Source organism: Bufo gargarizans, chromosome 3 (assembly GCF_014858855.1).
Source record: "Bufo gargarizans isolate SCDJY-AF-19 chromosome 3, ASM1485885v1, whole genome shotgun sequence".
NCBI lineage: Eukaryota > Metazoa > Chordata > Amphibia > Anura > Bufonidae > Bufo > Bufo gargarizans.
In genome coordinates, this window is record NC_058082.1 from 73,532,090 (window position 1) to 73,676,268 (window position 144,179).

Here is a 144,179-nt window from a genome sequence, read left to right on the forward strand (position 1 = left end):
ACAGCATATTGTGGAAGGGCTGAGAGTCGCACCCCTCAACAAACTAATAGTGATATCTTATACTAAAAATAGGCCTTTAATTTTTAAAAACTAGATAACCCCTTTAATAATATTGCTAATAATTATCCTAATATTTAAAATTTGATTGTTGGCTCTGCAACATGTGTAGAACTCAATTATGCGGAGTGCTAGACGATGATCACAGTAATATTGGATTGTTCTTTGGATAATCTTATTTATAAAACGCTCATTGCTGCATTTTAGAAATAAAGTATCCTCTCCGCTTAACAATGAAAATATGTACCTAATGTTTGATCAGCTAATGGTCTCTGCAGACAAGAAAACATCCAATACAGCAGCAGCAGAAGCACAGTCAGATCTGTAAGGTTTCAGCCTGTTTGTTGAAAGTCAGCAGCGCAAACTTACCGTACAAAAAACTTGTCTGGGTAGCAAAGGACAGAAATACACAAAAATAACAGGAAGAAAATGGAGATAGGATGCAGACTGAAAATTCTGCCATAATGCATGGGACCTAATTTTTCTGGCCAGCTTAAAGGGGTTGTCCATTCTTTACTAAAAGATGTAAAGTGCATAGTGTGCTGCTCCTAGTGATGCTAGGGAGGCTTGCCCCCTTCCCCACCTGCCGTTGGCTGCCCCTGACACTGGATGTTTGCATCCGTGCACTGGGAGAGCCAGCAGCGGCGGTGCGGGGACCAGGAGCAGGGTAAGTCCAGCGTGGGGGGCCCGGCATATGGAGAGACATTTAATGAGCTATTAATACTAGGGCCTTAAGTAGGCTTCAGACTGCCGCACAGAGACATTGGCATCCCAGGATGTCATTTGCGGCTTGCTGGTGGGAGACAGAGGAAATCCTGATTAGTTACTGCAGTCGCTATTGACTGCAGCATCTAAGCATCTAAATGGCCTGGATTAGTGCTCCCGTGCAGTGCTTACACTAGACTGCCATAAAAAGGCAGCGGCCCAGCCTAAGGCCCCTTAGTGACCGCCGTAAAAAAGGCATATTTGTGGTCACTAAGGGGTTAAAGGGTCCCTCATGTATGGGCTACAGCACCTGCCTCAAATGTATCCATCATATTATTATTAATTTCCCTTCAATAGCTATTATACAGTTAAACTTCTCCAAAAGACCTCTTTGAGAAGACCACCCTCCTATTCAGACCAGATTTCCTATGATAGAGTTTCAGTTTTACCGTATTTTATGTGTCCTGGACATCTTCTTTGAGAAGACCACCCCATAGAAGATCACGTTTCAAGTCAATTTTAGCTGGTCCTCTCGGAGGTTTCACAGTATTTCATAAAAGGTAAAGTGAATATGAATGCAACAGAGATGGTAACGTAATAGTGTAATATCTTCACATTGCCATACTGTTTTTAAATATATTCTGCCACAAAGTAACTACATGAGAACTGTAATACGATTAAGTGAAAATGTAACACAGACGAAGGCACATTTCCAATCATTGGTCTTTTTTTTTGTAGACTGTTTTATGAAATTATTTCCAGAAGAATACCACCCCCTAGTGTTCAGTTTAACGGTAATTATAACAAATGGATTGTGTGCAGACTAATCCGTCTGGATCGCTAATACAATTATGGCACAAAGCTGCCAAGATGTTTTATGAGCAGGCATTTATATTCAGATCACATAATCGTAATCTTGAATTCTTTCCCAGGTATCACTTAGCATACAAACTGTCTTTATGCAGAATAGTCTGCGGGTGGAGGTGTACGGTGTAGAACCATTTGTTTCAACTCTAGGGCTCTACTGAATACATCTTCGACAGCTATGTCTCTTGAGTTGACTTCCCCATTAACATGCATGCTTGGCCAAGCATGCATATGTTCTCAATGGGGAGAGGGGAATAAGCTGCCGCGAGTGTCCACCAGTGGTGGCTTTTCAAAGGATCGGGCGTACTGAAATTCAACAAGCCTCTTTCTCTCAACATCATCTTTCAGGGGAAAGTTGGTATACCCCTTTATACAGTTGAGCGGTCTTGTCGAAATTGGCAGGTTGGCCAGCATTAATAGATTTAATTTAAAAAATAAATGTGCAAAACCACTTTGACAATGGTGAAATAGAAAACGCACATTCATGAGATTTCCATCCTCATTTTGGATCAGCAAGAAATATATATGGCAGTTATGGTGTCAGAACCTTATACTGCCATCTGTCAGCAGCCTGGTCACGGAATCTATATTTATAAGCGCTCCAGCATGGTCTCCGCAAATTGTAATCTGCTGGCATGTCTAGCCTCCATCTGGTGTGAGCGCCTCTCCAATAGTCAGTCATATGAGGTTTTCTTCTCTTGGCCCTGGCCTCCTCCCCTCTGCTAAATGCTGGTCTAGCGCAATCACTTTTACAAGGCCGGTGTGGGATGTAGTCATCCATTTTTTTATTTATTTTTTGTAACGTAAATGAGCAAAACCACATTGACAGCAGCAAAACAATAAACTCTATGGAGCGCTATTTTACGGTTGCAGACATTAAAAGACAATGAGCGCTCGGTGGACAACATCAATTCAGCAATCCAAAGCATTTCAGACAGCAGGAAATTTAATCCTAAATCTTCGGCCAAGAGACAAACCACCGAGCGTAATCATCCCGTCATTATGCAGCAAGAACGGTTCCCTGTTGAACAATACTGTAGGATGTCAACAGTCCTTCAGTCTAAATGTTTACCTCTGATGGGCACACCATAAAGCCATGATTAAAATGTGAAATAACACTCTTGCAGGCTATTAACGCCCTGACATTGGTATAGGTGTGCTTATTTTTCTTGCAAGCAACAGGAATTTCAAAATGAAATGTAGATACTGGTAATAGCCAAGCAACTAGAGTATCGAAATTGTGCTTGCAGTCAATGGGAGATTCTGAATATTGGGGCAGGGATTATCTACACAGGGGACATAATGTCCATAAGTGAAGAGATACCAGTATCTCAAAGAAATAATATATATAACAAAGGTGGAAAGTGACACAGACTATATATCAATTAATGTGATCAAGTTCTTAGTCAGCAAAGCCGTCATTTTTAATTACACATGCGTGAGCTCCGCATGTGTGAACACTGAACTAAAAGGGACCAAGACCGATAAATTATTATTTGGGGTGTATGCTTTATGAGATCTCAATATATTTTAATTATATTATTGTAATGTTATATGTCTTTAATTGTACCTTAAATGTAATGTTTTACCGTGAGCCAGCCAAGGATATTTTCTTGTATTTACCTTGAAGCCTTTTGGTAGGAGGCAGGCAGAGCTCCGATGTGGTAGTGTCTGGTGAGCGCACCAGTTTGTGAACACATACTTTCACATCTGTGCTTTTTTTTTTAATTCAGGTTTTGAGATCAAGCAGAGGATCTCAAAACCTGAATAAAACTGATCAATTTCATTTAATACAACACTATGCATCCATTCCGTTCATATGCAGTTGTATTAAATCGAAACAGAACAAACCAGACCTGGCATGAAAATCAATGTAAGTCAATGATGCCAGATCCAGTTTTTTCGATAACGATAAAAACGGATCCGGCCCTAATAGACTTACATTGATTTTCATGCCAAATCCAGTTTGTTACGTTTTGCAGACCGGACAGAAAACTGCAGCAAAATGGAACTGATGCAAACGGATCAGTTTTGTATCTATTGGCAATGAATAGGAGCAAAACTGAACCGTTTTGGCCCAGAAAGCCAAAATGCTGACGTGAAAGTAGCCTAAACTAACATTCTCTCAAAATTTTTTGATAAATCCATATTGAGAGACCAAGACAGGCTTTTGGCTTATTGAAGTATCAAATTAAATTTGAACTTAGAAATCTATGGAGAGGGGAAGGAGAGGAGGAGCAGGGGCATAACTAGAAATGACTGGCCCCTATACCAATTTTTCATGGATAAAGGGGATGCAGAACTCATAGGAGTTCAAAAAAACGTTGCCACCAAAAAAAAGCCTTTAGCTTTGATTACGGCACACATTCGCTGTGGCATTGTTTCGATAAGCTTCTGCAATGTCACAAGATTTATTTCCATCCAGTGTTGCATTAATTTTTCACCAAGATCTTGCATTGATGATGGTAGAGTCTGACTGCTGCGCAAAGCCTTCTCCAGCACATCCCAAAGATTCTCAATGGGGTTAAGGTCTAGACTCTGTGGTAGCCAATCCATGTGTGAAAATGATGTCTCATGCTCCCTGAACCACTCTTTCACAATTTGAGTCCGATGAATCCTGGCATTGTCATCTTGGAATATGACCGTGCCATTAGGAAAGAACAAATCCATTGATGGAATAACCTGGTCATTCAGTATGTTCAGGTAGTCAGCTGAACTCATTCTTGGAGCACATACTGTCGCTGAACCTAGACCTGACCAACTGCAGCAACCCCAGATCATAGCACTGCCCCCACAGGCTTGTACAGTAGGCACTAGGCATGATGGGTGCATCACTTCATCTGCCTCTCTTCTTACCCTGATGCGCCCATCACTTTGGAACAGGGTAAATCTGGACTCATCAGACCACATGACCTTCTTCCATTGCTCCAGAGTCCAATCTTTATGCTCCCTAGCAAATTGAAGCCTTTTTTTCTGGTTTGCCTCACTGATTAGTGGTTTTCTTACGGCTACACAGCTGTTCAGTCCCAATCCCTTGAGTTCCCTTTGCATTGTGCATGAGGAAATGCTCTTACTTTCACTATTAAACATAGTCCTGAGTTCTACTCTTGTTTTTCTTCGATTTGATTTCACCAAACGTTTAAGTGATCGCCGATCACGATCATTCAGGATTTTTTCCCACCACATTTCTTTCTCGAATACACTGGGTCCCCACTATCCTTCCAGTTTTTAATAATGCGTTGGACAATTCTTAACCCAATTTTAGTAGTTTCTGCAATCTCCTTAGATGTTTCCTCTGCTTGATGCATGTCAATGAATTGACTTTTCTCAAACAGACTCACATCTTTTCCACGACCACAAAATGTGTCTTTCGACATGGTTGTTTAAGAAATAGAAGCAACTCATTGCACCAGTTGGGGTTAAATAACTTGCCAGCTGAAAGATAATCGCCCATGCAGTAATTATCCAATAGGAATCTCATAAATATATGCTTAAATCCAGGTGGCGACTTTTTTTTTGGATAGGCAGTGTATATGTATGTATATATATTGTGGGGATTCGCTCTGGTAGTTGGCATAAGCGGGTGCAGTACAGAGGCAAAATACAAGTTTGTAATTCAAATGTCCGTGTTTATTCACACATAAGGTCAAACAAAAAAACACTGTTTGCAAGGTTGGTGTCTGTTCACACCGAGTAGAAAGTTCATGCATAACAAAAAACGTCACCTTGTCGGCGGTTCTGCCTCCAGCAGTCTAAATGCAGGCTTTAGGTGGCCTGCTCTCCCAATTTAGGTGGCTATTCCATGCATCCACTACTCTCTCAGTAAAGTAATACTTCCTGATATTACTTTTAAACCTTTGCCCCTCTAATTTAAAACTATGTCCTCTTGTAGCAGTTTTTCTTCTTTTAAATATTCTCTCCTCTTTTACCTTGTTGATTCCCTTTATGTATTTTAAAGTTTCTATCATATCCCCTCTGTCTCTTCTTTCTTCCAAGCTATACATGTTAAGGTCCTTTAATCTTTCCTGGTAAGTTATATAGAAACATAGATTAACTATGATCTAGCTAAAAAAAATCAACTCATGTAACTATTGACAGTAATTTGGTGCCCGGAGTACACATAGTTGCATTTTTTCACTATTCTTCCCTATGGTTGCCTTTCACCCCCTTTGGGCTGATTTGGACTCACTGGGTAGCTGCCTACATGGACCAACTCACTAACAGTCTTTGCTCCATTCTTTTTTTCATACTCCCACTTATTGGGAACACACCATTCGATCCGAGTAGTCCTCTGGCGCTCCTATATCTTTCCATTCCTTTCTTCCCATCCCTTCCCCCCCCCCCCCTCGCCCCCTACTATTCCACATTTTTAACTCCACTTTGTTGTTTTTCTCTCTTTTTTTTTTTATTTGACAGTGCAGCACTGGACAGAGGAGTCAGGCTGTAGAATGCTGGCCCCCTGCTGCTGTGGGTGTCCTATATAGTTATCTTAAGATGCCTGGCTGATGTCCCAACCCAGGATCTAGAATCTCTGGCCCCTTACTGGTGCAGCCCTAACCGTACGGTGGCAGTTACGCCCCTGAGGAGGAGTGAGGAGCAGTTAGAGGCAGACTCTCTTGTCTCTACATATTACACACATTGTTACATAATTACATAGTTGATACGGTTGAAAAAAGACATAAGTCCATCAAGTTCAACAAAAGGATAGGTGGGGACGCGAATCCCATGTATTCTACAGCAAACATGCCGAGAGGCGGCCCGAATAAAACTCCAGATTATAGTGAATTGGGCCGGAGCGGACTTCCGGCGGCACGCATGCACTAGCGGCAGCACGGATCTGGAAGGCTGTTCACCTGCCGGAACAGTCTGACGGAGAAGACTACCGCTAATGTGAAAGTAGCCTTATCTGGCATATGCCACAGGAATGTATTATTATTCACTGTTTGGGAAGAGGCCACGGATTTTCTATCTAGGCTGATAGGAATGCCAGTTCCACTATGCCCAGAGGTATGTTTATTTATGTGGAAGAATGTCATCAACTCTGAAGTACCATATAATCTATTGTGTACAGGGGTCGAGGTTGTCAAGATACATTTCACAAGTTATGGGGCTTATTTGGTTCATAATTTTCTACTTTGTACACTGCTGATTCCCTTTTGGCCTCTTTAAATTCTTTCTGTAGGTAAATTACATAAACTGTTGCTCTGACATGAAGATTCGTTCCCTCTTATATTTTCCTGTATGTAATGTTGGGACATATTACTATGTTTGTGATCTGCTGCAAACATGTTTTTGTTTTATATTGTATGGTTATGCATACATTCCTGATTACTCCTTTGTAAGTGATCTCTATACATTGTGGTTACTTTATTTGTGAACGTCCATCTACATTCATTGTTGAACTTCTTTGTTTTTTGTACATTCTCCAATAAACCGAGGTTTAAAAAACATATGCATTTGTATCACATTTGCAAGTGAAAGCTAGCTCTTATGTGCCGGTTATTTCAGAATCACAATGTGATTATTGTGAAGTGCTAGGCAGCTTTTTGACAATGTGCCAGATGTCAACGTTCAGAAGATGTATATGTATGGGGGTATAATTGGAATTCATTTTCTGTAATTCAGGTGTCACTTGGCAGAACTATGAAAATTGTATCAGCTACCAGAAATGCAACAATGTCCAGAAACTCCTGGTGAAAGGGTTAAAAAAAGACTAAATTATACAAACTGCATTTATTAAATTAGTTGGTAGAATAGTTTCCATGTACGGATATTCTTCTGCTGTATGTTCTACACCAGATTTATTTTTATTTTTTCTTAACATGGCCAAGTAAATTATCATAAATCTCTAGAAAGATAGAAATACTGGAGGGAAAAATACATTTACATGTAGCATTGGAAATATGTGTCACATTAACAGGCTGGCAGCCATCACAATTCATATAGTCCTAGTAATGTAGATGCTCTAAAAGTATTCACTACTTGTTTTTATGCTCGTATGTGACTAATTATAAATTCAATGTGCTGGCTCTATATTTACTAGATATTTACTAGATTTCTCCTGCTCCCCGCATGGCCCTGTCGCGCGGATCAAAACATCTGGTGACGGGGGCAGTTGTTCAGCCAATAGCAGGCTGCGACGGGGACAAGCCTCACTAGTATCACCTGCAACGCTAGGGAGGCTCATCCCCTTTGCAGCCCGCTATTGGCTGTGCCCTGGCACCCCCCCCCCACCCCCCAGCATCGGATGTTTTGATCCACACGACGGGGAGCAGGAGTGACACGGGGAGTGGGGTAAGTATAACCTATCTGAAGGGCCCGGGCATTAGGGGGTCGTAATGATTAATGACTGATTTGCACACCATGAGCTAGTGCTTGTTCTGTCATGACATTCTTGTGTGTCCAATGTCCCCACAATATTATAGAGGGAGCTTGCTTTGATACACAGCTGGGCCCCCACCAAAAGTGCTGCGACCAGAGCTAGCTCTGATCCCAGCTGTTTCACTCCTTAGATGCTATGGTAAATAGTGATCATGACAGCTAAGGTGTTTGACAGAGGGACGGGGCTCCCTCAGTTTGGCTATCTTCACCCCACAATGCGATCGTGGGGTACAGATGTGTTACAAGGATAGTGAGGGCCTAACAAAGGTTCCCAGGTCTGCTATCAGTATCTGTATCACTGTGCGATTAGAAATGAGTGAATTTCTTGAAATTCATTTTAGGTCTGATATGTACTAATCGGTCATTAGAATACATTTGATCCATATCAAAACAACTGAAGAGTAATGTATGATACTCTGAGGTCTCCTAAGTCTGTTTTCAACCCCTTTCAAGATTCTTAAGACAACATTAGTAATGTCAAAGTGACAGCAAATATATGGCTATGGATGGTAGTTGTTGGTAACAAATACCGTATTTTTTTTTGCGTCTTATGGGGCGAATACTAATGAGCGCTTCCATTATGGTAGCACGCATTAGTACCGGAGGACCATGAAGCGGTAAAGGCTTTGTACTCACCACTTCCTGGCTGTCGGCTGTGCAGGGCTGCGCACAGTGTGCGCGCCAGTTCACAGCACAGGCTTTGGCAAAAGGAAGAGGATAGCGCTGGAGGAGAGGGGTGGGGCGTCTGGAGCAGGAAAGGTAAGTGCTTTTTTATTTTATTACATATGAGGCTGATGGGTGCTAATATAAGGATACTGGTGGCTGATATAACGCTGATGGGGGCTAATAAAACACTGCTGGGGCATGGTGACAGGCATTGGTGGCTAATTTAATGCTGCTGGGGGTATGGTGACAAGCAATGGGGGCTAATATAACGCTGCTGGGGGCATGGTGACAGGCAATGGGGGCTAATATAATGCTGCTGGGGCTGGTGAGAGGCATATGGGGGGGCTGATATGAGGCATGGGGCTCTTATTTGAGGTCTAATTGGGGGTCATTCACATTGGGAGTCTGATCTGAGGTCTGATTAACATTTGGGGTCTAAATGGTGGTCTGACCAGAGGTCTAATATTGTCCTCCTCTAAAACCTAGGTGCATCTTATGGGGCCAGTGCGTCTTATAGAGCGGAAAATACGGTAGCCTGTTAAAAAAAAGCGCTCAAATTTTTTATGCAAATAAAGCAGCCCCTCCGCCGCCTCCTTCAGTCTGGAGGAGGAGGTGGGGGGGGGGGGGGGCGTCATTTGGGGAACTGAAAGCCTGCAGGAGGAAAGGGAAATCAAAAAATTATAACATATATATATATAAGTTTAACTTTTTTTATAATTGAATTTTTATTGAAATACAACAGTACAAATCTGTTTAAACTGCATGCACACTTGTACAAAGTAAAGCGAACAAGGCAAAATGAACAAAGTAGCCAGCAAAAAAAAAAAAAAATCACATGATACAACATCAGATGGTATGTGCAATAGAAGACAGACAAAAAAACAATAAAGGCTATGTGGAAATCCAGCGTCTTGTCGTACTCTTTTAGCTGAAAAGAAAAGAAATAATAATAATAAGGGGATCAACAAAATAGAGTAAATCTCAGATATCAATCCCTTCATATGCATCCTCTTCTACAAAGGCACTCAAATGCTTGGGCAAAATGTCTAATCTGAACATAAAAGTAGTTGGTCGAGGAGGGAAGGCTATATTTGCTCTGTACAGGTGAGGAAGGTAACAGGTCCCTAGTGAATGGGTATACAATGTCTGCAAAGCGAAAGCCACCACGCTGAAACCATAGTCTCGTTGCTGAAGTAGTGAGACTCGCTGGGAGTAGTGGATGATATAAAAAAGAAGTCATGGAGGAATGGTGGGAGATCAGGGGGAATCTACCACTACAGGTCCGACATATGGATTTAGTGCAGACCATGGGCCCTAAAAGTTCCCTTTGTGCAGAAGCACTATAGGGGCTAGACCATAGCATAGAATTAGGGTGCATAGGAGCCAGCCAGAGTCTCTCTATCTGCATCCAGATAGAATAAGGCTGCAGAGATGCCCAAGCTGTGATGCAATGTAACTGAGCTGCACAATAATATTTGATCAGGTCGGGTACTCCCAGACCACCCCAAGAAATGCTAGACAGGAGTACAGACCTAGGGATCCTATGGCGTCTCTCAGCCCATATAAATTGGAGGAGCTGTAACTGAACAGATCTTAAATCTTTGAGGGGAACCGGGACGGGTAAGGTCTCAAACAGGTATAGGATCTTAGGTAAGATTGTCATCTTTACTGCCACAATGGGGAGTGTTTGCCATTTCGCGAGGAGATCCCTAATTTATATATATGTGGGAAATTACGTTTGTAGATGTCTATGTGACGGTGGGTAAGGTTTACACCCAAGTATCGTAATATGACCTCCTTCCAAAGTTTGCCCGAAGGGGGCCAAGGTTCGCCTGAGGTATATTGAGTGGTAGAGTCTCAGTTTTATGGGTGTTAACCTTATACCCCGACAGTCGTCCAAACTCTTGCAATATGGAGTGGAGGTTTGGGAGGGAGATATGGAGTTTAGTGAGGGTGAGGAGGACATCGTCCACATATAGTGACAGCTTGAACTCTTTATCCCCGACCATAATACCCTTGACATCTGGGCAAGCCCTAATTTTAGCCGCTAGGGGTTCAATACACATAGCTAATAATAAGGGAGATAAGGGACACCCCTGTCGTGTCCCATTGACTATGTGTATTGTTTGAGACTCAGTGTGTGGAAGCTCGATTGTCGCCGTAGGGGAGGAGTATAAACCTCGGATGGCCCGAACAAAAGGGCCAGAGAGACTGTATGCTTTCAAGGTCACAAACAGAAACAGCCAACTTAAGTGGTCAAACGTTTTTTTTCGGCGTCCAGACTAAGAAGCAATGCTTCCTCTCCCAAGCGGCCAACTACCTCCAGCAAGTCAATGGTTTGTTGTGTATTATCACCACCCTGTCGACATGGGTCAAAACTTACCTGGTCTTTATGGATCAATGAGGGGAGAAAAGCATTTAGGCGAGAGGCTAGTATTTTAGTAAAAATATTGAGGTCCGAATTAAGTAATGCAATAGGCCTATAATTTTGACAGTCGAGGGGGTCTTTTCCAAGTTTCGGGATTAACGTCAGATATGAGCGGGACATATCAGTAGGCACTGTATCACCTGATAGGAATTGATTAAAGAGATTTGACATATGAGGGATCAACTCCGTCTTAAAAATGTTGTAATATTTATAGGAAAAGCCATCAGAGGCAGGGGACTTGGCCTCTGGTAAGTGGTCAATTACCTCCTCTATCTCCTCCTCAGTTACAGGTCCATTAAGGGCATTAACATCTGCAGTCGACAGGGTGGGAAGGTCACACAAGGTCAAGAATGTCTGCAATAAGCGCTCCCTAGTCTCTTCATTAGTGGGGAGATCACTGGGCAGATTATAGAGGACGGTGTATTATATCGAGAACCGCTCTGCAATTTCCTTGGGGTCATAGTGGACCATCCCATCTGCTCCCCTGACTGCACATGGGTCTGTTTGTGGGGGATGATTTCTTAGTTGCTTGGCCAACAATGTGTGAGGCTTATTCCCCCATGCATAGTAGCGTTGTTGAGTATATAACATTAGTTTGTTGACTCTACCCACAGCCATCCTATTCAGATGTGCTCGGGTGTCAACTATGCGTTTAAGCGTGCAGCGAGTTGGATGGGCAGACATTGCCTCCTCCAATTTATGCAAACGAGATTTCAGGGACCTAACTGTAGCTATTGAGTCCTTTTTTTGTCTTGTGCCCAGGGCGATACAGTGCCCTCTCATGACCGCTTTATGGGCCTCCCATAAGAAATATCCATCCATCACTGACCCTACATTAAGCTCAAAGTAAGATTTAAGGTGCCCGCGCAATTCATCCCATAGTGGTGGTCTCTTAAGGAGGGTGTCATTAAGACACCAGTGACATTGTCGGGTATGTCCTGAACCAAAGTCTTTTCTGACCATTACTGGGGCATGGTCGGACCAAGTGATTTGACCCACATTGGCTCCCTTCAGCACACGAAGGGTGGAAATGGTTCCAAAGAAGAAATCTATTTGAGTGTGGGTACCATGGGGATCGGAGTAGAAGGAAAAGGACCTAATTAATCTCCTAATTAATCTGCGAAAATCCCTAGTTAAACGCTGCTGTGTGGAGTGTAAGGGCCTGCCTGGTAGGGCCAACCTGTCCATGGAGTCAGAAAAAATAAAGTTAAAATCTCCTCCCAGTAGGACTAATGGGTCAGGAGATCCGAAAACCTTGTGGAACACTCTGTTAGGCCTCATGCACACGACCGTTGGTCCGCATCCGAGCCGCAGTTTTGGCGGCTCTGTAGCGGACCCATTCACTTCAATGCGGCCGCAAAAGATGCGGACAGCACTCCGTGTGCTGTCTGCATCCGTTGCTCTGTTCCGTGGCGCCGCCCCAAAAAATCTAACCTGTCCTATTCTTGTCCGCGCTTTGTGGACAAGAATAGGCAGTTATATTAAAGGCTGTCCGTGCCGTTCCACAAATTGCGGAACGCACACGGACGCCATCCGTGTTTTGCGGATCTGCCATTTGCGGACCGCAAAACACACAACGGTCGTATGCATGAGGCCTTAAAGTATAACTGTCATATTTTTTTATTTTTTGGGAGTATTGGATTGTGGTGATTAATATCTCCTTGGTGGCCCTATTTCAACTTTTCACTGTGTATTCAATTACCCCTTAATTCCACAGTTTTGTTCCTGTACTGCCTGCTTTTACCTGTGCTTAAAATCAGGTTGCTATGCCAGGGACTGTAAGTAAATGATTAGGGCCAGGTCCTCCCCAGCAGCTGATAACAGTGCCTGGGCTGTGTGCACTTCTCCCTGTCCCTGCGCTTGGCAGACGCTCCCTCACTCAGAAGACTGGGACAATGCAGAGTTGAAGCAGCGCAGACCAGGGAAGGGAGATCTGCCGTCTGCTCAGTGTATAAATGAAAGCCACATGTGGTAAGAGGACCCCTTTGTGCTGCAGGAGATTAACCCTTTAGGGGGAGGGCTCTGGTTACTGACACTTTTGGGGGGCTATTGTTACTGGCTAGTGAGGGCAGGCGGGATTAGCCTCAGGGTGGGGACAGTGGCGGCCATCTTAACTGAATAGGTAAATTGCAGTTTTATGCAGACTGGTTGCTAAGGGCTGAATCTTATTAAATATGGGGTAAGTCAGTCTAATAGTAACTGATTCTGGAATATCATGTTATTAGTAACTATATGAAAATTTAAATTAGGGTCTAAGTGTGACAGTTATCCTTTAAGGAAATTAATCTGAGATGTGTTTGGGGCATACAAATTACAAAGTGTGATTGACTGACCTGCCAGTTTACCTCTCAGAATAATGTAGCGCCCCTGCAGATCTAATATTGAAGATTCTATTCTGATGGGACAGTGGGCTGATATGAGAATTGCGACTCCCGCCTTCCTACGAGAATGTGTGGCCGAGTATGCAGTGGGATATAAGTGAGTTGCAAAGCGAAAGGAGGAATTTTCAACAAAGTGAGGGACTTTGAGGGACTTCAACTCCAAAAGCAAAAGTCTCCTCTGGGAGTTGGAGTTGAGTCCCTTGACATGTAGGGTCACACACTGCGCCATGCTGATGTAGGAGAGAGTGGATTGTGGGGAGAATACAGCTTACCAATATTCACATGCTGTAGTTCTGCGTGTTCCTTGATGGCTAGCCTAATATCCTGGCACCTGGTGAATTCTCGTCCAGCGCCGGGATCAGGGTTTAGAAGAGCTTGGGCCCAAGATTGTGAGCTAGCTAGAGAGGGAGATGGAAACAAGAGGGAGGGGCAGTCAACACAAAACAAGATGAAAGTCAAAGACATATAATTAACAATGAATGGCGATTCCCAGAGATATATATATACCTGCTAGAGGCAACAGAGGTCAACTGACAGAGGCTCCTTGCGAAGCAAAAACAGGCTAACTAGACCTTCTAAGGTCAACCAGTGCTCGGGTAGGCCTATACCATAAAAGCTAAAACTAGACAACACTATATAAGTAACTGGCTAAATAGCAAATAAGTATGGCAAATTGGAACATAAATATGCAGGATGTTTACAACAATAAAGAAGAACTACCGTTCGTGTAGGTAACTCAGAGGCAGAATCAAGATCGTCCCTCTTCATTCAGGGTAGAGAGCTCAGTCAGGCGACCGATGTCCTGGGGATGGGAGGGCCCGCGGGGATGGGGAAGAACCCGCATTCGGACCAGCTCTTCTCTTCCTTACCACTTGGGACCAGACGCAAGGGGGAGGTGGTACAGGAGGTTCAATATCCCAGTCCGTCATTGCAGGTACAGAAAGTCCCAGCGTCTCACAGAAAGGGTGCAGATATGAGAAGAAGCAGAGGGTTGCAGTCTTTCCCTGTTGGCGTGCTGTCAAGGCAAATGAAAATCCCCAGCGATATGCTATTTCAAGGTCTCGTAGTAGTGTGAGGAGGGGCTGTAGGTGTTTCCTTTTTTGCAAGGCAAGCCAGGAGAGGTCAGGGAAGATCTGCACGGGGGGCCCCATCAAATAATGGTCTCTTTGAGAGTATAATCGTGGACACAGCAAATTATTTCTCTGGGACGAGCGGCGGTGCCCTTGGGCTCTATCTAATTTTATCTTGTGCGAGGGCGGCCTCCAAGGTGACAAAAAGGTCTTCGTTCCCAGTTGCCTCCGGCAGACTCCGTGCTCTGATATTATTTCTACGACCCCTATTGTCAAGGTCCTCCAGATGCCTACCAATTTCCCTAAGAGCAGCTGTTTGAGGTGTTACAGACTCGTGAAGGGCTGAGATATACTGTCTGGTGTCATCATGTGCATTTTCTAATCAGTCCACACGGTCGACAATGTGCTTAATATCGTTGTGGACAACGGCGATCTCTGCCCTGCTGTTAAGGCGTCCTTAACTTCAGATATGAGCATCCGAAAGTCCTCCTTTGTAGGGAATTGGATGAGGTATACTTCCCAGGAATGTGGGGGATCAGGAGCAGCAGGGGGGGATATAGCATCCAGCAGAGGTGGGCGTGGTGAGCTAGCCCAGGCATCTGGAGGGAATGGGGAGCTGCTGTTGTCATTGGCTAGGGCAGATGAGATAGCCTCAAGAGGGGCAGACCAGGGGTCCCCAGAAAGGGCTGTATGTCGTCTCCTAGGGGAGCATGTGGAGGCTGAGATCTGTGGGGTGGGTTGGGGCACAGTACCTGGATCCTCAGTCCTCTGCTGTGTACCCTCCTCCCGAGCAGCCATGTTGTCTCCTGGGTGCTTGGAGGTTGCAGGCAGGAATTCTCTTGTAGCAGGGGAGAGCTCAGATCCAGTCTTCTGAGGCACAAGGGCTCTGGACAATGGGGCCGCCTCTGTAATGGTAGGTGGTCGGTCTCTCCCCTCTGATAGATACTCCCGCTCCAGCGCTGTGGCAGGTGGCGGGAGGGAGCAATGTCGGGTGGCTCCCTGCTGAGTGGAGGGTCTTGCCAGGAGAGCCGTTCTGGGAGCCCGCACCCAGCACTCCTCCAGCGTCTTGGGCGGTGAGGGAGATGGGGAGGAGGAGAGGACCTGCGGGGAGAAGTTTTCTTCCCCATGCAGGCGGTGGTATGGGTGTCGCTGGCCAGATTGCGGTGGTGCAGGCGGGAGCCGAGCGCTTAAGCAGCCATCTTAGATGGCGTCCAGACACGCCCCCAGAAGTTTGACATTATCATCATTGTACTGATCCACATAATAAAGTTAAGTTATTTATACCACATAGTGAATGTTCAAATTGCAGTTTTTTTTATCTTCCTCCCTAAAAATAAAATAATCAAAGTTATTTCATACACTATATATACCCTAAAATGGTTGCTAAAAAACCTAAAACTAATCCTGAAAAATAAAAAATAAAAATTAAGGAAAAATGAAAAGGGCATGACTGCTGGAACACAAAGGGGGGAAATAGAAACATAGAATGTGTCGGCAGATAAGAACCATTTGCCCCATCTAGTCTGCCCAATATACTGAATACTGTGAATAGCCCCTGGCCCTATCTTATATGAAGGATGGCCTTATGCCTATCCCATGCATGCTTAAACTCCTTCACTGTATTGGCAGCTACCACTTCTGCAGGAAAGCTATTCCATGAATCCACTACTCTCTCAGTAAAGTAATACTTCCTGATATTACTTTTAATCCTTTTACTCTAATTTAAAACTATGTCCTCTTGTAGCAGTTTTTCTTCTTTTAAATATTCTCTCCTCTTTTACCTTGTTGATTCCTTTTATGTATTTAAAAGTTTCTATCATATCCCCTCTGTCTCGTCTTTCTTCCAAGCTATACATGTTAAGGTCCTTTAATCTTTCCTGGTAAGTTTTATCCTGCAATCCATGTACTATTTTAGTAGCTCTTCTCTGAACTCTCTCCAAAGTATCACTATCCTTCTGGAGATATGGTCTCCAGTACTGCGCACAATACTCCAAATGAGGTCTCACTAGTGCTCTGTAGAGCGGCATGAGCACCTCCCTCTTTCTACTGGTAATGCCTCTCCCTATACACCCAAGCATTCTGCTAGCATTTCCTGCTGCTCTATGACATTGTCTGCCTACCTTTAAGTCTTCTGAAATAATGACCCCTAAATCCCTTTCCTCAGATACTGAGGTTAGGACTGCATCACTGATTTTATATTCTGCTCTTGGGTTTTTACGCCCCAGGTGCATTAACTTGCACTTATCAACATTACATTTTAGTTGCCAGATTTTTGACCATTCCTCTAGTTTTCCTAAATCCTTTTCCATTTGGTGTATCTGCAGTACGCAGCCCTGCAGGGTATGGCGATGGTGAGGTCACGGTTAATAGGCAAACGAGGGTTGCTCTTGGTTACTCGCAGTTTATGGGAGACCCTGGGCAGGCGTACAGCAGTGATGGAGAGGCTGGCACTTGGATCCTCTGGGGCACTCTCTGTATATAGGGGCCAGGCTGGTGGTAGGTGAGGTGCCCTGGATGTTGCAGATTTAAAGTGCCGGTGGCAAGATCCCTTTAAGTTCATGACGCCAGTGCCAGTAACGGTGGCACACCGATTTATGATAGGAATAATTGAGGAACACAATGTTGTGGTGAACCAAAACTTCCTTTTACTGGAAACAGTTAACTTTGTACATGCTAGGTTCAGTTTTACATGGCAGTAGCAATTATAAGCAGGCTTTTACAAATGGCAGGCACAATGTTCTTGCAAGATACTCAGAGGGTTAAAACACTTACAGATCAGGCTGCACCTTTCCTCAGAAATTTTGTGCACCATTCCTCAGAACTCCTGTCTGTCTTTATCCCAAGGCCGTATGCCCAAATGCTGGCTTTATCCTTGGTATAAAAACTTCCTCAGGTATATATATATCCTTGCTTTCAGTAAAATCTGCCCTTCAGCCCTCAGGTTGGCTGGTTACACTTCTGCTCTGCTCTGCACTTTGGCTGTGGGAACTGCAGGTTTCTCAGGAGGTAACTTCTTCCCCTGGTGGCAACTAGAAGCCTGGGCTGTCCTAGCTGCATGTCAGGAGGTGGCCCTCAGCTCCTCTCTGCTCAAGTGCACACTCTCTTCTGTCTCTACACAGACTCCTGACTACACAGACCCTTTCCCTGCACAGGACCTAACTATTTATACTAGGGGTTCCCTAGCTCCCTCTACTGTCTAGGAGGAGGAACTACATCCTGATAGGCCTGATACACACATAAAAGCATAGCAATATACATTAAAATGAACTGTTAAATACAATGCCACTGTCCCTCAGGAGTTAGAGAACAACGTGGCCCAATTGACCCTTGTGTAGTGCCCACATTTACCTAGTTACAACAGGAACATCAACCTTGTTGCAAATTTTTGTGTCATAAGCAAAAAGACACATCTTACCAGCAAGGCCTTCTGCAATTTCGCTGATAAAGATATTAAACAATATGGGTCCCAGAACAGATCCCTGAGGTACCCCACTAGTAACAAGACCATGGTCTGAATATACTCCATTGACTACAACCCTCTGTTGTCTGTCCCTCAGCCACTGCCTAATCCATTCAACAATATGGGAGTCCACGCACAAAGACTGCAATTTATTGATAAGCCTTCTATGATGTACAGTATAAAAAGCCTTACTAAAGTTTAGATAAGCGATGTCTACTGCACCTCCGCCATCTATTTTTTTAGTCACCCAATCAAAAAAATCTATAAGATTAGTTTGACATGATTTCTCTGAAGTAAACCCATGCTGTTTTTGATCTTTAAATCCATGGGATTTTAGATGTTCCACAATCCTCTCCTTAAGTATGGTTTCCATTAATTTCCCCACTATTGATGTCAGGCTTACTGGCCTATAGTTGCCCGATTCCTCCCTACTACCTTTCTTGTGAATTGGCACAACATTTGCTAATTTCCAATCTTCTGGGACGACTCCTGTTACCAGTGATTGGTTAAATAAATATGTTAATGGTTTTGCTAGTTCCCCGTTCAGCTCTTTTAATAGCTTTCGGTGTATCCCATCAGGCCCCTGTGACTTATTCTTATTAATTTTAGACAGCTGACTTAGAACCTCTTCCTCTGTAAAGACACATGCATCAAAAGATTAATTAGTCTTCCTCCCTAACTGAGGTCCTTTTCCTTCATTTTCCTTTGTAAAAACTGAACAGAAGTATTCATTGAGGCAGTCAGCTAGTTCTTTATCTTCTTCCATATACCTTCCTTCTTTTGTTTTTAATTTGGTAATACCTTGTTTTAGTTTCCTTTTTTCATTTATGTATCTGAAGAATGCAGGGGCGTAGCTAAAAGCTCATGGGCCCTGGTGCATGAGTTCAGCTTGGGGCCCCCTTCCCGTAGTGCTTGTTGGCAAGGGGCAGGGGAGCATATAGCATTCCTGCTGCCTGAGGCAAACTTTGAAAGGGCACCCCTTCATGCCAATTTCTTGACCTAACCCCTTCCCTCCAGCAAGAGGTGTAAATTGACCAGCATGCACTTTCTATAATGCCAGGGTCTTTGGGCCCCTCGGGCTCCTGGGCCCGGTAGCAACTGCTACCTCTGCACCCCCTATAGCTACGCCCCTGGAAGAATGTCTTATCGCCTTTTTTCACTGACTGAGCTAATTTCTCTTCTGCCTGTGCTTTAGAAGCTCTTATAACTTGTTTGGCCTCTCTGTACCTAATCTTATAAATTTCCCTTTCATCCTCTTATATTTTTTTTTATAATTACTAAATGCTATCTTTTTGTTTTTAATGATTTTGGCCACTTCTGCTGAGTACCACAGTGGGCTCTTCCTTTTTTGCTTTTACTGACAAGCCTAATGCAGTTTTCTGTTGCCCTCAATAGTGCCACTTTTAAGTAGTCCCATTTCTCCTGGACTCCATTGAAACTTTTCCAATCTGATAGGGACTTGTATACTTTTAATCTAATTTTAGAAAAGTCAGTTTTTCTAAAATCTAAAACTTTTGTTTTTGTGTGGTGTGACTCAGTCACTGTACTTATAGTAAACCACACTGACTGGTGATCACTAGATCCCAAGCTTTCCCCTACAGTAATACCAGATACCAAATTCAATGTTAAAAAAAAAACGATGCCAAAACAGCCATTATTTGGTTACCTTTCCTCACAAAAAACATAATATAGAGCAAATAAAAATCATATGTTCCCCAAAATAGTACCAATAAAACTGGCACCTTATCCCCTAGTTTCCAAAATGGGGTCACTTTTTGGGAGTTTCTACTGTAAGGGTGCATCAGCGGGGCTTCAAATGGGACATGGAATCTAAAAACCAATTCAGCAAAATCTTCCTTCCAAAAACCATATGGCGCTCCTTTTCTTCTGCACCCTGCCGTGTGCCCTTACATCGGTTTATGACCATATGTGGGGTGTTTATGTAAACCGCAGAATTAGGGTAATAAATATTGTGTTTTGCTTGGCTTTTAACCCTTGATGTGTTAAAGAAAAAAATGGCTGTGCTCCACTGTCCTGACTGCCTACAGCGTCAAGACATAGTGTGTACTGGACCAGAGAAGAAGAGGGAGCTCGAATGCAGGGAAGAGCGCTGGATCGGGAGAGTGGCGGTGGAGCAGGAGCGTTAAGTTTATATATTTTCAAGTCTGATCTGAGGTCTGATACTTGGGGGTCTGACATGGAGGTCTAATGGGGGTTTGATCTGAGGTCTGATATGGGGGCCCTGTCTCATATGGAGTCCTGATCTGCGGTCTGACATGGAGGTCTAAGTGGGGTCAGATATGGGCGGTGGGTCTGACATGAAGTGCTGATCTGAGGTCTGATATGGGGGTCTCACATGGAGGTCTAAAGTGGTCTGATATGAGGGGGGTCTGACATGGAAGGCTATAGGGGGTCTGATCTGAGGTCTGATATGGGGGGTCTAACATGAAGGTTTGATATGGGGGTCTGATCTGAGGATCTGTTATGGAGGTCTGAGGATCTCATATGTACTGACGCACATTATAAGGGGGTGGTTTTTGTCCTGGTGCACATTATATGGGTTATTTTTTGTGTTGGCTCACATAATAAGGTATTTTTTGGTACTGGCGCACATGATCTGTCTATTGTATTTGTCAACATCTATAATACATGCAGTTTCATTGCCACATGCGTCATGCAAAATGCCACAAGGGAGCCCACTGAGACTTTACCGCCCAAGAACCTGGAGCCAGCCCTGCTTATGTCTTTTTTGCTTCTTTATTTCATACCCAAAACTTCCAGGGGTTGGAAACCTCTGGCACTCCAGGTGTTATGCAACTACAACTCCCAGCATGCACATTTGTTTAGCTGTTCTTGGAACAGAAGTGAATGGAGCATGCTGGGAATTTAGCTGTTCTTGGAACAGCAGTGAATGGAGCATGCTGGGAATTGTAGTTTCACAACATCCGTAGTGCCGGAGGTTGCTGATCCCTGCCTTAGTCCATATGATTTGCCAAACGTCTTCAATCTATGCAGTGGTAGGCCTGCATTCTCCGTGCACTCCACTCAGCGTCTTTATCTCAGGGCATATTCTCAACAGCAACAGGGAGCTCAAGCACACTCCTCATACGGTAGCTTTCAAAATGGATGACCAGTTGCCTCTTGTCCCCATGCACAGTGAAAAATAAAATAATAAAACAGTTAAACATTCATGGCCACATTTAGGTTTTATTATTTCTGTGAAGATGCACAGTAAGTTGCAATTTATTTAAGTTACACATATGTCAAAAGCAGAAAACCAAAATTGGGTTTAATCTATTAGGTCAGCTAAACATATTAGGTCCTACTAATCAGGAGATCCAGATATGTCTTCTCCTGAAGCCTGAGCAGTGGCTTCCATGAAGCTCCGGGAACGTATATAAGGCTACATGCACACGACCGTATGTGTTTTGCGGTCCACAAATTGTGGATCCGCAAAAAAAAAAACGTATGCCATCCGTATGCCATCCGTTTTTTGGTTTTTTTGCCGATCCATTGTAGCAATGCCTAAAACGGACAAGAATAGGACATGTTCTATTTTTTGGGCGGGGCTACGGAACTGACATACTGATGCGGACAGCACACAGTGTTCCGATTGAAATGAATAGGTCCGCATCCTATCCGCAAAAAAAACGGAACGGACACGGAAACAAACAACGTTCGTGTGCATGTAGCCTAAGGAATACCAGTCATTTCTCATACAGGTTGTCAGGAAGGTATTGACAACCGATACTGCAGAACACAAAAAAGCAGACACTATGTCAATGAGAATTTGGGGCTGGACACTTGCTTTCCGGGCAAAAAGTGGATGTTCACTTTAAAGGAAATGTGTCACCAAAAATGTATTTATTCTATTTTCTGAACGTGATTATGGGGGCGGTCATTCATGACATACTTTTGGTAAATGTGGTATTGATGAGTGATCAAAGTGACTGAGTTTTACTGCACAGATAATCCATCACGTCATCTTGTAAATTACAAATGTCTTAGTTATGGAGGGTGTGACCACATCATTATTTCCCGGATGAACAGCTTGAACAGTTCTTAACAGCATTTAGAAAGCATTAAAGGGGTTGGTCACTTTCCGGCTACTGTTGATCAATGTGTTTGTAGGATGACACTATGGCACTTACTAGTATAGCCTTTGTTGAAATTCTGCACCATTTTCTATATTTCATTAGGTATTATCTCTTGTTTGGAAAGTCCTTTGTGCTGTCCACACAGCAGTCCTGTCCATAAAATGATTGCTGATGGAGGGTCATGTGAACAAGCAAATCACTCAAATACACTGCACCTGCACTAAACTCTCCAGTGCAGATGGCAGATGTGGTATATTTGAGTGGAGAAGACTGAGTGATGTGTCTGGTGTTATTTTTGCCTCGTCACATGACTCTCCATCAACGGCCATCCTATGGACAGATCTCCTGTGTGGACAGCACATAAGATTTGTCCAACATGGGACACAACTTATGAAATATAGCAAATTTCACAGAAAATCAACAAAGGCTATATCAGTAATTGTCAAAGAATCATCTTACAGACACAATGGTCAACAATAGCCAGAAAGTGGCCAACCCCTTTATGAAAATTGTTTTAAGGCAGCCCCATGGGCCATAAACACAATGGTCAGGAGGGGACTTCATTGACTTCTATGGGAGAGTTTTTTAGGCATGATCTGTAACCTGTGCAGAATTCATTGTACGGGAAAGAATAGATAAGATTTGACAATCACCTATTGTAAATAGTGGATCCTGTCTTATCTATACACAGAGGTGATAGCATTACAGGCAGGATTAGAATGACAGATACGCTGGTAACTGCAGTAAAGTGATCTGTACAGACCAAGAAGTGCTGCCTATTATTAGGCTTAGTGGCAAGTGGGAAATCTACAGGATTTTATGGGTTGTGTTATAGGTATTGGCATGGAAAATTAAACATAACATAATCAAAAATTCTTTCAAAATATGTTAAACATGAAAATGTGATTTAAACAATAGGTCATTTTCTGATGACACATTTCCTTTAAGACAAAACAACATGGTTTTCTATTAAGATGATTCTGTAATGAGTCCTGTGAATATTTCTTGTATTACGAGTATAGCCGGGCAATAATGTGGTCACACTGGTATAACTATGACATTTGCTAATTTACAAGATGAAGTGATGCTTTATCTGGGCAGTAAAACTCAGTCACTTTGATCACTCATCAAGACCATAATTACCAACAATATGTAATGTATGACCTGTGTCATTACATCTGGTACGTGAAAAATGAGGATGTTTCCAAGTAAAGGTCCAATGTAAGGAGACAAATCACATAGATGTACTATTAATACATTGTATTTATCAGCATCAGGGCCAGATCAATTGGTGGAGGCCTCTTGGCATAGAATTTCAACGGGTTCCTCACCTCATGTTATTGGTTTAGAAGCACTGACTACATATTAAAGAGGACCTTTCATCTGGCAAAAAATTGTGAACTAAGTATCATGATATATACAGCAGCGCCCAGGGATCTCACTGCACTTACTATTATGCCTGGGCGCCGCTCCGTTCTCCTGCTATGTCCTCCGGTATGTTCGGGGACTTGGTTATAGTAGGAGGAGACTGCCCTTGTTCTCCTGGGCGTCTTCTTCTCCCAGGTGTAGTGTTGGCCAATCGCAGCGCAGAGCTCACAGCCTGGGAGAAAAAAACTCCCAGACTGTGAGCTCTGCGCTGCGATTGGCCAGCGCTACAGCCTGGGAGAAGAAGACGCCCAGGAGAACAAGGGCAGTCTCCTCCTACTATAATGAAGTCCCCTAAGTCTCCACCTACTATAACCAAGTGACCGAACATACCGGAGAGCATAGCGGGAGAACGGAGCGAGATCCCTGGGCGCCGCTGTACAGATCATGACACTTAGTTCACAATTTTTTGCCTGATGAAAGGTCCTCTTCAAGGGAATGTGTACTCAGAAAATGCACCCCCCCCCCTTCCCTTCTAGCAGTGTATAGTCTAATTCAGTGTTCCTCAACTCCAGCCCTCAGGGCCCACCTGTTGGTCATGATTTGAGAATATCCCACAGAACAAATACCTGTAGTAAGTTCAGATGCATTGACACTAATTATATCACCTGCCCAATACTAAGAAAATCCTGAAAGCATGACCAGCAGATAGGTCCTGAGGACCGGAGTTGAGGAACACTGGTCTAATTAAATAGACTGTCCATGCCAATGATATGCATATGGATCTATAATTAATGGATGAGCATAAGATAGGGAGTTTTTGTGGGTAAGTATGTATGTAGATGTTATTGTATGTATAGCATATACTTACCAACTCTCCCAGAATGTCTGGGAGGTATCCAGAAATAGAAGAGACCTCCTAGAATCCCAGAGGAGTTGGCAAATCTCACGCACAGTACATGGAGAGCTCCTCCCAGAAAGCGGCCCTCCATGAGCACTCAGGATGCTGCAATAACTTTGGTGCCCATACTTGCTGTGAAAAGGGCGCAACACGTCACAAATCTAGGTTTCATTTATCATGAAAGATGTGGGGCCTAACTGAAAGATGGTGGGGGGCTCATAAAAAGGTGTGTGTCCACACCTGAGAAAGAAACGCTGCAGCACACAAAGCAAAAGCATCCGACTAACCAAATTCTAAGTATGCTTGGCCACCGGTGAATGGACTGCTCCATAGTCCTGGAACTCTTAGTCTGGACCTGGATATGAAACTTGTCTGGGTTCAGTAGGAAACATGGATGAGTTTTTAAATGGACCACCCATGAATGGAGTCGATATGCAGTCCATTTTTTCCCACAGATCCATTCATTTGAATGAGTGGGTCTTGCGGGAAAATTAAACCAAGATTTTCTCTATGCAGATTCAGATCAATGTAAATATTGTAAATATTCCAATTTAATTCAACGGGTCAGTGTTCAGTTCAGGCGCTGTCCGTTTATACTCGGGCAGCACCCGGACTGAAAAATCACTGGTCAGAATGAGCACTTACTGTATAATAAGTTCTTTCCTGAGCAGAATCAGCATAATATACAGTGGTAAAAAGCTCTTTCACAAATGCTGAATACTGCCATGTTATTGAGAAGCGTTGTGCAGTAAATACTAGTGATTAGCTGCAGAGGTCATATTTGAATTTGTGATATTTTGCGAATATCTTGTAGAATATTCGTCGAATATTCTCGAATTCGAATATTCGTTATATTCTACATTCTTTTTTTTTTTTTTTACTCGAAAATCGGCAAGGTAATATGCAAATATTACGCAATCAATACAGGCGTGGGTCAAACACGAATATATAGCACTGTATAATATAGTGCTATATATTTGTTTTTCGAATATTTGTAATTTTTTCCATCTGAAAACATGATTCCTCCCTGCTTCTTGTTTGTGGGCCAATGAGTCATTGGCCCGCAAGCAACTTAAGCAGGGAGGAATCATGACTTCAGATGGAAAAAAATGACAAATATTCTATATTAAATATAGTGCTATATATTAGTTTTTTAGAATATTCCTGAAGTCATGATTCCTCCCTGCTTAAGTTGCTTGTGGGCCATTGACTCATTGGCCCACAAGCAAAAACAGGGAGGATTTATGTGTTCATATGGAAAAAATGACGAATATGCGACAAACAAATATATAGCACTATATTCTAAATATTCACGAATTCTCGATGTGGCGATATTCGAGATAAAAATTTGCTTTTCGAATATTCGTGCTCAACACTACTAAATACATACAGAGCTGTCACACGATACATCATCATTCAAACCGGAAACAATATAGAGGGTAGTAGAGGGAGGATTAAATGAATAGATAAATAGTATTACACATGTGGAACATGCTGACTAAGGCTCTGTAGACACTGCTTCATAGTCTGCCATCAAATGTCTTTGCTTGGGATGCATGACTAGGAGAAACCGAAGAGGAGCCCAACATCCATCAACAGTAAAATTACAGCTTTATTTACATTCCCAAGAACTCCAACACGACAACGCCTAGCCAGAGCCACATGAGGCGAAAAGAGCACTATGCCTCTGTGCCAGGTCTCAGGAGGCGCAATGACATGGTCACTAATGCCTATATCCTAGTGCAGGCATTCATGATTAAGTCATTGTGACGACTAAGGCCTGATGCAGGAGGTTGCGGTGCTGTAATTGCGACCACCTCTGGTCATAGGCCTGCAAGAGGCCTATGACCTGCATCACAGATGGCAGCATGGAGCAAGAGTCATGTAAGTGTTTTGTTATTTTGTTGGAGCCACTGGGGGCACCACAGTGAGGAGCATGATACATAGTGGCCCTACACGGGGAATTATAATGCAGGGAACACTACAAAGGGGCATTATACATACTGGCACGACAGGGGGTATTAGGACTACAGGAGGCACTGCAGGAGGGCATTTATAAATACTGGGGGCACTATCGAGGGGACATTATAACTACAGAGGCACTGCAGGGGACATTATAATTACCTGGGGCACTGCAGAAGGAGCATTATAAATATCAGGAGCACTACAGGGGACAATATAAATACTGGAGGGATTATAACTCCAGGAGGGCATTACAAATTCTCTGGGCTCTACAATTACTGGGGCTACTGCAAGGGCATTATATCTAATAGGGCTACTACAGGGGCCATTATAACTACTGGGAGCACTGTCGGGGGGGGGGGGGGTTATTACTATTGTGGGCTCTACAGGGGTGCTTTGTGTATCAGACTTATTACTACTGGGTCCTCTAAAGGGAGGCCTTTTTACTACTTGGGCACCATTATTACTGGGGGTACAGTCGGCCACATATAGAGGGCATTTGTACTAATGGGGGAACTCTTTGGAAGCATTATGATTATGGGGGGGTACTGTAAGGGGCACTATTACTATGAGGGGACTATCTGTATGGAACTTTTATTTTTGTGCGTGCCTCAACATAAATTTTGCTTATTCTCCAGCAGCTGGGCAAATGGCAGAAAAATGACATGTACGCCTGTTTCCAGTCATTGCCCCAACAGTCCCCCACTCTGCCCCCATCCAACCTAGCTGTCAAAAACTTACTTAATATTGTTGTTCAGCTGGTCAAAAAAGGGGACTAGTGACTATTTTTATGTTTGAAATAATCGCATGACCCTTGATAAATGACCCCAATATATGTAACGACACCAGTTGTTCACAAGACTGCAGAACTATAGCAGTCACCCTTCCCAAGTACTAACAGTGTCTCTTGGTACCGTAGGGAAGAACTGCATAACAACTGGATGGTTACAAAAAGAAATATATGACGCATCAACACTAGCAGGCAATAAATGCACATAAATAACTTACCAACAGATGGCAGGAATTGAATGATAATAGCAACAAATGAAGTTGATAGAAGTCTAGAAATGGAGCAGATAGGAGATGGTAATGGGATTCAGGTAAAGAACGGTGAATGACCGAACGCAGCAATAAAGACGCGGCAGAACTGACCCTGCTGTGCATTATAACCTCACAGCCAAGACAAATAAAAACCAAACAGAAAACAGAATTCAAAGCAAACATAACTACATGCTAGTGAAGCGGCCCTCCGGGAAAGGTGGAGAGGAGGATGGGAGTGGTAGTAGTGCTTCACGGTAGCTCCAGTGGCTGTGCTCTGAATGGAAGGGGCACCTTTTCTTTCCTCGGGGCACCCCTGGGGGCACTACTTTTTTGCGGAGCAGAGGCATGGACAGAAAACCCATGGAAGTGGGCTTCCGTGGGTTTCCGATCCGTGTCTCCGTTACGTACTACACCCTATCTTCCGGATTGCGGACCCATTCAAGCTAATGGGTCTGCATCCGTTACGGTATAAGGTGATCATGCGGCCGGTGCCCGTATATTGCAGACTCGCTGTTTGCGGGCCACAATACTAGCACGGACCTGCTACAGTCATGTGCATGAGGACTTTTGCGGATAAAAAACAGAAACGTTTTGCAAAGTTTGTCTATATTCATACATAATAGATTTGTTGCAACATGTGCTTTCCACCAAAACAATCAAACTCGGACGACTGGAACTGCTTTTCAGTTGCATACATTTTCCAGCAAGTCTCCTGGGTGTAAATATTCCCTTAAGGCTGCAAACTGATCAGCATTTTAGAAACTGTATTCAGTCTATGATTTATGATCTCATTTTGCTATTGTGTTGATTGTAATATAATACAAGTATTGTATATAAAGGCAAGCCAACTTCACACACAGCAGGGCCAGGTTTTTTTTCTTAAAGCTTTCAAGGCTTAGGCCTTGATGAAATCCACAACCTCTTTAGGATCTTCTGTAGCAGGTGCTTCTGCGGCAAGGTCCGCGATGCTGGAGTCAGCGGCAACGGCTGTGGTTTCCGGTGGCAGATGAGTTGCAGAGTATTGGTGCCTTCTAATATTGACTGAGGTCTTCAGCTCAGATTGAGTAGTAGTAAGCGCTGCATCGACACCCCACTGATTCAAGATTGATGACCTATCCTGAGGATAAGGTTGCTGGATGCTCTGCTGCACAAGAGGCAGGGGTCACATACTGCAGTTCTTTGCAGCAGGGCACAAGATGTTGCGGGATTCCCCTGCAGTATTGGGAGCCTGTACCCAGGTTGGGACTGAAGTCGTGCAATGTGTTACTGCATATGCAGTTTCTGCTGTGGGTCCACCGGCACCATGGGGCTTGAGTCATCACATATGCATTCTTGTTCTGGTGTCGTCACCTGTACTGACCTCAACTGGCTGTCCTGAAGGTGGCCAGTGTCACAACGAGTTCTTTTGGATGACATGTTCGCACAGGTGGTGCCCACCCGGTGTCTTTGATTGCTGTGTTGTGGGATTAGAGCAGTCAGACAGAAGGTAGAAGAGTCATCATCGTAGATGCAGTCGGAGGAGATGTCGGAGGCGCTACAGTCATTTAGATAATGGAGAGAGTACATTGGGCTCTGGATCCCCTCCAAAGGTGTCCCAATGGGCTACTGATCAGGCTGTTAATATGGGTCGATTCATGAGTCTTTGTTTTGTGGTGTTTCGCCTCTTGTCACTCACCTGTCCACTGACATCAAGGAGCAGATTTGGAAACATGGATATCTGGTCCTTAATTTTAGTTTTTAGTGCCGACAACCTGCATGGAGGAGCCACTTGGTGGCGCTATGATGAGAAGTATAAAAGACGGATGGCTTTGATGCCTGAAATTGTTTGGGCGACTGATGTTTGACTTCAGTAAATTTTGGTGCAAAAGCAGAATCATTCCTTTCCGTCCAGCGCCACAGTTTTAGTTCGTTCACCAGAAGTTGTGGCCCAACAACCTAATGGAGCTTGTTGGCTTTACAATGAAGGACAATGCAGATGTTTTGAGTCTTGCAAAGTCTGCCTTGAGAGCTCAGTTTGCGTGGGGTGTGCATCTGGCCATTCATTGTTTCTACCAGTCCAAACAGCCTGGTGTTGCTGGTTCTGTGGAGAATGCTGGTGAGTATCTTCAAAATGGAGCTGTGGTTAAGAATATACCCAGGAAGCGGGAGGCAGGGCTCTTAATTGAAGAGTTTAGTTCCAGGTTCATTATTTCCTATGATCAGTCCTCTGCGTTATTTTTGTCAGACAATCATGTCTCTATCAAAGACAACATGGAGGTGGCTAGGGAAGTGTTCCTGGCAGAGGATGCTCTGGGTGGTATGGCCCGCCTTTTTTATGAACCGCGGTATCCTAATTTGCGAGGTTTCTCCTTTTGGCCTCGTACATAAGAAGGAACCAGGCAAATTCAGATTGATTGATCATTGTTCCTGTCCTCATGGGGAATTGTTCAATGAACGATCTCAAAAGACATTGCAGCTGTTTCATGTACGTTGTTTGATGTTGTTGTTCACTTAGTAGTTCATCAAGCGGGTGATAGAGCATTGTTGGCTAAGGGTCCATTCACACATCCGCAAGTGTTTTGTGGTCCGCAAACTGCGGATCCGCAAAACACGGACACCAGCCATATGCGTTCCGCATTTTGCAGACCACACATGGCCGGCACTTTAAATAGAGATGCCTTTTCTTGTCCGTGTCTGTGGACAAGAATAGGACATGTTCTATTTATTTGCGGAAAGGAAGTGCGAATGCGGAATGGAAGTGCGGATGTGGACAGCACACTGTGTGCTGTACGCATCTTTTGCTGCCCCATTAAAAATGAATGGGTCCGGATCCATTCCGAAACGTTGCAGAACGGATCCGTAGCCATTTTGCGGATGTCTGAATGGAGCTAAATCAGACTGCCTTTTGCATACTTCTGGCTCACCCTAAGTGTTTACATTTGTTGGGCTGTTGATGAGTTTTCTGTTCATACTCGTTTTCCAATGGGCTGTTCCATCTTGTGTAATTTTATTTTTTTATCAAATATCTTTTTATTGGAATTTTATATAGAGTACATGACATAACAAATACAAATAAATAGAGGTGTCCAGGTGTCATATATTAGTAATGGAGCAGGATGGACATACTACAGATCTTTCAGAACTTTTCATTAGTCCTCTGTTCAAGGAGAGTAACTTGCAAGAGCTCCGTCTAGGTTTTTGCGAATATCCATTTGACGCAGTCATAGACAACCCTTGAACGTAACAAAGTGAACTGTTCATATTACATATAGTGATAGTAGATTTGTGGTCGCGCCCGGGACAAACAGGAAAGCCAAGTAAGTAAGCTATACACTACGTGCAGAATTATTAGGCAAATGAGTATTTTGACCACATCATCCTCTTTATGCATGTTGTCTTACTCCAAGCTGTATAGGCTCGAAAGCCTACTACCAATTAAGCATATTAGGTGATGTGCATCTCTGTAATGAGAAGGGGTGTGGTCTAATGACATCAACACCCTATATCAGGTGTGCATAATTATTAGGCAACTTCCTTTCCTTTGGCAAAATGGGTCAAAAAAAGGACTTGACAGGCTCAGAAAAGTCAAAAATAGTGAGATATCTTGCAGAGGGATGCAGCACTCTTAAAATTGCAAAGCTTCTGAAGCGTGATCATCGTGATCAAGCGTTTCATTCAAAATAGTCAACAGGGTCGCAAGAAGCGTGTGGAAAAACCAAGGCGCAAAATAACTGCCCATGAACTGAGAAAAGTCAAGCGTGCAGCTGCCAAGATGCCACTTGCCACCAGTTTGGCCATATTTCAGAGCTGCAACATCACTGGAGTGCCCAAAAGCACAAGGTGTGCAATACTCAGAGACATGGCCAAGGTAAGAAAGGCTGAAATACGACCACCACTGAACAAGACACACAAGCTGAAACGTCAAGACTGGGCCAAGAAATATCTCAAGACTGATTTTTCGAAGGTTTTATGGACTGATGAAATGAGAGTGAGTCTTGATGGGCCAGATGGCTGGATTGGTAAAGGGCAGAGAGCTCCAGTCCGACTCAGACGCCAGCAAGGTGGAGGTGGAGTACTGGTTTGGGCTGGTATCATCAAAGATGAGCTTGTGGGGCCTTTTCGGGTTTAGGATGGAGTCAAGCTCAACTCCCAGTCCTACTGCCAGTTTCTGGAAGACACCTTCTTCAAGCAGTGGTACAGGAAGAAGTCTGCATCCTTCAAGAAAAACATGATTTTCATGCAGGACAATGCTCCATCACATGCGTCCAAGTACTCCACAGCGTGGCTGGCAAGAAAGGGTATAAAAGAAGAAAATCTAATGACATGGCCTCCTTGTTCACCTGATCTGAACCCCATTGAGAACCTGTGGTCCATCATCAAATGTAAGATTTACAAGGAGGGAAAACAGTACACCTCTCTGAACAGTGTCTGGGAGGCTGTGGTTGCTGCTGCACGCAATGTTGATGGTGAACAGATTAAAACACTGACAGAATCCATGGATGGCAGGCTTTTGAGTGTCCTTGCAAAGAAAGGTGGCTATATTGGTCACTGATTTATTTTTGTTTTGTTTTTGAATGTCAGAAATGTATATTTGTGAATGTTGAGATGTTATATTGGTTTCACTGGTAAAAATAAATAATTGAAATGGGTATATATTAGTTTTTTGTTAAGTTGCCTACTAATTATGCACAGTAATAGTCACCTGCACACACAAATATCCCCCTAAAATAGCTAAAACTAAAAAACAAACTAAAAACTACTTCCAAAAATATTCAGCTTTGATATTAATGAGTTTTTTGGGTTCATTGAGAACATGGTTGTTGTTCAATAATAAAATTAATCCTCAAAAATACAACTTGCCTAATAATTCTGCACTCCCTGTAGGTTTTATGAATTATAGACGGGAGGGAGGGAGAAATCCCCCTCAGATTTTCCAAGTTAACCATGTGTTTGTTCTATATTTTCAACTAGTCAGAGGGTCTGTGAGATAGGTCATTTTTTGAGCGTCGATAGAGTGAGATCATTTTTAACTCGTGGTTTTGCTTTTGTATTCTTTCCAAGGAGCCCAAGTTTTTAGGAATCTAGAGTAAGTTCTATTTGCCCAACTTGCTAATTCCTATATAAGGTACAATTGGTCGATTTTTGACTCCCATTGAGTAATAGTTGGGGGGTTGGGGTTGAGCCAGAGCAAGGGAATTAGGGACCTAGCAGCTTGGACCATCCAGGTAGGTAAATCAGATGCTTTCGGGGTCCATCTGTCTGTCAGGATTCACAACAAGACCGACAATGGGGTCAGATGAATAGCGGTGCCACATACAGTTACAAGAAAAAGTATGTGAACCCTTTGGAATGATATGGATTTCTGCACAAATTGGTCATAAAATGTGATCTGATCTTCATCTAAGTAACAACAATAGACAATCACAGTCTGCTTAAACTACTAACACACAAAGAATTAAATGTTACCATGTTTTTATTAAACACCCCATGTAAACATTCACAGTGCAGGTGGAAAAAGTATGTGAACCCCTAGACTAATGACATCTATCACAATTGTCTATAAATGGAGAAAGTTCAGCACTGCTGCTACTCTCCCTAGGAGTGGCCATCCTGTAAAGATGACTGGAAGAGCACAGTGCAGACTGCTCAATGAGATGAAGAAGAATCCTAGAGTGTCAGCTAAAGACTTACAAAAGTCTCTGGCATATGCTAACATCCCTGTTAGCGAATCTACAATACATAAAACACTAAACAAGAATGGATTTCATGGGAGGATACCACAGAGGAAGCCACTGCTGTCCAAAAAAAAACATTGCTGCATATTTACAGTTTGCACAAAAGCACCTGGATGTCACGGAAGGTGTACAGAAACTAGAAGACACAAAATGAAGATCCGACTGACTGGATCCAAAACTAAGGAACCAGAGGGTAAGCCCTGTAACAGACCTGGCTCTCTCCCTTACTGCTCAGCCTATGCAAAAATCTCTATGGTAGATGATTGCATATCCTCGTTCCTCGACTGTATGACACCTGAACACCCTATAATAGTGAGGGGACATGACCACCGGCTCCCTACACTTAATACGGAGGGAGTCAGGGTCACCTAGGAATCAGCAAACAGGAACACACAAATGAATGAACAAACTTATCTGTAGAAGACTCAGTAGTAGCATCCAGCATGCACACACTCCAGGAAGTTGTATAAACCGCAAAGAGATGCAGTATGGGAAGGGATTTAAAGGGATGCAATCAGTGCAACTACATGACAGCTGAGAGAGGCTAACGAGATGAGAAAACGAAAGCAAAACAAGGGGAACCTCAAGCAGGAGGTTCTGAAGAACGTCTGTCAGAGCTTCTCAGATGTCTGGTGGTGACAGTACCCCTCCTTCTACGAGTGGACTCCGGACACTCAGAGCCCACCTTCTCAGGATGGGACATATGGAAAGCCCTGATAAGACGAGTGGCCTTAATGTCCGTCACTGGGACCCACATCCTCTCCTCAGGACCATAACCCTCCCAATGAACGAGGTACTGGAGAGAACCGCGGACAACACGAGAATCCACAATCCAAGAGACCTGAAATTCAAGATTACCATCAACCACAATCGGAGGAGGAGGCAAAGACGAGGGTACAATGGGTTGGACATAAGGTTTTAATAAGGACTTATGAAAAACATTATGGATCTTCCAAGTCTGAGGAAGATCAAGACGGTAGGCAACAGGATTAATGACGGACTAGATTTTGTACGGCCCAATAAACTTAGGACCCAACTTCCAGGAGGGAACCTTCAATTTGATATTCTTAGTAGACAACCACACCAGATCACCAACATTCAGGTCCGGACCAGGCACACGTCTCTTATCCGCCACACGCTTATATCTCTCACTCATGCTCTTTAGATTATCCTGAATCTTTTGCCAAATAGATGACAAAGACGAGGAGAATCTGTCCTCATCAAGTAAACCAGAAGACCCCTCTCCAGAGAATGTCCCAAACTGCGGCTGAAACCCATATGCACCAAAAAATTGTGACTTATCAGAGGACTCCTGACGACGGTTATTTAAAGCAAACTCAGCAAGGGACAAAAAAGAACACCAATCCTCCTGATTCTCCGCCACAAAACAGCGCAGATATGTCTCCAGATTCTGATTGACGCACTCTGTCTGGCCATTCGACTGCGGGTGGAAAGCAGAAGAGAATGACAACCGAACCCCCAAGCGAGAACAGAAAGCCTTCCAGAATCTGGAAACAAACTGCGTGCCCCTATCAGAGACTATGTCTGAAGGAATACCATGCAATTTGACAATGTGATCAATAAATGCCTGCGCCAGCGTCTTAGCATTGGGCAAGCCAGGAAAAGGAATGAAATGTACCATTTTGCTAAAATGGTCCACCACCACCAGAATCACAGTCTTCCCCGAGGAACGAGGCAGGTCCGTAATGAAGTCCAAGACAGATGTGTCCAAGGACGGGAAGGAATGGGTAACGGAAGGAGAGGACCTGATGGCCGTGAATGAGGGACTTTGGCACGAGCACAGGTCTCGCAGGCTGCCACAAAACCCTCAACCGACTTACGAAGCGCCGGCCACCAGAATCTCCGAGCGATGAGATCCACTGTGGCTCTTGCCCCCGGGTGCCCGGCAAGGACAGTATCGTGGTGCTCCTTAAAAATCTTGTGTCTTCAAGCGAGAGGCACAAACAACCTCCCAGGAGGACAAAGATCAGGAGCCTCTGACTGGGCTACCTGAACCTCTGCCTCCAATTCAGGATAAAGAGCAGAGACCACCACACCTTCAGCCAAAATGGGACCCGGGTCTTCAAAATTCCCACCTCCCGGAAAACAACGTGACAGGGCATCCGCCTTCACATTCTTAACCCCAGGGCGGAATGTGACAACAAAATTAAACCTTGAAAAGAACAAAGACCATCTGGCCTGTCTCGGGTTCAGACGCTTGGCTGACTCCAAGTAGGCCAGATTCTTATGGTCAGTAAACACGGTAATAGGGTGTCTGGCTCCTTCTAGCCAATGGCGCCATTCCTCAAAAGCTAACTTGATGGCCAACAACTCCCTATCTCCCACATCGTAATTTCTCTCTGCGGAGGAGAGTTTCTTCGAGAAAAAGGCACACGGTCGCCATTTGGCAGGAGAAGGACCCTGAGACAAGACCGCACCCACTCCCACCTCAGAAGCGTCCACCTCAACTATGAAGGACAGAGAAATATCAGGTTGTACCAAGATGGGAGCGGAAGCAAAACTCTCCTTGATTCTACAAAAGGCCTTACGCGCCTCTACCGACCAGGAGGAAAAATCTACCCCCTTTCTAGTCATATCAGTGAGTGGTTTAACAACAGAGGAATAATTCAAAATAAACATCCTGTAATAATTGGCAAAACCCAAAAAACGCATCAGCGCCTTCTGATTCTCAGGAAGCTCCCACTCAAGCACAGCGCGGACCTTCTCGGGGTCCATGCGAAAACCAGAAGCGGAGAGAAGAAGCCCCAGAAATTGAATTTCTGGAACCGCAAACACACATTTTTCCAGGTAGCGTACAATTTATTCTCCCGCAGGATGAGCAAGACCTGACATAGGTGGTCCTTATGAGTTTTGAAATCAGGAGAAAAAATCTAAATGTCATCTAGATACACTAATACAAATTTCCCCATTAAATGATAAAAAATGCTGTTCACAAAATGCTAAAAGACGGCTGGAGCATTCATCAAACCAAAAGGCATAACCAGATTCTCAAAATGGCCCTCAGGGGTATTGAAGGCCATCTTCCATTCGTCTCCTTCTCTGACCCTGACCAGGTTGTATGCCCCTCTTAGATCCAACTTGGAAAAAACCTTAGCCCCAACAATCTGGTTAAACAGGTCCGGGATCAGAGGAAGCGGATAGGGGTCACGAACTTGTGATACTGTTCAGCTCCCTGAAATCCAGACATGGTCTTAAAGAACAGCGGCAACAGGTGACATCAAGGGTCGTATGTGTCCCTTTCTCAGACTCTCAGAGATATAAGCACGCATAGCGACCCTTTCAGGTTGGGAGAGATTGTATAAACGAGATTTAGGCAGCTTGGGGTGAGATTAATAGGGCAATCATACTCCCTGTGAGGGGGCAAGTCCTGAATACCACTCTCAGAAAACACATCCGAAAATTCAGAGAGAAAAGATGGTACAGTCTTAGTAGAAACCTCTGAAACAGATGTTGTGAGGCAATTCTCTCTGCAAAAGTCACTCCAACCATTTATTTGCCTCGCTTGCCAATCAATGGTGGGGTTATGTTTAGTGAGCCAGGGTAGCCCCAACACTAGAGGAGTAGGCAACCCGCTTAGGACGAAACATGACACATCCTCAACATGAGTATCACTCACAATCAAACGGATATTGTGAACTATGCCCTTTAACGATTTCTGAGAAAGTCGAACGGAATCAATAGCAAAAACAGGTATATCTTTTCCCAAAGTGCATACCTGGAAACCATGAGTTATAGCAAATTGATTATCAATGAGATTGACAGCTGCTCCACTCTCTACAAAAATCTCACAAAAAAATGTTCTTGCTCTCTAGGTAGGACAAAACGGGAACTACAAGCAAACAGAAAACCTTCAATTTCCGCATCAACCTTGCCAATAGTAACAGATGGAACGTTTTTAGAGGATTTTTTTCTTTTTGTTTCTTTATTACTCTCAAAAAACTGCCTGAATCTCCTAGAGGGACAAACATTTGCCAAATGATTTATACCTCCACAACAGAAACAAACCTTCCTATGAGAGCTGAATCTTCTATTGTCAGAGGCAAGCAAACTCAGCTGCATGGGCTCCTGCTGAGAAGGGATTGAGAGCGATGTGAGACCCCTGTGCACTGAATGAGACCGCCACACTGTCCTTGGACTGAGTATGACAGGAAGGAGTGATCTCTCCTCTCTCTCTAAGACGCCTGTCAATACGAACGGCCCGAGACATGGCAGAGTCCAAGGAGGTAGGTCTCTCATGAAAGGCAAATGCATCTTTCAATCCCTCTGAAAGACCATGGCAAAATTGACTTCGGAGTGCAGCATCATTCCAACCAGTATCAGCTGCCCATCTCCGAAATTCTGAACAGTATATCTCTGCGGACTGTTTACCCTGGCATAAAAGACGTAGTCTAGACTCAGCCAGAGCAATACAATCCGGATCATCATATATCTGACCCAGGGCTAAAAAAAAATCATCCACTGAACGCAAGCTGAACCGGTCACCTGAAACTGAGAAACAGTTTTACGGAGATCTGCTACCTCCAATGAAAGACCCTGCATGTGTTCAGTCAAAAGTGAAACCGGATCCATGCTTGAGACGGTTTTGGCGGTTTATAATGTCACGGAAGGTGTACAGAAACTAGAAGACACAAAATGAAGATCCGACTGACTGGATCCAAAACTAAGGAACCAGAGGGTAAGCCCTGTAACAGACCTGGCTCTCTCCCTTACTGCTCAGCCTATGCAAAAATCTCTATGGTAGATGATTGCATATCCTCGTTCCTCGACTGTATGACACCTGAACACCCTATAATAGTGAGGGGACACGACCACTGGCTCCCTACACTTAATACGGAGGGAGTCAGGGTCACCTAGGAATCAGCAAACAGGAACACACAAATGAATGAACAAACTTATCTGTAGAAGACTCAGTAGTAGCATCCAGCATGCACACACTCCAGGAAGTTGTGTAAACCACAAAGTGATGCAGTATGGGAAGGGATTTAAAGGGATGCAATCAGTGTAACTACATGACAGCTGAGAGAGGCTAATGAGATGAGAAAATGAAAGCAAAACAAAAGGAACCTCAAGCAGGAGGTTCTGATAAACGTCTGTCAGAGCTTCTCAGATGTCTGGTGGTGACACTGGATGTTCCACAGCAGTACTGGCAGCATATTCTGTGGACAGATGAAACCAAAGTTGAGTTGTTTGGAAGGAACACACAACACTATGTGTGGAGAAAAAGAGGCACAGCACACCAACATCAAAGCCTCATCCCAACTGTGAAGTATGGTGGTGGGGGCATCATGGTTTGGGGCTGCTTTGCTGTGTCAGCGCCTGGACGGATTGCTATCATCGAAGGAAAAATGAATTCCTAATTTTATCAAGACATTTTGCAGGAGAACTTAAGGCCATCTGTCCACCAGCTGAAGCTCAACAGAAGATGGGTGTTGCAACAGCACAACGACCCAAAGCATAGAAGTAAATCAACAACAGACTGGCTTAAACAGAAGAAAATATGCCTTCTGGAGTGGCCCAGTCAGAGTTCTGACCTCAACCTGATTGAGATGCTGTGGCATGACCTCAAGAAAGCGATTCACACCAGACATCCCAAGAATATTGCTGAACTGAAACAGTTTGGTAAAGAGGAATGGTCAAGAATTACTCCTGACCGTTGTGCACGTCTGATCTGCAACTACAGGAAACGTTTGGTTGAAGTTATTGCTGCCAATTGAGGTTCAACCAGTTATTAAATCCAAGGGTTCACATACTTTTTCCACCTGCACTGTGAATGTTTACATGGTGTGTTCAATAAAAACATGGTAACATTTAATTATTCGTGTGTTATTAGTTTAAGCAGACTGTGATTGTCTATTATTGTGACTTAGATGAAGATCAGATCACATTTTATGACCAATTTGTGCAGAAATCCATATCACTCCAAAGGGTTCACATACTTTTTCTTGCAACTGTATTTAGTCTGCAAGGAGTGGCACGAGTTCCTAAATTCTCTCTGATCCATAAAATTATGTTTATTTATATATTGTAAACAAAGGCGTTCCATGCCTGCAGGCGTTACTGAGTTAGTTCTAAGCTTGGTGACATTTATATTTCCAAGGTTGTGCCAGAAAGAGGGAGCATCTGTGGCATTAGGATGGAGTAGGAAAGGAATTAAAGAGGAAGGTAGATGTCTTTAGGGAACAGAGAATGGCTTGCCGCTAACCTGAAGAGATTTGATAACACTATAAATGCCTCTGGTTAGACTATGTAACGGAGGGGATGAGGTTCCACCTATGCCCCATAGGCCAGCTAGCTGGTAATCAGATAAGTTGGCTAGTTCTAAGTCTGAGCCCAATATTCTAAATTGTGAGATGCACAGTTGGAGCCATCTTCTCAACAATATCGCTCTTTGATAAATTTTTGCATCAGGTAGGCCAAAGCCTCCATGAAGTCGATCTCTTGTTTTTTTTTTTTTTTTTTTTTTAATTTTTTATTGGGAAAACTACATAACGTTTACAATAAAAAATTTATTACAATCTCTCAATTCTTAGTAACCCAAGTAATTATATGTGCGTATATTCCACTCATCTTTTCAAAATATTTAGAAAAACCCTCCCCTCCCTCCCTCCCAGTTTGTGGTGCGTCAAAGTAGGACCCCTTATAAATAAAACAACTTGATCTCAGCTAACCAGACCTCCAACCACCCCATATCCTGGTCCATTGGTATTCATTTTCCCTCCGTCTATATAAAATTTTTTCGTAGTTCTTTACCTTATCGATTAAATTTATCCATGTGTTTTTATTTGGAGTGGATCGGGCAAACCAGGTGCGGCTGATCAAAACTCTAGCCAACATGAATACTCTACTCAAGAAAATCTTTTGATAACTATGAATTTTTAATTTGGAGAGATCATTGAGAATAAATACTTGTGGTTCAAAAGGGATTAGAATTTTTAATTTACACATAATATAGTTATTGATACCGTTCCAGTAGTTTATAAGTTCTGGACAGGTCCATATTATATGGAGAAAGTCTGCTCCTACAGTGTCACATTTGGGACAATTGGACGTGTCTCTTAACCCACATTTGTTCATCCACAGTGGAGTAATATATAATCTGTGGCAGATATAAAATTGTATCAGGACATGGTTAAAGTTCTGGGATAGTGAAGATAGATTCCCAAAAATATTATCCCACCCTTCTATTTGTACATTCGGACAGTCCGCCTCCCACGCTTTTTGTCCTGGAGAGTGTATATCACTAAACCGTGCTTTAATTAATAACTTATATATATTTGAGATTTTTATTCTAGAATGTGTACCTCCTACCCAATCATTCAGAAAGGAAACATTATCTATATCCAACAGCCGCTTATCATCCAAGCTGGATAACACAGAACGCAATTGGAAATACCTAAACCATGAAAGATTTTTTAAATTTTGTGTCATTTCCATATAGGATTTAATTTCTCTATCTTTAGCTACCTGTGAAATATATAAAATTTTATTCTTCTGCCAAAATGTGTCAGCTGCAATTTCATCCAGCCTTTTTAAATACAAATTGTGCCAAAGAGGCGTAAATGTAAGTGAACCCTTAACTTTCAACCATGTCCTAGTTGTAGCCCACACCTTAAGGAGTAGTTTTATAGTCTCTCTATAGCCTTGCTCATAACTCTTCAATAGGCCAGATTCCAACAAGGAAAAAATATTATTGTGGGCATGACTAGTTACCAACTTCCCCAGAAGTGCGCTATGCTCTGATTCATAGCACCTCAAGAGCTGGGCTGCAATAAAGTATCCCTTAAAGTAGGGGAGATTTAAACCCCCACACTCCACTGATCTATACAAATACTCCAACTTAAGTCGAACTCGCTTTCTTCCCCATATTAAATCATTAATTAGACTCTCTATAAGTTTAAAATGTTTGTCTTGTATCCAAATAGGTGTATTCCTGAGCACATAGAGCAATTGTGGTAATATCACCATTTTAACTAGTGAAACTCGATCAGCTCTAGATAGGGGAAGTTTCAGCCAAATTCCTATTTTAGCTCTAATCTTTACCATGATGGGAATCAAATTAAGTTCTACAAAATTTTCGACCCGAGGCGATATCGTCAAACCCAAATATTGGAAGGTATCAACAATATCCAACTGTGTAACAGGAATCTCTTTCTGTGGTAGGGGGTCTATTGGAAGCAGACTAGTCTTGGTCCAGTTTATAAGAAGACCAGACACCTCACCAAATAATTTAACCATTTGAATAATCCTAGGGAGAGTGGTTTCCGTATGGTCTATAAAAAACAGAACATCGTCTGCATATAGTGAGATACGATCTTGTGTTCCCAGCGTACCAAATCCTTTGATCTGATCGTCCTGCCTAATGGCCATCGCAAGGGGTTCGATATATATATCAAATAGTAGGGGAGATAGTGGGCAACCCTGACGGGTGCCTCTATTTAACTCGATACTGCTACTCAAAATTCCATTAAGACTCAATTTAGCCCTTGGAGATCCATACAACAACCTAAGAGTGCGTATAAACCTCTCTCCAAAGCCCATCCTAGCAAGAACCTTCCAGAGGAAGCGCCACTCCACCCTGTCAAAGGCCTTAGAGGCATCTAATGACAGGATGGAGCGGGCGGTCCCCCCAGGGGCCTGGATATTAGAAAAGAGCCGGTGTAGATTATAATGTGTACCCTTATTTTTCATAAAACCGCTCTGATCCGGATGGACTATGGAGGAGATGACCCCAGAGAGCCTTGTAGCGAGGAACCCTCGCCAAAAGTTTTACATCTGCATTAAGCAGTGAAATTGGTCTGTAAGATTCTAAATCTAGAGGGTCCTTGCCTTTTTTTGGAATTAATATCACTGTAGCCTCCATCATTGAATCCGGCAACCTCCCATCCTCCACTGATTCAGCAAAGACCTCCAGTAATCTAGGAAAAATACAGTCCCCATATTTGCTATAAAATTCATATGGAAGCCCGTCTGAACCAGGAGTAGAATTGGGTGAACATAATTTAATAGCTCCCTCAAGTTCCTTAATTGAGACCTCCAGTTCTAATGCTTTCTTTTGGTTCTCACTAATAGTTGAAAAGTTGATCCTATCTAGGTAAAGATCTATCTTATCGTCTGTAATATTAGAATCAGCCTTATACATATCAAGAAAATAATCAAAAAAGGCCTTCTCCACCGGACCCTGACCAATAGCTATTCTACCATCCCTCACTCGAACCCTCTCTATATGTTTTTTAGGTTGTTGATTGGAGATTACTCTGGAGAGTAGCCTACCGGGTCGCCCAGACTCTGTAAAATATTTTTGCCCTTTAAAGAAAAGATTCTGTTGAGCTTTATCCAGTAAAAAATTAGCATATATTTGTGTAGCTTTTTGCATATTTTCCCTATTTTTCTCCGTCTTATTTATATGAAAGGATTCTGTCGCTGTGATCACATGTTTCTCTAGATTCTTCTGTTTTTTCCCATATTCTCTTCTAAGATTCGTGATATTACTAACCATCAATCCCCTCATGTAGGCCTTAAAGGTATCCCATACCACTTGAATTTTTGCCGAGCCGTCGTTGATATCCCAGAATCGGCCTATTTCATTTCGAATTATTTCATGTGTCTTTATGACTGATAGCCAGTAGGGGTTTAATCTAAAGGGAGGTTTTGATATATATCTAACCTGAGAGAAACATAGTTCAAGTACTAACGGGGAGTGATCGGATATTGACCTTGTTTCATATTTCATTCGTTTTATCAATTTCATATATTTGCTATTTATCAGTACTAGGTCAATTCTAGACAATGATTTACCTGCTTTACTAGAACATGAAAAAACCCTTTTCCCCTGTCCCAGATATTCCCAAGCGTCCTCAAATCCAGCCTCCAGGCAGAATCGTGCGAGGGGGGACCCCTGAACCGTACTGTCCCCCTTAGCACTCATAGAGACCCTATCACGTAAAGGATCGATGACACAATTAAAATCCCCAATAATCAATGTTGGACATTCTGGCCATTTATCCATGAATACTAGAAGAGAATTAAGAACCAGCAGAGAAAATGGCGGAGGAATATAGACAAAGGCCAAAATACATAACTCTCCCCCTAACCTGCAGTATAGAAAAATAAATCTTCCCTGTTGGTCGACAGAGGATGCCTCGCAAACGAAGTCAATAAGTCTATGTATCAGCACCGTAACCCCTCTCGAGTAATTGGAGAGGGTAGAATGATACGTATGCACAGCCCATCCCCTGTCGACCACTCTAGTGGTCTCCTCAGTAAGATGGGTCTCGAGCAAACATATTATTGCTGGTAGATGGACCTGAGTCAAGTCAAAAACCGCTTGTCTCTTACCTCTTTCCCCCAAACCACGTACATTCCAGGAAAAAATTCTAATCATCGTCATCACCAGTGGTTAAATGGAAGATTAGGAGAGAGGGAAAAAGGAGAAGACAAGATGAAAAGGGAAAATAATAAACTGAAAAAAAGGGAACCACACCTACTTTGACGCACCACAACCCAACCCCCCCCCCCCACCCCTCTCCCACAGGCAACCCACCACATATTGTAGTAGATTTCTTTCCTAAGACCAACCCTCGACCCTCCCCCCAGTCAACCACCCCCCCGCCGCCATTTTGAAGCAAAGAAGACTCATTTAGGGGTGTGAGCCCCCTATATTACTAGTTATTCCCGTCATTTCATAACCCAATTGAGTCATTGATTGTTTCGGTCAATCCAGTCCGCGGCTTCTTCTGAGGTATCAAAAAAAAAAGTTTTATCCTCAAAAATAATCCGCAGTTTGGCCGGGAATATAAGAGAATATTTAATATCCCTCTCTCTTAACTTCTTTTTAACAATCATGAATGTGCGTCTCTTTTCTTGTATTTCTTTCGAAAAGTCAGGAAAAAAGGCCAGTCTAATCCCATTATAAACAACCGGTGGGGATTCCCTCGCCCTTCTCAAGAGGACATCTCTGTCCCCTGAAGTCAGTGACTTAGCAAGAATTGTCCGAGGTTGTCTCCCTGGAATTGGTTTTCCTCCTGGGACCCGATGAGCTCTTTCAATCATGAAAAGAGGAGAAAATGATTCTTTACCAAAGTTCTCAAGAATTAATTTCTGTACGAATTCAGTTGGATTTTTTCCTTCCTCACCCTCTGGAATGCCTATTATTCTCACGTTATATCTTCGTGACCTATCTTCAAGGTCCACTACCTTTTTCTTCAGGAGATTATTTTCCACTTTAAGTATAGAAACTTCCGTATTTATTTTTTGGGATTCCTTCTGTATAAAAGTAACAGAGCTTTCAAGGGTGTTGAGTCTGACTCGCATTTTGGTCAATTCCTCTTTTATTAGTCCCACATCAACTTGAATAGATCCAAGTTGGGTTGTAACCACCTGTATCAAATCTCCGTTCTGTTTAACCGCTAGGAGTATTTCTTCCAGCGGGGACGAATTGTCATCAGGGATAACTTCCCCCATTATTCCATCCTCCTCCTCAGGGTAACTAGCGCCTTTTTGTATTTCTCGCTCAGTTACCTCCAATTCATAATTCTTTTTTTCAGAGAATTCCTTTTGTCCGCCCCTCGTATTGACCCTTGGGGATTTCAGAAACTGGTCAAGTTTTGTTGGTTCAGCCGTTCTAGACCCCTGTTTCTGACCTAATAGATCGGTCGAACGCCTTGGGGCTTTTGGGCCCATATCTTATTCCTCCTTTTTTTTTTTTTTTTTGTAAATTTTTTTCTTTAAATATTTTTTTCTTGGATATTTATTTGATTTTTGATTTATTTTTTTTTTTTTCCCTTATTCCGCCTCCTTACTCTCCTGTACTCTCCTATACTCTCCTTACTCTCCTTCTTTCTCTTTTTCTTTTTTTTTTTTTTTCTGTTCCTTTTCTTTTGCTTTTTTTTCCTTTTTTTCTTTTTTTCCTTATCCCCCCTTTTTTTTTTTTTCAGTGCCTTCTTCTTAGTTCTTGTTTTTTTTTTTTTTTTTTTAAACCCTTTTTTTTTTTCGCTCCTCCCTATTTTTTTTTTTTTTTTTTCTTTTTCTTTTTATGTCCACTCTTCTTTATACTCTTTCTCCTCTTATTTCCTTTTTTTTTTTTTTTCCCCTTCTCCAGCTTATATTTTAGACTTTAAAGTTAGCTTTCTTGTGATCTTATGATCAAGTGCAGCTTATAATCATATGTAACCATACATACACAACTTACTCAAAGTCCATTCAAGGTTAGTTGGAGTCAGCGGTCAGGGGGAGGTTAATCACTAGAGGAGAGAAACTTATAGCTTCCTCAAAATATGAGGGAACAGCAGGTTACTCACTGACATCAGAACCAGGGGGGGTAACGGATCAGGCAGGAACCGGAGGCACACTCAATGGAGGTAGAGGAGAGAAAACCTCCAGACAGCAAACTGTTTGCAATGAAATGGAGAGCAGGAGAGGAGGCAGGAGCGGCAGCATCAGACACGGCACAGTCAAGAAGGAACCGGAGGCAGCCTGAACCCAACAGCCGATATCGGCACCGTAGCAGGCTTTGGGCAAAGAGCAGCAGCGCAGATCACGCGGTCCCGGTCACAGAGAAGGTAGGTGTAGAATTCGGCACACAGACGCCGGCATACACAAAGCGGCAGCGAGGTAGCAGAGCAGCGGGGAGAGCCGGGAGCGTGACGTCCACTACGTCATCACGTCTTCACCACTGCCGATCTCTTGTTAATCTGTTGTATGCCAGTCTAGGCTTTTTACCTTTCCACAGGAAAGTTATAAATAGAGTATGCATTGATGCGAAGAAGGACTGGGGAAGGTGTATTGGAACCATCTGTAACAAATATAAAAGTTTGGGCATAATGTAAGTTTGTAATAAGATTTTCCTACCCATCCAGAAGAGATAAGGTAATGATAATCAATTCAACTGTTCCTTAATCTGTTTTAAGAGTTAATTAATTAATGGAGTATAATTTGGGAGGTGTATTTGTTAAGAAGATCCCCAAGTATTTGAGCTTGTCTTGTTGCCATCTAAAGGGAAAAGTAGTTCGTAACTGGTGGATGTGTTGAGAGGGAGCTGTAATGTTCAATGCCTCTGATTTAGTATAATTAACCTTAAAGTTGGATAAGGAGCCATATTCTTCGAATAGGGTCAATAGTTGAGGGAGTGCTTGTGCAGGATTTGTGATCAACACCAAAAGGTCCTCTGCAAAAGCAGAACATTTATGTTCCACCCCCCTGACCACTAATCCTTTAATGGATGGATTGTCCCTAATTGCTTGTAATAAGGCTTACATGGTAATGATAAAAAGGGTTGGGGACAAAGGGCATCCCTGGCGGGTACCATTGTTTATTTCAAAGGGTGGCGATAGCATAGAAACATAGAATGTGTCAGCAGACAAGAATCATTTGGCCCATCTAGTCTGCCCAATATACTGAATACTATGAATAGCCCTTGGCCCTATCTTATATGAAGGATGGCCTTATGCCTATCCCATGCATGCTTAAACTCCTTCACTGTATTTGCAGCTACCACTTCTGCAGGAAGGCTATTCCATGCATCCACTACTCTCTCAGTAAAGTAATACTTCCTGATATTACTTTTAAACCTTTGCCCCTCTAATTTAAAACTATGTCCTCTTGTAGCAGTTTTTCTTCTTTTAAATTTTCTCTCCTCTTTTACCATGTTGATTCCCTTTATATCCCCTCTGTCACGTCTTTCTTCCAAGCTATACATGTTAAGGTCCTTTAATCTTTCCTGGTAAGTTTTATCCTGCAATCCATGTACTAGTTTAGTAGCTCTTCTCTGAACTCTCTCCAAAGTATCAATATCCTTCTGGAGATATGGTCTCCAGTACTGTGCACAATACTCCAAATGAGGTCTCACTAGTGCTCTGTAGAGCGGCATGAGCACCCCCCTCTTTCTACTGGTAATGCCTCCTCCTATACACCCAAGCATTCTGCTAGCATTTCCTGCTGCTCTATGACATTGTCTGCCTACCTTTAAGGCTTCTGAAATTATGACCCCTGAATCCCTTTCCTCAGATACTGGGACTGTATCACTGATTTTATATTCTGCTCTTGGGTTTTTACACCCCAGGTGCATTATCTTTCACTTATCAACATTAAATTTTAGTTGCCAGATTTTTGACCATTCCTCTAGTTTTCCTAAATCCTTTTCCATTTGGTGTAAGCGTCCCATTAACACGGACTCTAGCGCTGGGGTGATGATATAAAGACATTATTGCTCGGGTAAAAGAGCTCGGCATGCCAAATTTTTGCAACACACGCTGCATGAACAACCAACTGACTCTGTCGAACGCCTTTTCAGCGTCTGTACCCAAGAGTATGAGTGGGAGCTTTTTGTTTATTGCTAGTATGATGGCGTTGTGGCGTTCCTTCCCTCCCTGCCACAAATCCTGCCTGGTCTGGATGTATTATTTTGTGAAGGAGTTTATGCAATCTATTCGCCAAAATTTTTGCCCATATTTTTATACAGTCCTGATCAAAAGTTTAAGACCACTTGAAAAACGGCAAAAAATCATATTTCACATTGTTGGATCTTAACAAGGTTCCAAGTAGAGCTTCAACATGCAACAACAAGAAATGAGAGTGTGACAAAACAGTTTTTGAGCATTCAATTAATTGAAAATAACGATTAAACTGAAACAGGCTGTTTTTCAGCTGATCCAAATTTTAGGACCAAATGCCTTTAAAAGGCCAAATCTGTGCAAAGATGTGGATTCATTGTCATTTTCTGTCAGGTAGTCACACGTTGTGATGGCAAAGGCAAAAAAACTCTCCCTCTATGAACGTGGTCGGGTTGTTGAACTGCATAAGCAGGGTCTCTCACAGTGCGCCATCGCTGCTGAGGTGGGACGCAGTAAGACAGTCATTTGGAATTTCTTAAATGATCCTGAGGGTTATGGAACAAAAAAGTCAAGTGGAAGACCCCAAAAAATTTCATCAGCACTGAGCCGGAGGATCCAAATGGCTGTCCGTCAAGACAATGGACGATCCTTGACCCAAATTAAGGCCCTTACTGGTGCTGACTGCAGCCTCATAACCAAAAAACCTATTCAAAGACCTCGTCTCTTTGAACGCCACAGAACTACTTGTTTGGACTTTGCAAGAGAACACCAAATATGGGACATTCAAAGGTGGAAGAAAGTTTTATTCTCTGATGAGAAAAAATGTAACCTTGATGGTCCTGATGATTTCCAACATTACTGGCATGACAACCAGATCCCACCTGAAATGTTTTCTACGCGCCACAGTGGAGGGGGGCCATAATGGTCTGGGGTGCTTTTTCCTTCAGTGGAACTATGGAGCTTCAGGAAGTGCAGGGGCGTCAAACGGCCGCTGGCTATGTCCAGATGTTGCAGAGAGCATTCCTTATGACTGAGGATCCTCGTCTGTGTGGTAACGACTTGGTTTTTCAACAGGACAAGGTTACAGTACACAATGCCTGCAGGACAAGGGACTTCTTCCAGGAGAATAACATCACTCTTTTGGCCCATCCTGCGTGTTCCCCTGATCTAAATCCAATTGAGAACCTTTGGGGATGGATAGCAAGGGAAGTTTACAAAAATCGACAACAGTTCCAGACAGTAGATGGCCTTCGTGCGGCCGTCTTCACCACTTGGAGAAATGTTCCCACTCACCTCATGGAAATGCTTGCATCAAGCATGCCGAAACACATTTTTGAAGTAATAAACAATAACGGCAGAGCTACTCATTACTGAGTTCATGTTTGGAAGTTGGATTTCTGTTTTGGGGGGGTTTAGGTTTTCTTTGGAGGTGTGGTCCTAAACTTTTGATCAGCTGAAAAACAGCCTGTTTCGGTTTATTCGTTGTTTTCATTTAATTGAATGCTCAAAAAATGTTTTGTCTCACTCCCATTTCTTCTTGTTGCAGGTTGAAGTTCTACTTGGAACCTTGTTAAGATCCAGCCATGCTAAATATGATTTTTTTTTTGCCATTTTTCAAGTGGTCTTAAACAGGACTGTATCTACATTGAGTAAAAATATTGGTCTATAGCTTCCACATAATAGCTTATCCTTCCCTTCCTTGGCCAAAATCGTGATGGTTGCCTCAAGCGCTTGTTTTGGGAGAGACTCTTATTTCAACAATGCTTGGCATCAGGTAGTTATGCGGGGCAGTAAGGTGGGTAGAAGCTTTTTATAATACTCCGCCGGTAGACCATCGGGGCCTGGGGCTTTCCCCTGTGGTAGGGTAGTGATAATTTTTTATATTTCTTCTGATGTAATGGGAGAAAGTAATGTAGAACAATCCTCTCTGGTTAGCAAGGGCAGTTTAAGTTTCTATAGGAATTGTTTTAGCTTAGAATGACTGGTATCTGTCTGTAAGTTTGATGGAATGTTATATAACTGATGGTAGAATCGTCTGAATTCATCTGCGATATACTTGATCTCGGTGGTTATGGACCCTGAATTCGTTCTGATACTATTTATGTGTTGAGCCTCTCTTCTTTTTTGATCAGATAGGTCATCATTTTATTGCCCTTATCCCCATGTGCATAATATTTGAACCGTGCATATTCGTATGCCTTGGCAGTGTGGATGTTAAGCAGTTCTTTCAATTTTTGGCGCAAAGCAGATAATTCATCTTGCATAGCTCTCGCTTTAGATAGTTTTTGGATAAATTCTAATGCGGCAATTTGGGACAGCAGGGAATTTTGCATTTTTTGTCTCTCTCTTTTCACCTTTGTCCCCAGGGCTATGAACTCTTCTCTTATAAATACCTTGTGTGCCTCCCATACTATGGCATGGGAGGTGTCCGAGGGGTCATTTTCTTTGAAGTAGAAGGCAAGTTTTTGTGAGATATTTTTTATAACCTCCTCTGAGCCAAAAAGGGTCTTACATAGACGCCAAGTCCATTCTCTGATGGGGAGAGAGGAGAGAGATAGGGAGGTGTGAACAGGAGCATGGTCGGATATCGTCGTTGGACCAATGATAGAGTTATGGAGCATACTGTATCTATGTGGCTATCTGAAATGAATATATAGTATAGTCTCTGAGAAGTATGGTGTACTTTTAAAAAAAACTTTAAATCTTTAGTGGAGGCATTTAGGGTCCTCCAAGAGTCCACCAAATGGCTTTCTCTAGGGGCCCTTTGGGTATTTCACAAGGCCTTTTGCGAGCTGGCGGAGGTTCCTCTAGAGGTGTCTACGTTTGGATTTAATGGGATATTTAGGTCACCCCCCAAAAGTCTCACTCCCTCCACGAATGTATGGAATTTGGATAATGTGTTCGTTATCCAATTATGCTGTTTACTGTTGGGAGCATAAAGACTGGCGAGAGAGAGATCATATTGTGGCCGATTTTTCCCTTTACAAAGACGTATCGCCCGTCTGGGTCTGACTGAGTTAGGATGTGTTGGAAGGGTATTTGTTTAGCTATAGCAATGCTAACTCCCCTTGCTGCAGATTTGTATGTTGAGTGGAACCATTGTTTATAGTAGGTGAGGGGCATGTTGGGAATTTTGTTTTTAAATAGGTTTCTTGCAGAAAGCAAATATCAGTATTGATCTTCCTCAAGAGAGTCTGTACCTGGTATCTCTTTTGCGGCGTGTTAAAACCTCTGACGTTGAAACATGTGACGGTTAAGGTTGCCATGGTAGGAAAACACATTCATAGATGCATTTGCTGGGATGTTTTTCCCCGGGAGCGACCTGGACAATAATTAAACACAAAAACAATGTAAACGAACTTTCAAACAAAGAAATTATACTCAAACCAGTAGATGTGTGAGCTACTGATAGATAATGTGTGAAAGTATGTGGAAGTGGGAGAAAAACATCCTGATCTAGTGTCTCAGACCCGCGCCCTAGATATTCTAAACAGGAATACAGGTGGCTTTTGACTTATGTCCAAATTATGACTCCTTCCTTTTTCTGGGGAGGAACCATGGGAGCACCCAAAGAGATGAACTTAGACTTTGTCAATTAACAAAGTGGTATATACATATGAGTGTTTGGCGTTATGTAGGTAATTCTGGTATATTAGGGGCTCGCTAATTGCTGCCGCCCACCCTTCGTGCTTTTTGGATGCCCCTTTGCCCAGCTCTCAGGGCCCAGAGGAGCAGCGCTAAATCCTCAATGAGTTGAGGAAAACACCATGGGGCTTAGCAAATACATCTGGGTCCCTGTTTTCTGTGGACCCAGGCTTCTTCATTAGGAGATTTTGTGGAGTTTGGTAGGGCACTTTGACGTCTAACGTAGATTATTTCTGTATTAGAATGATAATTGCACATACCAAGAATATATAGATGTATATAAATGTGGATATGCCTAAAAAGCTGAAAGCGTGACTTCTGCAGCCACAAAACCCCCGGTTGTTACCGAGATGCCAGGACCCAAGATCCCTTTCTTGGGGTGGCGTAGCCACAGAGTCAGGCCCCTATGTGGATATATGGAGAGTAGTAGACATTTTGTTTTCCATCTTAATATTCTAGTAAGGAACAAAAAATAGCAAAAAGTTATATAGCAATTCTGTGAAGAGCTGACTGGAAGTAACCGCTCAGTCTTTATCTTTAGTCTTCCTGATGTTTGTGGACTTGTGCCTTGCAACCGAGGACCATGGCTCCTTTATTGCTATGGGAGCTTTATTGCTTTGTTGTCCAGTGGAAGCCAAGATTCAATATTCAGTGGTTCTATGCCGAGAGCAGCCCATATTGCTGGTAGCTCCGCAGGTTTGCAAATTGTACAGCGTTTGCTACCGATGCTAAATGTGAGGCTGAAGGGATATAGCCACCTGTACATTATCTTTTGGGCTCTCAGGTAGCCCGTGATGGGCTTGAGATTGCGGCGTTTATTCAGTGTGGACGGAGCTATGTCTTGGAATAGCTGTATAGGTGCACCATAATGTGTTAATTCCTTCCTCCCTCTTGCAGCTTGCAGCAGGGCCTCCGTGTCCCTATAGCTGAGCAAGCGACAAATTACATCTCGTGGCCGGCTAATCTTTCTCTGGGACCTGGCGCAGGGATCTATGAATGCTTTCTATTGAGATGAGCTGCGCTCTGTCGACACCAATGAGATCTGTGAACAAGTGCAGGGCAGCTTCTTGGAGGGCGTTCGGTACAATGGATTCCGGTAATTCTTTTATCCGAATATTTTTCCTCCTACTCCTATTCTCCTGGTCTTCTATTAGGAGGAAGGCGTTATTGAGGGAATCTATTTGCGTGTCTATGTACTGCGACACAGACGCTCCGTAGCTTGTTAAGAGACTCTGGTTGCACTCCAGGGTTTCCACCCAGTGACTGAGTGATCTCAAATCCAGTCTCAAATCTTTTATCTCCTGAACCAAGGGAGCTAAGGCTTGTGATAGGGAGTCTTTCAAGAAGGACCTTGTTAAAGTAAAGTCGTCCTCTACCTACGAGTTGTCTCGAAGTCTTGGACCTCTGCTAGCTCTAGCATCCTCTCTGTCTTCCTCTTCCTCTGATTCAGGTCTCGAGGACTGCAGCGCCATCTTGTTTGTTCGCGCCGGTGAGGGCGCTAGCTGCCTCTTCACGAAGCGGTCCATCTCGACTTGCCCTTCCTTCTGCTTGGGAGTCATATGTTGTTCCCTGATCTTGTCTCTCCCTATTTTGACCATTATGACCGAAGTTAAGGCATCTTATTAGCTTATTAGCTTGGGCTCTGCCGCCCCCATCTCGTGTAATTATTTTGATGTGTTCAGTCATTTTTTAGAATGGGTTGTTCACCATGAATCAGGTGTCCATTCCATCATCCATTATTTGGATTTTTTATTTTTTATTTGTAGGCCCGTGGGACTTGAATGCCTGTGCGGTTGCTTTGCAGGTTTTTAGACAGCTAATGTCTTGTTTTGGCGTTCCTGTTGCAGAGGACAAAGCTGTGGACCCTTGTACCAGTTTGTCTTTCTGGGGAATGATTCCTGTGGAATGGTTTTTCACTTTCCGGCGGGCAAGTTGAATTGTTGGGAGGTCAGTATCGATTTGGTAGTCTTAGAAAAGAAGGTGACCTTGAAGCAGTTGCAATCTCTTTTGGGTCAATTAATTTTTGGGTGCCATATTATTCTGATACAGTAGGTAATATTTTTGATTGGCGATTGTCTTTGGCAACTCAGAGAGTCCAGAGTTTTTTGGAGTATAAGGGAAGATTTATTGGTGTGGAAGGCTTTGTGCATGCGTTCAATGGCAAGGCTGTTTGTCAGGAGATGGAGCAATCTAGTGTGGACTTTGAGCTGTTCATTTATACTGCACAGAGCCCTCTACCTGGAAGAGACATTATATGGCCTGGCAGAATCGGTTAAGGTTTGCTGGCAATTTTCCTGTTAGACCCCTTGCACCTGAACGTTTTTTTTTCCTGTTTACGTTCCTTTTTTTGCGTTCTGTAAAGTTCCTTATACGGACCGTATACGAAGCCATTCATTTCAATGGGTCTGCAAAAAGAAACGGAAGGTACTCCGTATGACTTCCATTTTGTTTTTTCCGTTCCGTTCAAAGATAGAACATGTCCTATTATTGTCCACATAACGGACAAGGATAGTACTGTTCTATCAGGGGCCAGCTGTTCCATTCCGCAAAAAATGCAATGCACACGGAACTCATCCGTATTTTTTGCGGATCTGTTTTTTGCGGACCGCAAAATACTGAAAAAGCCATACGATCGTGTGCAAGAGGCCCTAACGATAGGCTGCATTTAGCTCATTTGCGTTAAGCAGGTTTCTTTGCTTCTGCGGTGGATAAAGCTCTTTCAGAGATTGCTTTCATGTTGAAATTGTAGGGTTGTCAAGATGTCATCAAAGTGTTTGTTGTTCATCAGGTGGTTAAGGGGTTGAAGAAGGAGTATTTTGGGATCGCAGACACTCAGTGTCTTTTGCTTTACTGCAAAAGCTTTTATTGGTCCTTCATGGGGGCTTAGCGAACTGCACATTATCCATTTTGGTCGCTAGCATTCGCAATGTTTTAGGTCATATGTTCGCCCTGATGTTGTTTTTTCAGGCTGCCTGCCTCCACAGGTGTGGATAGCATGGCATTCTTACGCCCAGTGGCCGGCCCCGCATGCATTGGTCACCTGGTCTGTACCTGGAGTTACCTTCAGTGGTGGTCCATTGGTGCGGAATCAGGAGGTTACGATAGGTACAAATCCTGCCTGAAATTATTTTATCAGTCACAGATGTTGGTCTCCTTTGGTACTTGCCATCCATGGCGGTGGTATTGATCTAGGGCAGTTGAAGCTAGCTTTGATTTAGTTGATTGAAGCCATTTTGGGGCGTTGCTTGCTGTTATTTGAGAAATGTGTTTTTCTTTGGTCTGAAGTGGTTGGTGGGATGCCAAGGACCGGGCTGCTATCAAATTCTAATGCCAATGTTCGCATTGGTCATTATGTGCGTTCCTTGTGGGGCATTGCTTTCCACCATTGAATGCTGGAAGGGGATAATTTTGATATTTTATTGGAGGATGGGGTTCAACTGAATTCCATTGGTTTAAATATGTTTCTGTCAGGTTTACAAGATGGTGTGGCGAGGGCGAGGGTGGTCAGTGATTCAAGAAGGGCTTATCATTCCTCTCCTTGGCAGGGAGTTGGCCCTGAAGGCTCTGTTTTTGGATCCTACATGCTTGCTGTTGGACAGCGTTGTGTTAGCGTACAGGAAGAAATGGTCAGATGCAGATGGAGCACGTCAATCAACCCTTCAGGACGGGGTCTTTCTGTGCTATTAAATTAGTTAATTTGGTTTAATAAATAAAGCTGTGGCCACTCCTATTTACCCAAATTTGGTGTCTCATGTTTCTTCTTGGTTTAGTATGACTTTGCATATGGAAGGTTCTCCATCCCCACAGTCTTTGAATTTTTTATATGGGCTCAAAGATATTTGTTGTGTGGGGTGTAGGTGTGTGCGAATTACTGGGGCGCAACTATTCAGAAGACCAGTAGTGGTCTCAGGTGTCCCCAACTGATGGTACTGTGTGACATGTCTAAGATACTATTGTGAGACTACCCCTTTAAATATGAGATCTGTCGTTGTCTGCCATTGCTTTACCTATGCGTGTGTAGTATACAGTCTTGAGCACACCTTTGCATTTCCAAGGCTTTTGTCTTGAACTACATTTGATAAGATTTTGTATAGAGGGCAAATAAAGTGCAGATAACACGTTGTAACTTGTTCATAGAGGGAATACGGACAAACCGCAAGCACAAGTGAGAAGCTCCTTTGTCTTACATCTTGGAGGAGTGGTGATCAGGTTGCTGAATAATCACAGACATGGAGAGGTCTCCAGTTTCTCTCTTACGTCTCCTTTTGACTGCACACCTGCGGCTTCAGTGTCTCCTCCCCCACCGGCAGGTGAGGAGAAACTTCCATCCACTTAGAGATTTGCTCCTCTTTGTTCTGCTGTCTTTGCTTGCAACAGGGAAGATGTCTGCAGAAGACTGAGCCGTCAGAGGAGCCGATCGATCATCTCTTCATGCAGGTAACAAGCACTGAAGCCTCTATGTTATGGAGTATACGCTTGTATGTAGCATGAAGCAACCTTTGTGCTGCTCATGTACCCGCTTTACTGAGACCTACGGTACATTGTTTTATGGTGCTGTTGCTTTAAGTACAGTACGGCAGTCAGACACAAAGCCTGTCTCTTCTGTTCTATCAGTTACCAACTTTTACTATTAAGCCACTTTTTTCAGCAACTTAAAAGGCCTGTAAAAATGCCATGAATTCCAAGTGTTGTTAATGGTGCATTTTCAAAGTGTTTTTTGTTCTTTAATATTTTTAGACTTTTTTTTCTGGCTTTTTTTGAAGTTCTGAAGAGAGGCTTATGGGGGAAAATTATTAGAAAAATGCCATAGTTAGAGCATGCTGGGGGAGATTTATCAATACTGATGTATAGGAAAACAGGCTTACTGTAGTTGCCCCTAGCAACCAATCAGATTCCACCTTTCATTTTTCCACAGCTCCTTTTGAAAATGAAAGGTTGAATCTGATTGGTTGCTAAGGGCAACTAAGCCAGTTTTCCTTCACACCAGTTTTGATAAATCTCCTCCACTGTGCCACTGGCCTAAAAAAAAAAGCCCAAAACCCGAACGCGTGTGCCCCGTTGCTGTATTGCGGACCAGATTTGTGGATCCGCAATACACGGGTGCCGTTCCGTGGGCATTCCACATCACGGATGCAAACCCATTCACCTGAATGGGTCCGCAAATCCAGAGATGCGGAATGGTGCAGAGCGGAAGCACGGAACCCTACGGAAGCACTACGGAGCGCTTCCGTGGGGTTTCCTCCCATACTTCCGTCCCGCAAAAAGATAGAACATGTCTTATCTTTTTGCGGAACGGCCGGATCACGGACCTATTAAAGTGAATGGGTCCGCGATCCGCTGCGGCTGCCCCACGGATGGTGTTCGTGCATTGCGGCCCGCATTTTGCGGGCCGCAGCACGACCACGGGGTGCGCACGTTTCCGTTCCGTATACGGACCGTATAAGGAATCATTCAATTCAATGGATCCGCAAAAAAAATGGAAGGTACTCCGTATGCATTCCGTTTCCGTATTTCAGTTTTTCCTTTCCGTTCAAAGATAGAACATGTCCTATTATTGTCCACATAATGGACAAGGATAGTACTGTTCTATTAGGGACCAACTGTTCCATTCCACAAAAAACGCAATGCACACGGACGTCATCCGTATTTTTTGCGAGTCCGTTTTTTGGGATCGAAAAATACTGTAAAAACCATACGGTTGTGTGCAAGAGGCCTAATTCTAAGGCTGGGGCTACACCACATCTTGATTGTGATATAACCAAAGATTACTGTGTTGCTGTACAGCTGCTGAACAGAATTCCCCAAAATTCAACATTGCTGGATTTTTTATTTCTTTTTTTACACAGTGAACTCTGTTTATATGACAGATGTCATGGCCATGAAAATACGTTTGTGTGCATGAGCCCTTAGGCTGGGTTCACACCTGAGCATTTTACAGCCAGCGCGTTCCTACGCGCTGTAAAATGCTGAAACAGGCAAAAACCAATGCTTCGCTATGGGCATGGTTCTCACCTGAGCATTTTACAGCACGTACGAACGCGCTGTAAAACGCCCTACGCCCCAAGAAGTACAGGAGCTTCTTTGGGGCGCATTGTCGCGCGTTCCCGCACATAGACCTAGCGGGAACGCGCAACAATGGGCGTTTGCTTGTTTCATCGCACGTATGTAAACGCCCGATAAGCACGCTTGTAAACAGCGCTTATCGTGTACGCTTATGTGTGAACCCGGCCTTAGGCTGAGTCCATGTGTGTCAAAAAATAAAGCAAAAAAAAAAACCTGCTGGCTTTTGCTGAATTTTTGCAGCACAAACCACAACATGAACCTCATGTATTACCTGCGGTTTTGCCACGGAAAAGCCAGTGAACTTCCCTTTTTCCATTGCAAAGGATGAAAACCGCTGGAGAGATCTGCAGCATGAATTGACGTTGCAAATTCCAAATTCAAACCACACATCAATACACACTGCTTGTTTTGTACACAGTATGTGGATTGGATTTCCAGCTCCAATTTTCTTGCAAGACTCATTCACTCATGCAAATAAAGGACAATAGACAGACTCCATCTGTGTGTGGTCTTTTTAAAAACTACTCCTTGTTTTTATTGTCCGAAACACAGGCAAGTTTCCCATGGTTCATATGAATAAGCCCTAAGGATTCTTCTAAAACTTGACTTTGATCATCATGTTGATTTCTAAACCGTTCAGTAGATGCATGAGAGGTCTGGATATTAAAGACTATGGACACCTAGAAAAAAAATGTATGATTGCATTTTACTCATTTTGGGCTAAAACAAAATTCTTTCAATTGAGTCTTTAGTAAAAGTTTTCAGCAGTTTTTGTGATACACACAGTTTAAAAATCTGTCTATTTGCAGACTGCCCCTCCTTTCTGTTCCATCAAAGGACAGCTTGTGTGAAACATTATCTCTGGTCTCCTGACCTCATAAACACTCATTTAAGCCCTATCTTTATCAGTGTGATACAAGTGTTTACGAGGTCATGAATTCAGAGATAAGGCTTCACAAGAGCTGTTAGATAACAGAGCTCATGAGGGACAGTCTGCAAATAGACTGATTTTTAACTGCATCTATTACGAAAAAGGCTAACATTTTTAATAAATCCCAACTGATAAAATGATTTTTAGCCCAAAGTGAGTAAAATGCAATCATAAAAAAATTGCCCAAAGGTGTCCATAAACTAAGGAGAAAATATTGATGCTACTGTATAATGTACCTGTATTACAGCAATTTAAAAGAAACATTACTCACCAAAGGTTAGGGATATTTGGCTTTCGGGGGAAATTTTGGGAAAAACATAGAAAGTTCATGCTACGGTGATATTATATTATAAAAGTATGGTATTTAAGTAGAAGCAGCAATGGTGATTTCCTCACCTCAAACAATTTATTGAAACAAAAGCCAACACCAGTGGTAGGTATACCCCCACAAAAAATATCAGTGTCTCAATAACTTGTCATGTGGCCTTAAACATCAGTTACAGCTTGACAACAGGTCATTGAGGTTCTCGGGTACAGAGTTATAAGCCTTTTCACAGCGACTCAGCTGATCCCATAGGTTTTCAAAGGGATTCAGGTCTGGAGAAAGTGCAGGCCACTCCATTTGAGGTGCCCTAGTCTCCAGCAGCTGTTCCCTAATGATGCGACCTTGATGAGCTGGCGCATTGTCGTCCATGAAGAGGAAATTAGGCCAGTGTTGTTCCTGCAGAGGCACAATGACTAGATTAATAATGTTATTAAAGTAGTATGGGCTTGTACCATTCACAAAGTGTAGGGCAGTTCTGTATTGACTAGACACACTGCCCACACTGTAACACCACCACTCATCTGGTGACAACAGTGGATGATGCATAGCGCTCTCCTTGACGTCTCCAACATCCTTAGGGGCCATCATTTGTGCTCAGCATGAATCAATTTCATCAGTGAACAGCACTGAGGCCCACTGGTCCCTCGTCCAGCGTAGATGCTCCCTGGTCCATGCAAGACGATGATGACTGTGCCTGGTGGTGTGGTCAGGTCATCTAGCACGCAGACCACGCTGATGTAAACTGTTTTGAATGGTCTCACATGACACTTGGGTGCCTCTCACCTCCTTTAAATGTGCCTAGAGTTCTGTGGCATTCATCATCCGATTCTGCAGGGCATTGTTCACAATGAAGCGGTCATCAATGTGGGATGTGGCCAAAGGATGTCCACTTCTATGCCTTTATCTGACTCTCTGTATCTCTCTTGCAACCTGCTGATGACACTCTGAGCTCAGTGCCCACTTTCGTCTGAGAACATCCTGCTTGAAGCATTGCAATGGCTAGGTACTGTTGATCAATTGTTGTGTCGTCTTGGTCTCATGACGTCAAAAGGTGAACAGCATGATGAGGAGGACTGTTTAAATACCAGTTCTAAATGAACCAGGAAATTTATTGGGCGATTTATGGATCAAACACCTGTTGTGAATTTTTCGGTTAAGCTCCTTGTTAGAGAACAGCAAGTTCAAAAAGTACTGAAACATTGAACAGTTGGACATGTACATTCAAAAGTTTAGAGAAGGTCACATTAACTTCACCTGTAAAGATTAGAGTGCATTTTGGTTCATCCTGAAATTTCACCCACAGGCCAAATATCCCTAACTTTTTGTGAGTAGTGTATGACTCATTTTGCCTCAAAACACATGGGTACAACCCATTAGATCACTAAAAGGTTTTTTGAGGTCTTGATTTGGGCTAAGTAGAACCGCAGGGGTCCAGATGTTGCAGTGAAATGTGGATGTGGTACCTTCACATGCAGCAGGTTTTGTTGCGAAAATTCCATTTGAAGGGGTTATCCCATCTAGCTCGGCTATTTCCGTTGGCCCCATAGAAAATAATGGGAGTGGTGGCCGCGCATGCGTGGTGCGCTCCCATTCACTTCAATAGGAGAGGAGGGGAGCTGCGCCTGGTGTTGGGCGGACCCCGGGAAACCCGGGGTCCTCCAGCCACAACTCTCCCCGGCTCCGTTCTCCTTGTAGGTGCGGGTCCCATCCTAGCGATATGAACCCATTGTCTAAGATGGGATAACCCCTTTAACTGAATGAGAATGGCAGAAACCCATGTGCTTTCTGCTAAAACAACTTCAATAAGATGAAGGGAAGTGATTTTCAGTTGCTAATATTTTCTGTAACACAATCTCCTGTGTTTGAAGGCACCCTTAGTGCCGTGGGTTCTGTTGAACCCCCAAAAATGTACTTGCTTCCTGTAATTGTGTGTTTTTTGTACTGCAGGTATTGCTTCCTCTTTAGAAACTAACTATACTGGAAATTTGTCAAAAGGAACAAGGTAACAAGAATGGGTTGAGGCACGTTTCCTCATTTTTTTTGTATGAGTCTGACCTAATTAGTGCATGCTTTGATTTTCTCTACACAGACTGATGGTCTATGAGGAAAATCGTGTGTGTGAATGTCCACTCTGCACCCGGACGGGAATATATATTTTTTTATTATGAGCTGTGTGATATTGTAAATGGATTTGCAAACAGCGCTCTAATCAGTTTAGTGTTACAGTACATTTTTGATAAAACTGCAATGCAATCAGCGACTGGGGATGGATTCACACAGCGCATTTTAATGTGATGTGAATGTAGCTCTTCTGAAAGAACCCTTGTACTGCCCTTAAGACGATGCACTTTGATTGAAAAGTGCCCTCTATCTACTGAAGTACGCCAGGTTGTTACTGTGAAAAATGTGGCTGCTGTATATTGCTGTAAATCAGACAAATACAAAGATATTGAGTTAGAAAAAATGGCTTGATAAATATGGTTTTCAGAAAAATTGCATTCTTGTCATTGGAATTGTGCTATGAATTAACCAGAAGAAAGGGATGCAAGTGAATCTGAACAACTTCTGCCTCTGATGCCACCAGATGTGAGGCAGCTATCCTATCAGTCAGTGTTCAACCCTTTAAATAGGCCTTGAGACATGACTCGGATATTAAATAAGCCAGCACCTCATCTGCAGACAGCTGTTTCGGGGTGATTGCCCCTCATCAGTGCAGAGCAGAGAGTACTGGCTTCACTGGGTGAGAGGCCTAAGTCAGGATTTGAGGGGTACTATTTCTCCTTGGGGAGAGAGCACCTTTTAGTCAGCGTGAGGAGACTTATAGGATGATTTTAATCCCTTTCTTCCCAGAATTCCATAGGAGCATGTATGGCCTATAAGTCTCCTCACGCCAACTAAGCGCTCTCTCCCAAAGGAGAGATAGTACCCCCCAAATAAACTAACCAGTAACTTCTGAAGCAGTGGTCTTTAAAGGGATTGTTCCATCTGGACATTTATGACATATCGATAAGATATGCCTTTCCATTCACTGCTACGGGACTCCCGAAAACAGCTATTTTTGAAAGTTCCATGGCTTGCATGGAGAGGATATAATGTGTGCCCTGGCACCTCTGCATTCATCGCTATTAGGCTTCCAAAAATAGCCAAACCAGAACAGTCCAAACTCGGACCAGGGACGATGGTTATCTGGACCCTCCAGAGAACCTGCTCCAATGCATCTTTGATGGCAGTACTGCTATGGCCTGGCACACAAGGTTCTTATGTTGACCAGTGACAGGAGATTGTGTGTTGTGGTGCCTAGAAGTAAAAGGGATCTAGTTTGGGCTAAGGCCTGAATTAATTTAAGGTGTTTTGGTTGGGGCAGGATGAGTTTAGGGATCAGGGGGAGGTCTTACTTTTAGGGTCTGGTCCAGTTTACCCACTAACAAATAATATACTGTATTTTGTTCTCACTAGATCTACACAGTTTCCGAAACAAGACATCATTACTGTTGAGGTTCAGCTGGGGCCTTCACCTGACCGCAGACCCAGGTAAGTGGACCTTTTACTAAAACTAGTTGAATACTCTGTCTAAGGGCTCGTGCACACGGTCGTGGCCATTTTTGTGGTCTGTAAAACACGGATACTTGCTGAGAGCCTGCAGCCATTTTTTTCACTCTTTCACAAATGTCCTATCCTTGTCTGCAAAACGGACAAGAATAGGACATTTTCTATTTTTTTGCGGTGCCGTGTAATGGACTTACGGATGCACAAAGTGTGCTATCCGCATCTTTTGCAGCCCCTTTGAAGTGAATGGGTTCGCATCCAATCCACAAAAATGCAGATCGGATGCGGACAAAAAACACGTCATGTGTCTGAGCCCTAAAGAGGATGTTTTTAGTCAGAGGTGAAAAAAAATGACCTAAAACATAACAAAAAATGTTATGCGGTCAAACTGAAATGGGCATCTGATTATATGCAGAGACAAATGGAGTTTGTCATAGATTCTGTTTAGATTTTAAAGAGGTTCTTTCGCTTCAAAGTTTATACAAACCACTTACTATAGGCCAGTGATGGCTAACATTGGCACTCCAGCTGTGGTGAAACTACGACTCCCAGCATGCTCCGATTATTTCTACAGAGTTCTGAGAGCAGCAAAGCAAGGGGGGCATCTTGGGAGTTGTAGTTTTACCACAACTGGAGTGCCAAGGTTACTGTCCTGTCATGACCTATGTGTGTTCTGCTTCTGACAGTTACAAATGTTATGTAAAGTGTCATAAGCAATCTTAAAAAAATGTTGTAAAGTAAGTTGAGTAAAACCGTGCACACACCTACCACAGTTAATACACTGTTGGGACTCGCTCTGGTAGACAGGATTAGCGGACGCAGTATAGAGGCAACAACAAGTTCTTTGGCTCAAACAGTTCAGTGTTTTATTCACACTTTAGGCAAGTGACAAAACAAGCAGTCATATTCAAACAAAAAGTCACCTTGCGGTGTTGGTGGTAATTCACACCATGCGGCAATTCTGCCTCAAAGAGTCCTTGCTAATAGCAGCACCAACCTGTTTTCACTTCAAACAAGTAGCAAGCCTTCATCCAGACACAAGGCTCCCAGATCCCAACACAGAGACATGGCTTCTGAGCCCAGCTGCCTATTTAAGGACAGCCAGGCGCTGCCAATACCCGCACCGGCATTTAAAATCCGGTCCGGTATTTGACCTCACCTGGCTGTAAATCAGCCCAGCAGCACATGCTGGGAGGAAAATACCTGTTTTCCCAGACCAAACCTCTCACTGTGTCACAATGGTTACACGTGACTCGCTGTGCACGGCTTCTATTTTAGTGGTTTAGGGCACACAAGACAGGGTTACACACATCTTTTTATGCCAAAACGGGGAGGGGATACAAAAATGAGGAATAAAATAAAAAGTATAATTAGAATTATTTTTAGGGTACGTCCAAATAGGATATATTTTGCTGCAGAAAATCCACAAGGAACTGGTTTCAAAATCCTTGAGATTTGTGGATTTTGCTGTGACTTTCACCCTCTGCATTAGGAAGAAGGGGATGCAAATGAACACTTGACATGTTTGGCCTCCAATGCCACCAGATGTAAGGCAGCTATCCTATAAGTCAATGTTTGACCCTTTAAATAGGCCTTGAGACATGACTCTGATATTAAATAAGCCAGAATCTCATCAGCAGACAGCTGTTTCGGGGTTATTGCTCCTCATCGGAGAGTACTGGCAGAGAGTACTGGCTTAACTAAGTGACAGGATTTTAGGTGGTACTATCTCTCCTTGGGGAAAACGCCTTAATCGGCGTGAGGAGACTTAGGCCTCTTTCACACGGGCGTTAGGGGAAAAGGTGTGGGTGCGTTGCGGGCACATGCGCGATTTTTTCCGCGCGAGTGCAAAACATTGTAATGCGTTTTGCACGCGCGTGAGAAAAATCGGCATGTTTGGGATCGGTGTTCTGTAGATTGTATTATTTTCCCTTATAACATGGTTATAAGGGAAAATAATAGCATTCTGAATACACAATGCATAGTACAATAGCGCTGGAGGGGTTAAAAAGAATAATTTAACTCACCTTAATCCACTCGATTTTCACGCAACGCACAAGTGATAAGTGAAAATCACCGCTCATGTGCACAGCCCCATAGAAATGAATGGGTCCTGATTCAGTGCGGGTGCAATGCGTTCAACTCGCGCATTGCACCCGCGTGGAATACTCGCCCGTGTGAAAGGGGCCGTACAGTATAGGCCATACATGCTCCTCTGGAATTCTGTGAAGAAGGTATGAATTGCAAGTGGTAAAATCCACACTGTCAATTTCCATGTGAATTTTTATATTTAGATTTATTGAAATCTAATCCACCTTGCTGCTATACTGTAATATATTGCAGGTTTTCCATATGGAAGTCCAGTGCAGAAAATCTCTAGTGTTTCCATCATGTGTGGACATACCCACAGACGTATGTGGGAGGCTGAATGGCAGAGTGCACAGAAACTATTTTACAATCTACCTATATAGATCTAATCTACATAAAAAAAACTTTGTAACTACATTCCTTTGTTATTATTATGAGCAATAAAAATATTGTCCCGAAGGCGTCCATAGCCCTTAAAGAGGGTTGTCTCACTTTAGCAATGGACATTTAGCATGTAGAGAAAGTGAATATAAGGCACTTACTAATATATGGTGATTGTCCATATTACTTCCTTTGCTGGCCTGATTCATTTTCCCATTGCATTATACGCTGATTGTTTCCATGGTCACGACCACCCTGCAATCCAACAGCGGTAGTCATGCTTCCACACTATAGGAAAAGGGGCTGGCCTTACTGGTGGCCAGGACCACGGAAGTATGAATGGGCTAGTCCTTTTTTTCTATTGTGTGCAAGCACGACCTCCGCTGATGGATTGCAGGTTGGTCATAACCATGGAAACAAGCAGTGTATAATGTGATGGAAAAATAAATCCAGTCAGCGAAGGAGGCAATATGGACAATCACAATACATTAGTAAGTGCCTTGTACAAACTTTCTTTACATGATAAATGCTATTTGCTGAAATGAGACAACCCCTTTAAGCTTGTGAGCCCAACTGGGGAGAGGGACTGAGCAATTTCAACCTGTATGCTATGCTGTGGAAAATATATCTATATCATGGGAATTTAATAAACTGGATTGAAATATATCAATAAATGGCATGGAATTAGGCTAAAAAAACTGCAGAAAATTCTAATTATTTCTGTAAGAATATGAATTATGGGTTATAATAATCACATGACCATTGGTCTTTGACAAGGTGATGTGTGTGCACTAACCTCTCCTAAGAGAGCCTCATACCTGCTGTGTATGTGCCAGTCATAGAAGATGGCTATCACACCTTGCTTAGTTTCAGATGAATATAATATTTTTTATTTTGCTTAAAGGCACTTCAGATGTTCAATGACCTCATGAGACAGGCGATGGAAAAGGAGGCAAGCCGCTTAGAAAAACAACACGTACATAATGTGTATGAGAAGATCGCACCGTACTTCAATGACAAACGTTACAAAGCCTGGCCAAAAGTCCAAGAGTTCCTGCTGGCTCAGGAGCCAGGAAGTCTCATTGCTGATATAGGTGAGTGCATTAAAAACTTTGTACTCCATTATGGAACGTCTGAGGATTTAAAATGGCTGCCTGGTTACAAATATATATATTATACATTTTCAAATGCCCTTTAAGGAACAGTAATAGTAGGGGTCTTCCATTTACAGCAGCATGTCCATGCAGTACCCAGACAGACCATTGATTTTGGTAGGATTTGTGTTATACTGTCACGGTCCCTCCCGTGACAGAGGTGAGAAAATCGGATAGACTTGCTGCACGTGAGGCTATCTGACAGGTCTCTCTGTTTTCCTCTTAGCATGTTGTTGTTTGGCAGGATCTCACCTCTCCTCAGTAGCCGCTCATTATCAGTGATGAGGCTCTATTTAGGTCCGCCTCACACTGCTGACCATGCGGTTGATATTTCCTGTTGGAGTTGCTAGAGCTTGTTTGATTTGGATCTGCCGCTTCTCCAGACATCCCAAAGCTAAGTTCTTGTTGCCTTTTCTGTTTGTTGTTCGCTGGTGTGTTTTGTTCTAAGCCTCAGGGAGACGCGGGTTCCTTCCTTTGGGTAAGAACCTGCTACCTATCCTAGGGCTCGTCAGTTTCACTTCTTCCGAGGGATTTCAGATTTAACCAGTGGTCAAATGCATGTGTATGGTGGGGATCTTTGATGCTGATTTTGTTATGGATCCACCCTGTGTGAACACAGCCTTAGAAGCAACCAGTTTGGACACCTTTAAGTGTTGTCCACATTAAGGGCTCATTCACACAACCTTATTTATGTGTCTGCATCCGTTGCACAATTTTGTGGAATGGATACATGCCCATTCATTTCAATAGGGCCGCAAAGAAGCGGACAGCACACCTCGTGCTGTCCGCATCCAAATTTATGTTCTGCGGCCCCGCAAAAGAAGATAAAGCATGTCCTATTCTTGTCTGCAATTGCGGACAAGAATATGCATTTCTATCATAGGGCGGTCCGCAAAACACATACGGTCGTCTGAATGAGCCCTTAATATTGCATGAGGAAAACTTGATCCTAGAATGGAACCTCACTATGAACTAAAGGCCCCTTTATACTCGTAGCAGCAGTGATGTGTGGAGTGTCGGCACGTTACACTTCCAGCTAGGCTAAAAGGGATAGAGACCATGACAGACCATGCACAATTTTTTTCAAGGCCTTGACAACCCCTTAACCACTTCAGCCCCGCTAGCTGAAACCCCCTTCATGACCAGAGCACTTTTTACACTTCGGCACTACACTCCTTTCACCGTTTATCGCTCGGTCATGCAACTTACCACCCAAATGAATTTTACCTCCTTTTCTTCTCACTAATAGAGCTTTCATTTGGTGGTATTTTATTGCTGCTGACATTTTAACTTTTTTTTGTTATTAATCAAAATGTAACGATTTTTTTGCAAAAAAATGACATTTTTCACTTTCAGCTGTAAAATTTTGCAAACAAACCGACATCCATATATAAATTTTTCGCCAAATTTATTGTTCTACATGTCTTTGATAAAAAAAAAAATGTTTGGGCAAAAAAAAAAAATGGTTTGGGTAAAAGTTATAGCGTTTACAAACTATGGTACAAAAATGTGAATTTCCGCTTTTTGAAACAGCTCTGATTTTCTGAGCACCTGTCATGATTCCTGAGGTTCTACAATGCCCAAACAGTAGAAAAACCCCACAAATGACCCCATTTCGGAAAGTAGGCACCCTAAGGTATTCGCTGATGGGCATAGTGAGTTCATAGAACTTTTTATTTTTTGTCACAAGTTAGCGGAAAATGATGATTTTTATTTTTTTTTCTTACAAAGTCTCATATTCCACTAACTTGCGACAAAAAATAAAAAAATCTAGGAACTCACCATGCCCCTCACAGAATACCTTGGGGTGTCTTCTTTCCAAAATGGGGTCACTTGTGGCGTAGTTATACTGCCCTGGCAATTTAGGGGCCCAAATGCGTGAGAAGTAGTTTGCAATCAAAATCTGTAAAAAATGACCGGTGAAATCCGAAAGGTGCACTTTGGAATATGTGCCCCTTTGCCCACCTTGGCATCAAAAAAGTGTCACACATCTGGTATCGCCGTACTCAGGAGAAGTTGGGGAATGTGTTTTGGGGTGTCATTTTACATATACCCATGCTGGGTGAGAGAAATATCTTGGCAAAAGACAACTTTTCCCATTTTTGTATACAAAGTTGGCATTTGACCAAGATATTTATCTCACCCAGCATGGGTATATGTAAAATGACAACCCAAAACACATTCCCCAACTTCTCCTGAGTACGGCGATACCAGATGTGTGACACTTTTTTGCAGCCTAGATGCGCAAAGGTGCCCAAATTCCTTTTAGGAGGGCATTTTTAGACATTTGGATCCCAGGCTTCTTCTCACGCTTTAGGGCCCCTAAAAAGCCAGGGCAGTATAAATACCCCACATGTGACCCCACTTTGGAAAGAAGACACCCCAAGGTATCCAATGAGGGGCCTGGCAAGTTCATTGAAAAAAAAAATTTTCGCATAAGTTAGCGGAAATTGATTTTTTTTTTGTTTTTTCTCACAAAGTCTCACTTTCCGCTAACTTAGGACAAAAATGTCAATCTTTCATGGACTCAATATGCCCCTCAGCAAATACCTTGGGGTGTCTTCTTTCCAAAATGGGGTCAGTTGTGGGGTGTTTGTACTGCCCTGGCATTTGAGGGTCTCCGCAATCATTACATGTATGGCCAGCATTAGGAGTTTCTGCTATTCTCCTTATATTGAGCATACAGGTAATGAGATTTTTTTTTCCGTTCAGCCTCCGGGCTGAAAGAAAAAAATGAACGGCACAGATTTCTTCATTCGCATCGATCAATGTGGATGAAAAAATCTCTGCCAAAAAAAAAAAAAAGGAGGGGAAAGGCGTCTGCCAGGACATAGGAGCTCCGCCCTACATCCATACCCACTTAGCTCGTATGCCCTGGCAAACCAGATTTCTCCATTCACATCAATCGATGTGGATGAATAAATCATTGCCAGGGTACACTTACAAGTTTTGAGTGAACGAGGGGTGAGATTCCCGTATTGAACCCCCAGAATGTCCCCCCACTCTGGGTGTTAGCGGGAAACTTGTGTGGGACCTTATGCACCCACTGCTAGATAAGGGTTACCACCGTTACATGGATAACTTTTATACTAGTATCCCCTTGTTCCAGTCCATCGCCGCCAGATCCACGTCCGCTTGTGGGACCGTGCGGAAAAATCAATGCGGCCTCCCTACCCACCCCTCCCGGTACCTATCCCCAGGGGTGGGACCAATTCCCTTACCAGTGGAAACCTGTTGCTGGTCAGATATAAAGACAAGAGGGATGTCCTTGTACTTTCCACAATTCATGGTAACGGCATCCCCCCCTTGTCCCTGTGCGAGGTACCGCGGCAACGGTCCTCAAGCCCGATTGTATCGTCGACAACAATCGGTATATGGGAGGAGTTGATCTCTCTGATCAAGTCCTCAAGCCATATAACGCCATGCGCAAAACCCAGGTATGGTACAAAAAAGTTGCGGTCTACTTAGTACAGGTTGCCTTGTACAACTCTTTTGTGCTGTCCCGGAGCGCTGGCAACACAGGGAAATTCCTCCAGTTCTATGAGGCAGTTCTCAAGGACCTGATCTTTTATGACCGGGAAAGAGCAGGCCGGAGTACCTCGGGAACTGGAGGCGCCCGGATCGTCCCTGGCCAACACTTTCCAGGTGTGGTCCCCCATACTGGAAAGAAGGGATGGTCCCAAAAAAAGTGCAGAGTGTGTCACAGGAGGGGGATACGGAAGGACACCACCACTCAGTGTGACACGTGCCCCAGTGTGACGGTTGCTTCAGGGAATACCACACTTCCATGGAGTACTAAATTTATAATTCCCTTCCCCAATTTTAATTCTATTTAGCCACTGACAATCGCCCAGAAAAAAATAAAATAAAAATATGTCTCTCATGACCTACCGTATTTTTCGCCCTATAAGACGCACTTTTTCCCCCCCAAAATTGTGGGGGGAAAGGCAGTGCGTCTTATGTGGCGAATACTTGACTTTGTATACCGCCGACCGCATGCTGCGCAGCGCGGTGGCGGGTGTATTAGTGGGCATGGATGAGGGAGGAGGGGCCGGCATCCAGCTCTGTAACTACAGCGGGCCCGGTGCAGTCACTGTATTCTGCTACACCGGGCCCGCTCACTGTAGGAATCCTAACTGCAGGCAATGCTAACAGTCTTTTATCCAGCCTGTACTTACGATACTAACTTTCCGGCAGGCAGCGGGCAGGAGGCTGAACTGGTGGGCGGGCGCTTACAACGTAACTCACAATGTCACGCGCCGGCTCCGCCCACTTTATGAATGAAGAAGGGAGAGCCGGCGCGTGACATAGTGAGTTACGTTGTAAGCGCCCGCCCACCAGTTCAGCCTCCTGCCCGCTGCCTGCCGGAAAGTTAGTATCGTAAGTACAGGCTGGATAAAAGACTGTTAGCATTGCCTGCAGTTAGGATTCCTACAGTGAGCGGGCCCGGTGTAGCAGAATACAGTGACTGCACCGGGCCCGCTGTAGTTACAGAGCTGGATGCCGGCCCCTCATCCCTATTGGGGGTCATTCTATGGATGGCACTGTTATGGGGGTCTGTGGACACATAGCGTAAAATGCTATTTATGTGTCATCAACAGATCCCCCATAACAGTGCCATCCACAGTCCCCAATAACAGTGCCATCCACAGTGCCCCCCATAACCGTGCCATCCACAGTGCCCCCCATAACCGTGCCATCCACAGTGCCCCCCATAACCGTGCCATCCACAGATCCCCATAACCGTGCCATCCACAGATCCCCATAACCGTGCCATCCACAGATCCCCATAACCGTGCCATCCACAGATCCCCATAATCGTGCCATCCACAGATCCCCATAACCGTGCCATCCACAGATCCCCATAACCGTGCCATCCACAGATCCCCATAACCGTGCCATCCACAGATCCCCATAACCGTGCCATCCACAGATCCCCATAACCGTGCCATCCACAGATCCCCATAACCGTGCCATCCACAGATCCCCATAACCGTGCCATCCACAGATCCCCATAACCGTGCCATCCACGGATTTTTTTATTTTATTTTTTCCTCCTTAAAAACCTAGGTGCGTCTTATGGGCCGATGCGTCTTATAGGGCGAAAAATATGGTAACCCCTCAGATGAAAACAGTCAATTTTTTTAAAATAAAAACGGTGTAAAAAATTGCTTTTTTTACACGGTTTTTATTTAATTTTTTTGACTCTGTTCATCTGAGGAATTGGGTCATGTGCTATTTTTATCTGAGGAATTGGGTCATGTGCTATTTTTATAGAGCAGATTCTTACGGACGCAGCAATAGCTAATATGTCTACTTTTTAAAATGTGTTTAGGTTTTACACTATAATATACTTTTTTAAGCAAAAAAAATAACATTTTAGTATCCCATAGTCTGAGAGTCAGTTTATTTTTTTATTTTTATCCGATTGTCTTAAGTAGGGGCTCATTTTTTGCGGGATGAGAGGATGGTTTTATTGGCACTATTTTGGGGTGGATATAACTTTTTGATCGCTTGCTATTACACTTTTTGTGATGTAAGGTGACAAAAAAAATGGCTCTCAGATTATGAAGATGCTAAAATGATGTTTTGTTTAAAAAAGGATATTATAGTGTAAAACCTAAACATTTTAAACAGTAGGCATATTAGGTATTGCCGCGTCCATAAGAATCTGCTCTATAAAAATAACACAAAAAATATATATATTTGGCTATTTTTTGCCAAATTTTCCATTTTAATCAAAAAAAATTCGTTAACAAAGCAAGGGTTAACAGTCAAACAAAACTCAAAATTTATTGCCCTGATTCTGTAGTTTTCAGAAACACCCCATATGTGGTCATAAAATGCTGTATGGCCAAACAGCAGGGCGCAGAAGGAAAGGAGCACCATAAGGTTTTTGGAACGCAGATTTTGCTGGACTGTTTTTTTTTTTTACACCATGTCCCATTTGAAGCCCCCCTGATGCACCCCTAGAGTAGGAACTCCATAAAAGTGACCCCATCTAAGAACCTACACCCCTTAAGGTATTCAAAACTGATTTTACTAACTTTTTAACCCTTTAGGTGTTCCACAAGAGCTATTGGCAAATAGAGATGACATTTCAGAATTTACATTTTTTGTAACCTTGCCTCACAAAAATATAGAGCAACCAAAAATCATATGTACCCTAAAAATAGTCCCAACTAAACTGCCAACTTATCTCGTAGTTTCCAAAATGGGGTCACTTTTTTGGAGTTTCTACTCTAGGGGTGCATCAGAGGGGCTTCAAATGGGACATGGTGTAAATAAACCAGTCCAGCAAAATCTGCCTTCCAGAAACCATATGGTGTGCCTTTCCTTCTGTGCCCTGCCGATTGAAATTCTGAAATTTCATCTCCATTTGCCAATAACTCTTGTGGAACACCTAAAGGGTTAACAACGTTTGTAAAATCAGTTTTGAATACCTGTTTCCAAAATGGGGTAATTTTTGGGTGGTTTCTATTATGTAAGCCTCACAAAGTGACTTCAGACCTGAACTGGTCCTTAAAAAGTGGGTTTTGGAAAATTTCTGAAAAATTTTAAGATTTGCGACTAACCGTCTAAGCCTTGTAATGTCCCCAAAAAATAAAATGGCATTCCCAAAATGATCCAAACATGAAGTAGACATATGGGGAATATAAATTAATAACTATTTTTGGAGGTATTACTATGTATTATAGAAGTTGAGAAATTGAAACATGGAAATTTGCAAATTTTTCAACATTTTTGGCAAATTTGGTATTTTTTTTATTAAATAAAAATGATTATTTTTTTTACTTAATTTTACCAGTGTCATGAAGTACAACATATGACGAAAAAACAATCTCAGAATGGCCTGGATAAGTAAAAACTTTTAAAGTTATTCACACATAAAGTGACACTTGTCAGATTTGCAAAAAATGGCCTGGTCCTTAAGGTGAAAAATTGCAGGGTCCTGAATGGGTTAAAGCTGGCTGGAATGGCAGATTTCAGCCATTACTCCCGACTGTCGTTTGAAAATCTAGCACGTACTCTTGTCTGCCGAAAATATAATCCGCCGTGCTGGAAAACTTTGAAAATGCATGGTGATGGCATGATTAGCTGATTTCAGCCGATCACTTGCCATTGTGCTCAAGCACCAGGGAGTCAGGCAGTTTAGTTGATAGGATTGTTTGTACGAACACTCCCATGGACAACTGATCGACCGCATTATGTCAAATATATAGCGATTGTAGCCTAACAATTGTGAAGCCACAATGTAAACTACATTTAGTGGATTGTGGTGTTGTACACACTACCATATTATAGGTTTATACAACTTCTGAGTAACCCATCTTTCGCAGAAGCTGATTTTAATTATCCTCTATAATAAAGGCCCTCTGTGCCTGCGATGTGTCCGTGCGTGTGTGCCGATGTTAAACGCGCATGCGCGCCAGCCAATAGGATCACAGCGCACCACACAGCTGCCTGGACCTCCCACATCAGCGCTCCGACAGCCAATACAAACACGGCGCACCTCAGGCCTCCTGGACCGCCCACAGCAAAGGTGCTGTAACATCGAAGCCAACCCTCAAGCCGCAGGTACCGCCCACAAATCACGTCGGCCGCCCGGACTGCCCACATCAGCGTGCCAGCAGCCAATAAAAACACGGCACACCTTAGGACTCCTGGACCGCCCACAGCAACAGCGCTGTCCTACACGCCACCCATACCGCCCACAATTGCAGCGGCCAATAAACACAGGGCGCACCACACGCTGCTCAGACCGCCCACAGCAGTGTGCAGTTATTATGGTGTGCTGTGTCAGTTTGAGCACCGCCATTAAATGAAACAGAAGCGCCGCTATTACAGTCCTGTCAGACGCAGATACAGCAGCTGCTGCTGCCAGCAGTATTAGCCACCAGTTGCTGCCAGTGGCCTCAGCACCACCAGTCAGTGCCAGCCATCTCAGCCATCAGTGATTGCCACCAGTCTCAGCACCAGCAGTCTGTAGCAGACGCAGCACTATAAGGTGCCTTTTGCGCTGTGGCATTAGAATAATTTTGATATCTCTGACCTTTTAGTCTAACCAGAATGTCTATTACTCTTTAATTCCTCTAGCGCAGTTCTATGGAGATAGAAGGTTTAACCACCTCAGCCCCCCAAGCTTAAACACCCTTAATGACCAGACCACTTTTTACAATTCTGCCCTACACTACTTTCACAGTTTATTGCTCGGTCATGCAACTTACCACCCAAATGAATTTTACCTCCTTTTCTTCTCACTAATAGAGCTTTCATTTGGTGGTGTTTCCTTGCTGCTGACATTTTTACTTTTTTTGTTATTAATCGAAATGTACCGAAATTTTTGCAAAAAATTAAATTTTTCACTTTCAGTTGTAATTTTTTAAAAAAACGACATATATATATATATATATATTATTTTTTTTTCTCAATTTATTGTTCTACATGTCTTTGATAAAAAAAAATGTTTGGGTAAAAAAAAAAATGTTTTGGGTAAAAGTTATAGCGTTTACAAACTATGGTACAAAAATGTGAATTTCCGCTTTTTGAAGCAGCTCTGACTTTCTGAGCACCTGTCATGTTTCCTGAGGTTTTACAATGCCCAGACAGTACAAACACCCCACAAATGACCCCATTTCGGAAAGTAGACACCCTAAGGTATTCGCTGATGGGCATAGTGAGTTCATAGAAGTTGTTTTTTTTGTCACAAGTTAGCGGAAAATGATTATTTATTTTTTATTTATTTGTTTCCTTACAAAGTCTCATATTCCACTAACTTGTGACAAAAAATAAAACTTCCATGAACTCACTATGCCCATCACAAAATACCTTGGGGTGTCTTCTTTCCAAAATGGGGTCACTTGTGGGGTAGTTATACTGCCCTGGCATTTTAGGGGCCCTAATGTGTAAGAAGTCGTTTGAAATCAAAATGTGTAAAAAATGCCCTGTGAAATCCTAAAGGTGCTCTTTGGAATGTGGGCCCCTTTGCCCACCTAGGCTGCAAAAAAGTGTCACACATGTGGTATCGCTGTACTCAGGAGAAGTTGGGCAATGTGTTTTGGGGTGTCATTTTACATATACCCATGCTGGGTGAGATAAATATCTCGGTCAAATGGCAACTTTGTATAAAAAAATGGGAAAATTGTCTTTTGCCGAGATATTTCTCTCACCCAGCATGGATATATGTAAAATGACACCCCAAAACACATTGCCCAACTTCTCCTGAGTACGGCGATACCACATGTGTGACACTTTTTTGCAGCCTAGGTGGGCAAAGGGGCCCACATTCCAAAGAGCACCTTTAGGATTTCACAGGGCATTTTTTACACATTTTGATTTCAAACTACTTCTCACGCATTAGGGCCCCTAAAATGCCAGGGCAGTATAACTACCCCACAAGTGACCCCATTTTGGAAAGAAGACACCCCAAGCTATTCCGTGAGGGGCATGGCGAGTTCCTAGAATTTTTTATTTTTTGTCACAAGTTAGTGGAATATGAGACTTTGTAAGAAAAAAACTTTAAAAAATCATCATTTTCCGCTAAATTGTGACAAAAAAGAAAAAATTCTAGGAACTTGCCATGCCCCTCTCGGAATACCTTGGGGTGTCTTCTTTCCAAAATGGGGTATTTATACTGCCCTGGCATTTTAGGGGCTCTAATGCGTGAGAAGTAGTTTGAAATCCAAATGTGTTAAAAATGCCCTGTGAAATCCTATAAAGGTGCTCTTTGGAATGTGGGCCCCTTTGCCCACCTAGGCTGCAAAAAAGTGTCACACATGTGGTATCGCCGTACTCGGAAAAAGTAGGGCAAAGTGTTTTGGGGTGTATTTTTACATATACCCATGCTGGGTGAGAGAAATATCTCTAAAAGTCAACTTTTCCCATTTTTTTAATAGAAAGTAGTCATTATAGAGATATTTCTCTCACCCAGCATGGGTATATGTAAAAAGACACCCCAAAACACATTGCCCTACTTCTCCTGAGTACGGCGATACCACTGTGACACTTTTTTGCAGCCTAGATGCGCAAAGGGGCCCAAATTCCTTTTAGGAGGGCATTTTTTGACATTTGGATCCCAGACTTCTACACCCCAAGGTATTCAATGAGGGGCATGGCGAGTTCATAGAAGATTTTTTTTTTTTTGGCACAAGTTAGCGGAAATTGAATTTTTTATTTTTTTTCTCACAAAGTCTCCCTTTACGCTAACTTGGGACAAAAAGTTCAATCTTTCATGGACTCAATATGCCCCTCAGCAAATACCTTGGGGTGTCTTCTTTCCGAAATGGGGTCACATGTGGGGTATTTATACTGCCCTGGCATTTTAGGGGCCCTAAAGCGTGAGGAGAAGTCTGGAATATAAATGTCTCAAAAAATTTACGCATTTAGATTCCGTGAGGGGTATGGTGAGTTCATGTGAGATTTTATTTTTTGACACAACTTAGTGGAATATGAGACTTTGTATGAAAAAACAATAAAAAAATAAAAAATAAAAAAAATCAATTTCCGCTAACTTGTGCCCAAAAAATTTCTAAATGGAGCCTTACAGGGGGGTGATCAATGACAGGGGGGTGATCAGGGAGTCTGTATGGGGTGATCACCACCCCGTCATTGATCACCCCCCTGTAAGGCTCCATTCAGACGTTCGTATGTGTTTTGCAGATCCGCGATGTCCGTGTTTTGCGGATCCACAGATCCGCAAAACACCTACGGACGTCTGAATGGAGCCTTACAGGGGGGTGATCAATGACAGGGGGGTAATCACCCCATATACACTCCCTGATCACCCCCCTGTCATTGATCACCCCCCTGTAAGGCTCCATTCCATGGATCGAATCCGCAAAACACATATGGGCGTCTGAATGGAGCCTTACAGGGGGGTGATCAATGACAGGGGGGTGATCACCCCATATACACTCCCTGATCACCCCCCTGTCATTGATCACCCCCCTGTAAGGCTCCATTCCATGGATCGAATCCGCAAAACACATACGGGCGTCTGAATGGAGCCTTACAGGGGGGTGATCAATGACAGGGGGGTGATCAGGGAGTCTATATGGGGTGATCACCCCCCCCCCCCCTCCCTGTCATTGATCACCCCCCTGTAAGGCTCCATTCAGACGTTCGTATGTGTTTTGCGGATCCGATCCGTGGATCCGTAAAACACATACAGACGTCTGAATGGAGCCTTACAGGGGGGTGATCATCCAATATAGACTCCCTGATCACCCCCCGGTAAGGCTCCATTCAGACGTCCGTATGTGTTTTGCGGATCCGATCCGTGGATCCGTAAAACACATACGGACGTCTGAATGGAGCCTTACAGGGGGGTAATCAATGACAGGGGGGTGATCAGGGAGTCTATATGGGGTGATCAGGGGTTAATAAGTGACGGGGGGTGTAGTGTAGTGTGGTGCTTGGTGCTACATATTACAGAGCTGCCTGTGTCCTCTGGTGGTCGATCCAAGCAAAAGGGACCACCAGAGGACCAGGTAGCAGGTATATTAGACACTGTTATGAAAACAGCGTCTAATATACCTGTTAGGGGTTAAAAAAATCGCTGTAGATCCACTCTCTTACCTGCCGATCCTGTGAATGCGCGCGCCTGACGCGTGACTCTGCCTGAGACAGCCGCCTCCGGACTGCGATCCTGCGTTAGGCGGTCCGGAGGCGGTTAAAGAGCACTCCAAATGCTTGAAATAACTTCTTTATTAATTTCAACTTTACCCCTCACCCACGACAGCACCACGAGAGAGGATGGATCCGCCCCCCAAAGACAGGATACCTGCGGCACAAAAAGGCGGAGACTCCTCTCTGCCCTCAGTATGGTTTTCTGTCTTTGAGCAAATAATGGCCAATAGGATAGAGAAGGCGCTCATAGGGTAAGTAAATTCAACAAAACGAATTTCTAATAAAAGAAATGGTTTGCTCACCTATTGCGGTTGCATCAATTGGATGCAACTGCAATGGAGATCGAGTGTAGAAAAGAGATGGTTGGTGCAGCCAAGATTCGTCCTAACGCCTTGGGCAGGAGCCACCCTGCCACTAGGGTAATGGAAATGAAGAAGAGTACGCTGAACCTTAAGTGGAGCGTATGGTCTGCTGGGGGCGCACGAAACAACCGATCAAAGACAGTGTTTTAATTTCAGCAATGTTCCATTTATTCGTAAGACAACGCGTTTTGGGGTGCTAAAGTCCCCTTTATCAAGTCTAAAAGAAAGGTTAAGTAAGAAAGGAGAAAACATATGTTGGAAACATAAATTTCGTGCTTCCCTATAACAAACGGAATAATTAAATGAATAAATAAATAAATAAATAAATAGGTATGAATAAATATAGCTGTAAATATAGATATCAAAGTACATACTGATAAAATGGTAGGTCTCAAAAGTACACAAAGGGAGAGGATTAAAAGTATATAAATAAATTAATAAGTAATAATAATCATGAACAGTAAGATAAATACGGAATAAAAACAAACAATATTTTATCTATGCTGCTGTATTTATAATAAAATCTCTGTTGTAAAAAACGGGCTTTATGTTATATTAGCCACAATACTGCAGGATAGTGGTAACTAAAACCAAATCCGGGGTCAGGCTTTTAAATATAGTTGAAGGTGACCTAAAAAGCCTATGGCTGAAAAAGCACTATCAGATGTAGTTAGCAGATGTGATGTGTCCACTGGAAAAATGTTAGGGGGTGTATTATCTATTAACCGACAGAGGGTCTTTTTACTGTAGCTTGTAAGAGGTGGTTAGAGAAGGACATATAGTCTTTCAGCCTTAGGGCATCTTACCTGAGCCGGGAGGCTAGGAGAGTGTCACTGCTCGTCTGGAGAGGCGCATGTGAGACGCTAACCTCTTCAGTGCCCGCGCTGCTGAAGAAAAAGGGGGAGTGGGTGGGAGGAGCTGGCCGGGTCCATAGGAGTGGCCTCCATGGGGGTGTGTGGCTAGGGAACGCAAACGGAGCCTCTTACAAGCTACAGTAAAAAGACCCTCTGTCGGTTAATAGATAATACACCCCCTAACATTTTGCCAGTGGACACATCACATCTGCTAACTACATCTGATAGTGAAGAAACTGCTGCGCCTGTGTGGACGCAAGCAGTCTTACCTGACCAACCAGGTGACTAGGATCAGATTGGCACACGTGATGCCTGGGTAGGACGGAGTCTTGTGTAGGCGTGCAGTCAAGGGAAGATGATGCTGTGCCCTATCTCACCCTATACTTGGGGGAAGGGGGCTGCTCCCATACTGCCTGTCTACACAGAGCACTCGCCCTAGAAAGGGCGACCCCGTCAGGATACCTTTCCCTAGTTATAGACCTGATCACTAGTGCTAAAAAAAAAAGCAAATTCTACAGACCTCCCGACGTGGCACGTTTCTGTCGTGTCGACTCCTCAGGGGAAATAAGTGCATGTAGGAAAAAACACAATATGTACCATATGTACTCGCAGGTAGAAAGAAGAAAACACTGCAGTCATATGGTTACAAAAAAGGTCAGGCTCTAATGGTTAAAATGAGAGCCTAGAAAATGGCATCCGTGGTGCAGGAGTGCCATGCTGCAGAAGGATAGATGTTCCTCCGCTCGTTGGTGTGTGAGGATATGGTGGTCCTCGCTAAAGGTAATGTCCCTATAGTTCAGGGGGTTCCTCAACCAATACCAGCCACACTGATACATACCTTCATGGAGTTTAAATAGAGCCCATACGCGCCTCTTCCTGGAAGCCCGCCCTGTCAGCATCCGCGCCGGCGTCTGACGTCACGCGCATGCACCCGACGCCGAGACTACGTGATAACGGCAGCCAATCGTATGGGGAGGCGGAGGGTGTAATCGGTTACCTTGGAGACATGTCAACAGATAGGAAACCGCACAGTACGTCTCTTGATAAAGGCGTCTATGATAAGGCTATGACACAAAATCATAGCAAGATTAGACTGACATTTCTTGCATGAATTTAGGAACAAGGACAAGTAACAGAGAGTACTGAACATGATGCCGAGTATATATAACACAGTAGGGTATCTCATATAGGCTCCTCCCATCACTATGAATAGGATAACGCCATTTATATAAGAGACAAGGCTTACCACAATTTATATAAAGCACCCAAAATCTAGCCTTTCATTCAGGCCTAGGGGTGCAGATGTTTTAAGACAAAAGATCCACCGAGTTTCACGTTGGAGGAGACATTTGTCGCAATCACCCCCTCTAATGGGAGGCTTAACAAGATCTATACCCAAGAATTTCAAAGAGGCTATGCCATTGTGGGCAGTATGTACATGTTTTGATAGTGGGGTGTCCCGTTTATGTGAGATGTTCCCCTATCCGCCTCCTAAATTCTCGGATCGTCTTACCCACATATTCAATCCCACATTCACACTGGATCCGGTATATGACCCCTCTGGATTTGCAATTAATGAAATATGGGATTGAATATGTTTTACCTGTCAAGTGGCTTACAAATGACTTTGTGGTCTGTATGCGTTTGCATGCTATGCAGTTTCCACATTTGTGACAGCCCACAATCTTGGACCGCAACCAGGTGGACTTTGTGCGATCGGGTGCATAATGATCACGTAGATTGGGTCCCCTACGATAGGTGATTTGTGGTTGGTCACCCAGCACATCTTTCAGGTCAGGGTCCATTTTTAGGACCTCCCTATGACTCAGGAGAGGAATTCCTAGGGGCCAATACCTGCGACTCAGACGCAATTGCTCAGACAAGCATGATTTCATCAATCAGGCAGCCGACCTGAGGATGAGATTTTTGTCTAGGGGCTACCCTGATCATGTTTTGAGCTCGGCTTATCAGACAACTTTGTCCCGACCTAGATCTTCATTGCTTACTCCAAACCAACCTCCTATCCCGCAAACCAAAACCTTGAGAATTATCACTAATTTTGACAGGGGGTCCAAACAAGTCAAGCACATCATTGAACGTCATTGGGAGGTCCTAAAAATGGACCCTGACCTGAAAGATGTGCTGGGTGACCAACCACAAATCACCTATCGTAGGGGACCCAATCTACGTGATAAACTCGTGCATAGTCATTATGCACCCGATCGCACAAAGTCCACCTGGTTGCGGTCCAAGATTGTGGGCTGTCACAAATGTGGAAACTGCATAGCATGCAAACGCATACAGACCACAAAGTCATTTGTAAGCCACGTGACAGTTGGCGGATAGGGGATAGGGGAACATCTCACATAAACGGGACACCCCACTATCAAAACATGTACATACTGCCGACAATGGCATAGCCTCTTTGAAATTCTTGGGTATAGATCTTGTTAAGCCTCCAATTAGAGGGGGTGATTGGGACAAATGTCTCCTCCAACGTGAAACTCGTGGATCTTTTGTCTTAAAACATCTGCACCCCTAGGCCTGAATGAAAGGCTAGATTTTGGGTGCTTTATATAAATTGTGGTAAGCCTTGTCTCTTATATAAATGGCGTTATCCTATTCATAGTGATGGGAGGAGCCTATATGAGATACCCTACTGTGTTATATATACTCGGCATCATGTTCAGTACTCTCTGTTACTTGTCCTTGTTCCTAAATTCATGCAAGAAATGTCAGTCTAATCTTGCTATGATTTTGTGTCATAGCCTTATCATAGACGCCTTTATCAAGAGACGTACTGTGCGGTTTCCTATCTGTTGACATGTCTCCAAGGTAACCGATTACACCCTCCGCCTCCCCATATGATTGGCCGCCGTTATCACGTGGTGTCGCCGTCTGGTGCGTCGCGGCGCATGCGCGTGACGTCAGACGCCGGCGCGGATGCTGACAGGGCGGGCTTCCAGGAAGAGGCGCGTATGGGCTCTATTTAAACTCCATGAAGGTATGTATCAGTGTGGCTAGTATTGGTTGAGGAACCCCCTGAACTATAGGGACATTACCTTTAGCGAGGACCACCATATCCTCACACACCAACGAGCGGAGGAACATCTATCCTTCTGCAGCATGGCACTCCTGCACCACGGATGCCATTTTCTAGGCTCTCATTTTAACCATTAGAGCCTGACCTTTTTTGTAACCATATGACTGCAGTGTTTTCTTCTTTCTACCTGCGGGTACATATGGTACATATTGTGTTTTTTCCTACATGCACTTATTTCCCCTGAGGAGTCGACACGACAGAAACGTGCCACGTCGGGAGGTCTGTAGAATTTGCTTTTTTTTTAGCACTAGTGATCAGGTCTATAACTAGGGAAAGGTATCCTGACGGGGTCACCCTTTCTAGGGCGAGTGCTCTGTGTAGACAGGCAGTATGGGAGCAGCCCCCTTCCCCCAAGTATAGGGTGAGATAGGGCACAGCATCATCTTCCCTTGACTGCACGTCTACACAAGACTCCGTCCTACCCAGGCATCACGTGTGCCAATCTGATCCTAGTCACCTGGTTGGTCAGGTAAGACTGCTTGCGTCCACACAGGCGCAGCAGTTTCTTCACTTACCTTTGCTTTACCAGCATTGGGGTATCTATCACAGAACCCCTCGTTTGTTTGTATGTCTGTAATGTTGATGCATCCTCTGGTGTATTTTATTATATTGCATATCGTATAAAAGTTTTATTTTAATAAGGATATTTCCCCACATCTTCTCCAGTAAGCTCTTAAAAGCGATCAAAGCAGTCATGGGAATAGAAGACGTAAAAGCGGCTAGATCAGTGCAGGACATTATGTTTGGGGGGGCTGCAGACAAAAGAGTCTAGGTCTTTCCCTTTGCAAAAAAAATGTATCAGTCTTAATTAATGTAGAATGGCGTAAACCAAGCAAAGGAGTCTTTATTTTAAAGAATTTAAAGAGGAAATATCCCTTTTCTGAGGACGTAGCCACTGTTTGGAAGAAAGCGCCAAAGGTTGACGTTGCCCATTTCTAAGGAAGCTAAGAAATCGGCTCTTACATTTGAAGACATGAGGTCCTTAAAAGATCCCTTGGATAAAAAGGCTGAGGGGTTCCTGAAAGGAGCTTGGGAAGCCTCGACGTCTTCCTTCAGACCTTCCATCGCTTCAACCTGTACTACCAGATCCCTTATTATGTGGTTATCAGATCTAGAGGAACAAATAAAGAACAAGAGCCCTAGAGAGGACGTTTTAGCTAGTCTTCCTACTATTAAAAAGGCGGTAGATTTTTTTGCGGACGATATTAGATCGTCCGCCCGTGTGGCAGGACTAGCTAACTCCGCTCGCAGGGCCTTATGGCTGAAAATTGGAAGGGTGATTTACAGTCTAAGAAAAGACTATGTGCAGTGCCTTGTGAAGGAGAGTATCTATTCGGATCAGCTCTGGATGACCTGCTAGATAAGGTTGCCGACAAGAAGAAAAAATGTCCTACACAGGGTGCCTTTTTTTTCCAGGTAAATGTCCAACCGATCCTTTTGCCCCTTCCGTTCCTTTCGGAGTAACAGAGAAAATGCAAAGGAAGATAACTCTTATAAACCAAGATCCTGAAGAGAAGAAGCAAGAGGTTATTTCTTCAACAAACAGACCAGAGGAGAGAAGAAGTCTGAACAGCAATGACGCCAGGGACCATGTAGGGGGAAGGTTAAAATACTTTCTGCCTGCATGGACCCAGATTTCCAGCAGCCCTTGGATTCTGGACACATTAAAAGAGGGGTTAAAGCTGGAATTTCGTTTAAATCCTCCTTCAAGGTTCACAATTACGGAAGCAGCGCAAAAAGAGGGAGGGGCGATCACGTCAGAAGTGCAGTCATTAGTAGAAAAGAAGGTCCTAGTGGCAGTCCCGAAGATTCAAGAAGGAGAGGGGTTTTATTCCTCTCTATTTTTGGTAAAAAAGCCTGATGGTTCTTACAGAACCATAATCAATTTAAAGAAACTGAACCATTTTCTCTTAGAGAAAAAGTTCAGAATAGAGACTATCAATTCAACGATAAATTTACTCTTCCCAGGATGCTTCATGGCGGTTCTGCACTTGAAGGGCGCCTATCTACATGTTCCGATCCATCAGGATTATCAGAAATACCTGAGATTTGCAGTTCAAATGGAAGGGGTATTAAAACACTGGCAGGTCCAGGCACTCCCATGTGGTTTAGCAATGTCCCCCAGGGTTTTCACCAAGATGATAGCAGAAATGTCAGCTTACATCCGGGAAAAGGACATATTATTTATACCTTATCTCGCCGATTTTTTTATTGTGGCAGAGACAGAGAAAGCCTGCGAGTTGGCAGTTTTGGAAGTAATCCGCATCTTGAGGAAGCTGGGTTGGCTCCTGAACAACAAGAAGTCAAAGCCAAGACCTATTCAACGTCAGCAGTTCCTGGGCCTAATCTTGGACTCCAGACTCCAGAAGTGTTTTTTGACAGAAGAGAAGATAGCCGGTATACGACAGAAAATCCCAAATTTAATAGATCATCCCCGGATCACTCTAAGAAAAGGTATTGATCGATCTTGGGGAGCTTAACTTCCTGCATCCCAGCCATCACGTGGGCACAGTTCCATACAAGAGAGCTGCATTGGGAGATTCTAGAGACTTGGCAGAAGGGGAGTCTGCCTCTAGATATGAAATTCACAATATCTTCCTAGACCTTACTCAACCTAAGGTGGTGGTTGAAGACAGACAATTCAAATCAAGGTCTTCCTTGGCTAAAGAACAAGATTGTATGTTTAACAACAGATGCAAGTCCGTGGGGCTGGGGGGGCGGCCCACATTCAGAAGTTATCTTTTCAGGGACGTTAGGAGGGAAGCTTAATAAAGGCTTCCTCCAACATGAAGGAGCTCATGGCGGTGAAGGAAGCAATTCAGGAGGCTCTTCCACTATGTGTAGGCAAGGATCTAAGAATTATGTTCAACAATACAACAGTTGTTTCCTACATAAACAAGCAGGGGGGGACCAGGTGTCAGGACCTAATGCTAGTTCTAAGTTACATCCTCCAGATGGTAGAGGGCAAATGCAAGTCTATTTCAGTCACCGTCAGATTTCCCAGGGAGAGTGGTGTCTGGACCAGAACATGTTCACCCAGTTCTCGGAAAGCTGGGGTCTTCCACATATAGACCTGTTTGCCACGGCTCAGAGCAAAAAGGTGGAAAGGTTTTTTTCCCTGTCTCCAGATGGATCCCCGTGTGGGCTGGATGCTTTCCTCCACAGGTGGGATTTTCCTCTGGCCTATGCCTTCCCTCCTTTCCCCCTGATTCCCCGAGTACTGAGGAAAATCAGGGAAGATCAGGCAAGGGTAATTCTAATCGCCCCATTTTGGCCAAAGAGACCATGGTTTACATGGCTGAGAAAGTTAGCGATTTCAGATCCTTGAGTGCTCCCGGCAACTCAGGATCTTCTTTTTCAGGGTCCGATTTTCCATCTGTAGGTGGACAACCTCCACCTGACGGCGTGGAACTTGAGAGGCAGTTGTTGAGGAGTAAGTGATTTTCTGTCAACCTAACTAACACCCTTTTAGGTAGCAGGAAAAGGATAACTATATCTATTTATGCCAGAACCTGGCGAAAGTTTTTGTCTTTGGCAGGTCTTCAGTTTAAAAACATTCCAGGCTCTCCACCCTTAAATAAGATACTACAGGTAGAGTTCCTTCAGAAGGGGCTAGAAATGGGCCTGTCTCCAAGCACTCTGAAAGTCCAGGTGTCTGCCTTGTCGGCCCTCTTTAACGAACGCTTAGCGTCTAATCCTTGGGTTATGCGTTTCTTTAAAGCCGTTTCCAGGTCTTCCCTTAATTTTTCCCAGAGAATAGCTACTTGGGACCTAAATTTGGTTCTGCAGGCCCTTACAGCCCCTCCATTTGAGCCTATCCATCAGATTAATCTGAAAAAAAAAATCTCTAAAGCTATGCTTATTAGTGGCCTTAACTTCTGCATGTAGAGTCTCCGAGATCCAGGCAATTTCCATAAATCCCCCGTACACAACTATCCTTCAGGACAGAGTCCTTTTAAAACCTGACCCAGCTTTCTTACCTAAAGTAGCTACTAAATTCCACAGATCACAAGAAATTATTCTTCCTTCCTTTTATGATAATCCAGCTTCAGAAAGGCAGGAAGTTTTGCATTGCCTGGATGTCAGAAGATGTCTCATTCAGTACCTGAATGAGACTAGGGAGTGGAGGAAATCTTCCTCGCGTTTTGTTCTTTTTCAGGGAAAAAACAAAGGACATCAGGCATCAAAGAAGACTCTGGCAAGATGGATCAAGTCAGCAATTACTCTGGCATACTCTTCCTCGGGAAGGAACCTCCTGAGGGTCTGCGTGCACCCTCCACAAGGGCTGTATCTACGTCATGGGCTGAAAGACCTGTGGTCTCTATCGAGGACATCTGTAAAGCTGCAGTTTGGTCTTCTCCTTCTACCTTCTTTAACCACTACCGGTCACAATTGAACTCTCCTTCTGATTTATTCTTTGGAGCTTTGGTGCTTTCTGCTGTCATCCCACCCTAGTTTTCCTTGGCTCTCTCTCTCGTAGTGCTTTCGTGGGTGAGGGGTGAAATGAAAATTACTTACGGGTAATTGGATTTTCCTGAACCCACGACAGCACCCTTATATTTTCCCTCCCTTCTTTCGTTATCCTGGCTGGTGGAGTGTTTTCACGGGTGTCGCAAAAAAAAAAAATAATAATAAGAAAATAGAAAAGAACACTAACGTATACGACGGAGTTCCTCAAATCCGTGGGAATGTCATACTGAGGGCAGAGAGGAGTCTCCGCCTTTTTGTGCCGCAGGTTTCCTGTCTTTGGGGGGCAGATCCATCCTCTCTCGTGGTGCTGTCGTGGGTTCAGAAAAATCCGATTACCCATAAGTAATTTTAATTTTTCTTCATATATAACACTGCCACCCCCGCAGCAAATAGTCTATGTACATAACATGTGTTGAAAAGATATCACAAAATGGCAGTATGCATAAAATGGTGGTTCAACTGTTCAATCTTGTCATTCAACATAAAATGGTGGCTATATTTCTCTCTTGAGTATCTGTACTGTCACTTTAAGTTATTTAAGCACTTTATGATCTCTCTGAGAGGTATATCTGAGGTCTAACTAATAGTTCACTTGCTGAATTTGGTCGCAATTTGCAATATGCCGTTAGCAGTAACTATTTGCAGATTGGTTGAGTGTGATCTGGTATGGTTGTTTGCAAATTGGATTGCAATATGGAATTGGAATTTTGAACTTTGTAGTTTGCAATTGGTGCAACTGTAAGTAAACACACACATAACTGGTTCAGTATACAGTTCTAATCACTATATTAACAGTAGGAACATTATATAACTGTTTTAATACCTATTTTGGCCTCTCTGCTTCCATAAAACACAGCTGTTAGTGGAGTGAATGTCTTTTCAGCTTTTCTCTCTGGTGAAAAATAGTTTCTAGCAGCTCCTGCTAGGGAATTTCCTACACAGGCTGGCTGTGATTGGTCTAGACTCCTGCCCAGCAACAACAGTTTAACTCTATGCTTTCTGTTGTTTCTGCTGTGTTATTGAGCTTACTTCACATCCATATAATAAATCTTAAATGTATATTATCTTTTCTGCTTCTGTGAACACAATATATACAGTATAACAGATATATGACATCCAAACCATGAAGTCACTGTAAAAAACTTTGCTTTTGTCTTTAACACGCAAACATAGGAACTGTATTAAGGTTATTGGCAGGTCTAGCTGTATAAACATATAAGCTATGTTAGCAACCTAGGACAGGTCTTAGCTGGCCAGCTACACAGTCAGTGCTAGCCGTCTCAGCCACCAGTCACAGTGCCCACAGTCTCAGCCACCAGTGTCAGTCTTAGCCATCAGTCAGTGCCACCAGCCACAGCCACCAGTCACAGTGCCAGCAGTCTCAGCACCACCAGTCAGTGCCAGCCGTCTCAGCAATCAGCCGCAGTAAACAGTCTCAGGGACAGCCGCATTCTCAGCACCACGTCAATGCCAGCCGTCTCAGCAAATAGCCACAGTCAGCAGTCTCAGCCACAGCTGCAGTCTCAGCACCAGCAGTCAGTGCCAGCCGTCTTAGCCACCAGTCACAGTGCCCGCAGTCTCAGCCACCAGTCAGTGCCAGTTGTATCAGCCATCAGTCACTCAATCAAAAATAACAATAAATACAATGTGGTCAAATTGGTGGCTAATACGGCTGGCAGCAGCAGCTGCCGTATCTGACAGGACTGTAATGGTGTCGCTTCTGTTTCATTTTATGGCGGTGCTCAAACTGACACAGCACACCATAATAATGGCGCACTGCTGTGGGCAGTCCGAGCGGCGCGTGGTGCGCCCTGTGTTTCTTGGCCACCGCAATTGTGGGCGGTACGGGCGGCGTGTAGGACAGCGCTGTTGCTGTGGGCAGTCCAGGAGGCTTGAGGTGCACTGTGTTTTTTTTGGCCGCCGGCGCACTGATGTGGGCGGCCTGGGCATCTGGCGCAATTGTGGGCAGTACCTGCAGCGTGTGGGACGGCTTTGATGTTACAGCGCTGTTGCTGTGGGTGGTTCAGGAGGCCTGAGGTACGCCGTGTTTGTATTGGCCGGGCGGCGTGCTGATGTGGTGCGCTGTGATTCTACTGGCCGGCGTGCCGCGCATGCGCATTTAACATCGGCACGGACACATCGCAGGCACAGATGACTTTTATTATAGAGGATAGACTGTTCCTACTAATGTTTATGCACTACTGTTCTAGTGCCCGTTATTGTAACGGGTTTAATGTCTAGTTGTAGTTTAACGCTCAAGCCTGCTCTCCCTGTATTCATTGGAGGTCATTTGGCACCAGGAGATGTAGCATGCTGAGTGGGATCAGTATATATGTGGAGGCTGCCTTCTCCAAATTTTATTGGAGCCTAGTTGGCACCAAAAAGGTAGCATTTAGACTGCATGCAGTACTATTCTTCCGGCTAAAATTACGGATCTCAAACTGAAATGGCTAAAATTGGTGCAAAATGTGTATAACAGCATTACAGGTGCTTAAAATACAGGATCCGTTTTTTTTTTTCTTTTTCTTTCTTTTAATGGATCAGAAGAACAGAAAAATAAATGGTGATGTGAACCCGCTTAACTTTTTTAAGGCTCATTCAACCTGCAAAGTGCAATATTTTGGCACTGTGCATGCTGCATACTTGAGACTTATGTTTCAGATATATTTTCAGATTATAAAAAAAAAATGAATTCACCTAACAATTTCCATAGTTCAGGGCAAAACAATATGAGTTCAGTAACCCTAAACCAGTACGTCCTCCCCTTATCTCCAGTGGCTATTATTACCACAACAATTATTTGTGAGAGTACAGCAGCTTCAATGAAGAACAATTTCTTTACTCTTGGAATTTATCAGTAAAGGTTTCCAGCGAAATCCCGCAGAGCCTGCTGACAGACATTTATGTCCCAATTCAGATGAAAACAATGGTGACTAACAATTACCTATAATGGCTCATTTAAATACATGGCCTTTTAATTTTCCTCCTGCTAAATAAGCAAAAGAGCGAAACGAGAGGCTTGTAATTATTTGGGTAATACAAGCAGATTGCATTGGATAAGTGTTTGGTAGTTTGCGTAACTGGTTTGCATAATTACTTGATTGAGATAAATAGTTTTAAAAACTGTCCCAGTAGATGACTTGCACCATGGGTAGTCATTTTCCAGCACTTCAAGCAGTATTTTATCTTCATAAGAGCTTAAAAACAAGCTGTCACCTCTCCTGACATGTCCATTTTAGTAACTACTTGCATCCTTCATGTAATAACAATTCTGGAGCTTCTATTCTTATGACTCTGTGTTGTGCCATTCCTTTATAATTCCTGGTAGAAGTTATGAATATATGACTAGCAGTTTGCAATGATGGTCCAGATGGGTGTTACCAGTTGTGGTTGTGTCCCTGCATAGTCTGACAGTGGGAGTAATGACTGGATAGTGTCAAATTGTGCAGGGATGCAGTGAGCCCCTAAGGATCTGTGCAGAGGATGGGAGTGGTAGTGGCTCCCTGGAGTTCGGTGCAGTGAAAAGGTGATATGAAGGAATCAGGCAGATGTAGAACAACAAACGTTTTTCATTACTGAGTGCAAAGGATGAGTTATAAGTTGCATCTATACAAGATGCAATGTATCTATCGGTAGCTAATGAGGTATGGTTGCAAGATGGCAGACAATATCGCTTTAGAGAAGTTCTCCTCTCTCTTGCTCTCTCTCTCTCTTTCTATATCCTGATTTTTCTTCACTAACAGCTATAAGCTGGCACTTGTGGCTATAGGTGACCACTTGTGTAATGCACGTTTTTGAGTGTGCCTGTCCTGAACTGTGAAGATGGGTGTCTTAACTTGTTATCCCCTCACATTCAGCGGAATCTGTATAGCTGTAATGCTGATCACTCTGTTGACTGTAAACGCTGTAGATTGCAGATCTACTGTGGCCTGTGACCCTACAGTCTTCCTGTAGTAGTGGTCCTCCTCACAGTCGAGGAGATCATTAGTCCCAAAGGCCCTTGGAGCGGAAGCAGATGGATGTGCCTCTTCAATCAAGGCTTGAGAAGCTAATTTTCCCTTAGAACTCACTAGAGCTCCCCCTCATGGCAGGAAGCAGGACCAGCTCACTTCCACCAAGAGGGGAAGAATGGAATGGTAAGTTCAATTCCTAATGCCAGCCATACCTGATCATTACTGGATCATACGGCAGATACATACCATAACATATTATTAATACAAAATATAACTAGCAATTGCAGATTCCCTATTTGGGGTATTGCAGAGACACCCCAACTAGTAACACCGATCTGGACCTTCATTTCAAACTGCTTATAATATACTGATCACTTCTTTCAGGCATAATTAAAGGAATGGCACATCACCAAGTCATAAGAATAGATGATCCAGACTTATTATTACACAGATAGTGTAAGTAGATACTAAAACAGATATGTCAGGGGAGGTTACTTGTCTTCATTAAAGGGGCCGAGATTAGAAAATATGGGCTGTGTCTGGTATAGCAGCTCCATTTAAGTGAATCAAGCTGTTTCTGGGGGGAAAAGTACATCTTTTAAGTTGCCCCACCATAAGAACTCTTACCACAGGATAGGGAATAGGGGATAAGTATCTGATTAGTGGGGTTTCAACTGCTGAGACCCCGTCTGATCAGAAGAATGAGGTGCCGGAGCCCCCAGAAAGAATTGAGTGGAGGTCACACATGTACGCTACCACTTTATGGGACTGCTGGAGATACTTGAGTGCTGTACTCCTGTTTTTCTTCAGTAATCTCAACCAAGTTCTTAAGGTGGGCTTAGGGCCTCTTTTAGATGAGCATGCCTTGTGAGGAAATCATGCTCTATGCACATGACCGTTGCAGTTTTTTCGGTCTGCAAAACACTGATACCGGCCGTGTGCATTACGCATTTTTTGGATCAGTATGTTTTGCCCTGTGTTAGAACTGCCTATCCTTGTCCTTGCAGGCTGCGGAATGGACATACGAATGCAGATAACGCACGGTGTGCTGTCCGCATCTTTTGCTGCCCCTTTGAAATTAATGGGTTGGCATCCGATCCACAAAAAATGGATGCGGACAGAAACTACAATCGTGTGCATGATGCCGTGTGCAAACATAACCCTTACAGAAGAATTCTGTTGAAGTAAGGTCATGCAGAGACACACAGCATTATAAATCATTATAATGTCATGAAGCTGACATTAGCGTATGTTCACATGTGCAGATATGCTAAAGAGTTTCCATTCCCTAAAAATGAAGGTGAAATCTGCAACAAATCCACACAAAAGTGGAAATTCTGTCCTATGTGTCTGTCCCATGGGAGTAGACTGTGCATTGTAAATGCTGATATCCGTAGCATGTCAAATTTTTTTTTTCCCCTTTATTTCTTTAATCACAACTCTAAAAATAATGTATTTAAAACACATATGAGGCTATTAAAAGATAGTCTATTGTTATGGCAGACCAAGGGTCAGTCACGTGAGGATCAATGCCACGTGTTCAGGTGAATGACGTTGACAGAGGAAAATGACAGAAGTCGGTGCATAGTTCAAGACTCTGCCAGGATCCCAAAAAGGGAGTGTCCTGGGCCCTTTAAGGGGCTACACCCTTGGAATGGGGTAAAAATAAAGTATTGACATGATTGGTACACAAAATAATACATCTAATTGGTCAGAACTGAATCCATCTATTGATTGGTTAGTAGTGATGATCGAGCACCAAAGTGCTCAGGTGCTCTGGCCGAACACATTGGGATGCTCGGATGCTCTACCGAGCAACCGAGTATAATGGAAGTCAATAGAAGAACCCGCGCATTAAACCAGGCATCCCCTGCTCTGAAGAGGGGAGGGTGCCTGGTTCATAGAAAAAGGTCAGAAATTGAGGGAAACACCACCGAAATGGTTCGGGAACAGGAAGTCTTGATGCATCTTGGACACCCAGATCGCTGCTGGGAACCATGTTGTCCGAGTAGTACGCCACTTTTAAAGACTGACAATAATACGCACAAAACTGAAGATAAAATCGATTATAGAGGAAAAATTGTTAAGAGACATTCTTTCCTGTATATTTACTTGTATATAGGGATGAGCGAACTCGAACTGTATAGTTCGGGTTCGTACCGAATTTTGGGGTGTCCGTGACACGGACCCGAACCCGGACATTTTCGTAAAAGTCCGGGTTCGGGTTCGGTGTTCGTCGCTTTCTTGGCGCTTTTGTGACGCTTTCTTGGCGCTTTTTGAAAGGCTGCAAAGCAGCCAATCAACAAGCGTCATACTACTTGCCCCCAAGAGGCCATCACAGCCATGCCTACTATTGGCATGGCTGTGATTGGCCAGAGCACCATGTGACCCAGCCTCTATTTAAGCTGGAGTCACATAGCGCCGCCCGTCACTCTGCTCTGATTAGCGTAGGGAGAGGTTGCGGCTGCGACAGTAGGGCGAGATTAGGCAGATTAACTCCTCCAAAGGACTTGATTAACTGATCGATCTGCAGCTGTGGATCATTGAGCTGCTGATCCTCAATTGCTCACTGTTTTTAGGCTGCCCAGACCGTTTGTCAGTCACATTTTTCTGGGGTGATCGGCGGCCATTTTGTGTCTTGTGGTGCGCCAGCACAAGCTGCGACCAAGTGCATTTAACCCTCAATGGTGTGGTTGTTTTTTGGCTAAAGCCTACATCAGGGTGAAGCTGTCACACCAAGTGCATTTAACCAGCAATAGTCTGTTCATTTTTTGGCCATATACAAAATCAGGGGCAAGCTGCGCCTGTCACCAAGTGCATTTAACCCTCAATGGTGTGGTTGTTTTTTGGCTAAAGCCTACATCAGGGTGAAGCTGTCACACCAAGTGCATTTAACCAGCAATAGTCTGTTCATTTTTTGGCCATATACAAAATCAGGGGCAAGCTGCGCCTGTCACCAAGTGCATTTAACCCTCAATGGTGTGGTTGTTTTTTGGCTAAAGCCTACATCAGGGTGAAGCTGTCACACCAAGTGCATTTAACCAGCAATAGTCTGTTCATTTTTTGGCCATATACAAAATCAGGGGCAAGCTGCGCCTGTCACCAAGTGCATTTAACCCTCAATGGTGTGGTTGTTTTTTGGCTAAAGCCTACATCAGGGTGAAGCTGTCACACCAAGTGCATTTAACCAGCAATAGTCTGTTCATTTTTTGGCCATATACAAAATCAGGGGCAAGCTGCGCCTGTCACCAAGTGCATTTAACCCTCAATGGTGTGGTTGTTTTCTGGCTAAAGCCTACATCAGGGTGAAGCTGTCACACCAAGTGCATTTAACCAGCAATAGTCTGTTTATTTTTTGGCCATATACTACATCAGGGGCAAGCTGCGCCCGTCACCAAGTGCATTTAACCCTCAGTAGTGTGGTTGGTCAAGCTGTGACACCAAGTGCATTTAACCAGCAATAGTCTGTTCATTTTTTGGCCATATACTACATCAGGGGCAAGCTGCGCCCGTCACCAAGTGCATTTAACCAGCAATAGTGTGGTTATTTTTTGGCCATATCCCAGTCTAATTCTGTCACTAAATCCATACCGGTCACCCAGCGCCTAAATACTAGGCCTCAAATTTATATCCCGCTAAATCTCTCGTTACCGCTGTCCTGTTGTAGCTGGGAAAGTTATTTAGTGTCCGTCAAAGCACATTTTTTGTTCTGGGTTGAAGTACAATTCCCAATTTAGCAATTTCATAATTTAGTGGTTTCTGCTATATCAGAGCTATTTGAAATCTATCCCTAAAAGGGTATATAATATTCAAGGTGCACATTGGGTCATTCAGAATAACTTCACACACACCCGCTACTGTGTATTTTCAAGTCTAATTCTGTCACTAAACCCATACCTGTCACCCAGCGCCTAAATACTAGGCCTCAAATTTATATCCTGCTAAATCTCTCGTTACCGCTGTCCTGTTGTAGCTGGGAAAGTTATTTAGTGTCCGTCAAAGCACATTTTTTGTTCTGGGTTGAAGTACAATTCCCAATTTAGCAATTTCATAATTTAGTGGTTTCTGCTATATCAGAGCTATTTGAAATCTATCCCTAAAAGGGTATATAATATTCAAGGTGCACATTGGGTCATTCAGAATAACTTCACACACACCCGCTACTGTGTATTTTCAAGTCTAATTCTGTCACTAAACCCATACCTGTCACCCAGCGCCTAAATACTAGGCCTCAAATTTATATCCTGCTAAATCTCTCGTTACCGCTGTCCTGTTGTAGCTGGGAAAGTTATTTAGTGTCCGTCAAAGCACATTTTTTGTTCTGGGTTGAAATACAATTCCCAATTTAGCAATTTCATAATTTAGTGGTTTCTGCTATATCAGAGCTATTTGAAATCTATCCCTAAAAGGGTAGATCATATTGAAGGTGCACATAGGGTCATTCAGAATAACTTCACACACACCCGCTACTGTGTATTTCCAAGTCTAATTCTGTCACTAAACCCATACCTGTCACCCAGCGCCTAAATACTAGGCCTCAAATTTATATCCCGCTAAATCTCTCGTTACCGCTGTCCTGTTGTAGCTGGGAAAGTTATTTAGTGTCCGTCAAAGCACATTTTTTGTTCTGGGTTGAAGTACAATTCCCAATTTAGCAATTTCATAATTTAGTGGTTTCTGCTATATCAGAGCTATTTGAAATCTATCCCTAAAAGGGTATATAATATTCAAGGTGCACATTGGGTCATTCAGAATAACTTCACACACACCCGCTACTGTGTATTTCCAAGTCTAATTCTGTCACTAAACCCATACCTGTCATCCAGCGCCTAAATACTAGGCCTCAAATTTATATCCTGCTAAATCTCTCGTTACCGCTGTACTGTTGTTGCTTGGAAAGATATTTAGTGTCCGTCAAAGCACATTTTTTGTTCTGGGTTGAAGTACAATTCCCAATTTAGCAATTTCATAATTTAGTGGTTTCTGCTATATCAGAGCTATTTGAAATCTATCCCTAAAAGGGTATATAATATTCAAGGTGCACATTGGGTCATTCAGAATAACTTCACACACACCCGCTACTGTGTATTTTCAAGTCTAATTCTGTCACTAAACCCATACCTGTCACCCAGCGCCTAAATACTAGGCCTCAAATTTATATCCTGCTAAATCTCTCGTTACCGCTGTCCTGTTGTAGCTGGGAAAGTTATTTAGTGTCCGTCAAAGCACATTTTTTCTTCTGGGTTGAAATACAATTCCCAATTTAGCAATTTCATAATTTAGTGGTTTCTGCTATATCAGAGCTATTTGAAATCTATCCCTAAAAGGGTAGATCATATTGAAGGTGCACATAGGGTCATTCAGAATAACTTCACACACACCCGCTACTGTGTATTTCCAAGTCTAATTCTGTCACTAAACCCATACCTGTCACCCAGCGCCTAAATACTAGGCCTCAAATTTATATCCCGCTAAATCTCTCGTTACCGCTGTCCTGTTGTAGCTGGGAAAGTTATTTAGTGTCCGTCAAAGCACATTTTTTGTTCTGGGTTGAAGTACAATTCCCAATTTAGCAATTTCATAATTTAGTGGTTTCTGCTATATCAGAGCTATTTGAAATCTATCCCTAAAAGGGTATATAATATTCAAGGTGCACATTGGGTCATTCAGAATAACTTCACACACACCCGCTACTGTGTATTTCCAAGTCTAATTCTGTCACTAAACCCATACCTGTCACCCAGCGCCTAAATACTAGGCCTCAAATTTATATCCTGCTAAATCTCTCGTTACCGCTGTACTGTTGTTGCTTGGAAAGATATTTAGTGTCCGTCAAAGCACATTTTTTGTTCTGGGTTGAAGTACAATTCCCAATTTAGCAATTTCATAATTTAGTGGTTTCTGCTATATCAGAGCTATTTGAAATCTATCCCTAAAAGGGTATATAATATTCAAGGTGCACATTGGGTCATTCAGAATAACTTCACACACACCCGCTACTGTGTATTTTCAAGTCTAATTCTGTCACTAAACCCATACCTGTCACCCAGCGCCTAAATACTAGGCCTCAAATTTATATCCTGCTAAATCTCTCGTTACCGCTGTACTGTTGTTGCTGGGCAAGATATTTAGTGTCCGTCAAAGCACATTTTTTGTTCTGGGTTGAAATACAATTCCCAATTTAGCAATTTCATAATTTAGTGGTTTCTGCTATATCAGAGCTATTTGAAATCTATCCCTAAAAGGGTATATAATATTCAAGGTGCACATTGGGTCATTCAGAATAACTTCACACACACCCGCTACTGTGTATTTTCAAGTCTAATTCTGTCACTAAACCCATACCTGTCACCCAGCGCCTAAATACTAGGCCTCAAATTTATATCCTGCTAAATCTCTCGTTACCGCTGTACTGTTGTTGCTGGGCAAGATATTTAGTGTCCGTCAAAGCACATTTTTTGTTCTGGGTTGAAATACAATTCCCAATTTAGCAATTTCATAATTTAGTGGTTTCTGCTATATCAGAGCTATTTGAAATCTATCCCTAAAAGGGTATATAATATTCAAGGTGCACATTGGGTCATTCAGAATAACTTCACACACACCCGCTACTGTGTATTTCCAAGTCTAATTCTGTCACTAAACCCATACCTGTCACCCAGCGCCTAAATACTAGGCCTCAAATTTATATCCTGCTAAATCTCTCGTTACCGCTGTACTGTTGTTGCTGGGCAAGATATTTAGTGTCCGTCAAAGCACATTTTTTGTTCTGGGTTGAAATACAATTCCCAATTTAGCAATTTCATAATTTAGTGGTTCCTGCTATATCAGAGCTATTTGAAATCTATCCCAAAAAGGGTATATAATATTCAAGGTGCACATAGGGTCATTCAGAATAACTTCACACACACGCTTCTGTGCATTTCCAAGTCTAATTCTGTCACTAAATCCATACCGGTCACCCAGCGCCTAAATACTAGGCCTCAAATTTATATCCCGCTGAATTTGAATACAATACATTGGGCCAAATAATATATTTGTTGTTGTGGTGAACCATAACAATGAGAAAAACATCTAGTAAGGGACGCGGACGTGGACATGGTCGTGGTGGTGTTAGTGGACCCTCTGGTGCTGGGAGAGGACGTGGCCGTTCTGCCACATCCACACGTCCTAGTGTACCAACTACCTCAGGTCCCAGTAGCCGCCAGAATTTACAGCGATATATGGTGGGGCCCAATGCCGTTCTAAGGATGGTAAGGCCTGAGCAGGTACAGGCATTAGTCAATTGGGTGGCCGACAGTGGATCCAGCACGTTCACATTATCTCCCACCCAGTCTTCTGCAGAAAGCGCACAGATGGCGCCTGAAAACCAACCCCATCAGTCTGTCACATCACCCCCATGCATACCAGGGAAACTGTCTCAGCCTCAAGTTATGCAGCAGTCTCTTATGCTGTTTGAAGACTCCGCTGGCAGGGTTTCCCAAGGGCATCCACCTAGCCCTTCCCCAGCGGTGAAAGACATAGAATGCACTGACGCACAACCACTTATGTTTCCTGATGATGAGGACATGGGAATACCACCTCAGCATGTCTCTGATGATGACGAAACACAGGTGCCAACTGCTGCGTCTTTCTGCAGTGTGCAGACTGAACAGGAGGTCAGGGATCAAGACTGGGTGGAAGACGATGCAGGGGACGATGAGGTCCTAGACCCCACATGGAATGAAGGTCGTGCCACTGACTTTCACAGTTCGGAGGAAGAGGCAGTGGTGAGACCGAGCCAACAGCGTAGCAAAAGAGGGAGCAGTGGGCAAAAGCAGAACACCCGCCGCCAAGAGACTCCGCCTGCTACTGACCGCCGCCATCTGGGACCGAGCACCCCAAAGGCAGCTTCAAGGAGTTCCCTGGCATGGCACTTCTTCAAACAATGTGCTGACGACAAGACCCGAGTGGTTTGCACGCTGTGCCATCAGAGCCTGAAGCGAGGCATTAACGTTCTGAACCTGAGCACAACCTGCATGACCAGGCACCTGCATGCAAAGCATGAACTGCAGTGGAGTAAACACCTTAAAACCAAGGAAGTCACTCAGGCTCCCCCTGCTACCTCTTCTGCTGCTGCCGCCTCGGCCTATTCTGCTGCTGCCGCCTCGGCCTCTTCCTCCGCCTCTGGAGGAACGTTGGCACCTGCCGCCCAGCAAACAGGGGATGTACCACCAACACCACCACCACCACCTCCGTCACCAAGCGTCTCAACCATGTCACACGCCAGCGTTCAGCTCTCCATCTCACAAACATTTGATAGAAAGCGTAAATTCCCACCTAGCCACCCTCGATCCCTGGCCCTGAATGCCAGCATTTCTAAACTACTGGCCTATGAAATGCTGTCATTTAGGCTGGTGGACACAGACAGCTTCAAACAGCTCATGTCGCTTGCTGTCCCACAGTATGTTGTTCCCAGCCGGCACTACTTCTCCAAGAGAGCCGTGCCTTCCCTGCACAACCAAGTATCCGATAAAATCAAGTGTGCACTGCGCAACGCCATCTGTAGCAAGGTCCACCTAACCACAGATACGTGGACCAGTAAGCACGGCCAGGGACGCTATATCTCCCTAACTGCACACTGGGTAAATGTAGTGGCAGCTGGGCCCCAGGCGGAGAGCTGTTTGGCGCACGTCCTTCCGCCGCCAAGGATCGCAGGGCAACATTCTTTGCCTCCTGTTGCCACCTCCTCCTTCTCGGCTTCCTCCTCCTCTTCTTCCACCTGCTCATCCAGTCAGCCACACACCTTCACCACCAACTTCAGCACAGCCCGGGGTAAACGTCAGCAGGCCATTCTGAAACTCATATGTTTGGGGGACAGGCCCCACACCGCACAGGAGTTGTGGCGGGGTATTGAACAACAGACCGACGAGTGGTTGCTGCCGGTGAGCCTCAAGCCCGGCCTGGTGGTGTGTGATAATGGGCGAAATCTCGTTGCAGCTCTGGGACTAGCCAATTTGACGCACATCCCTTGCTTGGCGCATGTGCTGAATTTGGTGGTGCAGAAGTTCATTCACAACTACCCCGACATGTCAGAGCTGCTGCATAAAGTGCGGGCCGTCTGTTCGCGCTTCCGGCGTTCACATCCTGCCGCTGCTCGCCTGTCTGCGCTACAGCGTAACTTCGGCCTTCCCGCTCACCGCCTCATATGCGACGTGCCCACCAGGTGGAACTCCACCTTGCACATGCTGGACAGACTGTGCGAGCAGCAGCAGGCCATAGTGGAGTTTCAGCTGCAGCACGCACGGGTCAGTCGCACTACAGAACAGCACCACTTCACCACCAATGACTGGGCCTCCATGCGAGACCTGTGTGCCCTGTTGCGCTGTTTCGAGTACTCCACCAACATGGCCAGTGGCGATGACACCGTTATCAGCGTTACAATACCACTTCTATGTCTCCTTGAGAAAACACTTAGGGCGATGATGGAAGAGGAGGTGGCCCAGGAGGAGGAGGAGGAGGAGGAGGAAGAGGGGTCATTTTTAGCACTTTCAGGCCAGTCTCTTCGAAGTGACTCAGAGGGAGGTTTTTGGCAACAGCAGAGGCCAGGTACAAATGTGGCCAGCCAGGGCCCACTACTGGAGGACGAGGAGGACGAGGATGAGGAGGAGGTGGAGGAGGATGAGGATGAAGCATGGTCACAGCGGGGTGGCACCCAACGCAGCTCGGGTCCATCACTGGTGCGTGGCTGGGGGGAAAGGCAGGACGATGACGATACGCCTCCCACAGAGGACAGCTTGTCCTTACCCCTGGGCAGCCTGGCACACATGAGCGACTACATGCTGCAGTGCCTGCGCAACGACAGCAGAGTTGCCCACATTTTAACCTGTGCGGACTACTGGGTTGCCACCCTGCTGGATCCACGCTACAAAGACAATGTGCCCACCTTACTTCCTGCACTGGAGCGTGATAGGAAGATGCGCGAGTACAAGCGCACGTTGGTAGACGCGCTACTGAGAGCATTCCCAAATGTCACAGGGGAACAAGTGGAAGCCCAAGGCCAAGGCAGAGGAGGAGCAAGAGGTCGCCAAGGCAGCTGTGTCACGGCCAGCTCCTCTGAGGGCAGGGTTAGCATGGCAGAGATGTGGAAAACTTTTGTCAACACGCCACAGCTAACTGCACCACCACCTGATACGCAACGTGTTAGCAGGAGGCAACATTTCACTAACATGGTGGAACAGTACGTGTGCACACCCCTCCACGTACTGACTGATGGTTCGGCCCCATTCAACTTCTGGGTCTCTAAATTGTCCACGTGGCCAGAGCTAGCCTTTTATGCCTTGGAGGTGCTGGCCTGCCCGGCAGCCAGCGTTTTGTCTGAACGTGTATTCAGCACGGCAGGGGGCGTCATTACAGACAAACGCAGCCGCCTGTCTACAGCCAATGTGGACAAGCTGACGTTCATAAAAATGAACCAGGCATGGATCCCACAGGACCTGTCCGTCCCTTGTCCAGATTAGACATTAACTACCTCCCCATAACCATATATTATTGGACTCCAGGGCACTTCCTCATTCAATCCTATTTTTATTTTCATTTTACCATTATATTGCGATGCTACCCAAAGTTGAATGAACCTCTCCTCTGCCTGTGTGCTAGGCCTAAATATATGCCAATGGACTGTTGCAGTGGTGGCTGACATGAAGCCTGATTCTCTGCTATGACATGCAGACTAATTCTCTGCTGACATGAAGCCAGATTGTCTGTTACGGGACCTCCCTCCTCTGCCTGGGTGCTGGGCCTAAATTTATGACAATGGACTGTTGCAGTGGTGGCTGACGTGAAGCCTGATTCTCTGCTATGACATGCAGACTGATTCTCTGCTGACATGAAGCCAGATCCTCTGTTACGGGACCTCTCTCCTCTGCCTGTGTGTGTGCTGGGCCTAAATATATGCCAATGGACTGTTGCAGTGGTGGCTGACGTGAAGCCTCATTCTCTGCTATGACATGCAGACTAATTCTCTGCTGACATGAAGACAGATTCTCTGTTACGGGACCTCCCTCCTCTGCCTGGGTGCTGGGCCTAAATATATGCCAATGGACTGTTGCAGTGGTGGGTGACGTGAAGCCTCATTCTCTGCTATGACATGCAGACTGATTCTCTGCTGTCATGAAGCCAGATTGTCTGTTACGGGACCTCTCTGCTCTGCCTGTGTGCTAGGCCTAAATATATGCCAATGGACTGTTGCAGTGGTGGGTGACGTGAAGCCTCATTCTCTGCTATGACATGCAGACTGATTCTCTGCTGTCATGAAGCCAGATTGTCTGTTACGGGACCTCTCTGCTCTGCCTGTGTGCTAGGCCTAAATATATGCCAATGGACTGTTGCAGTGGTGGGTGACGTGAAGCCTCATTCTCTGCTATGACATGCAGACTGATTCTCTGCTGACATGAAGCCAGATTGTCTGTTACGGGACCTCTCTCCTCTGCCTGTGTGCTAGGCCTAAATATATGCCAATGGACTGTTGCAGTGGTGGCTGACGTGAAGCCTCATTCTCTGCTATGACATGCAGACTAATTCTCTGCTGACATGAAGCCAGATTGTCTGTTAAGGGACCTCTCTCCTCTGCCTGGGTGCTGGGCCTAAATTTATGACAATGGACTGTTGCAGTGGTGGCTGACGTGAAGCCTCATTCTCTGCTATGACATGCAGACTGATTCTCTGCTGACATGAAGCCAGATTCTCTGTTACGGGACCTCTCTCCTCTGCCTGTGTGTGTGCTGGGCCTAAATATATGCCAATGGACTGTTGCAGTGGTGGCTGACGTGAAGCCTCATTCTCTGCTATGACATGCAGACTAATTCTCTGCTGACATGAAGACAGATTCTCTGTTACGGGACCTCCCTCCTCTGCCTGGGTGCTGGGCCTAAATATATGCCAATGAACTGTTGCAGTGGTGGCTGACGTGAAGCCTCATTCTCTGCTATGACATGCAGACTAATTCTCTGCTGACATGAAGACAGATTCTCTGTTACGGGACCTCTCTCCTCTGCCTGGGTGCCGGGGCCTAAATATCTGAGAATGGACTGTTCCAGTGGTGGGTGACGGGAAGCCAGATTCTCTGCTATGGAACCTCTCTCCAATTGATTTTGGTTAATTTTTATTTATTTAATTTTTAATTTAATTCATTTCCCTATCCACATTTGTTTGCAGGGGATTTACCTACATGTTGCTGCCTTTTGCAGCCCTCTAGCTCTTTCCTGGGCTGTTTTACAGCCTTTTTAGTGCCGAAAAGTTCGGGTCCCCATTGACTTCAATGGGGTTCGGGTTCGGGACGAAGTTCGGATCGGGTTCGGATCCCGAACCCGAACATTTCCGGGATGTTCGGCCGAACTTCTCGAACCCGAACATCCAGGTGTTCGCTCAACTCTACTTGTATATAAAGTGCAAGTGCTGCCAAAAATTACAAGGAAGAGGTACTCTGATACAACCTGTATATCACATAATGGAGGGCCACATTCACATTGTGGTACAATAGTTCAGGTAGTGGGACTCCTACACTCATAAAGCCTATGCACTAAGGGAAAGGGCTGCCAAAAATTACAAGGAACCGGCACCCCAAAACACCCTTTGTTACACATAAAGGAGGGCATTATACACACCCTTGAAAAATTAGGATTGATGGCCTGCTGGTGACCCTCAAAAACATTTGGAGCAAGGGGTTGCTGATCTGACCATCTAAAACCTTAGGAGCAAGGGCCTGCTGCCGCATTGGTGACTCTGGATAACCTCTGGATAACCCGTGACGGCGACGATCCATTTGGATGTCTGCCCTATCAACTTTCAGTGTTCTTTTCTGCACCTACCATGGTGATCACTGGTAACGGAGACTCAGGGTTCAATGCCGGAGAGGGAGCTTGAGAAAGGGATACCACATCCAAAAGAGGTCAATGGCTGAAATCTGATTGGCTGTTGTTGCCTTGCCCCTTTTTTTTCCTAATTGTGAACCACCAGAGAGGGTGGGTCAAGTTATTAAAGCACAAGCATCCAAGGAAGGCGGCAGGCGCATGGCAATTACCCATTCCCGATTCAGGGACGTAGTGACGATAAAGAACAATACAGCACTCCTAAGCGGCCCTGTTATTGGAATGAGTACACTTTCCGTTAACAAGGATCTATTGGAGGGCAACTCTGGTGCCAGCAGCCAACTTGCTCCCGGCCTCCACAACATTCATCCAGTGTGCCATTATGGTGAGGATTGTGTTGACCAGACTCTTGGCTACTGAGGCTGGACTTGTAGGTGAGGGTCTGCTGCTGCTTTGTAGATAACTTCTAGGCGATCGCACATCCCCGTGACGGCGACAATCCGTTTGGATGTCTGCCCTATCAACTTTGGAGCAATTTTTCAACAAGACTAGCACCGTTTTGCTTGTCCTCTCCACCAGAGGAATGAGTGATGAGAAGTTCTCTTTGCAGCGGGGGTCGAGAGGGGTGAACAACCAGTAATCCGTGTTGTCTAAAATGTGTATAATGCACAGGTCGTGGGAAAGGCAACCTAACATGAAGTCAGCCATGTGTGCCAGAGTACCAACAGGCAAGACTTCGCTCTATTCATCAGAAGGTGAGCTGACCCTGTAAAAGATTGTAGGTGAGGGCCTGCAGGTGAGCTGACCCTGTAAAACATTATATGCAAGGGCCTGCAGTTGAGCTGACCCTGTAAAACATTATATGCAAGGACCTGCAGTTGAGCTGACCCTGTAAAACATTATATGCAAGGGCCTGCAGTTGAGCTGACCCTGTAAAACATTATATGCAAGGGCCTGCAGTTGAGCTGACCCTGTAAAACATTATATGCGAGGGCATAATATGCGACGAATAAGCATGTTGATATGATGGAAGAGAAGGACAATGAGAAAAGGAAGATTTAACCAAATGCCCTTTTTTGTGGTGGAAAGGGTGCATGGTAATATAGTGTATTGAGTACATTAAACAACACATTTAAAGTGCCTTTGTTTATCCGCTTTCCTCTGGTGAAGTCGAGAAGTCTGGGTCAATCCAGGCCTTGTTCATTTTTATAAGAGTCAACCTGTCAGCATTTTCAGTTGACAGGTGGATATGCTTATCTGTTATAATGTCACCAGCAGCACTAAATACCCGCTCAGACAAAATGCTGGCGACAGGGCAGGCCAGCACTTCCAAGGCGTAGAGCGGCAGTTCGTGCCACGTGTCCAGCTTGGACACCCAGTAGTTGTAAGGCACTGAAGGATCACTGAGGACGCTGACACGGTCTGCTACGTACTCCTTCACCTTGTTCCTAAACGTTTTCCTTCTTGTGACACTAGGCCGCGCATCAGGGTGAGGGTGCTGGCGGGGTGTCATGAAACTGTCCCAGGCTTTGGAGAGTGTTGGGCTGCCTCTGTTGGAACTGCTGTGTGTTCCCCTTGTCTCCTCTCCTTGGTTGCCCAAGGAAGTACGAATTCTGCCACCAGCATTGTCAGATTGAAAGTTTTGGAACAATTTTTCAACAAGAACCTTCTGGTATTGCACTGTTTTGCTAGTCCTCTCCACCTGAGGAATGAGAGATGAGAAGTTCCCTTTGTAGCGGGGGTCGAGAAGGGTGAACACCCAGTAATCCCAGTAATCGGGTTAAGAGATGGTTTATTTAGTAGTGGGGTTATAATAAAGTGTTTGAAAGGAGGGAAAGATACCAGAAGAGAGAGAGAGAGGTTAAAAAATGTAGTTAGGTGAGTGATGACAGCCGGGGAGAGGGACTGGAGGAGGTGTGATGGAATAGGATCACTGCTACAGGTTGTGGGTCGAGAAGAAGAGAGAAGCCTGAAGCCTTCTTCCTCTGTTATTGGGTCAAAAGAGGAGAGAGAGCATATGGAGGAATTGGGGGGAGGAGGATTTAAATTATTTGGGGACTGGGAGATTTCCTGCCGGATACTGCCAATCTTGTCTCTGAAGTAAGTGGCCATGCCATCAGCGCAGAGGTCAGTAACAGGTTCTGGAACTTTAGGGCTTAGAAGGGAATGAAAAGTGTCAAAAAGTCATTTTGGGTTATTTGAGAGTGAGGAGATGAGAAAGGTGAAGTACTTTTGTTTGGCAATGTTGAGAGCCGAATTGTATGTTTTGAGCATAAATTTATAATGGAGGAAGTCTGCAGATATTCGCGATTTTCTCCATAAGTGTTCTGCACATCTGGAGCAGCGCTGTAGAAAATGTGTTTCAGGTGTGTGCCAGGGTTGCTCTGTTCTGTGTTGAGAGGGTCGGATTGATATTGGAGCAACTTCATATAGGGTGGTTTTGAGGGTCTGGTTGTAATGATTGACAGCCAAGTCTGGACAGGGGAGGGAAGTGATTGGGGTAAGACCTAGTTGTAGGGTGTTAATAAGTTGCTGGCAGTTAATGCTGTGTAGGTTTCTGTAAATGTTGATAATTAGGATTGCCATGAGAAAAGTAAGAGGTCTTTATGGTAAATGAAAGAAGATTGTGGTCATAAAGTGGGAAGGATAAGTTACTAAAGTTTGAGACTGAGAAATGACGGAAGAAGACTAGATCAAGTACAGTCAGGTCCATAAATATTGGGACATCGACACAATTCTAACATTTTTGGCTCTATACACCACCACAATGGATTTGAAATGAAATGAACAAGATGTGCTTTAACTGCAGACTGTCAGCTTTGAGGGTATTTACATCCAAATCAGGTGAACGGTGTATGAATTACAACAGTTTGCATATGTGCCTCCCAATTGTTAAAAGGTCAAGAGTTCATTTCAAGTGTGCTATTTGCATTTGGAATCTGCTGCTGTCAACTCCTCAAGATGAGCTCCAAAGAGCTGTCAATATCAGTGAAGCAAGCCATCATTAGGCTGAAAAAAACAAAACAAACTCATCAGAGAGATATCAAAAACATTAGGCGTGGCCAAAACAACTGTTCGGAACATTCTTTAAAAAAAAGGAACACACCGGTGAGCTCAGCAACACCAAAAGACCCGGAAGACCACGGAAAACAACTGTGGTGGATGACCGAAGAATTCTTTCCCTGGTGAAGAAAACACCCTTCACAACAGTTGGCCAGATCAAGAACACTCTCCAGGAGGTAGGTGTATGTGTTTCAAAATCAACAATCAAGAGAAGATTTCACCAGAGTAAATAAAGAGGGTTCACCACAAGATGTAAACCATTGGTGAACCTCAAAAACAGGAAGGCCAGATTAGAGTTTGCCAAACGACATCTAAAAAAGCCTTCACAGTTCTGGAACAACATCCTATGGACAGATGAGACCAAGATCAACTTGTACCAGAGTGATGGGAAGAGAAGAGTATGGAGAAGGAAAGGAACTGCTCATGATCCTAAGCATACCACCTCATCAGTGAAGCATGGTGGTGGTAGTGTCATGGCATGGGCATGTATGGCTGCCAATGGAACTGATTCTCTTGTATTTATTGATGATGTGACTGCGGACAAAAGCAGCAGGATGAATTCTGAAGTCTTTCGGGCAATATTATCTGCTCCTATTCAGCCAAATGCTTCAGAACTCATCGGACGGCGCTTCACAGTGCAGATGGACACTGACCCAAAGCATACTGCAAAAGCAACCAAAGATTAATTTAAAGGGAAAGAAGTGGAATGTTATGCGATGGCCAAGTCAATCACCTGAACTGAATCCGATTGAGCATGCATTTCACTTGCTGAAGACAAAACTGAAGGGAAAATGCCCCAAGAACAAGCAGGAACTGAAGACAGTTGCAGTAGAGGCCTGGCAGAGTATCACCAGGGATGAAACCCAGTGTCGGGTGATGTCTATGCATTCCAGACTTCAGGCTGTAATTGACTGCAAAGGATTTGCAACCAAGTATTAAAAAGTTTGATGTATAATTATTATTCTGTCCCATTACTTTTGGTCCCTTAACAAGTTTGCAAACTGTTCTAATTCCTACACCGTTCACCTGATTTGAATGTAAATACCCTGAAATTAAAGCCGACAGTCTGCAGTTAAAGCACATCTTGTTCATTTCATTTCAAATTCATTGTGGTGGTGTATAGAGCCAAAAAATTTAGAATTGTGTTGATGTCCCAACATTCATGGACCTGACTGTATATTGCCCTGTTAATGCATGGCAGAGGAAATAAGTTGTGATAGGCCAAGAGAGGAGGTTAAAGAAAGAAAGTGAGCGGCTGATGGGGAGTCAGGATCTTCAATGGGGATATTAAAATCACCCATAATAAGAGTTGGTGATTCAGAAGATAGGAAGTCAGGAAGCCAAGCTGCAAAGTGATCCCGAAATTGGTGGGGGGAACCTGGGGGACGATAGACAACTGCAACTCTCTGGGGGAATGGATGGAAGAGTCTAATGGTGTGAACCTCAAAAGAGGGGAATGTGTGAGAGGATACAGGGGGAATGACCTGAAATATGCTCTATGGAGAAAGTATTATGCCTACTCCTCCACTGTGCCTATCATCAGGTCTGAGGGTATGGGAGAAGTGAAGTCCATCATAGGATAGGGCAGCAGGGGAAGCAGTGTCAGAGGGTTGAAGCAAGGTTTATGTAAGGGCTAGCAAGTTCAGAGAGTGTCAGAGGAAGAAATTGTGGATTGTGGGTAGTTTGTTACGAACAGACCATGCGTTCCAGAGTGCGCAGTTAAGAGACTGGAGAGGATGTGTAGTAAACATTAATAAGATTTTTGGAGTTTCTGTGTGTAGGAGAGGAGACGTTAGCAACAGAGGAGGGCCAGGATTTGGTGACATTTCCTCTGCAGCTAGTAGCAGGAGAACAGAAAGAGACAGCAAGTGGTTGAAAGATTTCTATTGGTGTTTTTTATGCTGCACCGTGGAGGAAGATGGGTCAGTGTAATGTATGAGGGTATAAAGTGTATGGGAACTGAACAAGGGTGAGGAAAGGAGGGAGGAATATTGATTATGAAGAGGCACCCTACCAGACGTTGTACATGGTTTAACACTTTTCTACTGACACTGGCTCCCTTTAACTGTGCCTTCCTCAATCAGCAGTCCTTCAGTTTGATTTCCCTTGCTTTAAAGGAACACTCCATGTAAAACTGATCTACTGTGAGATGCTTAGTATTAGGCTAAAGTGGTTATCTAGCCTTTTAAAATTAGGATAGCAATTACATTTTTAGTCCATTATAAAAATTTTGCCTATCTACCCTTCCCATCCCAAAAAATAAAAAATATTATCATCACTCTCTCTCCCTGTACCTCCCCTCCTATGGTGACCTATATCCTCCATCTTTCCCACATCTTATCAAACTTCAGCAGTCCTTCCTTTGACTTTATATGGAATCTTTCACAGGCTAAAGAGTATTTGACATAGTATTCCCACATTTGAATCGATGGTACTCTTTTATTCACCCATTGCGTAACTATACATCTTCTTGCCTGGAATAACAGTTTAGCGACTACATCTTGATGTCGGGCAGGTCCTAGATCGCCCAAGATACATACTTCAAACCCTCTTGGGATCTCTGTTTGCTGATAACTTTGAAATTGAACAATCGCCTTGCTCCAAAACGCTTGAATAAACTTACAATACCATAAAATATGTACGTCGTCTACCCCTATCTCCTCACACTTCTTCTGGCATTTAAATATTAAATAATTTCTATAATACTATATAAGTTTTTTAGGGGTATAGTAGAGTCAATTGACAACAAAATATTGCATAAGTCTGTAAGAGGAATCTTTAGTAACTTTTTTAACCCCCTCAAAATTGTCCTCCAACTTTCGGTGTCCATCGAGTCAACCGCTCCTTCCCATTTTTTCTTTCCCATCAGTCCGCCCACCTTATTTAACTTTTGCTGTATCAAAGCATTATAAACCAGAGATATTTTCTTTTTTCTTGAGTCGGTTTTGAGATTTTGACTAACACCTTTGGGAGTCCCTTAATATCTTTCTTGTCATGCTAATAGGATTTTATGGCATGTCTCACTGATAATAATAATAAAAAATCTTTATTGGAAATTCCATATCTCTCTTTCAATTCTTGAAACCCTATTAACTTCCCGTTCTTCCAGATCTCCCCCAGTCTATATATCCCTTGATTCCACTATATGTTGTTTTCTATTGAGCCTAATTCTCTTAAGTTAGTATTTTTCCATAAAAGAGTGTCCTCGTGGAGCTCTGTATTATTCCAAAAGGATTTAACTTCCATCCATACTTTGTGCCATAAATATATTGACGTAGACTCCCTAAAAAAATCTTGTGTATGAAAACCGGCCTCTAGTATCTGACAGATATTACAACCTGGTGCTTTTTTATCAATCATACTCATTATTGATTTAAACATACGAGTGTCCCCCCAGGCCACCAAATTCATTACTGGACCAGCTAAAAATATATATATTTAAGTCAGGGACAGACAGACCCCCCTCTTTCTCAGGGTATTATATCATCTGCATTTTAATTCTGGGTCTTTGCCCCTCCATATTAATTCGCTTAAAAGGTTCTCTATAATCTTTTTGATATTTACTGATGAGTTCCATAAGGGGTAATTAATCATTGGAAGTAAACTCATTTTTATTAGAGAGATTTTCCCTACCGTTGACAGTCGTAACTTTTTCCATATTGATATCTTACTTCTCATTTTTTTTTATTAATGGTATTAAATTCAGTCTTATGTAATCCTGTGGGTTATTTGTAATGTAAATGCCCAAGTATTTTGCACTCTCCCCTTTTTTTATAATCTCTAAAGGTTCTGGATTAAATCCTAATAAGGGGTCTAATCTTTTAAATATCTCCATATGATTTAGGCTACTTTCACACTAGCGTTCGTCGGTCCGCTCGTGAGCTCCGTTTGAAGGGGCTCACGAGCGGACCCGAACGCAGCCGTCCAGCCCTGATGCAGTCTGAATGGAGCGGATCCGCTCAGACTGCATCAGTCTGGCGGCGTTCAGCCTCCGCTCCGCTCGCCTCCGCACGGACAGGCGGACAGCTGAACGCTGCTTGCAGCGTTCGGGTGTCCGCCTGGCCGTGCGGAGGCGTGTGGATCCGTCCAGACTTACAATGTAAGTCAATGGGGACGGATCCGTTTGAAGATGCCACAATATGGCTCAATCTTCAGGCGGATCCGTCCCCCATTGACTTTACATTGAAAGTCTGGACGGATCCGTACGAGGCTATTTTCACACTTAGCTGTTATATGCTAAAATAATGCAGACGGATCCGTTCTGAACGGAGCCTCCGTCTGCATTATTATGATCGGATCCGTTCAGAACGGATCCGATCGAACGCTAGTGTGAAAGTAGCCTTAGTGAATTGTGAGATCCTAAAAAAAGCATCAAGTCGTCAGCGTACATAGAGATTTTCTCTTGATGGCTCCCATATTTAAACCCAATTATGTTTTTATCTTGTCTAATTTATCTTGTCTAACCCCATTCTCCTCAAAGTAGCGATCAGGAACCTCCATTCTATTGTATCAAATGCTTTTGAGGCACCCAGAGTTACTATCAATCTTTCCCCACTATTATTTGCTTTTAGTTGCATATTTAAAAAACATTGCATTATATTGTCCGTAGTTGTTTTGCCTGGCAGAAATCCAGTTTGATCTTTATGTACAAGTGAATTTACAACTCCTTTTAATCTATCTGCTAACACTTTCGCTAAGATTTTATTATCTGTGTTTATCAACTAAATAGGTTTATATGAATCCATTAATTTAGGATCCTGTCCTGGTTTTAGGATTAACGTGATCAATGATTCCTTCAATGAGTCTGGTAATCTTTTTTTTGTTGTTTGTTTTTTCCCTAGAAGCGTTCCACGTCTGTAACAATTTGGGGGTCAATACTTTTCTGTATATTCCATATAATTCAAAAGGAATCCCATCTGAGCCCGGAGATTTATTTTTCTGCAGTGGAATCAATTTCCCCTTCCGGTCTTGCTTTCTGATCTTCTGACAAAGATACCATGTCCACCCCTTAGCATGTCAAATTTTAAAATATCTTTTTTTTCTTCAAATGTTAAATCCTAATTGTGTGAACATGCCCTTAATCTATCCCATGAACCATTAAAATGCATGTAGCAAAATTAAAAATGTAAGTAAAGTGAAAACTCTGTATTTTAGCTTTTTTGAGGCTTGTAAAACAAACCTTCGCATTTTTAAGGTGGAGCTCATTATTTATTTATTTTTTATATAGCTACTTTGTCATAAATGTTTCTTTTCTCTTACCTGTAGAAAAGATTATGGAAAAATGCCTGAAAAAACAAAAAACACCATACTATAGTTTGAGAAAAAAGGCACTTACCTGTAGAAAAGATTATGGAAAAATGCCTGAAAAAACCTCCAAAAAACACCATACCATAGTTTGAGAAAAAAGGCATGAGTCAAAAAATGCAACAAAAGTGAGGAAAAGGGGCACAAAAAACAGTTTTTCCTAAGTGCCTAATAGCCAACAAATAGTCACAGTATTTTTGGAAGAGAAAAAACCAAATATGCAGTTTTCACTAAATCGCAGTGTGTGAAACCACCCTAAAGAGAAAAAATCCCGATTACACAAATATTTTAAATGATAATCCAGCATTACGTTGCAGTCTTGCTAGTTACACAGCATAGACCCCAGCCAAAGGTCTATGATAACAGATGAAACAATCTCATCCATTAAATAAGTGTGGCAATGTCTAGCTGAGACGGGTAACATAGCAGGGCATACCACCACCGATGCTACATTATTAACTGTGTGGTGTTGGCAGAGAGATGGTGCCATGTACAGGCGTAAACTCACTGAGATTTATCAAAACTAGGTCAAAAATTGGAGCAGTTGCCCATTGCAACCAATGAGATTGCAACGAGAGGTGGAATGTGAGTGGTTGTAATGAGCAACTACCCCACTTTTCTTTTGCACCATTTTTTGTACATTTTCTGCAGGACGATGCTATTTTCAGTCATCTCATGAATTTCAATATGATTCCAGGTTGTGGAAATGGAAAATATCTCCATATCAACAGTCAGACATACAAAATGGGCTGTGATTATTGCTTGCCGTTGGTGGAAGCTGCAAGAAATCGAGGTTATGAAGTAATGGCTTGTGACGGACTTCGGCTCCCGTACCGTGGTGGCTGTTTTGATGCTGTCCTGTCCATAGCTGGTGAGTTAAACATTAAAGGGTCGCTGTGCTTTTAGTAAACTTTTTATATGTCATAGACGCATATGAAAAGATTGGTGGGGATGTGAGTGCTGAGTACCCCGCTGATCTATAGAACAAGAGGAGAGAAGTGCTTGCTTAGCGTGCTCTGTGTCCTGGCTGCACAAGACGGGCCTATAGACTTTCTATTGAGTCCGCCTCGCCTTTTGTTCTGCAGCGAGGAGAGAGAACGCGCTAAGCAAGAACTTATCTCTCCTCTCCTAAACTTTTGACATGTCCCTATGAGAACTTCATGGCCGATCTTATTTTTTTTATTTAATTTTACTGAACTGGACGAAATGGAGTGCACCACAATGCATTCCGTTCCGTTTGGTGAAGGGGACGTCTCATGGTGAAGGGTGCCCGGCTGCAGCCATCTCCTTTCGGTGCCCAGCGCCCCGCCTTCTGAAGTGAAATCGCCGCCCTCCCTTTCATTAGATCCGCCTACCTAAGTTCATCGCCGCCTCTCTAACGTCCGCTCGCTTCAGCCAGATCCCGCGCGTGAGCACTAGGTATAGGGATCTGGCTGAAGCGAGCGGACGTTAGAGAGGCGGCGATAAACTGAGGTAGGCAGATCTAATGAAAGGGAGGGCGGCGATGGGCACCTAAACGAGATGGCTGCAGCCGGGCACCCTTCACCATGAGACGTCCCCTTGGACACATTTTGAAGTGAGTGACAGGTGATATAAACCAGTTTTTTATGATTATAGAGCCACAGGCGCATTTGATAAAGTCACTTTAGGATTCAGTGGATTACTAGGGACATCGCCATATGTTTAGGTTATAGGCCTCATTTCTGATGACAGAATCCCTTAAATTTTCAGCAAGACCTGGCACCTGCCCACACTGCCAAATGTACCAGTACGTGGGTTAATAACCACGGTATCACTGTGCTTGATTGGACAGCATAGAGAATCTATGAGGTATTGTCAAGAGGAAGATGAGAGACACCAGACCCAACAATGCAGATGAGCTGAAGGATTGCTATCAAAGCAACCTGGGCTTCAATAACATCTCATCAGTGCCAAAGGCTGATCACCTCCATACCACACCGCATTGATAATTAATGTAAAAGGAGCCCTGACCAAGTACTGAGTGCATATACTGTACATACTTTTGAGTAGGCCAACATTTCTGTATTAAAAATGACGGTATTTTAATTGATTTTATATCATCTAATTTTCTGAGATGCTGACTTTTGGGTTTTTTATTAGCTATATGCCATAATCATCAACATTAAAAAAAAATGCTTGAAATAGATCACTCTGTGTAAAATAATCTATAGAATATAGTTTCACTTTTTGAATTGAATGACTGAAATAAATTACTTTTTGATAATCAATTTTTTTTCGCTGCATTTGTATTTGTAATAAACATGAATATTGTTTCTCATATTTTATACTGAGGTCGGAAACAGTTCCAGAAGCCAGGAAACCAATGCATCTAGAATATTACTGCTAGCACGTTTTTTTGTTTCTCGCCTATTTCCTATATTTTTTATTGTCAGATAAAGAAAAATCCAACATTTTACAATAGTTCTGACACGCAGGTCAGGGGGATAACATAAAGAAAAACACGCGGTCTTGGTACATCTTGGTGCCAGTCAGCGAAGGATACTTCACAAGCGACAGTCCACATCAGTGCACTAATTATTAACTCTGTACATGTTGTTATAACAGAACAATGGCAGAATATAGGAGAGGGGTACATATATGTCAATTGCCATCCTGATCAGTAGTACCAATAGAGGCGTCTCTATACCTCGTCCAGGGAAGCCACCTCTCAGACATAACAGTGCGATGTTTGGCAGATTTTGCCATAATGCCCTCGTATGTCCTGTGCAAGTCCACCCTATTGATAACCTCTCCCAACGTAGGAGGTTCAGAGGATTTCCAGTATATGTGCTACTGTCCATCTAACATGGTGGGGAAGCTCAAAAAATCCTATGTGTAGCAGAGCCATCGCTGGGTCTGGAAGAAAAATGGGGCACATCCACCAAGTATGGTGCCAATACCAGAGCAGTTATTTCAACATATGTTAGCTGGCTATACAATGGGCTAACCTATGTGGGGTAAGGTACCACCGTAATTGCACCTTCTTGATTTGCTCTATGTGATTAACACAAAGAGAGGTGCAAACGGACCACTTGCAGGCCTGTCTCCATTGCTCTAATGTGAAGGTAGCTTGTAGATCTTGCTCCCATTTTTTCATAAAGGGGAGTTTCTCAACCTCATGTGGTTGGTTCATAAAGTGATACAACGGAGAGAGGCCTCGGTAAGCCCGATCCGACGTGTAAAAGGCTCTATACAGTGTCTGACCTGAGGCGGCAGGGTTTTTAACAGAGTTGGTAGTCAGAAAGTGCCTAACCTACAGGTATTGGTAAAAGAATGAGTGAGGGAAGGTAAATAAGGAGCTAAGTTTTTCAAAGATCAAAAGCGTTTCCCTTTCATATAGTAAGGCCCTTTTCACACGGGTGAGAATTCCGTGTGGGTGCAATGCGTGAGGTGAACACATTGCACCCGCACTGAATCCGGACTCATTCACTTCAATGGGGCTGTGCACATGAACAGTGATTTTCATGCATCACTTGTGCGTTGCGTGAAAATCACAGCAAGCTCTATATTGTGTGTTTCTCACGCAACGCAGGCCCCATAGAAGTGAATGGGGCTGCGTGAAAATCGCAAGCAGGTGCGGATGCGGTGCGATTTTCACGCATGGTTGCTAGGTGACGATCGGGATGGGGGACCGATTTTTATTATTTTCCCTTATAACATGGTTATAAGGGAAAATAATAGCATTCTTAATACAGAAAGCTAAGTAAATTAGGGATGGAGGGGTTAAAAAAATAAAAAAATTAAACTCACCTCATCCACTTGTTCGCTCAGCCCGGCTTGTCGTCTTTCTTCTTCTTTGAGGACCTGGAAGAAAAGGACCTTTGGTGACGTCACTGCGCTCATCACATGGTCCATCACCATAGTTGTGGACCATGTGATGAGCACAGTGACGTCACCAAAGGTCCTTTTCTCCCAAGTCCTCAAAGAAGAAGAAAGACGACAAGCCGGGCTGCATGAACAAGTGGATGAGGTGAGTTAAAAAAAAATATTTTTTAACCCCTCCATCCCTAATTTACTTAATTTGCTATTATTTTCCCTTATAATCATGTTATAAGGGAAAATATTAAAATCTACAGAATACATAACCCAAACCCGAACTTGTTTGGGTCTGGGTACCACATTCAGTTTTTTTCTCACGCACGTGCAAAATGCATTGCACTCGCGCAGAAAAAAATGAAGAACGTAATGCAATCGCATACAAAACTCACCCCACTCGCAGGCAAAATCGCACGATTTTCCCACGACGCACCCGCATCCTATCCGGCCCTCACACGAGACGCCCGTGTGAAAAAGGCCTAAGTGTAGTGTTTTTAGTCCTCTGCTTTCCCATCCTATCAAGGATAGTACCCGGTATATGAGGTTCTAGACATCTGATAGAAAGTGATTCAAAAGGTATAGTCATATTTTTTTAAGAAGCACCGAAGCAAGAAAACCTTTCCAGATATGAAAGGAATGAGACACAGTGGCCAAGGGGCATGGAACCCGCACAGGACGGAGATATGAAACTTCAGCATATAATCTAAGAGGGGCCTCCCCAGTCAGGGCATTTTCAATTTAACCCATTTATGTGATGGACATAAGTGAAAACACTAACTCATGGCATCAAGAGCAAGTGCCTTATAGTATGAGCTAAAACTTGGTACACCCATCCCACCCTCTAAAAAGGGGTAGTAGAACACCTTTCGGGCCACCCTAGGGCATTGTCCCCCCATATAAATTTCAACAAAAGATTCTGCATTTCAATGAGCGAAGACCTGCTCACAGGTAAGGGGATATACCTGAGCAAGTACAGTATCTTTGGCAAGAACATCATCTTGCATATGTGTATGCGAGCAACCCAGGAAAGTTTGAGGCATGATATCCTACTGATTTCAGGTTTAAGATATTAAGTAATAGTCGAATGTTATGAGACGCCACCATTGTAACCGGGAAACATAAAGTAATGCCTAAATAAGGAACACCATCTGGGGACCACACAAAGGTATATTTAGCAGGCACTGGACAGAGAGGGGGTCCAGCAGTATTGGAAGCATCAGGGACTTGGAGGAGTTAAGTTTGTAGTAGGACACCTGGGAAAATTGAGTGAGAACATCAATAAGGGCAGGAAAGGAGGTATCTGGTTTTGTTCAGGTAATAATAACATCGTCTGCATATAGGTCAATAGTGTGACTAGTGTTACCCACTGGGTCTCCCATAATGTTAGGATGTGATCTTATAGCCTCTGCAAGGGGTTCCATTACAAGAGCAAAAATGACCGAAGATAATGAGCAACCTTGCCTTGTGCCATTGCTAATTCGAAAAGAGGAGGACAGAAACCCTGAGGCAAGTACTCTAGCTGAGGGATTACAGTATAAAGCCAAAATAGACTGCAATATAGAGCCTATGAAACCAAATTTATTAATAATAGCCTCCAGGAACCCACAGTTTACTCTGTCAAAGGCTTTTTCAGCGCCTAGGGAAAGAAATACACCAGGGGTTCTGGAGAGTTGCATAACCTGTAGGAGGTTTAACATCCGTCTTGTGCCATCTCTGGTCTGCCTGCCTGCTACAAAGCCTACTTGATCTGCATTCACCAAGTCAGGTACAACTTGTTGAAGGCGAGAGGCTAGCATCTTGGTGTATAGCCTAAGGTCACAATTTAACAGTGCTATAGGCCTAAAATTTTCGGGTTTAGTGGGAGGCTTACCTGTTTAGGGCATGTTTCTTACCTATTGATGTCTATGAGGAGTTGATTGATTAGTTTAGGAACCAGTTTAATTTTTCCAACCTATTGTATAAAAGTCTAACTAGCACTGTCTAGTAGATTAACTTGTAATCTACTTATCATATTGCGAGCACCCATAAGGGACTGTTTAGTGAGAAGATATTTAACCTCCTTTAGGTCCCTAGTAGCACCCAATGGGGCAGATTTTCTAAGCCTGTAGGTAGTGTAAACGTAGGCAGTCTGGGAGGAATATACCGCATCCTACACTCCAGAATTGTGGCTCCGGAAAGTCACAAATTTTGTGACTTCAATTTTTGCACCCATTGCTCCAGTAGGTGGTAAAGTGGATGTGGTTAGCTATGTTAATGAGTTTCACTTCAGATTTATCCCTGAGACTTTTCAAAAAAATTGCAAACTCACTCTAGTACAAGGGTGACATAGGAAAACTGAAGTAGTATTTCTAGGTAAAAGTGCTAGGTTTAAAGATTTAACAAACGCCATGCAACATTTCATACATTTGGTGAAAAGTACTCCAACACAGACTACTGCAAAACTGCCTTCAAATATTACCCTCATGATTAATCCCCCCGGTTGTCTAGACCGGCAACAGATTTACCACAGGCGCTCAGGCTGGATGATAAATGTGGTGCCGGGCTAGACACTTTGTCTAACTCTGTGGCGAAACCAACCTCGCCACTGGGTTTTGGAGAGGCCTGTTTAAACGCCTCTTGCCTCAGGATTATGGCCCATACTAACTTTTAAACCCCTGAACCTATTCCAGGGAATTTTGGATAGGTTTGTCCCAAAGTTATACTGTTTAAATTGATGTAAGTTATATGTATGGACAATGTAACCTCACAAAGTTGTAACAATTTATAATAAGTATAACTTGTCAGCTTGGGAGGAATATGCTGGGTGTGTTTCTATTATCCCATTGTGCCATTGTCCCATTGTGTGTTTAAATGGTGATGTCTGTCCTGTTGTCTCCACATGTGTATTAGCGATCTCCCTTTGTCCTGAGAGATAATTGGATTGCCCTCAGTTGTCTCCGGGACAGAGAGGAGGAAACCATGATGCATTGTGGGGATGTGTTGTATCTGTTCTGTGTCGCAGTCTTCCTTCTGGTCCTCTGGGGGGCGTGAACGATTGGTTGCTGTAGTTGCATTGTGTGTGTTGTAAGATATTGATTGGTTGAATTTCAAAACCCTGTGGGCAGTACTATGTTTGTTTTTTTTATGAATAAAAGAGGCTGTACTTGAAGTACAGTCAGACCACTGCTTGACCCTCAACACGGAGCCTTGTCTCGTTATTGGGGGGATTCCCTGTATGCTGTTGGAGACTGATTGCCAGGAGTGTAAGCTGATTGTATGCTTTTCCTGTTCGTCTGCTAGCAGCTATTCGCGAGGTTCGAGTTTGGAGTGCTATTTTGTATCCAGTTCGGGAGTTTGGTGTTCTGCAGTAGCTGTGCCTGTCTCTCAGAAAGAAGCATATCGCCTAAACGGATCTTAACCCCATGTCTGCTGAAACGGTCCGTTACAAGCTCTATACTAACTATTGGTGGGCTTACTTTGAGACAGACTTTTACACCCGAATTGTGTTGCAATTTTGGCACAATACATTGCATCTTAGGCCACCTTTCTCATGGAGTCATGAGTCTTTCCATTAGGCCACCCGTTTTTTGGACCAGGGACTAGTGTTCAGCGAACTTCTGTTCGGCATACAAGGTTCAAGTTCGGGATATCTAAGATTTCCGTTATGGATTCCACTACCACAGGCCATAAGTTATGGTCCATGGTAGCGGAATCCATAACGGAATTCTTAGATAACCAGAACCTTGTACACCGAACTTGAAAACAGAAGTTTGCTCATTCCTACTAGGGACAGAAACTCTCTAAACCTAGATGCACCTAATTGCGCCACTTTTTGTGTGCAATTTATGGCAAAATCTAGATTATGGGTCAGTAAGTCCATGTTGCTCCTGTTTTATTTTTTATCTTTGTTAAAAAAAAAGGTTTAAATTGTGCACCTGTGTTAGGCCTCACTGACACGTGCATATTCTGGTCATTATTTTGCATCAGTATTTGTAAGCCAAATCATTTACTGTTCTCCCGTGTTTTGGACCCACTATTGATTTTGCCATTCAAAAACTGATGCAAAATGCTGACCAAACTATGCAGGTGTGAATAAGGCCTTAGATATAACTATAGTTTTTCTGTCTTTTTCTATAAACAATGTTTATCACAGACAACAAGCTAAATTGCAAAACCTTTCATTACACAATAAAACACCTTTATAGACATAAAAAACGCTCACAAACACTCTAACCTCCTCTTTTTTGGCCTCTACAGTGATCCACCATTTCTCAACCAAGGAACGTCGTGTTCTAGCTATTAAGGAGATGACTCGCATATTGAAAGTGGGTGGACAGATGATGATCTATGTATGGGCAATGGAACAAAAGAGAAGAAAGTTTGAGAAGCAAGATTTACTAATACCTTGGAACATACCGCCAAGTACAAAAAACCTCTCCGACAAACTGTGGAACTCCTGGCAACCAGACCTCAATACCATCTCCTTGAATAAAAACTTCAACAAAGGCCATGCCTCCACAAACCAAAGGACTAAAAGTTCTTCCTTTCTAGATCATCAGAGTTCGCTATATCAGAATGAACTTCATTCATCCAAGTTCTTAGCGCGCTCCTTAGATTCAGGATTGAATGAGACTCTTTACTCCGGGGCCAGTGAGAGAAATTATGGAAGCATATTCCGTAGAATGTATAATCTCTGCATGGACATGAAGAGAGGTAGAAATGCATTTTCCTCCAAGCCTTTGCATTACTTCAGGAACATTGGAGATCTTTTGCCAAATCATGTGCAAAACTTTGAGAATAATACCAACGTGGTGGCAGAACTGTTGAGATCGTCGACCACTAATAGGACATTTTGTAAGTCTCCAACTGTTGAACTTGACAAGGAAATAATTCATTTTAATGTGGTTCCTCTACGAGAGTTGGGTTCTAAATACAGGGGATCGAATGATCCCAAACTTAATTTTACGAAGAGTTATGCAAATCCTTGTGAAACAAAGACTAGAAATAAAAGAGACCAATCCCTAAACAACGGTAACAATGATCATGAGATAGTTTCACCAGACCATCAGCTCCTGCAAGGTGTAAACAATGGCTGTCTACGTTACTATCACATTTTTAAGCAGGGTGAGCTCAGTGACCTAATAGAACAATGCATTCCGGAGCTTCGTGTTGTGCAGACTTTTTTTGATCATTCCAACTGGTGTGTTATTGCAGAAAAGATTCAACCTTCCGATGGAGTAATTGGTTGTTGACAATCCAGCTAATTATGTTCTTTCTAAGGGATAACATGTTTTAATTACCATAGAATTTTATGAAGTAATTTTATTCTGCATATTTATGTTGTGTGTACTAGCTTCTGACTATATTTATATATTTATTGTTTTTATTACTGTAAGTTTTAAATAAACATCCGTATCTATAATCAGTACTCCACGTACACTCATTCTGTAGAACAGGTTTATATAGCATTCAGATTTGTCAGTCCTGCATGATCTGGTTTACCATGTCCTTAGCTGCACTGCAAAATGTTTACAGAGTTTAAGGTACGCATACTTAAAAATCACCGTACATGATATGGAAAACTGCACTCGTTGGGTAAATGTTGTCCAAACAAGACCGTTTCGGCCAACCATCTATGTGGACGCGCGTAACCAGACTCTTCCCCACTGACATCTGCTGATCCTGCTGATATTAACATGCATGATCCTTGTTCCTCTGGGAGATATGGATCTAGTAGGCTTTACCCATGCTTCTAAAGCTTAAAGGAAAAGTATAACTAACATTTTTTTTCTGCAAGTTAAAACCAGATAGCAACACCTTTTAACATTTTCTAATCTGTTTTTATTTTCTGATTGCAGATTTATTTCTTCTATTTGCTGAACATGATTTTGGGGGTAGCCATCTTGCCTGAGCTGTTATTAACAGCATTTAGAGAGCACTTAAAGAATTGCTTTATGGCAGCCACATGGTCCATACACACAGTGGACCTCATTGACTTCTATCCGAGAGTTTTCTAGGCATGCTTTGTGACCTGGCAGAGGTCAATGTGCAAAGAAAGAAATTGCAGGCAGGGTTATAATGACAGATAAGCAGATAACTGCAGTAAAGTGATCTGTGCGATAAGTGGCACCTATTAACTGACCTAGTGGCCAGGGTAAAAACTGCAAGATTTTAGGATTTTTAACTATAAATATTGACATGGAAAATATAAAAAAATCGCAGCAAAAGTTCTTTAAAAATACATTTAACATAAAAACGTGATTTAAACAATAGGTCATTCTCTGATGACACATTTCCTTTAACCCCTTCGCGACCGCCGCCGGATATGTATGGTGGAGGTCACGTCTTTAAGCATGGCACATGCAGCGGGCGCCACAGCCGCTGGGTTTCTGATGTTTCAAAAAGCAGAGACCCGTGTCAGATGTATGCTCTTTTTTTTTTTTTAACATACAGTGTTAGGGCTCATGCACATGACCGTGTGCTGGCCTGGCCCATACTGCGGACCGCACAGGCACCGACTGTGGGGCAGCCGCATGCGGATCGCAGACCCATTCACTTGAATGGGGTCCGCGATCTGCATCTGATGGTCTGCACCGCAAAAAAGTAGTGCATGCACTACTTTTTTGCGGTGCGGAGGCACGGACAGAAAACCCACGGAAGCACTCTATAGTGCGCCCATAGACTTCCGATCCATTTCTCCGTTCCGCACCACACCGAATCTCCCTGATTGCGGACCCATTTAAGTGAATTAGTCCGCGATCCGTGGTGCGGGGTGCACACCGTCGGTGCCCGTGTATTGCCGACCCGCTGTATGCGGGCCGCAATACAGTCACAGCCAGGCAACGGCCGTGTGCATGAGCCCTTACTGTCATGTTTGGCCTCTATAAGGTATTGCAACTACTTCTTAGGCTCCTTTCAGATGAGCAAATCTGTCTGGCCAAGTTCAGTTGTTTGGTAAGTTATTTCCATCAGTTATTGTGAGCCAAAACCAAGAGTGAAGCCTACTCAGAGATAAGGTATTGTAAAGGGGGAGTATGAATTACCAATATTTATGCAAATATTAATCATTAATATTCATAAATAGGAGGAGTCGTCTAGTGATTACTCCGCCTATTTATACCTTTATAAATATTAATAACACGTTCACTTTGCCTTACGCTAATCACTAAACTAGCTGCAAGCGCCTAACTGAGCTAGCTACCGCTAATAACAACACGTTACACAGTAGGTACAAATAACACACAGTATTTATTAACACCTACAGTACACAACGCACGCAATGCACTAACAATACAGTACTAAAAATACAGTACTTAACTACACTACACAAGCCCAAATTCCACCCACAAACTAACTATACAGTACACATACAGCACATTAGCAGCCCACCCAACTTGGACTAAAAACTATCCCTATGAACGAAGGGTTTACGGTGGCGCTGCAAGGGTAAATGCAGGCCACAGACACAGGGTTGCAGGGGTTTACCCAGAATAGGGAGCAGAGATGCTCCTATAGGGTTAGGGTAGGGTGTTGGTGGTCCAGGGGTGAAGGGTAGGGGTACAGCAGGCAGGGGAATAGTAGGGGTTAATGGTAGGAACAGGAGTACAGGTAGAACAGGAGTAGGGGTATATAAGGGTTAAGATAGCACAGGGGATTGGTGGTTCAGGGGGGATGTGGGATAGAATATGGGCAGGTAGTGGGTAGAGGTAGGGGTGATCGTTGGTGGGATAGTGGTCTGGGGAATAGGATCATTGGTGGGATAGTGGTACTCAGCCCTCCAGGTATGCTCGTTGTCCAGGGGGGATCCTCTTCAGGGGGGACGGCTCAGCTCTTCTGCCAGTTCAGGGGCCACCGCATATTTATGTCCAGCGGCCCGCACTGCCCACACTGTGGCGCGCAGGTGCGTGCACCATCAGGGACCGTGGACCAGCACAGTGAGATGACGTCACTGCGCCAGCCCGCGCATTCCTGCACGAGCGCGTCGGGGCCTCGCCACTTCCTGACAGGCGGGAGAAGCCTTTGATCTCCCGCCTGTAACACTTTGCATTCCGGACAGCGCGATGGTAATCGCGCTGCCGGAATGCACATAATAGAAGGAGGGCAGGTCTCTCCCATCTTCCTATTATGCATAATTATCTCCAGCGGCGCTGGAGATAATTAATACAAAGGACTCCGATTCTATTGAATCAGAGTTCTTTGAAGCATACAGGATGAGGTCATTCTGATGCAATTAACCAGGTGACATCAGCGTGAATGCTTGGGGCACATTCACACTGATACATCTGGTTTCAGGTGAACCAGGGGACACCTTATATAATATACATGTATATGGATGCTTGGGGCACATCCATACACCACATAGAATTTTGGGATATATATATGTGGGGACACATAGGGGGATATATATTAGGGGCACATATTCCCCACAGGGGCCACCATGAGCCCCTGTGGAATACTAAGGGCAGATGCTGGGCACATCTGCGCACATCATCCTATAATATGCCTGTTAATGCATGTATATACACTCACCTAAAGAATTATTAGGAACACCTGTTCTATTTCTCATTAATGCGATTATCTAGTCAACCAATCACATGGCAGTTGCTTGAATGCATGTAGGGTTGTGGTCCTGGTCAAGACAATCTCTTGAACTCCAAACTGAATGTCAGAATGGGAAATAAAGGTGATTTAAGCAATTTTGAGTGTGGCATGGTTGTTGGTGCCAGACGGGCAGGTCTGAGTATTTCACAATCTGCTCAGTTACTGGGATTTTCACGCACAACCATTTCTAGGGTTTACAAAGAATGGTGTGAAAAGGGAAAAACATCCAGTATGCGGCAGTCCTGTGGGCGAAAATGCCTTGTTGATGCTAGAGGTCAGAGGAGATTGGGCCAACTGATTCAAGCTGATAGAAGAGCAACGTTGACTGAAATAACCACTCGTTACAACCGAGGTATGCAGCAAAGCATTTGTGAAGCCACAACACGCACAACCTTGAGGCAGATGGGCTACAACAGCAGAAGACCCCACCGGGTACCACTCATCTCCACTACAAATAGGAAAAAGAGGCTACAATTTGCACAAGCTCACCAAAATTGGACTGTTGAAGACTGGAAAAATGGTTTCTTGAACATGAAATGAGTTCACGGTACTAAAATGGCCCCCACAGTCACCAGATCTCAACCCAATAGAGCATCTTTGGGATGTGGTGGAACAGGAGCTTCGTGCCCTGGATGTGCATCCCTCAAATCTCCATCAACTGCAAGATGCTATCCTATCAATATGGGCCAACATTTATAAAGAATGCTATCAGCACCTTGTTGAATCAATGCCACGTAGAATTAAGGCAGTTCTGAAGGCAAAAGGGGGCCCAACACTGTATTAGTATGGTGTTCCTAATAATTCTTTAGGTGAGTGTATATTATACATGCATGCACAGGTTGCTCGGCCGTTCCATGCATTTGGGGCCTTAATTTGCAGTTCCCAATGCACGGGCAACATTCGTGCGGATTCCACAGTTGGATCCAGAACATGTTTCTATTTTTTTGCGGTGCGTCCACACCACACCTTTCGGATTGTGGACCCATTCAAGTGAAGCAGTGAGCACATGGCCGATGCCTGCATATTGTGGACCTGCTGTTTGCGGGCCACAATACGGGCATGGCCGGGCAATGGCCGTGTGCATGAGCCCTAACTGGTTGAAATAACTGATCAAATAACTGAAGTGTGAACTCAGCCTTACTCGTCCATATTCCAGTAACTGGCCCACAAGTAAACAGATGAATCCCCCAGTAGGCCCTTGAGCAAGGTGGGCCACTTGTCTCCCACCTCCTGCACAATGGCACATGGCACATGGCACAGCACTACATATACACAGTCATCTTACAGCACCTCAACCAGCCTATGTTCATATAAAAACAAGGTATTTTATTTAACAAACTATCCAGCTTATAATGAGAGATGCATGAGAGAGCTTACATGACTTCTAGGTATAAAGGCGGTCCAGTCGGTCTCAACTTTACCTAGGGGGCCTCTGAATCAAAGTCGCTGCTGAAACCCCCATAATGAATCATCTTGTAGTGTCTTGCTGCTGTCTGCCACTGTGCCCAGATAATATTTACATATAGCTTTTCAGTGAACCCCCAGATCAAATTTTTCTGGGGTACCCAAGGCACCTCTGTCCGAAACTGAATCGACCACATGCATGGCATCCATGTGCTGTCCATTCATGGGCAACTGTTGAGAAATACAGTTGAATTTGCTGATTGACTAAATGGGTCAGTGTTCAGTCTAGCTGCTGTCATTTGTGACCTAACAGTACCCGGACGTATACATTAGTATACACACCAGGGGTGGTGTGAGGAATATGGATTATTATTTAATGTCTGCCATGTTCTCACACCAGCCATCTGGGGCACCGCAGGGGGTCCTGGCTTCAAACAAGCCACTCGTTTACACATCACACCTAACTCGGACAGCACGGAGGCCAATCTCGTCCTGCAGGGAATCTAGGCTATTCCCCAGTTCAATCAAAATTATCAGACATCATGGAACCAGTGATTTATAAGGAATTATGAATCGCCTGGTCATCACAGGCATAAACCAGATATATATTTGCAATCCTGTGGCCAAGACGGTCAGGCTCCTGCTCTTGGTTAGGTAGTAGAATGCCAGGGAGGGGAGATATACATATCTCCCCACAGAAACCAAATAACGGTACCAGGTTTGGACTCTACTTGTAGCTGGAACCCAGGCAGGTCCGTTGGTCCCAGAACCATCTCCCTGTGACCTTCTGGTCTGGAGCTATGAACCCTAATGGGTTTTGTGGGTCGTTGGACTGCCCGGACCAGCAGGCAGGGGCTGACTACAGTTGAAAATGGCCAGGCAAGCAGAGTCCGGCATCTTTCTCTGGAGAGGGGGTCACGTCGTGAAACGTGTTTGGAGGGACCTGGAAACTGCTGACATCAGTGCCTCCCATGTGACTACAGCCAAGCCTTACAGAAACCCATTATCACCACCCAAAGGACTCATTGATCTGGTAAACTGACTTTTGTTCTGCTTAGCCCTGTTGTACCATGCCATCTGTATTTACCACTCAGACCACTGTAATATATTTTTAGTGTATATTGTGTTATGTCTAGTGAGCCCTTAAGGCAATTAAATATATAATTTAATCTTGTGCTGTTCTGGTATCTTGATCACGAATCCCTACGTCCGTGTTTCGGCCTAGTTATACGCTACTGCGGGTTGGTTTATCACCCTATATAATCCCATTAGCGGACTGGGCTTATATCAAAACGAGAAGCTGGTGGCAGTCTTCCTGGGCCGAGGAAGCACTGTTTCACTGGGGCAGTGGAAAGCCTCTCTCAGCTTGTTGCCTCTCTGTGCCCATGTGGACAGGAGGAGTCTGTGAAAACCGTACCAAGCAGATCTTATGTACTCCCAGGAGGGCGTAACATCATGTCTTGGTAACCAGTGACTATACCGTATCTCGTGAGCTCAACGTGGTTGACGTCAGGTGGAGCTGTGAGGTGTGGAATTCATCACAGGTGGCAGTTATCGGGAATGAGTGTTCCTACTAATGTGTAAAGGTGGCCCTAATCACCTAATCAACGAGCGTGGGCTTTCATTGAAAGAGACATCAAAATAGTTGGGGGTCATTTACGAAGGCTGGCTTTTTACACCAGATATGTGGAAGCATATCATCACGATGCAGGCCAAAAGGCCATTCTTTTGTTCTCTGTCAGGTGTATAGAAGCCTATGCATGTTTGCCGCATGCACAGGAGCTCTCCAGATGCATAGCCTAAGGGCTCATGCACACAACCGGATGTATTTTGCGTTCCGCAAAAAATACAGATGACGTTCGTGTGCATTCCGTATTTTACGGAACAACTGGCTCCTAATAGAACACTCCTATCCTTGTCCGTAATGTGGACAATAATAGGACATGTTCTATTTTTTTGTGGAACGGAAATACGGACACACGGAAAGCTGCTGTCTTTTTATTAGTATACAAGTGACTGAAAATCCAGTGGTTTCTGCAGCAAAAATCACGCAAAAGAACACACGTATTAGATCCGGTTTTTGCTGCGGAAAAGCCAGCAGATTTCACTCTCTACACTGGAAAGGGTGAAATCCGCAAGAGAAATCCTCTGTATAAATTGACATGCTGTGGATTTAAAATATGCCGTACTTCTGTTTTTCTGCTGCGTTTCTTTTTTTTTTTTACACAGCATGTGGATGAGTTCTGAAATTCTCCTCCACTCTGCTGGAACTGTAAAATGCTGCGCATTTGCGACATGATAATCCATGATGGCAAATCTGCAAGCCAAGTGTGACCCTGGCCTAAAACTGCTACGGGCATGAATGGAGAGAAATTTTGCATTAAAAGAAGCAACTCTTCATGTAGATTTAACACTTTCCCTGGCAAAGATGTGTATAATACATCATGACAGGGTTACGCCTCGTCCACATTTCCGTATTTCATTGATGTGTGCTGTTCACATTTTCCACGGACAGCACACATACCCATTGATTTAAATGTGTCTGTTCACATTTCAGTATTTTTTCACTGACCCTGGGTCAGTAAAAAAAATAAAAAATTACGGAGACATGCACTACATACGCTATTTTTTCATGGATATGGCACTGACACGCAAAGGTGGACGAGGCCTTAGAGCTACAAGGATCATTGCTCCAGCTGTCATATCCAGGGGTCAGAATTAAAAGTTTTACTTCCTGGAGGTGTGTACGGAGCGACAACAGAAACAAAGACCAGAGTCTGATACTGTCCTCCCCGTACAGCCACCTGGAATGTGATACATGAACTTTACATCTCACCCCATCCCAAAAGAGAGGATGTGTTCTGTAATTCTCAAATGTAGAGCATATTTTATTTTTTTCTAAGTGAGAAGATCTAATCGTGGCCGCCTACTCATTCATCAGCCCTGATATGTGCTTGTAAACTTGTTTTTAGGAGCTGTTCTGCGGCTTGGGTCTGACTACAAACAACAAATCTCAATCCGACATGCTTGGGGACATGCAGCTGCCACTGACTTGGGGACTACTCTGGAGTGGCACCTGGTGGCACTGGAGTGTACTTCCCAAAATAAATCTTATACTAAAAGGCAATAATTCTGGTAGCAATGGAAAAAAGGAGGAAGGAAAAGGAATAAAAAATTATGTAGGGGATAAAAAAAATTATTATTAAAATGTCTGTAAAAAACTTGCAGAAAAGAGGCAATGTAAAGGTCCTCAATAATTGAACCAGTGGCTATAGCAGACAAACTGAGGATCCTTATCTTGAGAGAACCTCTCCTGGATTAGTATTATAATTTCAATTGCACATTGATGTCACGGATGGTGTTGCAGATAGCTGGAAGTTATAAATAAACATTCGACTGGCTTGATCCCAAACTAAGGAGCATATAGGTGAGCCCTATAAAACCCCTAGAGCTTTCCCTGACTGCTATGCCCATGCAAAGATCTTTATGATAGACGATTGAATGTCCACGTACCTCATACTATGTGACACCTGAAAACCCTATAATAGTGAGGGGACACGACCACCGGCTCCCTGCACTTAATACGGACGGAGTCAGAGTCACCTAGAATCAAGCCAGCAAGGAACCAAAAATAAAGGAAACAGACTTATCGGAGGAATCAGCAGAAGCAGCATCCAGCAGTGAACACAATTCAAGAAGAAGTATAAACCGCAAAGTGAGGCAGTATGGGAGGGAATAAAAAGGGAGACAATTAGTGTAAATAGGTGACAGCTGGGAGAAGGAAAGGAGATAACAAAGTGAAACCAAAACAAAGAACTTCATGCAGGTAGAGAAGAACATCTAACAGACCTTCTCACAGAAGTGGCGGTGACAGTACCCCTCCCTCTACGGGCTGACTCCGGACACTCAGAGCCCAGCTTCTACTGCTGTCAGGGAGAAGGAGAGACACTGGCGTCTCCTCCTACTTGCACCGAATATTGAGAAATTATCGGGGGCCACAGCAGACAAACGGAGCGGCGCCCAGGAATAATAGTAAGTGCACTTAGATCTCTGGGCGCCTCTCTATGCAGCCTGCTACTAAGTTCATATTCTTTGGACCCATGAAAGGTCCTCTTTAAGTTGTTCCCACTGTGCCATAATTAGATATGCATAAGATTTGCAGCCCTCTGATCTCTCCTTGGTGAGGGGCCTTTATCCTAATACATCTTATATATCTCATTCATTAATTAGGGATCATCGAGGAATAACAAAAAGAAACTAGGAAGTGGTAAAAATGTATATGTTTAATTACAATAAAAATAATACATGATTGATAATCACATTATATTTATTGTATTCAACATTTTACAATATTTTTGAAAATGTTATGTATTAGACTGAAAAAACAAGTAAGAAAGCAATTATGGAGAAAATGATGTAGACAGGCACTCAATATTTATAATCACGCGGACGTTTACAGATAAAATAAGTAATTTAATAATACATAAAATATTGGGGATGTACAGTGGATGCGTGTACTTCCCAAAATAAATCTTATACTAAAAGGCAATAATTCTGGTAGCAATGGAAAAAAGGAGGAAGGAAAAGGAATAAAAAATTATGTAGGGGATAAAAAAAAATATTATTAAAAAGTCTGTAAAAAAAAATTGCAGAAAAGAGGCAATGTAAAGGTCCTCAATAATTGAACCAGTGGGTATAGCAGACAGACTGAGGATCCTTATCTTGAGAGAACCTCTCCTGGATTAGTATTATAATTTCAATTGCACATTGATGTCACGGATGGTGTTGCAGATAGCTGGAAGTTATAAATAAACATCCGACTGCCTTGATCCCAAACTAAGGAGAATATGGGTGAGCCCTATAAAACCCCTAGAGCTCTCCCTGACTGCTATGCCCATGCAAAGGTCTTTATGGTAAACGATTGCATGTCCACGTACCTCATACTATGTGACACCTGAAAACCCTACGGACGGAGTCAGGGTCACCTGGAATCAAGCCAGCAAGGAAACACAAAGGAAACAGACTTATCGGAGGAATCAGCAGAAGCAGCATCCAGCAGTGAACACAATCCAAGAAGAAGTATAAACCGCAAAGTGAGGCAGTATGGGAGGGAATAAAAAGGGAGACAATTAGTGTAAATAGGTGACAGCTGGGAGAAGGAAAGGAGATGACAAAGTGAAACCAAAACAAAGAACTTCATGCAGGTAGAGAAAAACATCTAACAGACCTTCTCACAGAAGTGGCGGTGACAATTGATTGTAGTAAAATTGCACATCAATTGTAGTATACTGTCTTTGTAATAAAGGTTAGGTATGTGACAATCAAATATTAGACCACAAGTCCAAACATTCGAGTCTTCAATCGTTCAAAACGAGTGTATTAAAAACACGTGAAATTTCCTTTCCAATATTCTGATTAGATTGTATTGGAACGGTTTGGTATAGTTCTCAAAGTTCACCTTATGTATATATTTGAGTATGAAAGCGGGCTAGTGTATTTCTGTGTTACTGGTGGCCTCCCACCATACACTGATACACTGGCGACTGTTACCTGTCCCGGCGTCTTCACGAGCTCCCGTTGCTGCTGTGTACCCGACGGCGTGTTCTCGGCGTCCCACGTGGCTTCACACTGGGATTTCCAAGTATTCGGCATGTGCGTCGGTCAGCAAGTGCTGGTATTATGGAGGAGGTTACGTAGTCCTCTGTGCTTAACGTCCCTCGTGGGGTTTCGGGTTTTCAGGCAATTATACAGGTGAATGAATAGAAGGAAGCGCTTCCAAATATTAAATATAGTCCATATGAGCACGTGTTATGTAGGTATTATATTGCTTTACACCAAACGCGTTTCGAAGTCTGACTCTTGACTCCTTCATCAGTGGTAGCCCGCATCTCCCCACCTCATGCCTTTAAACCTTATAGGGATAGACTGAAAATCTGGAATGGATAGTAATCTACTTGCTTTGATACATAATATAATATTATAACATTATCTTATTATGCGTCTTCTTAAAATAGGTTTAATATAGGTTTCGGTCCAATAAGTCTGTTTATGAATTGACCAAATTTTGTGTTATTCATGTCCCATGCGGTCAGATGTGGTAACATTGCGTTTTCATATTGGTGTCTTTTTTTTTGTATATTTCATCAAAGTTTTGTTCTCAATGGTCATATATGGTTAGTGGTCTATAATGAAGGACTTCATAAGTCCAAAAATTGGCTATTTGCACATCCAAAGGAAAAATATAAATTATATATAATAATACATCCCTGTAATCATGTTAGGATATATAGTGTCAGAGGGTAATACAGGGTGGGCCATTTATATGGATACACCCTAATAAAATGGGAATGGTTGGTGATATTAACGTCCTGTTTGTGGTACATTAGTACATGTGAGGGGGGGAACTTTTCAAGATGGGTGGTGACCATGGTGGCCATTTTGAAGTCGGACATTTTGAATCCAACTTTTGTTTTTTCAATAGGAAGAGGGTCATGTGACACATCAAACTTATTGGGAATTTCACAAGAAAAACAATGGTGTGCTTGGTTTTAACGTAACTTTATTCTTTCATGAGTTTTTTTTACAAGTTTCTGACCACTTATAAAATGTGTTCAATGTGCTGCCCATTGTGTTGAATTGTCAATGCAACCCTCTTCTCCCACTCTTCACACACTGATAGCAACACCGCAGGAGAAATGCTAGCACAGGCTTTCAGTATCCGTAGTTTCAGGTGCTGCACATCTCGTATCTTTACAGCATAGACAATTACCTTCAGATGAACCCAAAGATAAAAGTCTAAGGGGGTCAGATTGGCCACTGGATATGCAAAATTGCTACATGATGATGTGTTTCCCTCTTTATGCACTGAAGCTGGCACGTTCCCTGAGTTTTTCCAGCAAGATGGTGCACCACCACATTATGGGCGTCAGGTCCGAGCATTCCTAGATGAACAGTTTCCTTGAAAGTGGATTGGTCGTCGTGGGCCAGTTGAATGGCCCCCAAGGTCTCCCGATCTGACCCCCTTAGACTTTTATCTTTGGGGTCATCTGAAGGCAATTGTCTATGCTGTGAAGATACGAGATGTGCAGCACCTGAAACTACGGATACTGGAAGCCTGTGCTAGCATTTCTTCTGCGGTGTTGCTATCAGTGTGTGAAGAGTGGGAGAAGAGGGTTGCATTGACAATCCAACACAATGGGCAGCACATTGAACACATTTTATAAGTGGTCAGAAACTTGTAAATAACTCATGAAAGAATAAAGTTACTTTAAAACCAATTGTTTTTCTTGTGAAATTCCCAATAAGTTTGATGTGTCACATGACATCCTTCCTATTGAAAAAACAAAAGTTGGATTCAAAATGGCTGACTTCAAAATGGCCGCCATGGTCACCACCCATCTTGAAAAGTTTCCCCCCTCACATATACTAATGGGCCACAAACAGGAAGTTAATATCACCAACCATTCCCATTTTATTAAGGTGTATCCATATAAATGGCCCACCCTGTACAATTATCCATATATCTGCTTTATTGGTTTCTCTATCTATACATGAAGTATTAATACGTAATGTCATAATGTTATTATGAGGAATTGTTGATATTATGAAAGATGAAAAGTCAAGGATGAAAAAGGGGATGGGGGCATTGCTCCAAGGGGGGATCGAGGTGCTGATAAAACAGCAAGACCTCGATCCGCCGTCGGCTCAAGGCACCCACCCCATAGGCTACAAAAAGCTGAAAAGTTTGAGTTTGGCGTTTAAACCTTCAGATAGGAGAGTGCTGAATTCAAATATGTATTTGGACTCCAAATGAGACATTCTCTTAATATGGTTGCCTCCCCTCCAATGTTCTGCAACTTTTTCTATTGCCATGAAGGGGAGTCCCTTTGGGTCTTGATTATGATATATTTTAAAATGCTTTGAAATTGAATGTTTTTCATAACCAATTCTAATATTATTAATATGCTCTTATATCCTTTTCTTCAATGTCCTGTTTGTTCTGCCCACGTATTGTCTTTTACAGGGGCATTGTATTTTATATATGTATAGCAGGCTGGATTCCCAGCCTGCACTTGTGGGAGGGGCATAGGGTATTTAGCCGGCACACGCCCTCCCTCTGGTGTCGGCATCGCGCAGTGCATCTCGTATTACGGCGACGTCATCCGAGTGTGACTTCCGGTTCCGGCTAGATTGACGAAGCAGAGGCTGCGGCGGTACGCCTCTCCCGTGCGGCGGTCCTTCGTGGTAAGTTACTCCGTGCTGCTTCGCCGCCGCACTACATCTCCGGGCGCCCACCTCCGGCTCCGCTTCCCCCACCAGCGCGTCTCCTTCTGCTGCGCTTGTCCGCACGCCCTGGCCCGCGCCTCCTGACTCCATTCGGCACTACTCCACTACTTCCCCGATGCGTTCCACGGTGGAACGCATCGGCATGTACAATCCCGGCCACCTCCCGGAGCTCCACTACTTCCCCGTTGCGTTCCACGGTGGAACGCATCGGCGTTCATTAATCGCTTTAATCATGAGAAAGCCTTCCATATCACCAACCTTCCCTGCGCTCCCCCGTGGGGGCACACAGGGGGAACCCCATATACTATATACCCTGTGCTCCAATATGGAAGGCATACCACGCCCACTCCCGGTTCCTTGACTGCATTTATTTCTCACATGTATTCAATGTAGTGTCACATCAAAAGTTCAGAACAAGCTTTGGGCAGGCACGTTGCGGGGATGCCGTGGCCGGGCGGCGCGGGCTTGTTGTGCGGGCGTTCCAGGAGCAGCCGCGTGTGCCGGTTGCTAGGCACGCTGCGGTTCCGCCCCGGGTTTAAAAAAAACAAAAAAAAAAAAACTGTCCGCTCAGATATGTTCTGTTTTCATTTACCTGTTTTCTATTTACCTGGCCGCCATGTTTTCTCCTTCCAGGGACGTCCAGGTGGTCTTCTTTTCCTGTCTTGCATTTATATGGTTCTCTCCGTGTCCTATCGCCTGATTCGTTCAGGTTCCCTTTCAGGGGTCTATCGCCTGTTACGTCCAGGCTCACTGCCTGTCCAAACACCTGATACGTTCAGGTTCATTTTCAGGTCCGGTTGCCTGATACGTCCGGGGTTTGTTTTCATTATGTCCTCCCACCTGATCCGTTCAAGGTCTTTCCGATATGCTCAGGATTGCCTCCACGTCCTCCTGCCTGATACGTTCAGGATGTTCTTTGTGCCTTCGGCCTGATACGTTCAGGTTTCTATCTTCGTGTCTGTTTGCCTGATACGTCCAGGTTTCCGTCTTCATGTCTGTCTGCCTGATACGTTCAGGTTTCCGTCTTCGTGTCTGTCTGCCTGATACGTTCGGGTTTTCTGTTTCTGTTTTTTTCTGCCTGATACGTTCAGGTCCTCGTCATGTCCTCTTGCTGGTCAAGCCTTCATCATGTCCTCCCTCCTGTTACGTTTGGTTCATGTCCCGTTTGGTCAGTAATGTTTGTGACTTGTTCATCTTTTTCAGAATCATTCTTGGGGTCGGCACCTCACTTCTCGTCACTTTCCTCTCTTACTGTCCTGTTGCATCTTTCTCCTTCCCCATAGGTGTACCTATCACGGTCAGTTCAGGCTTCTTTATCTGTCACGCTTGGGGCCTGTTGCTCGCCATTGCCATCACGCACGGTCATGTCTCCTCACTGCCTGCCACACTGGTCAATTCCACGCTGGCAGCCAGTTGGGGCCTCGTTTCCAGACGCGTCTCGGCTCTCGGTCTTGTTCAGGGCCCGGCGTTTTGTTCACTTGTTCACGCCAGGTCATGTTCATCACTACCTGATACGCTCAGGCCGCTCGGTTTTCGTGTTTTCTTTCAGGTTGTCCTTCCATCGCCTGATATCGTTCAGGGTTTCTTACGTTTTCAACCTGCCACCTCCAGGGTTCATCACCACGTAAGTTTCATCTTGTCAGCATATGTTGGGGTACCTCTCCCCGCAGGTACCAGATAAAATTTCTTCCTCACTTACCAATCCCAGATTCGCAGGGTGTGAAGTTCACCCTCCTCACGGACTTTCCCGAGTTTGGTTCGATTGCTCCCAGGTTTTCCAAACAATTTTCCACCCTAAACCTTCTGAGGCTCCAGGGTCCGGTCTTCTTCGTGCAACATGTCTCACGTCTCGGACATTGAGGACTCAATGTCCATCCCTGAGTCAGCGGTCTCCGAGGCAGCCAGCCGCGCGTCTTACAGGCATTGGACCATCCCCAGGATGATCGCCGAACTGAAGAAGAAAGGGATCCGCCACTCGGCATCTGCACGAAAGGCAGAACTATATCATCTGCTCTTCCCTGAATCCCCCAGGACTCCCGAACCACCCGGAGCCTCCGAAGATCTGGTCTCCATGTCGACCATCCAGCTCTCCCTGACTCAACTCCATGCGACCATCAACAACCTAGCGTCTTCGATGTCACACATCGATTCCAGGCTCCAGGCCGTCGAGAGCAAGATTGCTACGCCTCCTCCTCCGCCAGAGCCCGAAGCTGGTCCTTCTACTTCCCAGGCCAACGTCCCAGGTACAAGTCTGGCCTCTCCTGACATCGCCCCCGCGTTCTTCGTGTCAGAGAACATCAGGCGGGATATCCTGGCGGGAAATGACATCAATTTGGCCGCCATCCTAATCTCAACCCATGATACGGTCGAAAACCGGACAATCGCCTGCGGTGATGTGTCGGTGGTGCTGAGGTCCAAAGACGTCCGCCTCAACAAGAAGCTGTCCATCCCCGAGTTCATGCTGACTTTCAGCCTGTACCAGGACATAGTGTGCTCCATTCATCCCCACCGCAGGGTAGAATTGGACACGTACATGTACAAGGTCACCGAGCTGGGTTACAGATATGGCGGTACCGCTTTTTATGAGTACCACCGGTCCTTCTCTGCCAAAGCTGCAGCGGCTTTCCTCCAGCACCACCATGTTACCAACTGGGCAGTGTTGGACATGGAGATTTTTTGCAGGCACTTCGCCGGGCAAAAATCCCCAGCCTGTGCCGGCTGCCAATCAGTCCTCCATTCATCTGATTGGTGCCCCCATGTCACCAACCCATCTCCTGCCAGGCCAACGTTCAGCTCAGGGGCGCAGAAACCCAACCCCGCCACGGACAAACTCGGTCGTCCCATCACTTTCTTAGGAAAGAATCAGATCTGTAACAACTTCAACCTGGGTTTTTGCAGTTATGATAAATGCAAGGCTTTGCACATCTGCGCCATCTGTTTCAGGGCCCATCCCCAGTCCTCCTGTTCTCAACGCACGTCAAAACGCTCCTGACTAGGCGGGGTCAACGTTGACCTGTTACTCTCCCTCCTCCAACAACATCATGACCCCAGTTTTGTCCTGTTCCTCACACAGGGTTTCTCGGAGGGTTTCCATACCGGGCTAGTCACCCTTCCGCAGGTCACTCATGAGTGCCCCAACCTCCTCTCTTCTCGGGCGGATCCCGGGGCGGTGGACGCTCTGCTGGAGGCGGAGTTGCAGAAGGGCTTCATGATCGGTCCTTTTGCGGAATCCCCTTTCCCCCTGTACCGGGTCAGCCCCATAGGTCTGGTGTCCAGAAAATCCTCCAATAAAAAAAGATTAATTTATGACCTGTCTGCTCCTCATGCATCCAGCACCCCCAGCCTAAATTCCCTGGTCCCGTCGGACGAGTTCTCCATGCAGTACTCGTCCCTGGACGAGGCCGTGGAGCTCATTTTACAGGTCGGGGCAGGAGCTTGGTTGTCAAAAGCGGACATTGCTGATGCCTTCAAGTTGCTGACTATCCTGCCTCACCTGTGGAAGTTCTACGGCATCAAATGGAGGGCAGTCCCTGGCTCTTTGACCAGTGCTTCATTGGCTCTTGGTCAACCATGCCCACTGCCCGAGGGTCATCCATTATCTGGACGACTTCCTGCTCATCGAGCAGGCCGAACACGCCCCGGACAGGTTGGACAGCCTCCTCAGCCTGTTCAGCCGTCTGAACGTTCCAGTGGCTTCAGCTAAGGTCGAGGGCCCCTCCAGGGTAATCACCTTTCTGGGCATCACCCTGGACACTATCAGAATGGAGGCCAGCCTCCCCCTGGACAAATTAAACAGGTTAAAGGACTCTGTGGCCAGGGTCGTGGGCACCCGCACGGTGTCAAGGTTGGAACTCCAGTCTTTATTGGGGTCCTTCAACTTTGCCGCCAGGATCATGCCCCAAGGCAGGTCTTTCACCGCCGGCCTGCTCAGACTCCTCCCAGCAGCCTCAGATCAGCATGCCCTCATTCACCTCGGATGCGATGCGCTGGCGGATCTGGCCATGTGGTCACTGTTTTTGTCCAGCTGGAATGGCATCTCCCTCTTCGTTCCTCAGTGGGACGAGGCCTCCCCCTTGGTGTTCTCCGATGCTGCGGCTTCCCTCGGTTTCGGGGCCATCTGCGGGGATCAATGGTTTGCGGGTCCTTGGCCCGCGCAGGTCTCCTCAGACCAGGAGGCTGCCAGGTCCTCCCCCCTGCTCGAGGTTTACCCCATCGTTGCAGCAGCTCTTGTCTGGGGGCAGTCATGGAGTAACAGGCCAGTGTGCTTCATGACTGACAACCAGGCTGTTGTTGACATCCTCGCCAGGGGTAGGTCCAGCTCCCCCAAGGTCATGCGTCTGGTTCGCAGGCTCACCTGGCTGTCTCTTCTAAACAACTTCCGTGTCATCTGCAGGCACATAGAGGGCAAGAAGAATACTGCAGCCGATGCTCTGTCCCGTTTAAACTTTAATTTGTTTTTTCAGGTCATGCCGGGAGCACGGAGAGTCGGGATCAACCCTCCGGGGTTCGAAGCCCTGATCATGGACTAGAGGAGTACATTTCCGCAGCCCACGGTCTCATCCGCAAGTCTCTCTCGGCTAATTCTGCCCGGAACTATTTAACAGGGTGGAACACCTTCAGGCGGTTCGCCCACCTTCACCCTAGGGGGGACAGGGACGGAGTCTCCTTCGTCCTGGCCTTCCTGGCGTACTGCCACAAGGAGCTCCATTTGTCCCACAACACCATCAGACTTTATTTAGCGGGCATCCAGCACCACCACATGATCAGTCATCCCAGTCATACCTCCTTCTTTTCCTCCCAGGCGGTCAAGGCGGTTTTGAGAGGCATCCAGAAGCTCTCTTCCCCTTCCATTCCCACCAGACAACCAGTCACAGGGGAATTATTCCAAAAAATTTCTGCCGCCCTAGATGGTAATCCCTTTGGCCCTTTCAGAAGTTTGATCCTCAAAACCGCTCTCTACCTCAGCTTCTATGGGTTTCTCAGGCCGGGGGAATTCTGCTGCACCTCAGCCCGGAATCCAGGGCCAGTTATCAGCCAGCTCCACCATAGTTCAGACCACTTCACCTTCTCTCTACCTTCCTCCAAAACCTCCCAAGTCGGTCCACCGGTACAGATCGAATACTTTAATTCGTTCAATCCTTGGTGCCCAGTGTCCGTGTTCAATCAGCTGCTCTCCACTCTCCATGACAGAACTCCCGATAGCCCCCTACTGCCATTTCCCGTGCTGTCACTGACATCCGCGCAGTTCATCAGGCACATTCGTTCCATAGCTTCGGGTCTGGGGTTCCACGCTGCTTCCATTTCCGGACACTCCTTCCGAATCGGGGCCGCATCGGCAGCCTCCAAACATGGCGTCCCTGCTCACGTCATACGGAAGATGGGACGATGGCAATCTTCCTGTTTTTCCCGTTACATCCCTCATCCACGGGTCGAGATTGCCAAAGCCTTTTCCAGTCTGGTTCTGTAAACTCCAAATAATAAACTGCCTAAAATTCATGTTTTGCCCCCTTTTTTGGCTACCCGCGTCACGTGGCTAAAGGCACACCACTAGCCAAGTTAGGTCCCACCGTGTCCAGTTCACACCCTCTCCAACACTCCCCCCGGAGCCTTGACCACAAGTATAGCAGGCTGGATTCCCAGCCTGCATTTGTGGGAGGGGCATAGGGTATTTAGCCGGCACACGCCCTCCCTCTGGTGTCGGCATCGCGCAGTGCCCCACCCGACCCTCCCTCTTTTCCAGCTTCACTCAGCTCAGACTCCCTGGGTTAGCCCCCTTTTTTGGCTACCCGCGTCACGTGGCTAAAGGCACACCACTAGCCAAGTTAGGTCCCACCGTGTCCAGTTCACACCCTCTCCAACACTCCCCCCGGAGCCTTGACCACAAATATATATATATTTGTGGTCCTGGCTACGGCGCGAAGCCTAGCATGCGAGTCCTGATACCTAATCTAACTAGGTAGGCTAGTGGTGTGCCCTTAGCCACGTACGAGGGTAGGCAAATAAAGGGGGCATACCCTAAAGAAGATGTATTGAAGAAAGGGGCCGGGATGGTGGGTCGATAGAGCTTTGGCGATCTCGTCTTTCGGATGCGGGATGTACCGCGAGAAACACGATGATTGCCATCGTCCCATTTTGCATATGATGTGAGCCAGGACCCCGTGTTTAGATGCGGTGGAGGCGGCTCTGATCCATTAAGAATGACCCGATATGGTCTGGGGGTTAAACCCTAAACCTGATGCGAGGCTGCACATGTGTTTGGTAAACTGGGAGGATGAGAGTGGCCGTGAAGGGAAAGGAAGTAGAGGGCTAGCTAGAGCCCTGTTGCCTAGGGTGGCTAGTAATTTATTGAGGACTGCCACTGGGCACCATGGATTGGTAGTCGGGAAATACAGGGAGTGCAGAATTATTAGGCAAGTTGTATTTTTGAGGATTAATTTTATTATTGAACAACAACCATGTTCTCAATGACCCCAAAAAACTCATTAATATCAAAGCTGAATATTTTTGGAAGTAGTTTTTAGTTTGTTTTTAGTTTTAGCTATTTTAGGGGGATATCTGTGTTTGCAGGTGACTATTACTGTGCATAATTATTAGGCAACTTAACAAAAAACAAATATATACCCATTTCAATTATTTATTTTTACCAGTGAAACCAATATAACATCTCAACATTCACAAATATACATTTCTGACATTCAAAAACAAAACAAAAACAAATCAGTGACCAATATAGCCACCTTTCTTTGCAAGGACACTCAAAAGCCTGCCATCCATGGATTCTGTCAGTGTTTTGATCTGTTCACCATCAACATTGCGTGCAGCAGCAACCACAGCCTCCCAGACACTGTTCAGAGAGGTGTACTGTTTTCCCTCCTTGTAAATCTCACATTTGATGATGGACCACAGGTTCTCAATGGGGTTCAGATCAGGTGAACAAGGAGGCCATGTCATTAGATTTTCTTCTTTTATACCCTTTCTTGCCAGCCACGTTGTGGAGTACTTGGACGCGTGTGATGGAGCATTGTCCTGCATGAAAATCATGTTTTTCTTACCTTGCAGACTTCTTCCTGTACCACTGCTTGAAGAAGGTGTCTTCCAGAAACTGGCAGTAGGACTGGGAGTTTAGCTTGACTCCATCCTCAACCCGAAAAGGCCCCACAAGCTCATCTTTGATGATACCAGCCCAAACCAGTACTCCACCTCCACCTTGCTGGCGTCTGAGTCGGACTGGAGCTCTCTGCCCTTTACCAATCATGCCACGGGCCCATCCATCTGGCCCATGAAGACTCACTCTCATTTCATCAGTCCATAAAACCTTAGAAAAATCAGTCTTGAGATATTTCTTGGCCCAGTCTTGACGTTTCAGCTTGTGTGTCTTGTTCAGTGGTGGTCGTCTTTCAGCCTTTCTTACCTTGGCCATGTCTCTGAGTATTGCACACCTTGTGCTTTTGGGCACTCCAGTGATGTTGCAGCTCTGAAATATGGCCAAACTGGTGGCAAGTGGCATCTTGGCAGCTGCACGCTTGACTTTTCTCAGTTCATGGGCAGTTATTTTGCGCCTTGGTTTTTCCACACGCTTCTTGCGACCCTGTTGACTATTTTGAATGAAACGCTTGATTGTTCGATGATCACGCTTCAGAAGCTTTGCAATTTTAAGAGTGCTGCATCCCTCTGCAAGATATCTCACTATTTTTGACTTTTCTGAGCCTGTCAAGTCCTTCTTTTGACCCATTTTGCCAAAGGAAAGGAAGTTGCCTAATAATTATGCACACCTGATATAGGGTGTTGATGTCATTAGACCACACCCCTTCTCATTACAGAGATGCACATCACCTAATATGCTTAATTGGTAGTAGGCTTTCGAGCCTATACAGCTTGGAGTAAGACAACATGCATAAAGAGGATGATGAGGTCAAAATACTCTTTTGCCTAATAATTCTGCACTCCCTGTATTTGATCCGCAAGGGGGGCCCTACTTGCGAGGTTTTGGAAGTGGGTAAGGTGAAGACGAAATGCTCATGTCTGCGGGTGAGTTGGCTTAGTACGGGACCCGAATTATGAGGGGAGGTGCTAGTAAATTCCCCAGGCTGGAGAAAGCCGTAGAAACTTAAGTAGAGGGCGGCTTTGAGAATGCTGCTTTTAAATGGCCCAAAAGGATTGCCGTCTAGGGAGATAGAGATCTTCCTGAACAAGTCCCCAGACACTGGTTGCCTGGTGGGTTCGGACTTTGTGGAGCTCTTCTGAATACCCCGCAATGTGGCTTTGATGGCATGGGAGGAAAATATGGAGTTGCTGCCAGGGTGACGGATCATGAGGTGATGCTGGACCCCTGACAAATACAACCTGATGGTATTATATGAAAGGTGGACCTCCATAGATGCGGTTGGACTGGCAATAGCTTGAAAGCGTCAGAAATATCCACTTTCGACAGCCATGCGCCCACCCCCATTTGTAATATCAGTTGTATTGCTTCGTCCAGAGAAGAGTATTGCATTGAATACTCCTCGGACGGGATCAATGAATTAAGGCTTGGAATGCTGGAGGCACAAGGCGCTGACAAATCGTAGATCAAACGCTTTTTATTGATATTTTTCTTGGTGACCAGACCGATGGGACTTACTCTGTAGATGTGAAAAGGTGGTTCTGAAAAGGGGCCTATGATGAACCCCTTCTGTAGTTCAGCCTGCAGGAGAGAATCCACCGAGCCCTGGTCATCCGTGGCTGACACCAGGTTTGGTGTTTCCCATGAAACTTGGGACAAGGTTACGAGACCGGTATGGAACCCTTCGGTAAATCCGGATTGCAGGAATTGTACGAATTCGGGGTTGTGATGAGTTTTTAGGAGGGAGACTAAAGCGGAAACGTTGATGTCGGCTAGTCAGGAACTTTTCGCTGCGCGTTGGGAGTAGGAGGATTGAGGATGGGCCCGGAAACAAATGGAACAAATATGGAGTGCCTTACACTTACTGTAGTTGAAGAAAGTGGAATTATAATTGTTGCATAACTGATTTTTCCCCAGGAATACTATCGGCCGACCTAATTTGTCCAGGAGCAGATCTGGCTTTTGGAAAAGCTGAAGCGCTGGGCTGCTTGGGAAGTGACGTGTGAGTTGGAGCACCAGTCAGAAGCATGCAGCACCGACTGACAATTAGAGCAATACGGGGCTCTAAGTCCAGCAAAATGCCTACAGAAAAGCTCCATGTCTAAGGATGCCCAGTTGGTGACATGCTGAAATTGGGCGAGGGCGGCGGCGGCTGCCTTCGCCGAGAATGACCTATGATAGTCATAGTAGGCAAATCCTCTGTATTTGTACCCGAGCTCCGTGACCCTGTACAGGTATGTGTCGAGCTCCTCCCTTCTAGCCGGCTGCGCGGAACAGATGATGTCCCGATACAGGCTTAACGCAAGCACAAACTCCGGGATGGAGAGTTTTTTGTTGAGGTGCGTGTCCTTAGACTTTAGTACCACTGACACGTCGCCGCAGGCGATGGTCCTGCTCTCTACGGTGTCATGGGTAGAAATAAGAACTGCCGCTAAGTTGACATCCTTGCCTGCCAGTATGTCTTTGCGCAAGTTCTCCGGAACGAAAAAGGAGGGAGAAATCTCGGGAACCCCAGAAACCCTACCTGGGGAAGAAGGCCGGGAAGTGGAAGGACCTAGTGTGGGATCGATGGGTGCAGTAGGTGAAGCGTCCCTACTTTCGACTGCCTGGAGTCTGGTGTTGATGTCGGAGATGGAACTGGACAGGTTATTAATGGTGGCGTGTAGTTGTGTCAGGGACAACTGGATGGTAGACATTGAGAGTTGCTCCGTGGGTGCAGTGGATGGCTCCAGAAACAACAGGCGATAGAGTTCGGCCTTGCGGGCTGAAGCCGAATGGCGTATCCCTCGTTTGTTCAGCTCGGAAATCAACTTAGGGATTGTCCAAGTTCGGTAGGATGAGAGGCTTGCTCGCTTCGAAACCGAGACTCTACGGTTGATAAGGCGTCCTCGATGTCGGAACCGTGAGACATGGTGAGCTGATTTTACCGGAGCTGACTAAATTCTTACGGGTACCCGCGGGGTAGCTTAGCACCTAAAAGAACAAGACCGTACATGTTGACTGAACGAAACCATGACTAGAAAATTGCGACCAGACGTTCGTCAGATATGACAGAACTGATGCCAGGAACAAAAAGCATTGACTGCCGCTGGAGTGGGCCCGATATGGGGGAGGCGCGGATCAGGAGGAACCGTCAGGAAAATATGGGGTAATAGCGCACGGGCCGAGACCATGAACCATTACGACTAACGGAAAGACTAGCGACAGAGAATCTGCTGAAGAAACATGTACCAGGGCGATCCTGGGTAACCTGGAGATGACCAGGCTAGGAGACAGTTAGCCACGGACAAGAAACAGACCAGGGCGTGCCTGGTGAGGGTAACTGCCACGGGAGGCCTGGTTGTACTAGGCCAGGTGGCGGAGGGATGGACATGGAAGAAGAAGGTTACACGTGAGCAGGAAGGAGACCAGGGCGCGCCTGACCAGTGTGAGAATGTGTGACGCTTGGGTGCACCAAGCGTGGGAAGACGTGGGTTGCGTGACCCGAAGAGAAGGTGAATGAGAGGGAAAGAACCCACGTGAATGGAGACAGAAGAGAAAACGGTACACGGAAAAGGAGGGAATCCAGGGCGTATCTGGTAGCGACAACACGAGTGAAAGACCCCTGAGGAAACCCGGGGAATTCAGGCGGGAGTGGGGGAGGCCCGAGCGTATCAGGCAGGTGGGACCTGACATGCAAGGATGGGAGACATGTGGCGTGAAGATGCCAGGGCGTACCTGGCGGAAAAGGAGAAGTTGACAGGGCACAACGGGACGAATCGTGGAAGGGTAAAGTAAGAGCCCGGCCGTGGGGCCTTGGATGAAATGAA

At 44.2% G+C, this 144,179-nt stretch overlaps 1 protein-coding gene across 2 annotated transcripts; it reads left to right on the plus strand.

The window, feature by feature from the left end:
• Positions 1–55,392: 55,392 nt before the first annotated feature.
• Positions 55,393–120,384, plus strand: LOC122932929 (probable tRNA methyltransferase 9B). Of its 2 annotated transcripts, XM_044287616.1 has the most exons (6): positions 55,393–55,525; positions 60,355–60,409; positions 61,864–61,938; positions 65,327–65,516; positions 111,859–112,032; positions 119,235–120,384. In XM_044287616.1, exons 4-6 carry the CDS (start codon positions 65,336–65,338, stop codon positions 120,227–120,229), a joined length of 1,350 nt encoding a protein of 449 aa, XP_044143551.1. In that variant the 5' UTR covers positions 55,393–55,525; positions 60,355–60,409; positions 61,864–61,938; positions 65,327–65,335; the 3' UTR covers positions 120,230–120,384. The 2 variants fall into 2 exon arrangements, with proteins under 2 accessions (XP_044143551.1, XP_044143552.1); XM_044287617.1 differs by lacking the exon at positions 60,355–60,409 and having other exon boundaries at positions 55,480–55,525.
• Positions 120,385–144,179: the final 23,795 nt, after the last annotated feature.

Bases quoted from the DNA above. Each gene is read 5' to 3' on its own strand.
- LOC122932929 (XM_044287616.1), top strand. From the start codon at position 65,336: ATGTTCAATGACCTCATGAGACAGGCGATGGAAAAGGAGGCAAGCCGC. The intron at 65,517-111,858 runs GTGAGTGCATTA...ATATGATTCCAG, and splicing joins AAGTCTCATTGCTGATATAG to GTTGTGGAAATGGAAAATAT. The intron at 112,033-119,234 runs GTGAGTTAAACA...TGGCCTCTACAG, and splicing joins TGCTGTCCTGTCCATAGCTG to TGATCCACCATTTCTCAACC.